The sequence below is a fragment of the Vigna unguiculata genome, chromosome 1 (assembly GCF_004118075.2).
Source record: "Vigna unguiculata cultivar IT97K-499-35 chromosome 1, ASM411807v1, whole genome shotgun sequence".
Lineage (NCBI taxonomy): Eukaryota > Viridiplantae > Streptophyta > Magnoliopsida > Fabales > Fabaceae > Vigna > Vigna unguiculata.
In genome coordinates, this window is record NC_040279.1 from 36,847,038 (window position 1) to 36,983,571 (window position 136,534).

General features: G+C 32.9%; 20 protein-coding genes, 3 non-coding genes and 2 pseudogenes across 31 annotated transcripts; 14 read left to right on the forward strand and 11 right to left on the reverse strand.

Annotated features, from left to right (window-relative positions):
- Nucleotides 1-110: 110 nt before the first annotated feature.
- LOC114195958 (ubiquitin carboxyl-terminal hydrolase 12-like) lies at nucleotides 111-2,494 on the reverse strand. Of its 3 annotated transcripts, none has more exons than XM_028086415.1 (7): nucleotides 2,375-2,494; nucleotides 2,156-2,270; nucleotides 1,877-1,909; nucleotides 1,172-1,341; nucleotides 791-1,070; nucleotides 522-688; nucleotides 111-430 (listed from the first exon to the last, which is right to left on the reverse strand). In XM_028086415.1, the coding sequence occupies exons 1-7, from the start codon at nucleotides 2,421-2,423 to the stop codon at nucleotides 270-272; spliced, it is 975 nt and encodes a 324-aa protein (XP_027942216.1). In that variant the 5' UTR covers nucleotides 2,424-2,494; the 3' UTR covers nucleotides 111-269. The 3 variants fall into 3 exon arrangements, with proteins under 3 accessions (XP_027942216.1, XP_027942224.1, XP_027942231.1); XM_028086430.1 differs by having other exon boundaries at nucleotides 315-430; nucleotides 512-688; XM_028086423.1 differs by lacking the exon at nucleotides 1,877-1,909.
- A 1,794-nt stretch (nucleotides 2,495-4,288) lies between these two features.
- On the forward strand, nucleotides 4,289-4,360 carry TRNAD-GUC. Its single transcript has one exon. It is a non-coding gene; the product is annotated as a tRNA-Asp (tRNA).
- Nucleotides 4,361-4,434: 74 nt separating this feature from the next.
- On the forward strand, nucleotides 4,435-4,506 carry TRNAD-GUC. The gene has a single exon. It is a non-coding gene; the product is annotated as a tRNA-Asp (tRNA).
- Nucleotides 4,507-4,717: 211 nt separating this feature from the next.
- Nucleotides 4,718-8,322, forward strand: LOC114163767 (autophagy-related protein 18a-like). Its single transcript, XM_028048076.1, has 4 exons — nucleotides 4,718-5,684; nucleotides 6,046-6,259; nucleotides 7,505-7,631; nucleotides 8,032-8,322. Exons 1-4 carry the CDS (start codon nucleotides 4,851-4,853, stop codon nucleotides 8,126-8,128), a joined length of 1,272 nt encoding a protein of 423 aa, XP_027903877.1. The 5' UTR covers nucleotides 4,718-4,850; the 3' UTR covers nucleotides 8,129-8,322.
- Nucleotides 8,323-10,955: 2,633 nt separating this feature from the next.
- Nucleotides 10,956-13,712, reverse strand: LOC114186621 (pentatricopeptide repeat-containing protein At5g56310-like). Its single transcript, XM_028074580.1, has one exon. The coding sequence runs from the start codon at nucleotides 13,225-13,227 to the stop codon at nucleotides 11,836-11,838; it is 1,392 nt and encodes a 463-aa protein (XP_027930381.1). The 5' UTR covers nucleotides 13,228-13,712; the 3' UTR covers nucleotides 10,956-11,835.
- Nucleotides 13,713-22,843: 9,131 nt separating this feature from the next.
- Nucleotides 22,844-28,907, forward strand: LOC114186638 (dephospho-CoA kinase). Its single transcript, XM_028074605.1, has 4 exons — nucleotides 22,844-23,442; nucleotides 27,741-27,868; nucleotides 27,943-28,088; nucleotides 28,175-28,907. The coding sequence occupies exons 2-4, from the start codon at nucleotides 27,761-27,763 to the stop codon at nucleotides 28,632-28,634; spliced, it is 714 nt and encodes a 237-aa protein (XP_027930406.1). The 5' UTR covers nucleotides 22,844-23,442; nucleotides 27,741-27,760; the 3' UTR covers nucleotides 28,635-28,907.
- LOC114186628 lies at nucleotides 25,654-27,734 on the reverse strand (annotated as a pseudogene).
- Nucleotides 27,591-27,661, reverse strand: TRNAG-CCC. The gene has a single exon. It is a non-coding gene; the product is annotated as a tRNA-Gly (tRNA).
- A 4,723-nt stretch (nucleotides 28,908-33,630) lies between the features above and the next one.
- Nucleotides 33,631-35,407, forward strand: LOC114184608 (heavy metal-associated isoprenylated plant protein 36-like). Its single transcript, XM_028071952.1, is given in 4 exon segments — nucleotides 33,631-33,879; nucleotides 33,975-34,050; nucleotides 34,244-34,606; nucleotides 34,609-35,407. Coding segments are annotated over 4 exon segments (927 nt in total). The 5' UTR covers nucleotides 33,631-33,822; the 3' UTR covers nucleotides 35,040-35,407.
- A 12,867-nt stretch (nucleotides 35,408-48,274) lies between these two features.
- LOC114162300 (bifunctional protein FolD 2) lies at nucleotides 48,275-50,885 on the forward strand. Its single transcript, XM_028046141.1, has 5 exons — nucleotides 48,275-48,481; nucleotides 48,597-48,780; nucleotides 48,903-49,060; nucleotides 49,762-49,974; nucleotides 50,447-50,885. The coding sequence occupies exons 1-5, from the start codon at nucleotides 48,389-48,391 to the stop codon at nucleotides 50,681-50,683; spliced, it is 885 nt and encodes a 294-aa protein (XP_027901942.1). The 5' UTR covers nucleotides 48,275-48,388; the 3' UTR covers nucleotides 50,684-50,885.
- Nucleotides 50,886-53,462: 2,577 nt separating this feature from the next.
- LOC114174550 (protein LOW PSII ACCUMULATION 1, chloroplastic) lies at nucleotides 53,463-57,326 on the forward strand. Of its 2 annotated transcripts, none has more exons than XR_003602690.1 (9): nucleotides 53,463-53,738; nucleotides 53,854-53,957; nucleotides 54,368-54,503; nucleotides 54,863-55,094; nucleotides 55,274-55,431; nucleotides 56,202-56,390; nucleotides 56,495-56,591; nucleotides 56,774-56,870; nucleotides 57,010-57,204. XR_003602690.1 is itself a non-coding variant. In XM_028059388.1 (9 exons), exons 1-9 carry the CDS (start codon nucleotides 53,517-53,519, stop codon nucleotides 57,082-57,084), a joined length of 1,314 nt encoding a protein of 437 aa, XP_027915189.1. In that variant the 5' UTR covers nucleotides 53,468-53,516; the 3' UTR covers nucleotides 57,085-57,326. The 2 variants fall into 2 exon arrangements, 1 of the variants encoding a protein (XP_027915189.1); XM_028059388.1 differs by having other exon boundaries at nucleotides 53,468-53,738; nucleotides 56,491-56,591; nucleotides 57,010-57,326.
- A 2,789-nt stretch (nucleotides 57,327-60,115) lies between these two features.
- Nucleotides 60,116-60,842, forward strand: LOC114175035 (rapid alkalinization factor-like). The gene has a single exon (XM_028059794.1). The coding sequence runs from the start codon at nucleotides 60,261-60,263 to the stop codon at nucleotides 60,603-60,605; it is 345 nt and encodes a 114-aa protein (XP_027915595.1). The 5' UTR covers nucleotides 60,116-60,260; the 3' UTR covers nucleotides 60,606-60,842.
- A 394-nt stretch (nucleotides 60,843-61,236) lies between these two features.
- LOC114175046 (heat shock factor-binding protein-like) lies at nucleotides 61,237-63,203 on the reverse strand. Of its 2 annotated transcripts, none has more exons than XM_028059800.1 (5): nucleotides 62,931-63,203; nucleotides 62,624-62,677; nucleotides 62,352-62,375; nucleotides 62,190-62,265; nucleotides 61,237-61,684 (listed from the first exon to the last, which is right to left on the reverse strand). In XM_028059800.1, exons 1-5 carry the CDS (start codon nucleotides 62,931-62,933, stop codon nucleotides 61,527-61,529), a joined length of 315 nt encoding a protein of 104 aa, XP_027915601.1. In that variant the 5' UTR covers nucleotides 62,934-63,203; the 3' UTR covers nucleotides 61,237-61,526. The 2 variants fall into 2 exon arrangements, with proteins under 2 accessions (XP_027915601.1, XP_027915609.1); XM_028059808.1 differs by having other exon boundaries at nucleotides 61,237-61,681; nucleotides 62,223-62,265; nucleotides 62,931-63,202.
- Nucleotides 63,204-63,983: 780 nt separating this feature from the next.
- Nucleotides 63,984-68,932, reverse strand: LOC114186261 (dol-P-Man:Man(5)GlcNAc(2)-PP-Dol alpha-1,3-mannosyltransferase). 2 transcript variants are annotated; one of them, XM_028074321.1, is made up of 13 exons: nucleotides 68,595-68,932; nucleotides 68,342-68,514; nucleotides 68,184-68,252; nucleotides 67,951-68,108; nucleotides 67,802-67,868; nucleotides 67,643-67,696; nucleotides 67,308-67,396; nucleotides 66,326-66,442; nucleotides 65,303-65,442; nucleotides 65,140-65,218; nucleotides 64,572-64,628; nucleotides 64,295-64,473; nucleotides 63,984-64,219 (listed from the first exon to the last, which is right to left on the reverse strand). In XM_028074321.1, the coding sequence occupies exons 1-12, from the start codon at nucleotides 68,773-68,775 to the stop codon at nucleotides 64,305-64,307; spliced, it is 1,353 nt and encodes a 450-aa protein (XP_027930122.1). In that variant the 5' UTR covers nucleotides 68,776-68,932; the 3' UTR covers nucleotides 63,984-64,219; nucleotides 64,295-64,304. The 2 variants fall into 2 exon arrangements, with proteins under 2 accessions (XP_027930122.1, XP_027930111.1); XM_028074310.1 differs by having other exon boundaries at nucleotides 63,994-64,473; nucleotides 68,595-68,931.
- A 447-nt stretch (nucleotides 68,933-69,379) lies between these two features.
- On the forward strand, nucleotides 69,380-70,142 carry LOC114186293 (translocator protein homolog). Its single transcript, XM_028074352.1, has one exon. The coding sequence runs from the start codon at nucleotides 69,447-69,449 to the stop codon at nucleotides 70,014-70,016; it is 570 nt and encodes a 189-aa protein (XP_027930153.1). The 5' UTR covers nucleotides 69,380-69,446; the 3' UTR covers nucleotides 70,017-70,142.
- Nucleotides 70,143-70,813: 671 nt separating this feature from the next.
- LOC114186271 (xyloglucan 6-xylosyltransferase 2-like) lies at nucleotides 70,814-72,987 on the reverse strand. The gene is made up of 2 exons (XM_028074332.1): nucleotides 71,502-72,987; nucleotides 70,814-71,214 (listed from the first exon to the last, which is right to left on the reverse strand). Exon 1 carries the CDS (start codon nucleotides 72,853-72,855, stop codon nucleotides 71,512-71,514), a length of 1,344 nt encoding a protein of 447 aa, XP_027930133.1. The 5' UTR covers nucleotides 72,856-72,987; the 3' UTR covers nucleotides 70,814-71,214; nucleotides 71,502-71,511.
- Nucleotides 72,988-76,089: 3,102 nt separating this feature from the next.
- Nucleotides 76,090-80,216, forward strand: LOC114186282 (thiamine pyrophosphokinase 2). The gene is made up of 6 exons (XM_028074343.1): nucleotides 76,090-76,567; nucleotides 76,655-76,751; nucleotides 77,808-77,880; nucleotides 78,935-79,036; nucleotides 79,261-79,510; nucleotides 79,768-80,216. The coding sequence occupies exons 1-6, from the start codon at nucleotides 76,429-76,431 to the stop codon at nucleotides 79,887-79,889; spliced, it is 783 nt and encodes a 260-aa protein (XP_027930144.1). The 5' UTR covers nucleotides 76,090-76,428; the 3' UTR covers nucleotides 79,890-80,216.
- A 1,465-nt stretch (nucleotides 80,217-81,681) lies between these two features.
- On the forward strand, nucleotides 81,682-84,435 carry LOC114176619 (probable U6 snRNA-associated Sm-like protein LSm4). 2 transcript variants are annotated; one of them, XM_028061725.1, is made up of 7 exons: nucleotides 81,682-81,846; nucleotides 82,053-82,094; nucleotides 82,225-82,323; nucleotides 82,408-82,485; nucleotides 83,223-83,262; nucleotides 83,575-83,742; nucleotides 84,110-84,435. In XM_028061725.1, exons 1-7 carry the CDS (start codon nucleotides 81,844-81,846, stop codon nucleotides 84,124-84,126), a joined length of 447 nt encoding a protein of 148 aa, XP_027917526.1. In that variant the 5' UTR covers nucleotides 81,682-81,843; the 3' UTR covers nucleotides 84,127-84,435. The 2 variants fall into 2 exon arrangements, with proteins under 2 accessions (XP_027917526.1, XP_027917517.1); XM_028061716.1 differs by lacking the exon at nucleotides 83,223-83,262.
- A 534-nt stretch (nucleotides 84,436-84,969) lies between these two features.
- LOC114173475 (WD repeat-containing protein GTS1) lies at nucleotides 84,970-89,244 on the reverse strand. Its single transcript, XM_028057914.1, has 8 exons — nucleotides 89,046-89,244; nucleotides 88,708-88,915; nucleotides 88,511-88,606; nucleotides 88,351-88,425; nucleotides 87,432-87,542; nucleotides 86,949-87,040; nucleotides 86,553-86,637; nucleotides 84,970-85,600 (listed from the first exon to the last, which is right to left on the reverse strand). The coding sequence occupies exons 1-8, from the start codon at nucleotides 89,174-89,176 to the stop codon at nucleotides 85,238-85,240; spliced, it is 1,161 nt and encodes a 386-aa protein (XP_027913715.1). The 5' UTR covers nucleotides 89,177-89,244; the 3' UTR covers nucleotides 84,970-85,237.
- Nucleotides 89,245-90,632: 1,388 nt separating this feature from the next.
- Nucleotides 90,633-93,482, reverse strand: LOC114163527 (uncharacterized protein OsI_027940). 2 transcript variants are annotated; one of them, XM_028047834.1, is made up of 7 exons: nucleotides 93,303-93,482; nucleotides 92,398-92,584; nucleotides 92,026-92,185; nucleotides 91,899-91,930; nucleotides 91,769-91,816; nucleotides 91,643-91,691; nucleotides 90,633-90,969 (listed from the first exon to the last, which is right to left on the reverse strand). In XM_028047834.1, exons 1-7 carry the CDS (start codon nucleotides 93,305-93,307, stop codon nucleotides 90,890-90,892), a joined length of 561 nt encoding a protein of 186 aa, XP_027903635.1. In that variant the 5' UTR covers nucleotides 93,308-93,482; the 3' UTR covers nucleotides 90,633-90,889. The 2 variants fall into 2 exon arrangements, with proteins under 2 accessions (XP_027903635.1, XP_027903638.1); XM_028047837.1 differs by lacking the exon at nucleotides 91,769-91,816.
- A 7,019-nt stretch (nucleotides 93,483-100,501) lies between these two features.
- On the forward strand, nucleotides 100,502-106,732 carry LOC114184795 (annotated as a pseudogene).
- A 3,164-nt stretch (nucleotides 106,733-109,896) lies between these two features.
- LOC114181134 (ABC transporter C family member 14-like) lies at nucleotides 109,897-116,131 on the forward strand. Its single transcript, XM_028067494.1, has 11 exons — nucleotides 109,897-112,046; nucleotides 112,132-112,452; nucleotides 112,817-112,903; nucleotides 113,004-113,633; nucleotides 113,746-113,910; nucleotides 114,052-114,346; nucleotides 114,564-114,778; nucleotides 114,909-115,214; nucleotides 115,300-115,363; nucleotides 115,449-115,688; nucleotides 115,770-116,131. The coding sequence occupies exons 1-11, from the start codon at nucleotides 109,947-109,949 to the stop codon at nucleotides 115,868-115,870; spliced, it is 4,524 nt and encodes a 1,507-aa protein (XP_027923295.1). The 5' UTR covers nucleotides 109,897-109,946; the 3' UTR covers nucleotides 115,871-116,131.
- Nucleotides 116,132-118,389: 2,258 nt separating this feature from the next.
- Nucleotides 118,390-121,442, reverse strand: LOC114162338 (E3 ubiquitin-protein ligase BAH1-like). 2 transcript variants are annotated; one of them, XM_028046203.1, is made up of 6 exons: nucleotides 120,805-121,442; nucleotides 120,307-120,551; nucleotides 119,857-119,979; nucleotides 119,331-119,468; nucleotides 118,913-118,971; nucleotides 118,390-118,799 (listed from the first exon to the last, which is right to left on the reverse strand). In XM_028046203.1, the coding sequence occupies exons 1-6, from the start codon at nucleotides 120,974-120,976 to the stop codon at nucleotides 118,694-118,696; spliced, it is 843 nt and encodes a 280-aa protein (XP_027902004.1). In that variant the 5' UTR covers nucleotides 120,977-121,442; the 3' UTR covers nucleotides 118,390-118,693. The 2 variants fall into 2 exon arrangements, with proteins under 2 accessions (XP_027902004.1, XP_027901996.1); XM_028046195.1 differs by having other exon boundaries at nucleotides 119,725-119,979; nucleotides 120,805-121,438.
- Nucleotides 121,443-127,562: 6,120 nt separating this feature from the next.
- Nucleotides 127,563-129,651, forward strand: LOC114175917 (universal stress protein PHOS34-like). The gene is made up of 4 exons (XM_028060766.1): nucleotides 127,563-127,970; nucleotides 128,070-128,164; nucleotides 128,803-128,924; nucleotides 129,286-129,651. The coding sequence occupies exons 1-4, from the start codon at nucleotides 127,787-127,789 to the stop codon at nucleotides 129,371-129,373; spliced, it is 489 nt and encodes a 162-aa protein (XP_027916567.1). The 5' UTR covers nucleotides 127,563-127,786; the 3' UTR covers nucleotides 129,374-129,651.
- A 2,242-nt stretch (nucleotides 129,652-131,893) lies between these two features.
- LOC114175775 (phytochrome A-associated F-box protein-like) lies at nucleotides 131,894-133,081 on the reverse strand. The gene has a single exon (XM_028060573.1). It carries the CDS (start codon nucleotides 133,008-133,010, stop codon nucleotides 132,057-132,059), a length of 954 nt encoding a protein of 317 aa, XP_027916374.1. The 5' UTR covers nucleotides 133,011-133,081; the 3' UTR covers nucleotides 131,894-132,056.
- Between the last annotated feature and the right edge of the window lie 3,453 nt (nucleotides 133,082-136,534).

The window sequence follows — 136,534 nt, forward strand, 5'->3', positions numbered from 1 at the left end:
ACAATTATTCTCTCTTGTTTATTTATATATTTGATATTATTTTTTAATAAATATAATTTTATTTTTATTAATTTAATAATATTTCATTATTATTATCTACTCATATAATATTATTCATATTTAAAATATGTGTACAGAGACTTTATCGCGTATGTGTGCATGCTAGTTTCACGTAAACAAATTCCTTTAAACACTTACAATGGGTTTAGCTTTTTCAAGTGAGATATTAAAACAAATTACTTCATGAACAATACAGAGGGTTTCTGAAATCAATCAGTTCGGGGCATCATTACGCCAAGAATCGTGAATTCAGTTTCAAAGACACAAGTATCGTCCACCAAAAACCCAGAATTTGGGTCTTTAAGTTTAGCTAAGGCCACGAGTTGTCGGGAACCCCATGCTGCATTGGAGTTCGAGAACTTACGACAAGCTGCAAGAACAAACAATACCAAGTTTAAGGAATACTAGGTTGCATCTGAATCTGCATAAACAAATATAAAAGCACTTTTACATGGCCTCGCCTTTGGTTTGAAGATGCCTCTCATCACTTTTCTGGTTCTTTGCACGCACGATGTTCTCAACAACGAGTTTAGTGTTGGCGGGTAGAGTTGAGACATCCAACACTAAGAATAATGATACGCTGTTGCCCTTTCCCTCCACGATTCCATTTGGGTACAGAAGCAGCTTCCTAGGATAAAAGAAACAAAACAAAAACATATTTGTCAAACAACACACACATTTGGTCTCAAGTAATGTTCTGAATATATATCATTTTTATGTAGTACCATACCATTTGTAGTTTCCCCCGACAAATGTTTCAGACTCGTACTTGTCTAATTTTGCAGAGGAAAAGTTAGTGAATTTCCAAGTGTAAGAACAGGGGATAGGTCCTTCAAACATTGATAAACAATCGCCTCTGTTGGTGCTCTTCACAACGAAAACCTCGACTCCGAACACGCATGTATCGTCCATCAGATATCCGTTTGAAGAGTCGTAAAATGTGCTTCTGTCGATGAATTTTGCGACACCGCACTCAGTTTTCAGCACATGGAAACGCCTTACATCTGTATCTGCATGAGTTTTTCAATTTGTTAGCATCTTGTGAAGTTCAGATGTTGAAAAACTTCACCAAACAAATTAAAGATTGAAATACCACTCAGCTGAACTGTACCTTGAGTTATATGATATTCATCGTCAATAAAATTATATGCAGAAAAATTTACAATGGCATTGATCTCCCAGTCAAGAGGCCGCGAGCTTGTGTCCACCAGCACCAGATCAATAGAAACATGATCTTTACCACCCTCTTTTTTGTTCCCATCTGGGTAAATTGACAGGCTCCTACGTGCACGTTCATTTGAGCAACACGTTTGAACAAAAAGTGTGTCGGAGAATTATAAGTCAGACTAAAGATAAAACCGTCTTTTTTGTATTCCAGGTACATTTGAACAAAAATATGTAAAATAGGTTCCATCGATATTTTTTTTTCGCAAAATAGGAAAAAATTGTCCTCATACATAACAGTTTATGTTATATGTAAAAAGTGAAGTTGTTTCTTGATTGATGATTTTACTATTCAATTTTTTGTTTAATGTTGCAATTTTATATTTGTTTATATATGAAATATGATGACTTTAATAACTTTTAATTGTAATTGTTTGAGCATATACTAAAGATCATTTTTATCGGTTAATAGTATACAAAATTTATTGTGTGAATACAAATAAGATAAAACTACAACATAAAAAATTAAAAAGTGAAGTCGTCATGTACGAGGACACTTCACTTCTGACATGAATAGAAACTGACCTCCCATAATACGATTTTGCTTATTTAAAAAAAAAAAAAAACCCGACAAGATAGAGAACAACTTTACCTGTAATGTCGTTGTTCATCCAACAACTTGACCCTATTTTGCAAAAAAAATTCAAAGAACTCATTTTTACAAATTTAAATTCAAATGGATCTCGAAATACAAAAAAAACCGATAAAACCATATCATCGTATATAAATAGATGTAATCTTCGCTTTATACACTTTGAATTAAACTTAAAATTTCATTCTTAAAATAAGAAAACAGAATGTGTAATAATGTTGGGTTGGTGCATTATTGTTTGAAAGAGATGATTTTGAAGGCAAAAGAAGATGCATGTACCATTTATAACCTCCTGCTTCAAATTCTTCGGAGGTGCATTTTTGAACCGATGCCTTGGACAGCCATGAGAAGGACTTGATTTTAAATGTGTAATGACTTGGTGGGGCTTTTCTTCCTTAGAGATATAGCCAAAAAAAACACAGTAAAATTCGGAAAACAGAATAGAAGCATCGCATGTATAATATATGTGAAAGGGATATGGGAAAAGAAAAGCGACACCTTTCATGGTTTTGTCAGAACATAACGTGTCAATAGTTTTGATATCCATGATTGTCGCAGACAATCCAGTGGTAAACACTAAAGAAGCTTAAATACGGGTTTTGGAGTTTCTCAGAGATTCTAATAAATTGTGCAGCTACATGTGGGTCTCTGCACTTATTTGGTTTAATGTGATTGATTTCTTCAATGCTGCAACAAAGAAAAGGATTGTTTGCTAGTTATGTTATCTATGCCTTTGGTTATACCTAGGGTGATGCTAAGATCTTGCACACTATTTTCAAATGCAGTACAATAGGAATCCGTTACCTTAAGAAATACACGCTAGCACAATATACTTTTTCTTGTTTCTTGTTGCATCAGAAACCCTCTTATTATGATTTTCTCCACCATGTTAATCATCAAGAAGAGTAATATCTTCACAATAACAAAAAAAAAAAAAAGCAAAAAAAAAAAGTATACTAATGAGAAGATGAAATAATAGTTTGATTTTCCATATCAACATTCCTAAGAAATTCTGCTAGGTAATATAATAATACTAAATGATTAATTTGATACGAACATCTAAATTAGACTTTAGTTTAATATTTCTATTTACTTGTTACACGTTAATTATCACACTTGCATAAATTTTCATATAAATAAATACTATAAAATAATTTAAATATCCTTAATATTAAAATATAATTATGGTTTTGAACTTAAGTTCGTTGAGATGATAATGGTAGAGTCAATCATCAAACTCGGAATATTATTCATTTTGGAACCTAAAACTTTTTTACGATTTTGTTCTTAAGATTCTAAAGGTGAAAGTGAAGAGAATTGAAGATAAATGTGAACAATGTAATAAATAAAAAATATTTTAATAGATTAAAATGTAACATAGCTCTTTTTCCCTTGTCATTAAAATTAATAAACAATAAAATGTATTTAGTTAAAATTTTGAAATCAATAAAATCCATAATCGTTTCCAAAGCATATAGAATTTATTTTAAGCTTTTCCGAATTGATTCCAATAGGGCATGGTCATTCTATAACCTATTTCACAAATTCGTGACTTTACTCACTCGCAAATGACATGAAATAAACAATTAGCATATTCACATTTTCATTACCTAAAATAGTAAATAAATGGAAGGGAAACATCAAAGACGTAAAATGAATTTTTAAGTAATGTGAATAAGAGTTATCTATTTATATATATGTAGTTTCAACTATATAATTTAGAAATAAAACATGGAAAATATAATTTGTGAATCATTTCTTATAATTTATTGGTCACCAGACACCATTCGACATATATTATGGAATAAAAGAAAAAATTAGTAATTTTTATCCGTTTTATAAAAATAAACTAATTATTACAGCATGTTAGTATAAAATATGTATGCTAGATGTATAATATATAAATTAAAGTTGGCATATGCATTATGATTTACTTAAATTATTTAACAAACATTACATTACAAGTATACCATAAAATAAAATTTGTCATTTAGTTAGCAAAAAAGTTCAATTGTAGTAGTGTATAAGAGATGTTGCGTGCTAAAACAAACATACCATGAACTAAATCTCAGGTTGATGACATTAGGCAGACCAATTATACATATATAGTCAGATAATACAATTTTTCAACTTACTTAAACCTGTTTATTACACAAAATTACTTTTAAATAATATAACTTTAGTTTTTCGAAATTATTAAGGAAATGTAAATAATTTAATCTTAGAGCAAATGAAATAAAATTCACCAAATTCTAATACGCTCAAAATTATTTTCTAGGCGACATACGAATACAATGTACATTGAATTTATACACGTATCTGTAAAATTATAGGACGATATGATCAGTTTTGGAAGTGACAAAAACTAATTATTAGTGGACTAAATTCTTAAAATCTTTAAATAGACATCTGGTCGTTGTAGTATAGTGGTAAGTATTCCCGCCTGTCACGCGGGTGACCCGGGTTCGATCCCCGGCAACGGCGTCTCTGGTTTTTTCAATTTTTTATGCGGTCTTTTTATTGTTTTAAATAAAACATTAGTATAAAAAAGACATAGAGTCGTTGTAGTATAGTGGTGAGTATTCCCGCCTGTCACGCGGGTGACCCGGGTTCGATCCCCGGCAGCGGCGAGTGTTTTGTTTTTTTCAGATTTACGTGGGTTGACCCGAATCGGATACTTGAACCTATTTTTAGTTTTGGTAAGGGGTTCCATAGGAACAGGTGACCCGACCCGGTTTCCATCTTTGCAAGTAGATTTTCTCTCTTTCAGTTTCAGCGGGTTCCGTTATTAACGTACAAGATTAAAACTAATTAGTAATTGTGATTTAAGCAAGTAATTGTAATTTAAGTAAGTAATACTGAAAGCAGTGAGTGATAATCTTGCGTGCTTAGCGGGAGAAGGAAGCTGAGAATATTTCAGTTTTTGAATCCTTTGATTTGAACCAAATCGATCACTCTCTTCTTTCATTCTTCAATGGCTACGCTTTCTGCAAGCGCTTCTCCTCCATGGCCAAACCCTGATCCCACCACCTCCCCCAGTTCAAATCCAAACCCTAATTTCCTCCCCGACCAGTCCCAAACACTCGACTTCGAATCCCTCATGCCTCCGCAACATAAATCGCCACAGCAATCCCTCTCCCCCGCCTCCTCGCCACCGGGATTGTCCCCAGCGGCGCCCCCGACGTTGCTCCACCTCGCCTTCAACCAGGACCAGGCTTGCTTCTCCGCCGCCACTGACAACGGTTTCCGCATCTACAATTGCAACCCCTTCAGCGAGCAATTCCGCCGCGAGTTTGACGGCGGCGGAATCGGCCACGTCGAGATGCTCTTCCGATGCAACATCATCGCCCTCGTCGGCGGCGGACCCCAGCCCCATTTCCCTCCCAACAAGGTCATGATCTGGGACGACCACGAGGGCTGCTGCATCGGTGATTTATCCCCTCGCGCCGCGGTTCGCAGCGTCCGCCTCCGCCGCGATCGGATTATCGTCGCCGTCGAGCAGAGGATTTTGGTCTACAACTTCCTGGACCTTAATCTCTTGCACCAGATTGAGACCTATCCCAACCCTAAGGGTCTCTGCGCGGTTTCGCAACTGTCTGATTCGCTCGTTCTCGCATGCCCTGGGTTGCAGAAGGGTCAGATTCGCGTGGAGCACTACTCGCAGAAGAAGACAAAGTTCATATCAGCGCATGATTCCAAAATTGCTTGTTTAGCTCTCACGCTTGATGGGCAGTTAATTGCCACCGCCAGCTCCAAGGGCACGCTGATTCGAATTTTCGACACGGTTCAGGGCACAATCCTTCAGGAAGTATGTGGTGTTTTGTTGGTTTTCTCCTCTCTCAATTGTCTTTGTTTTAAATTACTCCTTCGGTCTTTCAACTTGTACAATCTTTATGATTTAACCTCTTCACTTAATGAACGATTCCCACTGTGGTCCCTACAACGAGTAATTTCCAAAGACTGTGCTGGTATAGAATAAAGTGAGTGATTAAATCGGGATATTGGGTTACTGTGTGTAATTCATAAATTTTTGCATGGGTTGGTGAAGTTATAAGGTTAGGTAGTAAATGTCTATATTAGTTTATTTTCTCTGCTTTCACGCTTTAGTATGTGATGATTTGAAACATTGTGGTTGTCTTGGTTATAAATTTTTTGGGTGTCACGTTTAGGTGAGAAGGGGTGCAAATGTTGCTGAGATCTATAGTTTGGCATTCTCTTCTACTGCTCGGTGGCTTGCAGTCTCAAGTGACAAGGGTACTGTCCATGTATTCAGCCTTAAGGTTAATTCTAGCTTCTCCGAGGAAGAAAAGCCTCAAAATGCATCCAATTCAGATACTGCCATTACCCCATCTAACTCATCTCGCTCCTTCAGCAAATTTAAAGGTGAATTCCTTTACGAGAGTATTTCTTTTCATTTTATATCGTATATGTTGTACTTGTGAAATTAGCAATTTCTTCTAAAATGATTTTTACCTTTTTTTATGGGTAATCCTATTTTGTTGTGCGGGTGACGGTTGAATTGGTAACATTGATTATGGTTGTTTTTCAAACAAGAAGATATTAATGGATGATAGAGCCTCATGATTGGTGTCAGAGTTCATAATTGATTGTATGCTTGCTTTTCTAGTGTTGGTGAAATTGATTTCATTTATGTAATGGTTGAAAATTTAAGTAAAATTTACTGCAAATGTTTTAGAGATAAATTAATTCCAGTGAACATATGTAATAATGGTAAAAGAAAAATAACTATATTTACATGAAATTGGTGGGACATTAATTTTATATAAATGTTCTGTTGAAAGGATTGCTTACAATAATAAGGAACAAAATCAATATTTAATAATAGAAAATATTTGATAAGATATTTCCCTATCAAATCATATCACACCTCTCTCTTTACAGTAAAATTCAAATCAGAACAGGTTGAATATCAGATTTTGCTAATATAAGTGATTTTTACTGATCCATTTAGGAGTATTTCTCTAAATTTTTCGGGACACTGAAAAGTTGGATTCAAAGCAAAAATAGTTTTTAAACTTATTAAGACAATATTTAATCCTTATATAGTTGAATTTTGGCTTCAAAAGTTCCTGCCTCAGAAACCTATACGTAAGGGCTGGTACATTTGCCATTCAATTTCTGGTCTGGGTAGTAAAGGTGGCATTTTGGAATTGGGGTGATTTGTTTACATCTGTCGTGAATGGAATATTATAAAATCACACTCCTTGCTTTTCTTTCTAAGGTAAGGCAATGTTCCCCCTGGTGATCCTTTTTTCACCCTATTTTCAATGTTAATTTTCAGAACATATGAACTATATTTTTGGGGTCAAGGATGTTTTATTTTAATTGTTACGTCAAAAGTACTACCCGTTTGCTATGATCTGTTTAACCATTAAAATATTTTCGTTGTAAATGTAGTTTTAGCAGTTGTTCATCCGTTTAATTGGCCACCTGTCTGCCCCCAAATTTGTTAAAATTATTCCTCATTTTCATAATATTTATTTAGACCGAACACTGTCTATGAAGTGTGTTGTGGTTTCGGAAATTTTATATAATTTATGATCTCAGCTAGAGCGTGTTGATCAATTCCACTTGCCTTGTTGATTTTGTCTTGCTTTGCATTTGCAGGAGTGTTACCCAAGTATTTCAATTCTGAGTGGTCGGTTGCTCAGTTTCGCTTACAAGAGGGCTCTCACTACATTGTTGCATTTGGTCACGAAAAGAATACAGTCATAATTCTTGGCATGGATGGAAGGTATGATTTTGGAAAATGACAATACTGTTTACTTGTTGATAGCTATTCTGTTTATCTTAGACTTAATCATGTTATTCAGTAGAGTCCCGGACTCTGAAGTACTGAGTTGATGTGAAGAAATAACATTGTTTTGAACTAGAGAATTCTTAGTTTGTCATTATTGTCTAAGATATATATGATGAAAGCTAATGACGGCCAAATTTAATTTAACTCTAATTCAATTATGAAGATAGCTGAAACACCCGGTCTTCCTCTTATAATTTTGTTCATGTGTTTCATTTATCAATAGTTATGCTTTGTTTCTAAAATTCTTGTTTATTTGACCTTTTCGTATCTCAGCAGAAGATGGACGCATATGTATGATGATTTAATGAATTGCAGTTGATTTGGTTTTATGCAGCTTCTATAGATGCCAATTTGATCCAGTACAAGGAGGGGAGATGACTCAACTGGAGTATCATAACTTTTTAAAGCCAGAACCAGAAACAACCTTGTGAGACGCCAATGGCGTTTCCGCTTTGCTTAGTTTGTTCTGCGACAATATTCTCCGCGTAGTGGTAAATAGATGTATAGTGAATTACACCCATAAATTACTATTATTACTAACTCAGTTTTACCTCGTTGTTTCCAATGCAATAATGTAATTATTTAGTTTTGCAATTTTTAAATAATAAATAGAGTTATGGTAAAATGTGCAGTACCTTATTATGTGTTGTGTGTATTAGTGTTGTATATAGTACGGGAGTGAAAGCTGTGGCATTTTTTTAATCGATACTATTTATTTCCGGCAATGAAACACTTAATTTGGTTTCTTAAATATTAAAGTGCTCTTCATAATTCTGTCATAAAAGATGAGATTCTTAATATAAGTCCACATTTAGTTAAACTTTTCTCACTCAAGTGGTTACAGTTTTCAAGAATTGGTCTCTTTGATTTTGATTTGTCTCGCATTTAATCCGTAAAAGTAGACTGGGATGGTCTACCCGAAAGGCCCCCTAATTTTTTACCTGTACTGCATGACATTTATAGTTCGTGGACCTATGGGTTGATTCGCTAAAGAAATCATTTGTTTTATATATATTTTTTCTATAACTATGAGAGAATTTTGGAAATTGTATTTTAGCAATGACAATATTTTAAAATAATGATAATTTTATTATTTTAATCACGAAACTTTAAAATTTTATAAAGGAATTTTATTATTTAAAAACACTTTATTTTTCTAAAACTAAAATGCTCCTATGCAACGTTTGGGAAACCATTCGATATTGAAGGAACTGTTCTAGGAAGTTGCACTACAAGACAGAAGGCTGGATTGGTTACAAACCCATTTCGTTGCGGCTTTTTCAATACAAATTTCACAACACAAGTATGTTTGAAATTTCATAGGAGATGTATATAACTAAAGCAAGAATAGAAATTAAATTTCAAGTGATAAAAGATGTCAAACAAAACTGAAAATTGATGAAAGACCATCTCAAAAACAAATTTAATTAATGATAAATCAACATGACGCGGAAGGTGGCATGCGAGTGAGCCCATAATATTTTAGTTATTTTTATCAATTTGTCAAGTCTGAATTTCTCTACATCGGAACATCTCTCCCTCAAACATGAATATATATAATGGGATACATTTGTTGGAAATGAAAAACTTTTTATATTAGGAATTTTTAAACTTTAGAATTCTTATCTACTTTAGATAGTATATATTCAGATTATCACCAAGATAAATAATAGTCTCTAATACCATTATGAGGTTTTTCTATAGGTAGTTTGGAACGATTCAACATTGAGTCCCAAATAAGCTCATACGAGAAATCAAAATACCAATTTCATATCAAAACTTTAAAATAAAAAAATAATGAGTTTATAAACCTTTTTATCAATATATCATTCATTTCACTCATTTTTACCTAATAAGAAATTTACAATCCGCTTAACACACTAGATAAATTTTTTTCTGGGTCATGTAGTCATGTAGCTAAAACATTTAAATCATGGTCTCAAATTGTTAATTGTAACTTTTGTCAAATAATAATATTAGGTAGTGTGGAGTTCATGTACTCAATAAATGTTTAACAAAAAATGATTATCAACAAATGAGTAATAGAAAGCCCATTGTTGTGTTCCATGTCGATCTTGAATAATAATTGATGATCTAAAATAATATATTTAATCATCGTAATTAATAGAAAAAATGAGATTATACTTTATTATAATTATAACTATAACATAAATCACTTATATATAAAACATATAAAAGATTATCTTTTGTTCTTTCAAAATTATTGAATTAGTCAATAATTAAATCATAAATAAAATCTTTAATTATTTTTTTTTTCAATTTAGATAATCATATTATGTGTAATAAATTTATCTTTCTTTTTATTTTGTAATTTTATTTTGATAATCTTTGTAAAAAATGTTATTTCTTTAATAGATATAGAAACAAAAAGAAATAAAATAAAAATTGGTGATAATGAGAACAAAATAATTGACGATTTTTTCAAACAAGAGAGAGACGTGAAAGAAAGTGAATAATGAATACACAGAGTAACTCAAGATGTAAAAAGAAAACAAATGTCTTAATAAGTTTTTTATTTTTTATTATAATTTATTTTATAATTCACTATTTATTAACCGGAAAAAAATTAAAAATCTACCTAAAAGATTAAAAACCTACCTGATTTAATTTTCATAAATTTTAATATATATATATATACAAAAATTAAAAAATGTAGAGTGACCATGTCACCTCCTAGGTATACATCCGTGGTTGTCTCCTTTAAGTACGTTATCAAAAGCTTGATTTTTAGTTATGGATATGAAAATAAGTTAATATAGGTTTAATTATTTATTTGTTTTATTTTTTATTTTTGTAGTTATCATTTGTTGTGTGTATATTTTAATTATACATACTATTTTAATTACTTTCTGTTTTTAAATATTTAATCCTATTTCGTTACTACAAAAACTAAAAGAGATTAAAATTATATATAAAAAAGTTAAATCATGATATTTTAGGTATAAGAAATAAAATAAAGAGTATTGTAATTGTAAGGATTAAATGAAAAATTAAAAGTTAAATAAACTTTTTTTAGTTAAGTGGAAAATAAATATTGAGATGTTATCTATTATCTATTATCACAGAGTCAGGTAATTCAAAGCGATTTTGCTTTTCTTTCTTTAAATTTCATTTCAAGCATGATTTGTAGAAGAAAGTTCACTTAACTACTTTTTCTTTCCTTAAATGTCACGAGAACAACAACGTGTTTTCCATCAACAATTTTTTTCAGTTGTGATTATTTTATTAAAATAAATGTACGGAACATGAAAACCATCTAAAGATATTGAAGGATATGATCATTACACCAAATGAACAAAGATGTATCCAAATTCCCAAGAAACTACTTGAAAGGAATAAGAATGAATGAGTTGATGAAATGCACAAAAATCTATGCCCTGTGTAAACTACACATATTCCTGTTGTGGGAAAACGAGTAGAATATCCCAGACTCTGCAGTCCCAAAGTCAAGTTGCAATGTTGCGTAGTGCCTTCCATGATTAAAGGCACACCAGAAAGTGCAAATAGTTGGTTTGTTGGTCCATCAAGTAATGTAATATACAGATTATTCAACTGTTGAGTGTGTTACTATCTTTAGTCTGGTAGTAACACACACGTACATTAGCTCGCAATGACAAATGGTCGATATATAGTGATGGGGTTCTGTAAACTTATTCTGGCTCATCGACCATCAATGGCTGGCAATTTTCAGATCAACAGCAGTGAGCCTAAACAATAATGCTGAACATATATGCTTACTTCAAATATGAAGTACATGCTTTCGACAGAAACACGGTTGGTCATTTCTACCATCCTTGAACATCACCGACAGTAATGTAGCCCAACATTACAGTACCAGCATCCTTAATCACTGACAAACAAGAAATACATGTTGAAGCATAGTGGGCCAAAACAGAAGTAATAGCTGACTTGGAGTTCTGTATGTTCAGAAATGATAAGTATTCCATCTTAAGTTGGATAAAAATGACAATAACATGTTGGCTACTAAAAACCAAGCTCTTAAGCATGTGGCAAGAAGCTTGATTTCCTGGTTTGTTTGTATAGGAGTATCTCAAGGGATTTGTCCTTCACACCGGACAGGAAGATACCTTATCTTCAACACGACAATAGTTGGTTACTACGCCAAAAATTCGTTTACATGTCTTTGGTGTTCTACCTCCACAGAACTATACCCCAAGTCCTTATTCAGTTGTCTATCCTTCATCACCCCTCTCACTTTCTCAACATCCCCCCATCTTCCCATTGCAGCATAGATATTCGAGAGATGAACGTAATAGGTAGAGTTTTCCTGATCCAATTCAATGAGCTTTTCAGCCGCCAGCAGCCCCAACTCCAAGTCACCCTGAACTTTGGAACCAAATAACAACGATCCCCACATAGCTTTTGTGGGTCCAAAAGGCATGCGTCCCATGAACTCAACAGCTTCATGCAAACGCCCAAAACGCGCCAACACGTCAACCATACAAGCATAGTGTTTAACATTAGCACAAAACCCATACCTCCCATCAACCAACAACCCAAAAATCTCGCTACCCTTGTCCACCAAACCCGAGTGACTGCACGCAGATAAAACCGCCAACAAAGTCACTTCATCCGCTCTAACACCCTCCTTCTCCATTCTGTTAAACCACCGAATCGCCTCTTGTCCACTCTTAGCCAAAGCTAACCCTTTTACAACCGCATTCCAAGTAAACACATTTTTTTCCTTCATACTCCAGAACACACTCAACCCCTCTTCAACTCTCCCACATTTCCCATACATGTCAACCAAAGCCGTCCCCAATATGACATCCAACTCCCACCCCTCCCTTTTTACAGCCCCATGTATCCACGCCCCCATTTCAACATTACCAGAGTGAGCGCAGGCATGCAAGGCGTTGATCATGGTGACCCTATTAGGCACAAAACCCGCATACTGCATTTGTTCAAACACAACCAAGGCATCATCATAGTTCCCAACGTTGTTGTACCCGGCGATCAACACGCTCCAGGAAACGACGTCTCTCTGAAGCATTTCATCGAACAGGCTGCGACACAACCCCACTTGGCGGCTCGAGGCGTAGACGTCAAGGAGGGCGTTGCCGACGAAGAGGTCTTGGTGGTGGCCGAGTTTGAGGACGTGGGTGTGGACGCAGCGGGCTTGGGTGACGTGGCGCGCTTCGGAGAGGGCCTTGAAGAGAGGTGGGAAGGTGAAATTGTTGGGGAGAACGTTGTTGCGGCGCATGTGGGCGTAGATTAAGAGAGTGGTGTGTGGGGTTTGAGATTGGGAGAAGACTCTGATGAGGGTGTTGAAGATGTAAACGTGGGGAGAAGGAGGGAGGGTGGTGAAGAGAAGAAGAGCGGAGTTTATAAGGCCGTGTGAATAGCACGCGCCGATGAAGTGCTCGGCGATTCTGGTGTTTGGATAGAGGTTACGGCGGATGAGTTGCGCTTTTATCTGCCGAACTTTCTTCTGACTGTCACAAAAGTTCTGAAGCAGAAAAATCACACTCCTCACTCTTTCTTTCATCACTTACATTCATCTAGCTCAAAACCCAATTCATAGTTAAAATTACAGGGAAAGAAGGTTCTATAAATTTATATGCTTAATTCGTTATAATTAAGCAAGGTTTGGAGATGAATGGCTGCGGCGTGGGCGTCTGCGACGGCTGGAGCTGCTGACGGCGACCTGCGGCGACCTCCGGCGAGCTGAACCTTGCGGCCGTGAAGGGGATCGGTGCAGCCCCTGTTTGGAACGCGCTGGGGAAGACGTTGTGGGCGTTGCGGACGTTGGTGCAGGGGCGCGTGAATCGAATAGCGATGTCGTCGCCGGCGGGGCTCGCGACGGTGGTCAGAATCGTCGCCGGTGATTCAGGCGGTGCAGGCGTGGTCCCGGAGGTCGGAGTTGCGGTGGTGTCTAGGGGGAGGGGCTGCCGCACAGTGGAGAGGAGAAGCTCTTTTAATTAGGGTGAGTTAGGATGGAAATTGGGGCTGAACACTCTCCGTGCACCCCCCTTTTTTTCAGCTTCACCCCTCCTGGTTTTGGATCTATTAGGATTTACCACATACACCTCTCTTTTACTTCAACCACACCCTCCTTCTTTCTTTTCGTGCACCCCCATTTTTAATTCCTGCACCTCCATTTTGTGTTTCTTTAGCACACCCCTTTAGTTACTGCACGCACCCCATCTGTTACCACATGCACCTCTCACATGTGATACTCCTGCACCCCATGTCCTTTGTCTATTGTTCTTGGGCTTGTTGTTGTATCTGCTTTACACCTCCCACTAATCACTCACACACCCCCATATTTTGTTTCCCACTTTCATCCTTCTTAATTAAATTATTTCTTTTATTTATTTATTTATTTTTATTTTATTTTTTATTATTATTTATTTATTTTCGTTCATTTATTTATTTTTATTTTTATTTTTATTTTATTTTTATTAATTATTTATTTATTTATTTATTTATTTTATTTATTCCTAGAAAACCAAACAGTCGAAAATTATTAAAAATTACAAAAAAATAGAAAAAATCCAAAAAAATAAAAATGTTCTCTTTCACTTTAGTGTGTCTGTCCGGTCGTTCGCACTGCGTGACACTTATTTTCCAAAAATACCAAAAATAGTTTTTCTTTCTCTTTTCGTGTCTGTCCGACCGCTCGCGTCGTGTGACACATACTTTCAAGCAATTCAAAAAATACCAAAAAATACAATTTTCAAAATATAAATATATCAATATTCTCAAATAAAAAATGTCTTTTTTAAGAACTACGTGATCCTTGATTCTCGACTGTGAGATACGTAGGAGCAAGGCCAGTCCTTGTCAGGTTCACCTCTAAAAATCAAATTATTTTCTCATTTGTTTCTCATATCTTTTAAAAGAACTACGTAACCCTGATTTCTCACTTTAAATGAGAATACGTAGGACCAAGGTCAATCCTTGTCGGGCCCAAAAAAATTAAAAAATATTTTGTTTCTTTTAGCATTTTCGTCTTATTATTTTTGGGGAAAATTAACATTTTGAAAATCACATCAACTTTGCATTTTTAATTAATGGTACCGCCCTTGGGCGGGCGCTGTAGGGTGCTAACACCTTCCCTACGCGTAACCGACTCCCGGATCCAAAATCTGGTTTTACGCAGACTTGTCTTATTTTTATGGTTTTCCATAGTTTTCCATAATAACTATGGTGGCGACTCCCAAATCTCTTTTAAACCCGTTTTCTTTTTTTTCGGTTCGCCTTCTCGTCGCGATTCCGGTTGCGACAGCTGGCGACTCCACTGGGGACGCTAGAGAGTCAAGCCATTTAATTAGATATGCAAACTTGATGTGATTTTCCTAATGTTTTCTTTCCCCATTTCTTTCATTTGTGTATTCTTGTCTTTATATGTGTTTGTATATATTTTCTTTTTGGATTAATTGTGTGTGAATTACTTTGCTTATTTTGATATATATGGAATTGCTCTACTTGCCTGGGAGATTTTCTGGTTGTTTTGCAAGTGGGGGTTTGGGTATGCATCATTCTCCCTTCACACACACATTGTGCATATCATGAGTGGGGCCCTATACCCGGGTCTGTGTAACTTAGAATTAGAGGGGATTGTGTAGCAGTGCCACAGTGGATGAACTTCCCAAGTGGTCATTGTGAGAACCCCAACTAGAGTTTGCTTGTTTCCTTGGTACTCTCACTCCTTGTTGTATACCAACTGTTGTGGGAAATATCATGAAGTGAGCCATAGCTCTAGTGACCTTGATCCTTAAGTTTAGGGAACCATCCCAGTGAGCGCATGTACTTCACCCTAGACCTTAAGCGCCAAACCTCTATTGAGCACAAAGGGAGATTGCTTGTTTAATCATCATCTTGTGGTGTGCATAATGTACATGTGAATAAGTGCCTATTGAGGCACAATCACGCATAGCATTTTTATATCATACATCACATCTCATGAAAATAAGCGCCTCTTGAGGCAAAAATATGCATTTCATTATGTCACTCTGCATTCATGCATTTCATTATGTCACTCTGCATATCATGCATGATGTTTTCAAATGATTGTATCACATTTCATCATCATATCATGGGAATAAATGCCTCTTGAGGCACATGCATTACATCTCATGTAGGTTTTTTCAATTAGTTGCATATCATGCATGGTACTCTTTAATCGCATCGACATACAAGTGAGTAAGTGCCTCTTGGGCACAAACTTGCGTTGCAATTGTTGTTTTTAGTCATAGTGGCATGTACATAGTTTTTTTAATCCATATCATGCATCTCACCTCATATGAATAAACAGACTCTTCAAAAGAGAGGAAGGAAATAAAAAAGGTTGTTACATTTTGAGTCACTTGTTTTTCTCGCAAATCATCAAATTCACTTCTTGAAAAAAAAAGAAGAATAATGGGGTGTCACGCTTTTCTAGGGTCAAATGTTTAATCAAGAATAACGACTTGACTTTTTCTTTTGAGACGTTCGTGTGCGCATGGTTTGAAACAGTCCATCCTTCGGCTTCCCTACAATGAAGGATTTGCCCTATCAACATTGGCATTACCCAAGTTGATAAACATAAACCCTTAGAGTTGGTAGATTTTCTAAGTTTATCCTTGTCTACACTTGTTGGGTGGTCCTTGAATCCATCGAGACAAAAAAAAATTCAAAAAAGGGAAAATGCGAAAAGAAGAAAATAAAGTTTGCTAGACTGAAAACCAAAAAGGCAGTTTTGGCAAAAAAAAAATGCTTTGGTCAAATCAGTAGGTTGAATGAATAGATAATGTTTGATATCATATCTTTTGAAGCATTTGTCTAATCTTCATAACATGAGATTTTCAAACTCATCCTTTTTTTCATTACATTTTCACCATAAACCCTGCATTTTGAATTTCATGGAGGATCAACATAAAAGGGGCACACTGGCCTGGATAGACTGCGAGCAAATCTCTTAGCATGAAAAAAAATAAAAAATGTCTGCTAGACTGAAGACCTGAAAGGGTGGTTTAGGCAAAAAAAAAAAAGGACAAGAATAAAAGTAAGGGACAACTGTAGCATGAACCAATTTTCTTCTTGAGTTGAAACTTTTTGAAAGAGAAATAATCATGTTTTGGAAATGATGTGTGGCCATGTTTCTTTATCATTAAAAAGAAAAAATGTCATCCTTTGTTATTACCCCTTTGAGCCTTAAAGGAGCAAATATTTTTCTTTCAAATTACCTTGAACAAGGGTCCCTCACATCGATGGTTTGCACTTTTGTTTGACAGACGGTTCACCAATAAAAAATCCATCAGAATCAAAAAGTTTGAAAAAGACAAAAAAAAATGATGATGATGATTTGGTTACATCAAGAAGAAACAAAAAAGAGAATCGATGTTTAGAAAAAAAAAAGAGAAATGGTGAACACATAAGAGGCAAATGAATTTATGATGCAGCATTATTCAAAGATCATTGTTCCAAAATACCATCACATCTTTTTGAGTTTTTACTATCCACATTTGCTTTCATACCCTTAGCCTTGACCACGATACAAGCATAATAAAGCCCACACAGATCCAAGACTGATTGTCGGTACCTTTCAAAAAGTTTAATTCATGGAAATCATTTTGACGTGCTGAAAGGTTTGTCCATAATCAAAAAAAGAGGGAAAAATAAAAATTGAAAAATATGTTTTGAGATTTGCTTTCAGTGATTCAGACAAGTTTTTCATAAGCCTGGTTAATCAATTAGATAAGGGGCATCCTCCTTCGTTGTTTCATTCTCACCCTTTTCATGGATTTCATCTTCATTTCCTACCATATCCTCTACTCTCAGCCCAAACTTGTCCAACAATTTCATACAATTGTCCAACCTTTTTCTCTAAAATCCAAACTAGACAGTTGCTTCATTTCACCATTCATATGACTTGTCATTTATCCCAAGATAGGGCAATTTCACCCTAACCATCATGGTTACACTAGGGGCAACGTCTAGAGTCCCTATCCACATTTCAACCTCTTCATGCCTTACTATAACTGGGGCAGATCAAACACAATTGTGTGTCAATCCAGGTCCTCAAATCAGAGAAATCTTTGAAGTCCTCTTAATTTGTCTAACCCTTTCATCAATAAATGGGGAAGTCAAACACATTTTGTACCCTGAAGCCAATCCATACTCTCAAGTTGGGCCAACTTTTGAAGTCCATATCATTTTCTTCATGTCATCAATAGCTGGGGCAAGCCCAAACATACTTGGTGCCCTAGACTAAATCAAACTGGGTCAGCTCCCTAGTCGGTCCTTGTCATCTCATCCAACCCCTTCCAAGCCATCGGAAATTTCATACATGTTGTTTAGATAATGCTTCAAAAGAAATAAAAAAAAAGTTTTTCAATAAATTGATCAGACCAAAGAGTTGATTTCAAAAGTGAAGAAAAAATGAAAGAAAAATAATGTCTCATGAAGAAGGGAACACCCTATTATCTGACCGAAGGCAAGTGAAAGAAAAATAAACCAACTGGGCAATCCTTTTCACCCAATCCTTTCCATTTCCACTACCCCTTTTGAAACAACATCCCTCGTTCATTCAAATTCTCTCCAAACACCAAAACTGGGGCAGTTTTGTGAGTCTCACATGAATTTCTCACCCCAATGCTTATAAATCCCCATCTTCTGAAATAAAACCCATTGTTTGATCAAAATCTTTTGTGTATACCAAAACTGGGGCAGTTTCGTGGGTTTCGCATGAATATCTCACCCTAACATTCATTGATCAATATCCTTATACCCTTTTTCTCATACACCATAACTGGGGCAATTTTTGGGATTCTTGTGTTTTTCAACCTGATATTCACATATTGCTTCTCCTTTGAAGGGTGTGTGGAGACAACGTGCCCGCACGACTATCTCAGTCTCCTTCAAACTCTTTCCCAAACATTTCTAGCTTTCACTCACTTGTGAATTCAAACATGCGTGCACTAATATCATAAAAGAGAAAGTCAAAGATATACTCATTTCAGATGTTAGACCTCGATAAATGTGACATTCCTCACTTTCATGAAACATTGAAAATAAATATGAGTTTGATGATTGCAAATGAAACAGTTGGCTCATACTTGCATAGAATAATCAAAGGACAAAACACAACCAACATTGTTTTCATCAGGCATTCAACTTTTGATGCATATCGGGTTACGACACCCTGATCCCTGCACCAAGGTTTTGACACCTTGTTTCTCATGCATATCGGGGTTACGACACCTTGATCCCTGCACCAAGGTTACACACCTTGTTTCTCATACATATCGGGGTTACAACACCCTGATCTCTACACCAAGGTTTTGACACCTTGTTTCTCACGCATATCGGGGTTACGACACCCTGATCTCTGCGTCAAGGTTACGACGCCTTGTTTCTCTTGCATATTGGGGTTACGACACCTTGATCTCTGCACCAAGGTTTTGAGACCTTGTTTCTCGTGCATATCGGGGTTACGACACCTTGATCCCTGCACCAAGGTTACGACACCTTGTTTCTCATACATATCGGGGATACGCCACCTTGTTTCTCATGCATATCGGGGTTACGACACTCTGATCTCTGTGCCAAGGTTTTGACACCTTGTTTCTCCTACATATCGGGGTTACAACACCCTAATCATTGCACCAAGGTTTCGGCACCTTGTCTCTCTTGTTTAAGTCAGGGTTTTTATGTTCCGTCAAGGTTCTACACCTTGTTTTCTCCTTATTAAGTTAGGGTTTCAACATTCTGTCAAAATTTCAACAACTTGTTTCTTCTCTTTGAAAACATGGCTACCAATGTTTGAACGCCTTGTTAACTATCTCTTGCAATCATTACTCCATTTCAAAATAGGTTGAGTTTCATCCTACATATCTCCACAACAATGAGTTTGATGATTGAAAAGAGAATAATTGACTCTAGCAAAAATTTTCAAAATGCAGAGCATAACAAGTTTCTCATCATGCAGTCATGCATTTCATGATCTTGATCTCTACAATAATGTTTTGATCCCTTGTGCTTAAAAATAAGAAAACATGCTTTCTATCATGCATAACCATTTGCATGTCATATCATCATGTCGTGGTTTGACACCAAATTCAAAAAGCAAAAATCTTGACATCATAACACAAGTGAGCATTGTCATGCATCATACTTCTTCAAACCATTGTCTCTTCTGAAGGAACTAATTTACAAGAATCATCCTCTCGACACTTCTTGGATTAGCGGTCCTCTTCATTCATATGAATGACCTATATTCTAAGCCCGGCTTTGCCTGGCCCACCAAGCCCAGTTTCGTACTGGCCCACCAGGCCCAATTTCGTATTGGCCCACCAAGCCCAGTTCCGTATTGGCCCACCAAGCCCAATTCCGTACTGGCCCACCAAGCCCAGTTTCGTACTGGCCCACCAAGCCCAATTTTGTATTGGCCCATCAAGCCCAGCTTTGCCCGGCCCACCAAGCCCAGTTTCGTACTGGCCCACCAGGCCCAATTCCGTATTGGCCCACCAAGCCCAGTTCCGTATTGGCCCACCAAGCCCAATTCTGTATTGGCCCACCAAGCCCAATTCCGTGTTGGCCCACCAAGCCCAATTCCGTATTGGCCCACCAAGCCCAATTTTGTACTGGCCCACCAAGCCCAGCTTGTCCTGGCCAACAAGCCTAGTCCCGTGTTGGCCCACCAAGTCCAGTTCTGTACTGACCCACCAAACCCAATTCTGTATTGGCCCAACAAGCCTAGTTCTGCACTGGCCCACCAAACCCAATTTCGTATCAATCCAACAAGCCTAGTTCCGCACTAGCTCACAAAGCCCATCTCACTTGACCCGCTAAGCCTATCTCGCATGACCCTCAAAGCCCGAGATATATGGCCCACAAAACCTAGCTCGCCTAGTCTCCTAAGTCTCGTCTTTTTAGCAAAACAAATAATGAATAAAAAATAAAAAATAAATAATGAAAGAAATAAAAAAATGCAAAAAATAAAAATAAAAAAATCTTTCCATCAAGTTTCATCACTATCATACAGTCTCATCATATCACATCATCCATCATACATCATACTTCATAAGAATCAATGAAAGTCGATTGAAAAAGAAAATCGCTCAAAAGAGAACATTTGAAAAAAAATCAATCAGTACAATTATTTTGTACAGGTTTCACCAATGTTAAACATTCATGTGTTGTTTGTCGATACATCAAGATCAAACCTCAGGTTTCTCCTTTCGAACAACGACCCTCTCCTTGGGAATGGTCAAGTCCAGGTATAGACCATCTCCTTTGGAATGGTCAAATCAACATTGCATCGAGACCCTCTCCGTAGGACTGGTCATCGATTCCTTCACATTAAGGCCCTCTGCGAGGCAATGGTCGTCGATTTCTTTACATCAAGACCCTCTCCTTTGGAATGGTCATTGATTCTCTTCGTCGTATCGAGACTCTTTCCGTGAGAATGGTCATCGATTCTTAGGCCCTCTCCTTAGGATCAGCCAGATCGTTGTTGGATCAAGACCCTCTACTCAATGATGATCACCGAATCCTTTCAGATATAGACCCTTTCCTTTGGAATGGTCAAATCAACGTTGCATCGAGACCCTCTCCGTAGAACTGGTCATCGATTCCTTCACATCAAGGCCCTCTGCAAAGCAATGGTCATTGATTCTCTTTATCGCATCGAGGCCCTCTGCGAGGCAATGGTCATCGATTTCTTTACATCAAGCCCCTCTCCTTTGGAATGGTCATTGATTCTCTTTATCACATCGAGGCCCTCTGCGAGGCAATGGTCATCGATTTCTTTACATCAAGCCCCTCTCCTTTGGAATGGTCATTGATTCTCTTTATCACATCGAGGCCCTCTGCGAGGCAATGGTCATCGATTTCTTTACATCAAGCCCCTCTCCTTGGGAATGGTCATCAATTCCTTTACATCAAGGCCCTCTGCAAAGCAATGGTCATTGATTTCTTGATTACATCGAGACCCTCTGCAAAGCAATGGTTATCTATTTCTTTACATAGAAACCCTCTCCCTAGGAATGGTCGAATCCACACATAAAAAAAAATTCAAAACATGAAAGCACATAAAAAAAAATCTGAAAATGAGGCAAAATAAAAAAAAAGAAAAAAAGAAAAAAGAAAAAAAGAAAATTCTTTTTTTTAAACAATTTTTTTTTTAAAAAAAAACAAAACACATAATTTCAAAAAAATATATATAGAAAACGAAAAGATAAAATTTAAACGTTTGTTTAGCATCACGACCCTCTCTGATAGGATGGTTAGTGATTTCTTTCTTTCTTTCTGGACAAGATGTAGTTGAATCCACTTCTCTTTCTGGATGTTGGCCCTCTTCATGGAATTGGTCATCATACCCTTTTAAATTAGTTTCTATTCACCCTCTTCTTTGCAAAAACCCGAACGAAATTAGTGTTTCTATCTTTACTTATATTTTACTATCATATTATGAAAAGTCAATTTTCATATTATTGGTAAAATCTAATTAAAGAGGGGCAGCTGTCAACATCCAATTTCGTCCGGGTAAGAAATAAAAATTTTAATTTAAAATGATTAAAAAAAATAATACAAAAAAGGGAATATTTAAGTGAGTATAAATATATATTTCATTTTTACTTTTTATCTTGTTTATTTTTAATATTATCTTGATTTATTTTTATTTTATCTTGATTTATTTTTATTTAATTTTTACTTTATTTTATCTTTTTTTTTTATTTTATTTTCATCTTCTTTTATTTTTGCGTCATTTTATTTTAATCTCTTAAAAAAAACATATAAAAATGTATAAAAGAAAATTAAAAAAAAAAGAGAGAAAGCCTCTTTGATATCATTATTTTAACCTATTTTAGACTTTTTATTTCTTTTCTTTCTTTTCTTTTTTCTATCTACACCCCCTCTTTCTTATTTTCTTAACATTTCAAAACCTTTCCATTCTCACGACACCACACCACTATTCCCAACATCCCATTTTTCCATTTCTCTTTTTTTTCTCTCTCTCTTTTTTTCTTCCTTTCTCTCTCTCTCACGTCCGTGGACCACACTCTTTTTGAGACACGTCACTCCTTCACTCTCTCCCACCCGTCACACATCACTCTCTCATTCTCTCACTCATCACTCACTTTGTTAACGTGACACATTTACTCTCTCATTTCTCACATGCCACCACCTATAACTACTTTTTGCTTTTTTTTCTCATACACTTTTGATGCAACGAACACACATCCTGTCACATTGGAATTCAATTTTTTTTTCTTCCAAACCGGACACAGTAAACAGACCCATAAACACACGCAACTGCAAAACGTCGAGGATGAATCTTTCTCTCTTGCAGCACGTTTAATATCATTCAGATCCATCTTTTTTTATCAAAAAAAAAAAACACCAGTTAACTCGCGTGGGAATCCCGGCTTCCACTCCATTTTTCCACCAGCACTTGGAAGTTCAACACGATTATATCATACTGAGTCATCGTCACCTAGACCCTTCATGCGAACCCCCGCCATCAACCACCTTCATTTTCTTCATTTTTCTTCCTGTTTCTCAGTTTTCAGTCTGAAATCAAAAAAAACAACCCAAAGTATATTCTTCTCCACCTACACACACAACTTCCAAGCATCAAAAGAGCACACACGGTGAGAGCACAGAAAGAAAAAAAAAAGATAGAGAAGGGAAGCCAGCCAAGGTGAGGAAAGAATCAATGCGAGGCCAAAATCACTGCACGAAGATGGGAGGTAAGCGTGAACGAAGATAGGAGGTAAGCGTCACGATGCTTTAACTTTATTTGAACCTAGTTATATGTTTGTATGTGATCATTGTTGTTGCTGGAATATTCAAAAACGAAACACACATTTTGTCCACCATCAACAACCTCCGACCTTCATCCTGAACCTATTTCCTTAACCATCACCTTCAACCTGCACTCAGAAGATCAAGCATACGCACTTCATCACCACTTTTCATATTCTGTTAAATCCCAAGCAGCACACAAACCCTCACATTTTTCCCAATCACATATATCCAATCGAAACAAAGAAATCAGAAGCGAGGCCGTCGGCAATTTGAAGCTCTGAACGGGAGTGTAGTCGCGTGACGGTGGCACGATGGCAGCGAGTCACAGGGTCTAGGGCGTTTTTCCTCTGTTGCGGAAGGAGTGGATCAAGGTTTGGAGATGAATGGCTGCGGCGTGGGCGTCTGCGACGGCTGGAGCTGCTGACGGCGACCTGCGGCGACCTCCGGCGAGCTGAACCTTGCGGCCGTGAAGGGGATCGGTGCAGCCCCTGTTTGGAACGCGCTGGGGAAGACGTTGTGGGCGTTGCGGACGTTGGTGCAGGGGCGCGTGAATCGAATAGCGATGTCGTCGCCGGCGGGGCTCGCGACGGTGGTCAGAATCGTCGCCGGTGATTCAGGCGGTGCAGGCGTGGTCCCGGAGGTCGGAGTTGCGGTGGTGTCTAGGGGGAGGGGCTGCCGCACAGTGGAGAGGAGAAGCTCTTTTAATTAGGGTGAGTTAGGATGGAAATTGGGGCTGAACACTCTCCGTGCACCCCCCTTTTTTTCAGCTTCACCCCTCCTGGTTTTGGATCTATTAGGATTTACCACATACACCTCTCTTTTACTTCAACCACACCCTCCTTCTTTCTTTTCGTGCACCCCCATTTTTAATTCCTGCACCTCCATTTTGTGTTTCTTTAGCACACCCCTTTAGTTACTGCACGCACCCCATCTGTTACCACATGCACCTCTCACATGTGATACTCCTGCACCCCATGTCCTTTGTCTATTGTTCTTGGGCTTGTTGTTGTATCTGCTTTACACCTCCCACTAATCACTCACACACCCCCATATTTTGTTTCCCACTTTCATCCTTCTTAATTAAATTATTTCTTTTATTTATTTATTTATTTTTATTTTATTTTTTATTATTATTTATTTATTTTCGTTCATTTATTTATTTTTATTTTTATTTTTATTTTATTTTTATTAATTAATTATTTATTTATTTATTTATTTTATTTATTCCTAGAAAACCAAACAGTCGAAAATTATTAAAAATTACAAAAAAATAGAAAAAATCCAAAAAAATAAAAATGTTCTTTTTCACTTTAGTGTGTCTGTCCGGTCGTTCGCACCGCGTGACACTTATTTTCCAAAAATACTAAAAATAGTTTTTCTTTCTCTTTTCGTGTCTGTCCGACCGCTCGCGTCGTGTGACACATACTTTCAAGCAATTCAAAAAATACCAAAAAATACAATTTTCAAAATATAAATATATCAATATTCTCAAACAAAAAATGTCTTTTTTAAGAACTACGTGATCCTTGATTCTCGACTGTGAGATACGTAGGAGCAAGGCCAGTCCTTGTCAGGTTCACCTCTAAAAATCAAATTATTTTCTCATTTGTTTCTCATATCTTTTAAAAGAACTACTTAACCCTGATTTCTCACTTTAAATGAGAATACATAGGACCAAGGTCAATCCTTGTCTGGCCCAAAAAAATTAAAAAATATTTTGTTTCTTTTAGCATTTTCGTCTTATTATTTTGGGGGAAAATTAACATTTTGAAAATCACATCAACTTTGCATTTTTAATTAATGGTACCGCCCTTGGGCGGGCGCTGTAGGGTGCTAACACCTTCCCTACGCGTAACCGACTCTCGGATCCAAAATCTGTTTTACGCAGACTTGTCTTATTTTTATGGTTTTCCATAGTTTTCCAGAATAACTATAGTGGCGACTCCCAAATCTCTTTTAAACCCGTTTTCTTTTTTTTCGGTTCGCCTTCCCGTCGCGATTCCTGTTGCGACACAGATTATTCAACTGTTGAGTGTGTTACTATCTTTAGTCTGGTAGTAACACACACGTACATTAGCTCGCAATGACAATGGTCGATATATAGTGATGGGGTTCTGTAAACTTATTCTGGCTCATCGACCATCAATGGCTGGCAATTTTCAGATCAACAGCAGTGAGCCTAAACAATAATGCTGAACATATATGCTTACTTCAAATATGAAGTACATGCTTTCGACAGAAACACGGTTGGTCATTTCTACCATCCTTGAACATCACCGACAGTAATGTAGCCCAACATTACAGTACCAGCATCCTTAATCACTGACAAACAAGAAATACATGTTGAAGCATAGTGGGCCAAAACAGAAGTAATAGCTGACTTGGAGTTCTGTATGTTCAGAAATGATAAGTATTCCATCTTAAGTTGGATAAAAATGACAATAACATGTTGGCTACTAAAAACCAAGCTCTTAAGCATGTGGCAAGAAGCTTGATTTCCTGGTTTGTTTGTATAGGAGTATCTCAAGGGATTTGTCCTTCACACCGGACAGGAAGATACCTTATCTTCAACACGACAATAGTTGGTTACTACGCCAAAAATTCGTTTACATGTCTTTGGTGTTCTACCTCCACAGAACTATACCCCAAGTCCTTATTCAGTTGTCTATCCTTCATCACCCCTCTCACTTTCTCAACATCCCCCCATCTTCCCATTGCAGCATAGATATTCGAGAGATGAACGTAATAGGTAGAGTTTTCCTGATCCAATTCAATGAGCTTTTCAGCCGCCAGCAGCCCCAACTCCAAGTCACCCTGAACTTTGGAACCAAATAACAACGATCCCCACATAGCTTTTGTGGGTCCAAAAGGCATGCGTCCCATGAACTCAACAGCTTCATGCAAACGCCCAGAACGCGCCAACACGTCAACCATACAAGCATAGTGTTTAACATTAGCACAAAACCCATACCTCCCATCAACCAACAACCCAAAAATCTCTCTACCCTTGTCCACCAAACCCGAGTGACTGCACGCAGATAAAACCGCCAACAAAGTCACTTCATCCGCTCTAACACCCTCCTTCTCCATTCTGTTAAACCACCGAATCGCCTCTTGTCCACTCTTAGCCAAAGCTAACCCTTTTACAACCGCATTCCAAGTAAACACATTTTTTCCTTCATACTCCAGAACACACTCAACCCCTCTTCAACTCTCCCACATTTCCCATACATGTCAACCAAAGCCGTCCCCAATATGACATCCAACTCCCACCCCTCCCTTTTTACAGCCCCATGTATCCACGCCCCCATTTCAACATTACCAGAGTGAGCGCAGGCATGCAAGGCGTTGATCATGGTGACCCTATTAGGCACAAAACCCGCATACTGCATTTGTTCAAACACAACCAAGGCATCATCATAGTTCCCAACGTTGTTGTACCCGGCGATCAACACGCTCCAGGAAACGACGTCTCTCTGAAGCATTTCATCGAACAGGCTGCGACACAACCCCACTTGGCGGCTCGAGGCGTAGACGTCAAGGAGGGCGTTGCCGACGAAGAGGTCTTGGTGGTGGCCGAGTTTGAGGACGTGGGTGTGGACGCAGCGGGCTTGGGTGACGTGGCGCGCTTCGGAGAGGGCCTTGAAGAGAGGTGGGAAGGTGAAATTGTTGGGGAGAACGTTGTTGCGGCGCATGTGGGCGTAGATTAAGAGAGTGGTGTGTGGGGTTTGAGATTGGGAGAAGACTCTGATGAGGGTGTTGAAGATGTAAACGTGGGGAGAAGGAGGGAGGGTGGTGAAGAGAAGAAGAGCGGAGTTTATAAGGCCGTGTGAATAGCACGCGCCGATGAAGTGCTCGACGATTCTGGTGTTTGGATAGAGGTTACGGCGGATGAGTTGCGCTTTTATCTGCCGAACTTTCTTCTGACTGTCACAAAAGTTCTGAAGCAGAAAAATCACACTCCTCACTCTTTCGTTCATCACTTACATTCATCTAGCTCAAAACCCAATTCATAGTTAAAATTACAGGGAAAGAAGGTTCTATAAATTTATATGCTTAATTCGTTATAATTAAGCAAAAAAAATTAAATAAAAAAAAAACTTTGGAAAAAAATGCGCATCCGGGGAATCGAACCCCGGTCAGTACCGTGGGAGGGTACTATGATACCACTACACCAGATGCGCTTGATATTGTAATAGTTGAACAAAATATGTTATATTAATATTTAAAAATTAAAGTAATTTGTATGGAGTTGATTTTCAGAGTGCAGATTGATCGAGGGAATGAGGATCGTTGGGCTCACTGGTGGAATAGCGTCTGGGAAGAGCACCGTTTCGAATCTGTTCAAGTCGCATGGTCTTCCCGTTGTGGATGCCGATGTCGTTGCTCGTGTGAGTTCCTCTTCTCTGTTTTTGATTTGGGAAAAAACAATACAATATCTGTGATTGTTTATTGGAATTTGCAGGAGGTGTTAAGGAAAGGGAGTGGTGGATGGAAGAAAGTGGTTGCGGCTTTCGGGGACGAAATTCTTCTCGAAGATGGAGAAGTGAATAGACCCAGGCTTGGTCAAATTGTTTTCTCCGACCCGGATAAGCGTCAATTTCTGAACCGGTATTTCCAATTTTCGTCTTGTTTGGTTCCATTCGAGTGTATTTTTGAATTGCTGTTTTGAATTTAGTGTCATTGCGATGTTTTAGATTATTGGCACCTTACATTGCGCGTGGGATATTTTGGGAGGTTTTGAAGCTATGGGTGAAGGGTTACAAGGTCATTGTTCTTGATGTGCCTTTGTTATTTGAAGCCAAGATGGACAAGTTCACGAAGCCTGTTATTGTTGTTTGGGTTGATCCCGAGACGCAGATTCAACGGCTCTTGGCCAGAGACAAGTCCGCGGAGGAGGAGGATGCTCGGAATAGGATCAATGCTCAAATGCCATTGGATGTGAAAAGGGGTAAAGCAGATATAGTTATAGATAACACTGGTTCGTTTGATGACTTGAGCCAGCATTTTCAGAAAGTTTATGTTGAGGTCTCAAAGCCATTGACATGGGCTGAGTTTTGGCGCTCCAGACATGGAGTGTTCACCATTCTTGCTTCTGTCACCTCAGGTGTTGTTCTATTTATCAAGGCATTCAGCAACCATACCAACACTTTATAGCTACTTGTGTTCTGCACGTTATTTGTTAATACATGATATGTATCCCCTTAAAATCCAAAACCCATGAGTTCTTTTCTGTAATGGTGCTGTTCAAAGATGAATAGTTTAAATTTGAATATTCAGCTTCAAATTTTAAATAACTGTGAGATGAACCATAGTGTTATATTTCTTGTGTCTTGTTTTGTTTCTTTTTGTTGTTGTGAGGATTGGAAATGAGTATTATTATTTGGTCATGAAGGATTCTGAATTTTAAATATGTATTATGCTTGATCAGTGTCTGCCTTTGAACACTTTGGTTCTCTGCCGAGTGTTGAAAATAGAGATGGAAACTTGTCTATGTTCTACCTATTCAAAAAGGTTAACTTCCATTTGTTGACCTCCTAGATGAGAACTTTTCTGGCTTCATTATTTAGGCATCTACCTTGAGGAGAAATCATAACTGGTGAATTGCAAATTTTTAGAGGAACTATGGTGGTTAGATTTTATGCTGTGATTGGTTTTTACACTAAATAAAACTCAGTCTGGGAAGTCCAAACATGGTAAAGATGATGCCGTTTATCCTCAAATTTTGAAAAATGTTTCTTTCACCTCAATCTATCTCCTCAAAACACCAAGTTCCTGATTAAGGCCACTGTTTAGATGGCTAAGATTGCTGCGAAGATGTTCATAAAGTACTTTTTGTTTGAGGACTTTCTTGGTGACAGGGCTTTCATTAACCAAGTTGAGGTTCCTTAGAGCTACTACCTCTTGGAGAATTATGCAGTTTACATCTTCAGCCACGGACATTGTATCTTTGAGATAAAAAACATTCCTAAGCAGTAAATTTTTCTCCTCAAGCATCTGACTATTTTCTTACTTCTATTTGTTCTCTGCAAATCTATCAATTCTGCATGTCTCGTTTTTCTCCATTTTCCACTTCAGTCCTCACTTGCCTGATCTTCTCTACAAGTTCAACGTTCTCTTTCTGCAAAATTTCATTCTTCTAGCTCATGTTCTCAATCTCTTGTTCCATGATCTTTTTCTTTGACTCCTTTTTTTTCACCCAAGAACTTTTCTCAGATCGATGTTGCTGAAGGAGCTACTGGTTTTCCTCTTGGCTTTTCACACAAGAACTTTTCAAGCCCTCAATGTTGTCCAAAATGTGCAATGTTGGTATTTCCTCTTGCTTGATTATCAAGCCCCACACACTTGACGAATAGCCATTTTAAGATTTTTAATCTTGTACTAAAAACTCTCCTTCCATCAGTTGTATAAAGTTTTCAATCTCCAACTCAGATAACTGTGTTAGAAAATCAAGATGTGGTAGACTTCTTACTGTGACTACATCATAACTTTTATAAGGATTACTGCTCTCTTTTTTTTCATTGGTCGATGTGAGATAGGAAATATTGATAATGGAAATCATATTTCACTTTTCCAAAAGCCTGTCAAAACCATTACCTAACATAAAGTGGAAGGTAACCTAGTGTCCATTATGATATCATGCTACATGTTGTATTGACAAGGATGTTTTTGTTCTTACATTGAATATTACGACTATATTCTTTACCAAAAGACTGCGTAGCATCTAATATTCTATTTCTAATGATTAATGGTTTGAAGTGGGTCTCCCACACTTAAGTAATAATCCATTGCCTGCTTTTACTAATTTTTTCTTGAGGCACTACTTTCTATTTTGCATATTGCTGTCACCTTTTCTCTCTAAGATGAGTTCAATGACAAACATGCATATACACCAGATAGATTTTGGACTTCGACTTGGATTGTGTTTGGAATTGTAATGTAAATTATTGATTTTCCCTTTGCCATGGGAAATATTATTTAATATTTTCCATTCCTTACCTCTGAAGGAGTAGTGGTTTTTCACCTACGACCTTTACTATTCAACCTTTTCCCCGGTTGACTTTTCTTTCCATCCAAGGGGCAAGAATAGCTACCGTAATTATATGGCAACATATGGTATCGGTTGCCCTGTTCTTGCTCTAATTTCTTGAGCGAAATCTGCCACGGAGACTGGCGATTTTATGGCTAAAGTCTATACAAATTGATTATATCAAAATTAATAAATAATGTAACATATTACTGTTTAAATTATAATAACTTCTTAGTATATTAATTTAGGCTACCATCTAATGAAAATGATATTAACTTCTTTTATCGATTTTATACAAAAGAGTTGATTGGTTCATTGGAGAGAAGTACATTTTCTCCTTAACGTTTTGTGCAGTGTGCTGGGATCTGGAGGAAGACGACATACCTGTTGCTCTACGTGGTAAGATTTTGGCTTCAAAATCCGAAAATTTCTCTGGCTGTATTTTGACCATTTGAGAGGTTCCAAATTAACATTTTGGCAAAGTGTTATTTAAGAATATGATAGAGTATCTAATCACTTTTGGACTAATTGGACACTTGTTTAATTTATCTGTTTACATATGCGTTTAATAATCTGTTAGAAAATAATTTAAACAGTGTTTGATCTTATGTAACCATGCTTAATTATTTGTTAGCTTGCTTGAAATTGTTCTGAAAGAATCAATTCACTGGGAGTGGATTGGGGAAGTTGTTGGCTATGATTAAATGACTGAATGGCTAGCAATTCACCTGAGTAGCCGCCGATGATCAAGGTTCCATGTTGAAAACAGTTCTTCCAGAAATTTGGAGTTTTGGTTCAGTGCTTTTGCCACAAATCACGATGGTAAGAGTCAGCACAATCACAACCATCTGTTGCATAACAAATTCTTTTGGTCTTTTGATAGCAATGCTTGTTTGTGTGGGGTCACTATCCTCTATATCTATTAAAAGTGAATTAGAAAAAAAAGGAGAGGGAATAGAAAAGATGGGATAAAAAAAGAAAGAATCGAAAACATGTGTATTTAGATATGCAATTTGGTTATGGTTTCAGAAATTTATAATTGATATATTATTTTAATTTTAAAAATGTTGATTTTTAAATATCGCTACATGTCAACCTACTTTGAAGTTTTTGAAAAACTGGGGAAATTTTTCTTTTTGACTTATTGAGCAAATAATGAAATTTTGATATTTAATTCTATCTTATTTATCTTTAGTTCTCTGCTCTGTATCCATACTGAAATAAACATAAAGTTAATGGAAGAAAGTATTGGCCTAAGGAAGAAAACCCTGGTACTGTGATTGGTAGAAGTAATTATTATGCGTTGAATCTATGAGACGTATAAGCCAAAGAGTAGGAAACATTGATAAATGGAGCCTGAAAATGAGAATGGGGTGGTAGAAATTATTGGATGGTGGTGGGTTAATATGTTTTCGATTTAAAACTTTTATTCAGATTCTCACACTCATCAACCCAACAACCAAACCACTCACCACCCAAGTACCAATCTAACTCTAAACTTTAAGCCAACACTAATGAATGGCCATGCTCTGAACAAGACGTACACTTTCCTGATTGCCTTCTTCAACAGTTCATGCCTTTAATATTTTCTCAAAAGTAATTATTCTTATATATGATCTTTCTAAGGTGTAAAAAAAATGATATTTTTAGGAAGTAGAGTTGTTAATAAAAGTCGAAGAGAATTTCACTTATAGAAAGTTGTTTGATGTTCAAGTTACTAAGAATATAGTAAAATTATAAGATGTATGAGTAAAAATATGACAAAAGAATTGAGTGAATGCTTTATATATTATCAATTTATATAAGGACATTACGTGTTTCGATCCTAAAAAACATTTCATACGAACATGTATTTAAATTATCCTTAATTTTAACTTTTATATGATGTGTGATTATTGGAATATCAAACCAAGTTCTTGAATTGAGATTCGAGAAGAATGAGAGTTCATCCACCAAGAAAACAAAGTGGAAACAAAGATTTGACTTTGAAACCTCATTTCTGTCATTAGTTATGATTTTGTCTTTAAAATGTATATCGACGGAAATAACTTTGACACCCGTTAGTACTTACCTAACATTGATTTACAATACACTTAAATATATTGTATGAGTCTAAATTATTGGGTAATAATGAAAAAATTGAGTATCTTATAAAAAATATAATCTATAAATTTATTATCTTAAATTTTTTGTTACATAGATATAATCTTTTATTTATGGGTTAAGTTGAGATTATATCTCATTGATTTTATATTTCTCGGGTTAACATCTTCAAATAATTTCGATCATCTAGTTACATAAATCATTACAAAGTTTTACCTAATAAATTTTCTCTCCTGTTAAATTTGCTTATGAAGTTGATTTAAAAAAAAAAAAAGATAGGCCCAGTGAGTAATCTTGGTTAAGGGTGTTGTTAGCTTAGTTATATGAAGCTTGTAGCATGAAGACAATGCAATATGCATCCATGGGTGGTGGAGCCGTTATCGTGTGGGTTGCAGTCCCAGTGAGGTCTGCTTTTGGGGTCAGAAAATGAGTGGTACTAAAAGTGATGAAGCCCTTTAAACCGTCTGATATGACAGATAAGATGTCAAAAAAGATGATGCAAAGGACCACCTACCTTACACTACACTGCACCTCTTTTACACACTTCTCCTCCTCACAATCCCTTACTTACCTTAATCCCATCATAAAATATTCCACAACTTGAATTTTTGCCTCTTTGACGCCACTTTTCCCACATGAAAACATGATACCTCTACTGAACAATATCCTCCCTCTGCATCACGTGATTCAATCACGTGACTCTGCTGATGTGTCATCACCATAATGGTTATCTCTGCCTGCGTTAAAGGTGACATGGCTTCCGCACCAAATGAAATGAGTGCTCTGATTCCTCTTTTCTTTAATAATTAAATCAGTGTTTGATAGTGTTATTTTTTCAACACTTCTATCATTGAGTAAAGTTTCACATTAGATTAGATCAGATTAGATTCACTGAATAAACAATGCCCAGTGCCAATCAATGACATCACTGTAACATTTAACCCAAAAATAATAATTAAGTATTTCGATAACAGTGTCTCAGTCACTGCACAATACCACCACAGTTCTAATTTGAATTAATCAGATGTCTAATGTAATGTTTAAAGGCTAAGAAACACTTTTCTGTGTGATAAGATTGTTTCTGTGTGAAACACTTTTCTTGAAGGATCATTTATTTATTTAACTCACCCTTGCTGCATGTTCCTTACTTCCTTTGGCCACCAACAAACACTTACATCAACTTTCCTCATCCCTTGATTTCCACTTCACCAAATGGCACCAAAACCTGCAGAAGAAGAACCTCCTCAAGGAGAAACTCTCAAGTACCAGGTCATCATTTTCTCTTTTCAGTTTGCATGTGCATATGCACTTATTTCTCTCTATCAACTTCATTCAAATTCCCAATTTCTCCATTCATTTTACAGACGTGGGTTCTGAAAGTATTGATCCACTGCGATGGCTGCAAAAAGAGAGTCAAGAAAATTCTTCAAGGAATCGACGGTATCAATCTCTTTACTTTAATACTTCTTTTGTGCATAGTAATTAATATACAGCATCCCTTTTATCATCATCAAACTTTGTGGGTCTTGATGATGTTCTTCTTCATATAATGATTATCTTAACATGGAAGTAACTAATGATGTGTTGGAAGAAAAGAGATACTAATCATATATATATGTTTATCATGGTATAGGGGTTTACAAAACAGAGGTGGATTCTCTGCAGCACAAGGTTACGGTCACTGGTAACGTGGGCGCTGAGATTCTCATCAAGAGGCTTTCAAGATCAGGGAGGCTAGTGGAGCTTTGGCCAGAGAAACCAGCTGAGAAGAAAGATAATAAAAAGCCGGGAAAGTCCAATAAGGGTGGTGATGTTAACAAGGAGAAGGAAAACCAGAAGAATGGTGAACCGGGTGCTGATGGTGGTTCGAACGAGGGTTCTAAAGATGGTGGTTCAAATGAGGGTTCTAAAGATGGTGAAGATTCTGAGAAAGAAGAACACAGTGATGAATGTGAGGAGGGAGGTGGTGGTGGTGGTGGTGGTGGTGGTGAAGGTGGCAAAAGAAGAAAAAGAAAAAGAAGAAGAAGAACAAAGGGGAAAACGGTGGTTCTGGTTCTGGTTCTGCATCTGCTCCTCCTAAGAATGGAGAAATTAGTGAAGTTGATGCATCAGTGCCTTCAAATTTGGGCACTTCAATGGCTGCCAAGGATCTTGTTAACCCTCCAATTCAGCATGCATACCCTTATCCACATGTGTATTATTCACCTCCTCCTCCTCCTCCACCAGCTTATGGATTAAGCTATAACACAGCATATCCTAACTCAAGTGCTTCATATTATGTTGGAGCACCCATCATGCCCATGCATGCTTACACCACTCCATACTCTAGACTGCCACCACCTCCTCCACCGTCTGATCCAATCAAACACTATGGTGATGATGCTGAGGATGATGAGTATGAAGGTGGTGGATATTGCTCCATTATGTGACAGTGAAGTACCTGCTATAGCTAGTGTTATTTCTTACTTTTCTTAATGATAAAACTTAGGGGAAGAAGTGGGGGTTTAAATTTTGTAATATGGTGAACCAAATTAGAAATTAACTACGGGGAAAACAATAAAAAAAAAGAAAAAGAAAAGAGGGTATGTGCAGGTATGGAGGATGTAGAATGCTTTGTCTCTGTTTAGCATGTTCCTTTTTCTTTTCCGTTGTAAAGAGTACAGCTTTTGGGGTATGCTAAAGAAAGGCCAATCAATAGCCTTGTAATCTCTGCAATTTGTAGGTCCTGAAATCTTCATTTCCCTCTCTATCATATGTGTAAAGTATCTTTATAAGTACCACCTTTTCTTTTTCTCTTTTCATGTCTCATTGCTAACTAGTTACATTGCTGAAATGGTTTTGCTAATATTTCTCATGCATGCAATTCTGATACCCAGCTAACTAGCCTTTGCAGTTATGGAAGAGTGAATCATAACATGCTGATAAATAATTACTTCCCATGGGAACTGCTTCATCCACTTTTGCAAAGCTATTCTCTAGTTGCTTAAATCTGTTTATCTTTTTGCTTTATCGTATTTTGGCCTTTTGGAGGTATATATGGTAGTAGCATCGCACTTGCAACTCATCTAAAGCTTCTTCGTGTAGTTGTTGCCACAGGTTGTACTTTTTGCTTCTTTCTGAATCTAAGGAACATGCTCAGCACCCGGATCCATTACAATAAAAGGACACACTTCAATTTTGTTCCAAATAATTTAAGTGACTCAAAGTTTCACATTATCCCATCAAAATTCTGGCCTTTGGGTTTCTTTTTTATTTCCCTACAATTGGGAAAATGCATGTTTTTGGTGTTTCACTTGTGCAGGTTTTGCTTTAGGTTTGGAGAGTTCAGAACAGGGGAAAAAATTCAACACTGTTGAAGCTGGCTATTATTCTTGAATTTGTTACTTAACCAATAAGGAAAGTAGCACATTAAGAAAAGTGACACTCTTTTGTCTCAATCATCCATTCATTAATCTCAGCTTGTGCTCGCTGGACCCAATTGAGTTAGATAAATTATACCATCAGTGATTATAATGTACACTTAAAATCTCTCAAATTTCGTAATAATACTATAAATCAAACGTTTGTGTTAACTGAGGAAGTCTAGTTCATAGATAAAATCTCTTGTACTTCAATACTATAAACCAAACTCCATGTTATCGAGTTATATTTAGGTGAATACGTTAAACAGTTACTTTAGGAATGTTATTCTCAAGATTGAAGCTAATTAATGTAATCAAAAGAAGAATATTCACACGATTATACCTCTTCTTTCACACTGATTATCGCATAGTCATGTCAGAAAAGTTTGTGTTTTTATAAAACATTTGTGCTGTCAAAGTGTCACCATATCTTCAACAATAAGCAATAAGCATCCAAAATAAATGTCTGTTTAGTTTTGCAACCCCACAATCCCTTCCAGAAAGCCCCACGAACCTAATTGTGTGATTGATTGTAATTAAGACTAATTATTGTGTCAAAGAAAGACTGGTTAATTAACATAGTATGATATGAAATTATGCACAAACGACAAATGTGCAAGAGTTCACTGTGTTTACACTTTCGTTTTTTGTTGGATCTTCGGGGTTATTAATTACAAAAATTTACAACAAAAGCATTTCGAAAAGTTCTGCTCTGTAGACTTTAGGTGCAAAGATGGAGGAGTGGCATGATTTCTCAGGTCCCTTTTACCTCACTATGATTTATTTGGAATCTAGAAAGTTCCCATTGTGAAAAAATGGTTTTCTGCTAATTTCTAACATATTCAATAATCTCGTTAAGAAGGATTACATGATGAAGTTGGTGTTCTTTCTTTTAAGTAATGTAGAGGTAATTTTAAGATGGATTAAAGAGTGAAATTTGTGATTGAATTGACTGGTGTGATATATTAAAAAAAAATTTAATAGAAAAAAGTTAAATTATCAAAACGTCCCTAATGTTATAGGTAATATAAAATTATATATAAATAATTTAAAATTATTTTATAAATTTTATTAAATGATTGAAAATATAAAAAATGTATAAAAAATTAATGATATAATATATTTTGTATAAAACTAAATTTAATATATAAGGTGAAAAATAATTAATATACACAGAAACCTTTTTTTTCTTTTTAATAGTAATTTTAGAAGTAATAATTTTTTATTATAACCCTAATAAATTATTATTATCGTTAACATAGAATTAAGAAAGTGAACTAAAATCACGTGTATTGATTTTAACCGCTAAATAACATGTAACAAAAATTAAATAATGTAACAAAAATTAAATAATGAAGGGTAATTTGGTAAATTCAGCTGTGTCACCCTTTAATCTCATTATAGATGGTGAGATTGAATTTTTAGTTAATCTCTCTAATCATCTCCTCCCATCATCTTGTATCACCTCCAAAAAAAACACGATACTCACCTCCTATTCATCTTTTTCCATTCCTTCTGAATAGTATATCCACCCAAAAAAAACACAGTCTAAAAATTAAAATCAAATATAACTTAAATACACTTTTTGTCTTCAATTTTTTATATTATCTTTTAAGACATGAATTTTAGACTTCAAAACGGTTAATATATTAAATCTAATATTATAATCCTACAATCGTGCATAAATAAAACAAATGTGAATGTTTGATGAGAAAAGTACTAATTTTTTGAAATTTTTATTGGACTGTATTGTACACTTGAAAAGGACTGTTATCTGATGATAACCATGCGTGAAGGATAAATGATTACAATTTGGTTGTAGTAAAACCTCAATTATTTATATTTGAAATCAATATTAATTATTAATTAATTTTTTAATTTTTGTTGAAAATTTAGTGAATCTAAGTTTTATATTGAATAAAAAAAAGAAAATTAAAAAATTAAAAAAAAAATCATAAATTTATTGTTTTAAAATTTTGAATTAAAAATGATATTAATCTAATTGAGCTCATTTATGTAATATCTTCCTAAAAAATCTTTCCTAAAAAAATCCATCAAATTTTAATTTTATTTCACTATCACAAAATTTATTAAATTAAATATTTATAGATTAAACAATTTCATAGCATAAGCAAGCAAACAATTTATATGGTAATGTCAGTAAATCTGTGCTAATAAAAAAACTTACGAAATATATCTATGAAAAAGTGTTGGAATTTTTTTTATTGAAATATACCGGAAGAGATCGATTATATTTGTGGTATCAATTGTCTATAAAAGAGATTTATATCATTTCTAACATAAAACTTTAAGGCCGATACGAGTCTTTGTTTTTTCTTATATATTACTTCACTTTTTTTATTTTTACTTAGTGTAGAATTGCTTATTTATACTTGGGTTTTTGAGAGTTTTCTCACAAGTTTGAGTTGGATTTTTAGAACAATTGTCTTAAACAAATACTAAAAAAGTCTTGAGTTTGATCTACTATTGAGACAAGTTTTACTATAATAGAGTAGTAATTTATCCGCATAAAAGAACTAACATTATTTTATATATGAAATTTTAATTTAATGTCTATGAATTTATATTCTTTTACATGTCACTCAACTTTTTTACTTTTATTCAATATTAAAATACCAATTCATAATTCCTTAAAAAAATGAGATATCATTACTATAAAATGTCATACCTAATATTTCAGATGCAGAGATTAAACATCCACTAAATCAATTTGTCAAGTTTTTTTTATTTTTCATTCCAGTTGTTCGTTGGATTCTCTTGTTCGTCGGGTTCTCTTGTTCGTCAATCGATTAGTGTATCTAGAACTTCGCAAAAACACTTGTATAAAAGGACACCAAGATAAAATTCTAATGATAGTATAATTGCCGGAGATCTGCTCGGTCATTGAGTAGCTGTTAATTACACTACTACAAACTCTTTTTAAAGTAATCTCACTCGCAGTGGTCGACATGCCATATAGTACACCTAACAATTTAATAAACTTGTAAAATTTCTTGAAATATTCGAAGAACATCTGAAAATGTTGAGTAATCTCACTCGATGTTAATGGTAGAAAATTACATTTGTTCTTTTGAGGTTTGAGAAAAACCCTGTCAATTGTGGGATGCATGATTGCTATGTGTTCTCTTGAGAAAACACGCAACGACACAGTGACATAATTGCCACTTGCTTTTAATAAAGATTTTGAAAATTTTAAATGAATAGAATGAGAAAACCATTCATTGAATATGCAATGCTGAGATAATAATGACCTCTTAATTGGTGGTTAGTCGCTATTTGTTTTCCATGCTTCTTTCTACTTCAAGACTGGTTTATAATAATTGTTGGTTGAACATAAACGATAAATGTTCGAAAGGACAACAAAAAGGTAGTGCTGAGAATAAAAGTTACGTGTGATGGGACGAGATATGTCGGACAATTTATGAGAAGGGAAAACTTTAAAACCCTTTGATCAAATCTCTTAATTCTAAAGGTATACTTTTTTTTTATTAAGGAAAAAAGGTAATGTATATTGTATACATCAAAGGCTTATATAGAGCAAATGGTTATAATTTTGGTGAAGTGTGCTTTATTTGGTTTTTCATTCATTTTTTAAAAATCGAATTCTGTTGGATTAGTTTAGGAGAATTTTGAAGGTTTACTTTTTCATATATATTTTTTGTCTTTGTCTTTTAGATGCAAAATCTAAATTAAGTCTTAATTCATTTTAATAGTTTTTTTTTCAATTTTTATTGAAATTATAAAATGTGGTCTTTCAGTTTCTTTTTGTCTTAATGTAATCTTTATTATATTTAAAAAAACAATGCGATTTTTTTAAAATTAATGTTAATATTGTTATGAGATTTTTTCTTCTAAATATAATATTTATTTTCATTAAAAGAAAACATTGTGATCCATTCAATTAGATTGATAGTAATAATATTTGGAGGATGACGTCATAATGTACATAATCTATAATATTAGAGTCTTGATTCGCGAGAGTCATCTTAAAAATTTACAATGCTACATTTTCATATTCATTTAAGGGGCTGCATTAAGTTTTTCTAGCCAAAATGAAAATTATATTGATAAAAAAAATTAAGAGATCACATCATATAAAATTAAAATAAACATGTTACTAAAAATTTTAATTTTTTTTCCAATTTTATTTTATTAGACAAAATTTATTCTAACACTGACTTCAAGTTCTTTTTAAGTCAAGTTAAATTCACCCAACTTAATTTTTCTAATAAAAATCTAAATCTAATAAACAAATAACTTTTTCTTATCTATCTATACACAAACATGATAAATCCATGAAAGTAGTTATATTATCAGCATCTTAAAAGTAATATAGACATTAAGAGAAAACAATTTCAATTAATATAAATGGAGAGTTCTTTTTATAAATATCAATTTGATAAATCTTCATAAACTTTGACCCAAAAATAACGTTAATTAAAATTAAATAAAAAATTATTTATATTAATATTTGTAAACTACTAATAATAAATTGTTTTTTAAATACTTCTATTATATTTACTTATAATTAAAAAATTCAATTTAAATAAAAAATTTCACTAAATTTAAATTGTCATGTATAACAATTTAACTTTAAAGTATTTAATTGTTATAAAGATTTTAAGATTTTCTACCAACATATAATGTTAGAGAGAAAACAATTATAATTAAACTTATTTAAAATATAATTAAGTAAAAAACGTAAAATTACGAACTTCTTAAAGTTTATTGAAATTTCTTAATATTAAAATAAAACTGGGTATATTTCTTAAAAATGTTTTTAGGATGCGAAGACTAAAAATATTATTGCAAAGAATATAGGAAATTATTTAAAAGGTTTGGTAAAAAAATTCTATTGGAGAAGTCCTTGAAAAAAATTAATTGAAACTATCAAAATCTTTATTAAAAATAAATAAATATCTAATTGTTTTTATCAAAATTATAAAATAATTATCAAAATATCAACATCTAAAAATTGTAAAACAAAAAATCTTAATTTAGTAGCATTGATTTTCTTAGTCTTAAAAAGAATCATCCTAATTCAACATTGCCAGACTTATTTATGTAATTTAAAAACCTTGATTGATTACCATGCAACTTTGTTTTTTTTGAAGAAAATCTTTCGAAATCCTAATCCAAATTTATGTTTTATGAAAAGATTGTCATTAGATTATAATATCAATGGAATAATTTCATATTAAATTATATTTTGTAAACATTGATTTTATATTTAGTTATATGACTCAAAAATTAATTTATATTAAATTATAAAACAAAAACGAAGTGAATACATCCTATCATATAGACCCATTTCAAACTTTCCAGTGAGCAAGAACAGACAAACCACAAGCGCAGGAATGAGCAGTACACCCTACAAAACATTACTTACCACAAAAATTTGCATTGCGCTTCTGTCTGAACCTTCTGCACAGGAAAAACAACCATTAGAATAAAGCAAGAAATGCTGTAGAATTTTACCACCAACTTCGATCAAACTGTGATGAAATTGTGCAGCTGAATATATTTTTTTTCTCTCTGCAAGAAATCCCATTCTGCAGCTGAATATTTTTTTCTCTCTGGTGTCTGGTGTCTGGTGTATGATGGACGTGTTTTAGGTGGTGTCCTAGTGAAACCTGGAAATGTACCTGTTTAGCATGTTAATCACCACTCATTTCAATGTGCTTTTGATCAATGGGGAGAAAAAAGTTGTCCGAAGATGATACTTATACCACAGTAAAAGTAAGGATACGAGAAATGGAGAAATGGAGGAAACCTGCTGCAGAAGATTTGCAGAGCGACAAGGTAGGGCTTTTCAGTCCTCTTTATTTTGCATCTTGTTGTACATGTGTTCATCGTGTGAATCACCAAAAGGTGATGCGTCACGGACCTGGGATCTCCTTCAGCTTTTCTTGGCCGATTTAAATAAAGGCCTGCAAAAGTATTTCAAAGTAAATACAAACCGAAAATCAAAGGACATGTTTATTGGACCAATAGTCAGAAAAGGAAACTCTCGTGATCAGAAAGTGTAGCAACTCGCAATAGCTTATGGGGAAAAACAAAAATGGAAACTATAAATCTCCAAATTTATATTTAACAATTTTGCAGAGGTCTATTGAATATTAAAAACACAACACGAATTTAGAAAAGGAAATTGCATTTGGTAGGCATTGACCTCAGTAAGCTATTTGGGATAACTTAAGAAAACAAGTTTCAACTTGAATGAAAACGGTTTAACCTTACTTCCTCGACCACTATAGAAACCACTGCCTAATAGTGCTAATTTTATACTAACGAATGAATACTATATCTTAATATAATTAATCCTTCATCCCTCTATTTAATTAAGAAATTGGAAAGAAAATTCTGGTCCAAAATTCAAGGAAGTGGACTAACCTGCGTAAATGACTAAGGAATCCCATCTTATGCATCCTCTTCAACAAGGACACGAGTGATTCACAAAAACTGCAACTCCTCGTCATTGATAACATACACAATGTATACATTTGGATTTATTTTCTGCCTCTTTCTAAAGTAGATTTTGAAGAGAGAAAAAAAAATCATTTCCCCACAAATAAGGTGAAATAAACATGCACATAAGAACACTTACCTTCTATGACAGAAACCTCAGAACTTTCCTGTGTGAAACCACAGTCCTTATGTCTAAGATCTTGTGGTCAAAAGGAGACATTGATCGAGTCCAATAACCCTTTGCAACCTTCTCCCACTGGCTATGCGGGCACATCCCAGCTACAAGAGAGACATTCCTGAACAGGACATATAGAAATGTCTTCAATCAATGACACTAATTACTTTTCCAATTCAACTTCAATAGAGGACAAGTAGTTATAAAGCAAAGAGATAGTCCTTGCATAACCAAATGCACAATGCATAAAATGAATGATTGTCATCATCTTCACTCGGTAATACAATAACTACATTCAATCCCACAAATGAAATAAGTATTCGTCAACTAAGTACACGATAAAATGATCAAAAATTAGAGACAGAATATTTCAAAACATCTAACTACCAGACATTTGGATAAATCATAAGGACCAGATTACAGTATATAACATCAAATCAGCAATATACAAACAACAATACTATCAACCACTGCACTCAAGAACCAATTCATACAGAATATTGGTATCGATTTTTATGTTGGGAGAAAATAATTTTTCATTTCATCCACTACAGTTTGTGGACATTATTGTAACCTCCAGAGTTCACAGATTATTATGATACAAGAAAGCTTAACCATGAAAAATAATTATGTAGAACGTGCTTTACAGCAGTGTTGGAAAGGGAAACATAGAATGGACATTTTTTGCCTGTAGCAGTTCCAAAGACGACTTCAACAATTTAATCAAATTTAGGGATCTTACAGCCAAAACATGTCGAAATGAAGACAAAAAAGAAAAAAGAAAAAAAGTGCAACCAAACTCTCCCGAAAGAAAAGGAACAACCACATAATTGAAGGCATAAAATGAAATTAATGAAGGAGAAAAAAGATAAATGCTTACATAAGGAATCGTTCATCTGCGAATACCATAACTGCAGAAACCCAAATACAGAGCAAGCTAAAATTCCAAACAGAATGCTGAATGTGAGAAACCGCCATTGCCATGTCCAGCTTGAACCGTCTACGTACGATCTGCGTATTATAGCTTTTCTGTGTAAATATTGCAATGTTAAACTATTCACGCAAAAAAAAATAAAAAAATAAAACTAGCACTAACACTTACGATTTTCAACTGAATCATTGTAAAAAAGAAAAAGTTACAAGCTCATTTCAATATCTTAATAATAAAAGTTATTTGGATATATTATGAAATAATCTGCTTTTTTAAAAATATTTAATTTTATTATAATAAACGAACATAAATTAATTAGTTTCTATTTTTTAATTTCTAAAAATTAATCCATAGACTACTTAATATTATTTAATTAAAGAAATAAATATAAATGAGAAGATAAAGGTAAAAGTATTGTCACTTTTACAATATTAGTATTATTAGTTAATTACAAATCTTTTCATACACACAAAGAAAAAACATTTCTTCTTTAACATAATCATTCTTATACAAATTTAAAAAATTCCACAGGTTATATTGAATTTATCGAGATATATAGAAGTTAATGTTGAATATTTTGTTATAAAATTAGTCTTTCCTTCTAAAATATTTACTTAATGATTCTGAAGAAATATAAATTATTTTTTAGTTCGTAATTTCTAAAATAATAATCCTTATATTATTTAACAATATTTAACTAAAGTAAGGAAAACTGATTTGAGAAGATAAAATAAAGACAAGAATATAGTTTCTTGCAGTATTTTCTATAAAAAAAAAATCGCTTCATAATCATCTTTGAGAAACCCCTTTTGTTTAATTTTTTATAACAATATATTATTTTGAATATTTTATCATGAGATTATTTTTTTATCAAGGAACATTGACGAAATTTTCTTAATCCTCAATTGGAGAGTAGTTCCGATATATTCAATAATCCTTGTACATAATGTTCAAAAAATATTATCCATTATATATATATATATATATATATATATATATATATATATATATATATATATATATATATATAAATAAATAATTTTAATGGTAAAAAACCTTAATGCAACAGTCAAATTTGAAAGCAAATTAGCTAATAAAAATTCTGTGTTCTACTTTATCCGATGACAAGTTATCACCTTTTTTTTTTCAACTCCTCCTTCCTCTTTTGTTCTTGTATTGGGCCACATTCATAAGTGGTTTCTCAACATTTTTCTACAAATCATCTAAATAATTCATGCTCTTTTGTTTTCACTTATATAAAAAGTGACATGTCCATGCTCATTCATGTTATTCACCAGTGACCATTTTTCCTCTACTTTTTTGGCATCTTAGTCGTTGTTTTCAACATATCATTCATGCGGTATACTTTAGTTCCTAGATCATAAGATGGGTCTCTTTTCCACTACAATTCTCTGATAAAATAAAATATTTTTTGTGAGAAAAAAAAAATCACAAATTATATGATATATGATTGCTTAAATGAAGTATGGAATGTATATATAGGCATGTATAAAATTAAAAAAAAGGACACGTATGAATACAATTTTAAAAAACAAGTATGAAAAGACAAAATAATGAGAATAACTGCATAAGAATATTATACAGTAACCCTTCTTCCTTTTTTCAAAAGTTACGAAAAAAAGTCGCGAATTAAACGAAGGAATAAGGGCCACCCAGAAAATGCTGGAATGGTCTCTATCATGAAAAGGACAAAAGAGTAAGCAATTACAAAGATAATATACACCATAAAGATAAAATGAAAATAGTTCAAATTTTGTTTACTAATTACAACCTTATAGAACATGCATTTAAATTTTAAAAAAGAAAAATAACTTTAAATTATTTAATTGAAAAAGTTAAGAGAAAAAGTCTCTAAGTTAAATGATATACTTTTTACTATATTGACATTTGGAATAGAAGAGATTTGAATAGAAGTTTAATCAATATTTACAATTTATTAGTTAAAGTTAACATTTTACATAAATTCAATAAAAAATATATAATTTTAGACACATGTTAAGATAAAAATTTAATTAAAAAGTTAGATATATTTTTTGTCTTCAAATTATTTTTAAAACTTGAAAGAGTTAGACATTGGAAACTATTACAACAATTATATGATGGATAATAATATAATATAATATAACACCTAATAGTTCTGAAAGAGTGTTTTTTACATTAATTCTATAATGTGTAATAACAAAATAGATATATAATTTAATTTAAAGATTAAAATACAATTTGAAAACTAAAAGCTTACTTAACTCTTGATTAAATCATTTTTCTTTTATCTTTTCTTTGAACACATCACTGTTCGAAAAGAAAAATATAGAAAAAATGAAAATTTAAGCATTTAATAGAATTATTTTTTAGTAAAATTTGAATTAAAAAAATGTTGAAGAAAATAGTGTAATTAAATATAAGATGTGACACAATTATCTTATCCATAGCCCATCTGTCATCCAACAGAAGGAATCTTGCGGCCCACATGAACAGAAAAAGTGGCCCATGCTGGCTACCATTTCCTCTATATAACTCTCCATTGCTCCACCCTCTAAGTTCTACTACAAAGGGTTACCTTAGTTAATCATCACCCACCATGAAACCTCACGTTTCTGGTGAAACTTCTCTGGCCAAGGACTCCGCCAGATCCGTCGTCGGAGAGAAGCTCCACCAGCTTTCTAAGGCCATCTCCACCGATGCCTCCAATCGGAGTAGGCTTCTCAAGTGCAATCAAAGGTTCACCCTTCAACCAGAAGACCCCATAAGAACCCTAATGTTCTTGGCCTCTTGGAGTCACACATAGACTTTCCACAAAATTTAATAACAAATATATATATCACTGTGCCAAAATTCATTCATCTTTTACATAACTCAATATATATATACATGCAGGGAGTGGCATAAAAGTCTTACAAGTTTTCTTGGCATGATATATATATATACACAACAGATATATATATATATATATATATATATATATATATATATATATATATATATATATATATATATATATATATATATGACAGCAACTTAAGGACAAAAACACTGCATATATGTATGGATGCTGCATATCTGTGTACACACAGAAGGAAAAGATCTGTATTTTTTATATGTATGTATGTATGCGGCTAGATCATCGGAGCTGTAAAATTTGTGTGTTATATATAATCAGATCTCTTTTTTATGTGTGTGTTTATGATTCAGTTTGTGCAGTGTCTGAAACACTTGCAGCTGCTTCATTCCTTTCTGCCATATTGGAAAATTGTGATTATGGGTGATGACAGCTTTCGATATATTCCTGAATTCATCTGAAGAATATTATGGAACAATTTTTAGTATAAAGATTAGGTCGGGTATTCGATCTTATCTTTTATAAATGTTTTTTTTTTATTCTTTCAGATTTTTTTGGTACTGTCAGAAAAATGTATATATAACTATATAATATAAATCCTCCTCTCTTTTATATTTTAAAAATTTATATTAATGTTCTTTTTCTAAGCTAAAATAGTATGTGCTAAATCATCGATTATACATAATTAAACGAATAAAATATGGTTTTGCTTACTCTAATAATCATTAATTCGCTTTTAATTTCTTACAAAATAATATTCATATTTTTTCTTACAACATTAAAATGTATTCAATTTACTACCCGTTTTATGAAATATGTTAAACTCCTTCAAATAAGCGGCTTATATTTTATAATTGGAGAAGACAAGTATTATGTATTTGTTAATGTATTCAAATTTAAAGAATACATTGTATATGAATATGAATATGATGAAAATGTTGAATTATCAATTTATCATCCAACTTTTCAAAGTATTTATTTAATTTTGTGAACTTCTTAAAATTTCCTAATTTTTAAATATTGAAAATTTATCATAAAAATTAAAAATAAAAAAAAGCGGATCAGTCCGCGGGCCAAGTGATGTGCGAGTCAAGTCAATAATTGCAATTCACATGAATTGTGTGGAGGGAACGAACCAGCCCGCGATGTGCGACCTTATACAGACCGGATCTAAACGAATCTGAATAGCCCGCATTGCCACCCTACTTATGAGCCTATCAATATCTTAGAATATTAAAAAAAAATAACTACCATGAGCAACTTATTTCTTATTTACAATATTTTAAAGGGAAAAAATATATTTTACCTAAACTAAAATTTGTTGACTGTAACAATTTTTTTGGCGGTAGTATTTTTTATTTGTAGACCTATTTTATTTAACAGTTAATTAATATTTATCATTATTCTTATAACTTTATAATAATATCCTGGATACATTATATGCATGTCTTACAATTTAATAATAACACATTTGGTATTTTCTTTAACAACCATCTAAGGATATGTATAGAGTTATATTGTTATATAAATTGGAAAGACTTATGTAATTAAGATTTAATTTTAAACAAGTACATGGAGTCTCAAATAACTAATTAACTCTAAGAATATATATAATTAATTTTAATCTTTTACAGTGCATTTAAGTGTAAACGAAAAAAAGAAAGTTGAACTGTTACAAGACATGAAATTAAGTATTATGTTTTTCATAAAACACATAAAATTATGTTTATTTATAAATAATTATAAATTAAGGAATTTATATATATGACTAATATTTTTTTTAATAATATTAATACATTTTACACGTGTATGTGCCGGTGTGATAACATTGCACGAAAGGACAAGTCGAGGTGCTTCAGGTTTAGACAACTTCCCAAGTGATAAGAGTGATAGCAGACACATTTCTCTCATCCTCCACCGATCAAATGGCCACCGTAATCGACGGCAAGGCCGTGGCGCAAACCATCCGATCTGAAATCGCCGATGAGGTGCGCCTCCTCTCTCAAAAATACGGCAAGGTAAGCCCTTATTTTCGTTTCACCAAAACTGGATATTACAAACAAGAATCGTGATTTTTTTTCCAGCATGTAAATATTCGCGATTGTGTGTGTGTGTGTGTGTGAAATGTTGCAGGTTCCAGGATTAGCAGTGGTGATAGTAGGGCACAGGAAGGATTCACAAAGCTATGTTGGAATGAAGAGAAAGGCGTGCGCTGAATTGGGAATCAAATCCTTCGATGTGGACCTTCCAGAGCAAATATCCCAAGCTGAGCTAATAAAGCAAGTTCATGAGTTGAATGCTAACACTGATGTACATGGTTAGTGTAAACCCATACATTTTTCATTTCATGCATGTGTTATTTTAGAGATCGATTATACTTTCTTGTTTTGAGCTTCTTTTTTTTTGTTGTTGTGAGCGTTTGTTTGCTTATGTCTGCAGGTATTTTGGTTCAGCTTCCGTTGCCTAAGCACATAAATGAAGAGAAAGTTCTGTCTGAAATTAGCCTTGAGAAGGATGTGGATGGTTTTCATCCTTTGAACATTGGCAAGCTTGCAATGAAAGGCAGAGACCCCCTCTTCCTTCCATGCACTCCCAAGGCAAAATGCTCTTCAGTCTAAAACGCTTTAGATTACACTCCATTATTATGTCAACAGTTGAATGAATTTCGCATGCCTTTTTTCTTTCTTTTTAATGTAGTTTTCTTCTTCTTACGAATCATTAAGAAAGACGATTTTGGAGCTTGGCTGCTTAGATTAGAAGAGGGAAAAATACTACTATTATAGCAAAATAACATTTTATTTAAAAACAACAAACTAACTTGCCAGTCACTAATGTCTTCCTCTATTTTTTATTTATTTTTTCATTTTGGTATACCTTCTATCTACTGAAATTTATTGGTGTTTTGGGATTATTTCTTTTCAAATTTGTTTCCTGGATCATAATTTCTGCATGCGAAGTAGCTTTATCTACTGCTGTTTGATATGACGATTCTATCAATTGTTGTTCTAGAGAGGTGATAAACTTGGGCCGAAGAGTGATGTATGTAAGATAATATTTGAACTCCATTAATCTTTAGAACAACAGTATTGGATCTATTCTTCATCATTCCCATTTTACAAGGCTTCTTACACATGTTAGCAAACTCTGATCCTCACTACACTAAACCTGTAGGAGGGTTACTCTATTTTTATTTTTATTTTTTTGTTTTGATTTAAATCTTACTGATTAAGATTGTTTACTGACAAGTTATCTTTCAAAAAGTCTCTCAAAATCTCATTTACATTTTTTGTTTGTACAGGCATGTCTTGAACTATTACATCGAAGTGGTGTAACAATAAAGGGAAAACAGGCAGTTGTGGTTGGCAGAAGCAACATAGTTGGATTACCAGCTTCATTGCTGCTTTTGAAAGCAGATGCTACAGTTACTACTGTACATTCACACACGAGTCAACCAGAAAATATCATACGTGAAGCAGATATTGTTATTGCAGCAGCTGGACAGCCAAAGATGGTAGTTATCAAAATATATTTTCCTTTATTTACATCGCTATCCTATGTTCTTATGCAATAGTTTTGGAATGTGGAGTTTCAAATTCTAACCCTTGGAACGTGGATTTCTTATTCTAAAATGCCGTGGATAAAAATAGCTATCAAACTAATTATATAGCTTACTTTAAGTTTTTCTTGTGCAGCCCCTTGTCATTAGCACTCATCCGGATCTGTTAGATGTGCATTGACTTTCAAATGCATCTGACAACTGGTGCTGGTTAATGGCATTTTTGAAACTTAAGTTGATCTTTCTATCATGCCATTGTATCATTGGTATAAACTATGTTTGCACAAAGAGTACCACAAAAGTTTTTGTAAATTTTTGTGCTTCTTCAAGTTATTACTGCCAATCTTTTGATTTTTTTTTTGAAATCCCATGTATTAGTTACTGTCACCAGTCTTCTTCCTAATGGAGGGTTTGCTAATGTTATTAGATCAAGGGAAGTTGGATCAAACCTGGAGCGGCAGTCATAGATGTTGGCACAAATGCTGTTGATGACCCAACAAGGAAGTCTGGTTACAGGCTTGTTGGAGATGTAGATTTTGAGGAAGCATCTAAAACTGCAGGCTATATTACTCCTGTTCCTGGTGGTGTAGGTCCAATGACGGTAACAATGTTGTTGAAGAATACTTTGGAGGGAGCTAAGCGCTACATTGAGCAAAATAGTTGATCTTTTCTGACTTTGAATAAGGTACTTCGTCTTGGTTGAAATTTCTTTTGGAATCGGTTTTATTCAGAGTGTGGTATAAGGTTAATAAATGTATTGTTGTATTTTGTAAAATCACAAGGATCGGTTTTCAAAATGGAAAAGTAGGATTGGTTCAAGCAAAACTATATATTTGCCTTTTCAATATCTTCCGTTTCCGTTCTTACCTTGCCCCTCTGGCTTATAACCCCGACACTCCTCACTTTGAACAATTTCTCAGAAGAAGCATTCTTGATGTGGGTAATGTTTTAGTTTCTTGAGTACAATTATTATTGAGAACGATTCCCACACAGCCATTAAGTCAATCAGTAATGATTGCCATATTCATAACTCTTGTTACCATCTGGTAAGGACCATCTCTGGGTTACTTAACTCGTGCTCATCCTTTGCTTGCTATCGCATATGATACTTCTAATGATTCACGGAGCAAAGTTTTGTACCTCTCCGTATATTCTTGGTCTTCATCTATATATGATGCTGCTTGCACTGTTTTTAGGCGGTAGTAGTTGTTTATGTTTTGCTTATTTTAGGCGATTTTCAAATCTTTTAAAATACAATCTTATCAATCAATTGCTCAACAATGTTGAGTACTACTACTATTAACTGTAACACTGTATTAACCACCATTCACCTATGACATGGTTAACCACTTGCAGTGGCAGAGATAACCAGGTTGGATTAATCTGCAAAGCCATTAGATACATACAGCTCATACTTTATAGCTTAATAATTTTGCATTGTCTGGTTAGTTTCTTATCATTCCCTAATTTACCCACCCACCTTCACAAGCTTGGATAGAACATAGAGATCTAACATGTCATTCAAATTCTCTTTTCATTGTGATAGAGTTAACGACTTTGGATTAATCTGCAAAGCCGTTACATATGTACAAGCTGCAAAAGAAAATAGAGGATGGAAGATTTCCAAGTGTACCTTATACCATAGTTTATGGCTTAATAATTTTGCTTTGTCTGGTTAATTTCTTATCATTCCCTGATTGACCCACCCACCTTCTCAAACTTGGGTAGAACATAGAGATCTAATTGTCAACATGTCATTCAACTTCTCTTCTTCATTGTAATAGACTGAGCTCCGGAAAATGTGTTTGAAAACTTGTTTACCAGTCAAAAAATCACATTCTGAATGTGAAAACATAAAATCAAACTATTAATGTCTGTTTGAGGTGAAAAACGTTGTTTCAATACATTTGACATAAAAAAATGCTGTTCCAGTCTTTCACAATCTGTCGTTTCTTACCATTATTTCTTAAGAACCAAGCTTCCAACTGCACAAAAAAGTGGACAAACTGTCATAAGTTTGTGGATTTACTAAATCTAATTTCTCATTTGAACATTGGCATCTGTCTTTAAGATAGCGACGTGCTATCTGAAATTGGGACCATTAGTAATCATGGATTACATGAAATACTACATCCTTATTTATCCACAAGAAAACAATTTGTATCTCTGTATGTAATCAAGCAATAGCAATTGTACCTTAAACGCTATTTGCATATCACATCAGTTCATCTACTATTTTTGTTTCAGATGCTCTATGAATGTGTCTAAAAGGACACAAGTCTGGTTTTGTTGTACTAATATAATATAGTACAGTAATCAACTTGGAAATTACTTGGTACAAGCATATTTTTGTTATACTGCATCACATCTACACAGTATCGATTGAATTTATCAATTATGTTATGTCATTTAGTAAGAAAAAATAAGCTTACATTTTTTCAGGTTATTTTAAATAATATTCCTATGTTTTTTAACTTTAGAAAAACAGGTTTTTCTTAATGTTTTAATAAAATAACAATCTCACCCATCTAGTTTCTCAATGATATTTATCTCTGTTATATATTTAATAAAATAAGATTTATATTCTTTATATTTTAATAAAGTGGTAGTCACTCTCCTTATTTTATTTGAAAAAATATATATTAACTAAAATATACCGCGATATGACATTAATTTCGTTTCTAATTTATCGGTTGACATTCTTCTATTATTTTTAACCTTTTTAAAATTTTCGATCAAATAATGTCTTCTTTATTTAGAAGTAAAATAATTGATAAATTAAAAAAAAAGTTAAAAAATTTATTAGAGAATTAAAGATCAAATGTAAAAATAAGCATAATATCTTCAATTAACAACATGAGATGTCTTGTACTTAGATAACATAAATATTTTTAGTCTTGATTAAATAAAAACATTTATAAAGACACAGTTAAAAATATATAAATTTGCGATATATTTGAAAGTTAATTAAACCTTGCTTTTATTATATATTGTATTAAAAGACGACCTTCATCATTTAGCTTCCATCGACGAACTTTTGACAGGAATATAATTTAAGAACGAAAAAAAAAGTAAAATATATTTTTAGTTTTTAAAATTATATCCGAAATTTGAATTTATTTCTTTTTTGATATATTTTAATTTCAAATTTCTAATAAGTCTAAAAAAGATAACGTTACTATATTAAAAATGATATTTTTTTTTTAAAATTTAAAACTAAAATATATACAAATTTAAATACGAATTTTAATTATATATTTAAGTTTAAAATTTGTATTTAAATTTTAGAGAGTTTAATGTTCAAATTTGGGAGGAAAGGATCGCAGTTAACGTGAAATGGAACGACGTCGTTCAAATCAAAGTAAGGAAGCTCCTTGCCATAAGATCCTCACCGTCCGTTTCTAGAATTGGACAAAACTGAAGGTTCAGGTTGTGGCATGTTTGGATAACACGTTAATAGCAGTAACACATAAGAAAACTAGATATGAAACTCGTCAATGGCTGTGGTTGCAGTGCAGCAATTCCTGTGCTTCGCAGAATCAAATTGGAGGAATATAGCAAGGCCATGCATTCCCTCTCACACTACGATTCTTCTACGTTCACGCAAAAAAATTCAATTTTCTCTGATTTCATGCTCTTCATCACAGACCCCAGAAGTTGGTACTCAAACCGCCGAATCCTGCGTCAATTTGGGTCTCGAGCTCTTCTCCAAAGGACGGGTATTATTATTGTCTTCAATTTTTTCTTCCACTCTCCTTATTCTTCTGTGGCAGAACAGTGTAGTTTAAGCGGGCCCTTAAAAGCTCTATGCTTTTTCTTGATGGATTTTTTCAGGTTAAAGATGCTTTAACCCAGTTTGAAACTGCACTTTCCTTGAACCCTAATCCAGTGGAGGCCCAAGCTGCCTTCTACAACAAAGCTTGTTGTCATGCATACAGGTATAGTATTTTTTTATTTATTTTTAGAATGAATCATACTTAGTGATTTCAACGATTTAATAGAATTTTTTAGTGATTCTTTAAGGCAGTAGTAGTTCCTATTCAATCAGATTGAATCCACTACTTGAGTCATGGAACTTGTATGTTGTGAAATGGTAAGGCATGTATCTACTTGTCATCACTATATGCCTTTGGCTAATCGTGGGGAGTTCCTAGGCTTTTAGCAACGAGACGACTAAGCTAGTGGGCATCTCTAAAGTTGTTGAATTTCTTCTACTCCTTGCATTTTCTTTAAGTAATAAACCATATGAAAAAAACAAGCAATTTAAACAGGGTATTGATTAGCTAATACTTCTATTTTTATGTTTACATTATAATCTAGATGTTGTTTGGTTATTATTTTCTTGAAGGGGAGAGGGAAAGAAAGCAGCTGATTGTCTCCGCACTGCTTTGAGGGAATACAACCTGAAATTTGGTACCATACTCAATGATCCCGACTTGGCCTCCTTCAGAGTTTTGCCTGAATTCAAGGAACTACAAGAAGAGGTTTCTATTCTGATATTGTATTCTTTATTATAGCTGTTAATGATCGAGTTTCCTAGAAGTTTAAGGCGTTAAATGAAGGTTCATGAATGGCTTAATATATGTCCCTAATGGGGTGTCTCTGAAGATTATTTTATTCTGTAAAACCATTGATAAAATGTACTCTTTGTCTCTTATGTTTCCTCCCCTTGCCTCTATTGCTACAGACAGCTTGAAATAAGAAAGGATATCATTCATATGATAGTCAGGGGGGAAAATCATTTGAAAGGAACTTGTGTTCCTCATTGTAATCCTGTGTAATTGAATGTTAAATATTTTAATTTTTTAACATGATTTCTGGTACTGCTTTGCCACGCAACCAGGCTAGGCTTGGTGGGGAGGATATTGGCTACAGTTTTCGGCGAGATCTAAAACTTATTAGTGAAGTTCAAGCACCATTTCGTGGGGTTAGGAGATTCTTTTATGTAGCACTGTCAGCAGCTGCAGGAATATCATTGTTTTTTACTGTGCCCAGGCTAATTCGTGCAATTAATGGTGGTGATGGTGCTCCTGATCTCTTGGCAACTTCTGGGAATGCTGCCATTAATATTGGAGGTGAATAGTGATATTTTTAACTTGCTAAAAACAATTCTGGATCAATTTATATTTACTAATTTAGTGCGTTACTCTCTCTCTCTTTGTGATTTTTTTTCTTTCAAGATAATTGTGGGGTGTGATGATACCTTTTGCATTGCTTCATTAAATGACTAAGCACCGGAATCAGCAATGTGCAGGTATTGTTGTTCTTGTGGCATTGTTCTTTTGGGACAATAAAAAAGAGGAGGAACAACTCGCACAAATATCTCGAGATGAGACACTATCAAGGTTGCCTTTGCGGCTTTCAACTAATCGAGTAGTTGAACTTGTGCAGCTACGGGATACAGTTAGACCAGTTAGTATCCTTGTTCTTTTTACATCTTCTCTCTCTCTCTCTCTCTCTCTCTCTAGTGTCTACCACATATTGGACTTTTTCCTTTTGCTTTAATATTTAAACGTTTGTTTTTTGTCTCTTTTTGTCCTGTTTTTTCTTTTTCATTTCTAGGAGGAGGGGGTTCTTGCAGTGACTGAAATATTTCCTCTGTATTAGGTTGCATAGAAATAGTGGGGGAAGGATGCTTCAAATATGTCCATCTTCAACACTAACAAAAAAATTAAAATTTTTCTATATACATACATACATACATACATACATAGATACACACAAGATAATTAATTTTGAACTTATTAACGTGTTGAAATTATCACAATCATGCTGCATATAAAGTGATTATTACCTTATGTATTATAATGTTAAGTCATTTCAAACTAAAAGAAAGTCATACACACTCATGGGACATTTATGAGGGCGGGAGGAAGAGCTTTACCAAATTTCTGAGTTTTATAATATGGTTTGAAAATTTTCTCACAATGTAGAGGATATGTCTTTTAAGGAAAATTTTTTACAATATAATGAATGAAAAAACTAAAACTTTTAATAAATGTTTCATTACCTCACTACTACATAACTTTTCAAAAAGTAATTTGACTGGCTCAGATCTCAACTCGTGAGTTATATTGCACTGTAGCTTTTTGACATTTTCTTGTTGCATGGATTCATTTCAGTTGGTTTAGACTAGAACTAATCATGAATCTTCTATGCTCTAACTAAAGCTTTGGTTTTAGGTTATATTAGCAGGAAAAAAGGAAACAGTGTCTCAGGCTATGCAAAGAGCTGAGAGATTTCGCACGGAGCTCCTTAAACGTGGTGTTCTGTTAGTTCCTGTTATCTGGGGAGAAGGTCGGGAAACAAAAGTTGAGAAAAAAGGATTTGGTCTGCAGCCAAAAGCTGCTGAAGCTCTTCCATCTATTGGGGTAAGACTTGATATAACCATGTACTTTCATCCATATCTTGCTATTCATCCAAAGTTTTTTTTCTTTGATGAGATGATACTAATCCATAAAACTTTGCTAGGAAGATTTTGAGAAGCGAGCACAGTCCATAACTGCAAAATCGAAATTGAAATCTGAAATTAGGTTCAAGGCTGAGGTTGTGTCTCCTGCAGAATGGGAACGGTAATATGCTCTGATTTGTTGTCTATCAGCTATCATTGTAATATATTTTTTCATTAAATGAGGGGAGGAAATTAGCCTCAACATAGATGTCAAAGGGTGGATGGATTGATGTCAACTCAATATAGGAAGGTGGAGAGAGAGAAAGAGAAGATTTGCTAATAGTTGTATTCTAACTTAACTAGGTGGATAAGAGATCAGCAGAAATCTGAAGGAGTTTCACTTGGTGAAGATGTGTACATAATACTGCGGTTAGATGGAAGAGTTCGAAGATCAGGGAAAGTAAGTTTCATTTCAGAGTAAACTTGTAATGTTTTTCTCCACATTATTGTGGAATTTGATTTATTAGTTTGCTGGCTCTCATGAAAAACTGATCATGGTTAGACTTGACTCATACTAATGAGTGCTAATGCATTTACAGGGTATGCCTGATTGGCAGCAAATAGTGAAGGAGCTACCACTAATGGAAGCATTTTTAAGCAAGCTGGAAAGATGAGAATTTAGAGGGTGCAAATTTGTATTATTCTTTTTCCCATCTCATGTGTCACCATAATCGAGATATATCACCGTCGTTTGGTAATGTTCCACAGCAACATTTTTCTTCACCATTGAACTAAATATTGTACATCCATTCCTCCACGATCACTACAGACAATTGCAAAGTAAATGTTATGAAGGAATATTAATATTGATACAATATTTTGGCGACAATTCAATCTAGTAGTTTATTCGAGTGAAGTCGTGTAATTTTAGACTACACAGAATACAGATTGACTATTTTATAATCATGCTGTTTGAAAATAACACTATCAGCTCTCAAGTTTTTCATTTTATCTGTATTAAGTAATAGTCTTAAAATAATCCAATAGTTTGTAAAACTATTTGGGGGCTTAAGGACTAGGAGTATTACATAACCATACAATCTCTCAAACCTTTTTGATGTTTGATGCAAGAGTAATGAAATGCATAAAAGTGGATAGAGTAGGGTTAAGTTTTTGTAAGATGTGGGTGCTGGTGAGTGACATGACATTGCGACAAGAGTTGACATATGTTGTTATCCTAACATATTCTGCCTAGGGCGAATCTTTAGATGTCAATACTTTTCAACTAATGAACTAAGAAAAAGTTTCAATTCAACACTCCATTTTAGGGTGAATAGGTATGTAGATTAGAGAGGGTAAAATATGTAACAATTAATGTGATGAGAAAAATAAAAGAGAGAGAGAGAGAGAGAGAGAGAAAAGAGAGAAATATAAGAAATAAAATAGTGCAAAGAACATACAAGAGAAAGTGAATACTTAATTATAATTATCCTTCAACTAGTAAAATAAAAAGTCATTAAAAATGAATTTGGATTTAATGTTAGATTTATTGTGTTGTTCTGTTGCGTCTTTGAAACACTTTGATAGTTACTGATTTCAAAATTTTAAAATATATTAAAAATATTTTTAAAATACTAATATAATGTATTTTTATAATATATTTTTATTGTTCAGTGGAGGATAATATAAAAAAATACAATAATAAAAAATTTGGACTTGTAAAAATGAATATAAAATAATACAATAATAAAAAATTTGGACTTGTAAAAATAATTTAAATTCACTGTTGGATTTATTGGGTAATGATAAAAATGACTTAATTGTGTCCGTAAAAAAAAATGGTCATATCTACCTAGGGTAGTATTAAAAAATTCTATTTCATCAGGATATTGGATCATTGATCAGGTTAATTCATTTATATTAAACAAATAATATATATATATATATATATAAAATTAAGAAAATTAATAAAATATAAATTATAATCGAGTCAATCACTAGTTTTCAATTGATTTGCTTCGACGTGGAGTTTTAGAGCTACTCTTTTATATTAGTTCTAACAAAAATATGAAAGTGAGAATTTTGTACTATTTTCTTTATACCCTCTTATTTATTTTTAAATAAGCTTTCAGAAAATTTGTTCGAAAATGTATGGGCTGGTCTAATTTTTTATTTATTTATTATTTTTTTATCGGCAAGTGAACGGCGTCATATTTTGATCATGACATAAAAGTTTTTCAGAATTAAATTATTGATGAGTGACTAGCTAATATAAAATAATTTGTTTTCAGATTGTGGTGAGTTAATGTGTTTAAAGAAGAAAACACATTCTAATAATTGGTACACGTTAATAAAAGTGTTATGTTACATAATAACAAAAACATCATCTTTTGTACAATTCAATTTTTTCATCGTAAAGCAGAACATCTGAGCTATAATTTTTACAAAATTAAGTAATCTGACAAAACACAGACAATTTAAGGACTTATGCTATCAAAAATCATTATTGGCATGTTTTATAAAGTAGTTAATTACTATAAAAGTTAACAAAACTATCATCCATAATATAAAATTATTTTACAAGACTTATTTAAACGGGTAAACTTCCAGAATTTACTCGTTTTGTTCGTAAAACTGAAACCCAAGATTTTATTTAAGGAGAATCATTTTTTTATTACTTAAAGTAACTTGTGCTGATGTGCATATATGTATCAATTTTTTTTATAAATAGTTTTTAAATTTTCCAGAAATTTTTAAAAGCAAATATTCTTGAAAAAAAAAATTAATGGCTATAACATGAAATGGCAACTGTGGAATATTGGAGGTAATGCTACTATATATTTTGTCTGTTAGGATAAGCACGATTGCTTGCTTTCATGAGAAGCTGTTTTTTAATGTGAATTAGCGAAAGAAATTTGGCAGGTAAAATGACTTATAGTGGCCTATCGTGAGCAACATTATTTCAAACCCAACATCAATTTTTAAGGCCTCAGACTCCACAAAATATTGAATTAACCATATGCGTAAACCATACATCTTAGGCCCAACATTAGACATTTCAAAGTTAATTAGTTAATGCTTTGAATCTAAACCTAGTAGCATCCATGCCCCTTCATTCTTAATATCATTTTCTTGGTAGGTTTTGAATGGTTTATTCATCGTGTACCCAACTTTTTCTTCTTAGCAATTGAAACAAATTTGAACTTCGAGATCACTAGAAAATGATATTATTAGTAAGTGCTAGGTTATTATTATTATTATTATTATTATTATTATTATTATTATTATTATTATTAGGGTCAAATATGTTTGTATCCTTAAAATTGAAATTTATTCGCATTTTAAACTTTGATATACTTTTTTTTCCAAATTTAAAAAAGGAATGAATATAGTCCTTTTTAATCTAACACTGTTAAATTTTTTTACACGTTAAATGGTGTGTTAAATGGTACTCCAGTCTGACATTTGAGTTAAAATGTATCAAACGGTATAAACAATTCAAACACCAATATAAAACTGAAAACACCATTGACATGACAAAAATGTACCGTTTGAATTAAAAGAACTATATTTATTTATTTTTAAAGTTTGAGAATTATAATTTACATGTCCAGGATTAAAAATATATTTAATCATTATTATATGATATTCTAACATTAAATTATTTCTAATGTCATGAAAAGAAAAAGTGACATTTAACAGTTCCCTGTTATAAAACTGAAATCCTTCTGATACAAGTTTACCGTTCCTACTCTCCTAGTAAAGCTTCTATAAAAGGAGAGAATAGAATGAATGGAAGACTTAGAACTCTAGAGAAGAATAAGAACACCATCTTCTTCACCTCAAAACAATGTCAAGTGCTTCTTTTCTCTTGGCCATGTTGTTGGTGGCTATGTCCATTATTCCCTCCATAGTAGGGGCAATAGGTGAGCAGCGTGTAAGGTGGGTGCCTAAGACAACAGCACCTTGCCAAGGCTCCATAGAAGAGTGCATGGAAGAGGGTGAGTTTGGAATGGACTCAGAGTCCCACCGGCGCATTCTAGCTACTTCACAGTATATAAGCTACAAGGCGCTGCAACGTAACACTGTGCCATGTTCTAGAAGGGGTGCTTCCTACTACAACTGCAAGCCAGGTGCAGAAGCTAATCCTTACACCCGTGGCTGCCCCACCATCACCCGTTGCCGAAATTCTTAGATCAATTACAACTTTCTGCATGTTTGAGTTCATGTTCTTCACACTCAACAATGTTTGCAAAAGGGTTGGAACTGTATTAGAATAACTGTCACAACAATTTGAATGAACAGCAACTCAAACATGCACTTGCTATGTTTTACTCTGAATTCTGTATTAGTCTCTGTTTCTGTAATTTTCTGTAAATTAATCTTCACTGGTGTGGCTACTGTTAATATAGTTGTGTGTGTGTTTTTTTTCTGCTTACTCCACCTCAAACATGACTTTCCACCGTAGAAGGTGCAAAGGGTGCTAGAAACATGTTTATTATATACAATGTTTGGATTCATAGTTAAACATAGAGTATGAGGTTTTTAAGCAATAAAAAAGTCGCCTATTCAGACAGTGATGTGTTTTAAATACAGATTTGCAGATCTCAAAACCTTTATTTTTATATCAAATGAACATAAACAGCTAGGTAACTATCGGGAACTGTAAGTAAACAGTAGTCAGAGCAAATAAATTTGTTTGTGTCAACTTTGCCGATCAATAAGAATTTTCAGCATTACTCTAATTTGCTTCATGAGACTGAGATTTGAGTAAAAGTTCTCAGAGCACTATTACAGCAAAAATAGAATGAGGCAGGGCTCAGGAGGAAACTAAAGTAATCAAGCAAGTTAAAGTATAGGAAATATCATCCACAAACACATGGCACCCAATCTAGCACATACCAATTACAAAAACACAAGAAATCAACGTCGAGACTTTGCATTTTACATAGTTTGAACAGTAATTTTTAGCTACCATAGACAAAGTTCACTAGACACAGTGTCACAGAATCCAGAATCCTGAACTATGTGTTAAGAAGTATTAAGAAATGAATTTTAAATCTAATTCAGATATTACGACAAGATACAAAACAAGACAATAGAACACAAATGTCACTCAAGCAGGACCTTCTTCTTTGTTCGACTCTTCTTCCTTTGGCTTAGCACGGGCAACAGGGGCCACAGGTGATGGAGTGCTCTCCACTCCCATCTCTGCTCTTAGATCATTGATGCTTTGTTCCAACTCATTTATACGGTTTCCCATCTCATCAAGTGCTTGACGTTAAGAAAAACATTACTTAAGCAGTTTTTTAATGGGAAAGTCAGCAATAATTATAATTATGTAAGGTGATACAATTTGCATCATTGTCCATTCTGACTTAGCCAGCATATATATGACACCACTCAATCACAAATGTACATAAGTTGCATAAGTCACAACGCAAATTGTACACATTCTTGAGTTCATAAAGAAAAAGGATTATGCAGAGCTGTGTGAAGAAACAATTGATTCGCATTTTATAGTATAATAGGGTAGCCTATGAATTATAAAGACCGATTCAAAACACAAACAGTTCAGCAAAATCAAACTTTGAAACTCCCATTTAATTCCATAAATCTTCAAAAGCATTCCTTGCAAGCTTGTCAATAAAGAATGTAAGTTAGCAACATGACAACGCCTAAGATCAATTGTTCTTTGAGCACTTTGAATCATCTTATTTCCTGGGAAAAACCACTATTATGAATTACATTTTCTGAAATTGATTTCTTTAAAACTTACCATTCAATATTATCATAAGAATAAAAAGGATATTCTTTGTAATTATGGAGTCAGACATTGTCTGGAACCTAATTTGCTGGAAACAAAATTCTTGTTAGGAGCAGTGAAATATATACTGACAATCAGCATTGCAGGACAACGAGCCTAGAGTGCACAACTCACCATCTGTTGAAGAAGATTTTGCACCTGAAGAGAGAAAAGGGAGAAACAAAGGTCAAAAAAATTAACAGACAATAGCAACAATTCGTATTCCCACTCTCATCGTGGACTTTGGTCCAGACCAAATAAGCAGAATGAAATGGTTCTAACCATTAAACTAGTAATATAAAATTGTTTTCTCAAATGTTATAAGCAACAACCAGTTACTAGCATTATTGGCATTCGCATAAACACATAAATGAAACATAGAACAAAACCATTGCTTAATAACTTACAAAAGCTGTCATATCAGCAGTGCTTTGCTTTGGGTCTTCAGAATCGTGTCCGTCCTGTCATGAAAAGGGAAGTACTGATAAAAAAAGAACCTAAAATAACAATTGAAATAAAATTGAAATAACATTTAACCATTCAATGCAACGGACTGCAATACATCCAGTACCACCACAAAAAATTCCCTAATTGAGCCATACAAATTGATATTGAAAACCCTAGTTTCTTAAATATTAAAATTGATACTCCTATATGAAAAATCAAGTACTAATGTAATGATAACAGAGGGAAATTAGGAAGGGAGAGCCTAACCATGCTATGATTAAAATTTCACTTCCAACTCCTTCAACTGCTTTCAAAGTCTATACCACAAGAAAATAAGTGCAGACTTCCACTCTGCTTACTTAACAGTGAAATCACTCCCTTCTATTCATCTTCATGACACTTATTTCAGAAATTATTTTTGAAATAATTTCTACTTAGATTTTCTATTTTTATTATATTATCCTCTTTCTGATTTCTCCTTACCTAAACAATCTGCCTTTTTCTTTTATTTGAATTTATTCATTGATAAACAAATCTGCTTATTTACAATAGTCTTTAACTTTAAAATAACATTTCAATGGGACAATTGGTTTAGGTAAGGAAAAATATATTCTTAACATTGTTTTTCCAAGTATACCCACTTAACAATTTCCTTTTATTAATATAATAACAAAATCTTTAAAATTTATATTTATGTTAATTACTATTACTAATAGAAACGTGCAATATGTTCAACTTTTGTCGATGAAAAAAATAAATATATGAACACATAATAATTATTATAGTAAAATTAAGTAAAAATGTTACTAAAATTTATATTAAAATTATAAAAACTTATGAGTTAACAAGTACATGTAAGATTTCATTAAAATAAAAAGTAAAATAACAATAATGCATGTATATAAAAAGTAAATAGAAAATATAAATTTCAATTAAGATATGATAAAAATTAGAATTATAAAATAAAAACCTTTCAACTTTTATTAGATAATAAAAACTAAAAATTTCGTTGATAAATTTAAAAATACAAATAATAGACGGGTAAAAAAGTATAGAAGAAAAATTCGGTCACTATCTAATCCATATTATTATTATTATTATTATTATTATTATTATTATTATTATTATTTGTTATAGATTATAGATAAAAAAAATTGGTTAATGAGTATAAAGATACAATGAATAAAAAAATGTACACTAAAACAGACAGTTGTTAAATTAAGAAAAAAAAAGTATAGATATGTAACAAAGATGAAGGATATTTTCAACTGAACACTGGAAAATTTTCATTTCTTAATTAAAGTTATCAGATATAAAAAATAAAATAAGATTTCGTCGATACTGATTGGTTTATGCTATTAAATGACAATAATTTCATTTTAGATACACTATCATTTGCAAGTACAAAACTTTGGTTCTGTAGAGAGCAAAGGAATTGGAAAAATAAAACATAAAAAGATGGGCATATCTAATAAGGAATTCTGGCTCCCATACTCTGTTTTACATCCACAAGTTAGTAGTCCTTGTGCTGCTCCAAGATACATCATCACAAACATCTACATCAAAGGGGAAGCAGTGATAAATGATAAGGGATGATCCTTTATCCACCACAAAAATAGACGGAGAGGAACCTTTGAACTTCTATTTGTTTTTCCCAGAGGATGGCTTATACTGTTCATAAGGATGCTCAGGTGGAGCAGACCACAAACCCCACAGAATAATTAAGTGAAGACAGAGAAGTAATGCTGAAGAAAGACTATTCGAAGGATAGATATTCCAGCACACCTCCACTCCCACGAACAAAATCAAACTGCTTGTGGATGCCAAGTACAGAAATAGATTATTTATTAATTTATTAATTTATTAATTCAATACAAAATAAAACCATGGGAAGTGGGTCAAACCTACCGCAACAACGTTGGGTAATGCGTTCTCCACAACAAGTAAGGTAAACTATAGAAGTACCTGTACCATAACAAATAGCGAGAATTAGCACCGGGGTTATTTCAGAATACAAAACCACAAACATGAACTGTTTTTTGGTTTGCATAATACCTGTCTACCAAAATTTGTTAGAGAAGATTGAACACAAAGAAGGTAAATAATTTCAGAGAGAAATAAGTTCAGTTATAAATAAGAGGATTTTACCGATGACATATCTACAATAAGGACAACACTAAATGAAATATCAGCACAGATGGAAATTGAGGAAAACCTGGCCAATAAATTTAAATCGAAAGCTAATGTCTATTCACCAAAAGAAAATAACAAAACGTAACACAATCATCTACCAGATGAAGATGAGTGAAAAGGTATTTCTAAATGAGAATGTCCTCACACTATAATAGAAACACGGAGCTCAGAGGTCATAGATGCATCTTCTATCATCTTAATAAATTTCGCAGGTGGGTTTTTCGTTTTCCTTTCTTTAAACTATTTTTGTTGAGTAAGAATAAATTAAGCAGAGAGCACATACCAAGAATAGAACTGATAATGCAATGACCGAGCACATACAATGCCAATGAAGTTCCCAACAAACATAGTTGTCACAATATCTGAGCAAAGGTAAAAAGTTAGCATCACTTATCACAAAAAGGGGAAGAAATGTTCTTAAATCCTACAAGAGACTGATCACTAACGTTCTTTATTTAGGATCTGGAGGGATGATGAACCGCTCTTGCCAACCTTCTTAGAAAACGAGGAAGAGAAGAAAACCGCAAACCTCATTCTCATAAAGACATATCTGGAATGCAGAAAGTTGCAAAGTCCCCCTTCGTGTCTGTAAGTAACAAAGAAGTCAACATGTAATCCAGCTGCATCAATATTTCAAGTATACATCACAGTTCTTATGAATCCCAATTATGATGTCCACAGTATGGACAATAATATACACTGGTCACACCAGCACCACCACCACTAATGACAACAACAACACAAGTCATTTCCGCCTAGATGGGACTCACTTCATAATAAGACAATGTTATTGTGTACTGTCAAATACCAGGTCGTTGGCAAAGCCATTTAGATCCAAGTCCATCTTAAGTTATCCTCTATCTAATCAACTCTATTCATTTGAGTCTATCATCTTCCAACATGGCCAAACCATCTTAAATACATTCCTACCATCTTCCCCTGAATAATAGTTACTCCTACCTTCTCTCTAATACATTCATGCATCCATCCTATCTATTCTAGTAGTAAGTATACTCATCAACACAGCATTCTCATCTCTACAAGACTATGGCACCTATTTATGATCTTGTTGACACGTCAAAGACTGTCCAACATTTGGTACCACAAAATACAAAGCATTGCTGATTCTCATTATTTATTGGTCAAACAGAAGAAAAATGACTTATTAAATCTATGACTTGACACGATATATTAAGTTTCTTTTCCAAATTACAAATATAATCCCCTACTAAATAGGTTAATAGCAAAAAACCTTCAAAACTCACCTCCCTGAATTTAAAAGATTGTACAGCTAGAATGAACTGAACCCCTAATGTATGTGCATAAAGCTTCTGTAAGTTTGAAGTTCAAGAAGTCTTACTGAGTTTTAAACCAAGGAGGGCTTTCCAGCAATTAACCTATAGTTGAAGGGGGTTCCTAGCATTTTCTGTATTGAAGAAAATAAAAGAAAAATAAACCTTTATACCTACTTGCACCAACTATAATGCGCAAATGAAGCAAGTAATATGAGGTGAGCAGCCAACAAAAAGATGGCAAATCCCTTGGACACAAATACTGGCTCAGGGATGAATTTGAAGTTAACAGACCTGATAACATAAATTGAAATAATACATCAGGAAACATCTAACTGATAACATAAGAAATAATACAGTTTCTCAAAATTAAAGATACCACAAACTCAATACATCAACATCAATATACTACTCAGATCCCCTTTGAGCTTTAAATTGAAATGAAACAGGTTGCGTCCCAATTGAGTTAAATGGTGCATGTAATACCATTAGCCGGGATCAAGACTCCTCATTCACCAAAACCCAGTTCTGAAAAATCTTATTCTTAGTACCATGCTAAATTAGCTTCCAAGTTCCAACCAGGCTTTCACAAGGGAATACAGTGTGTTGCTCACATAGAAGCAGATTTTTCACTTAGGTCAAATAGAAGCAGATTTTTTTGTGTGAATCGCTTTACAAATAAAGAACAATAATATATAAATGAGGACATGGTTGAATGCAGGCATTAATTATCACATGAATATATCAAAGTTATAGACATAGGCATGCAGCATGAAAAAAAAAAGAGTTTATCAGCAGCTCTACTTCTCAATCTAACCCTTACGAATTATAATTTAGGCACTAGTCAAAAACAAGTTCAACCTGAAAAATGTTAGCAGTATATCTAATCACCCCCAAAATAATATACCATATCTTCAGCAGCTTATTAGCTTATGTATTATTGCATCTAAAAACGCACCTATCTAATTATGTTCCTTAGTGCCAGAGGATCGTTGCAGAAAATAAAACTTTAGATACTCTTATATTCCTGTCTACCACACATCATCACTTTGACCACAGGAAAAAAGGGTTTCAGATTATACTAAAAGCTAAATTTGTTTTCGGAGTTCATGGTTATCATATCAAGCATACATAAAGGGCACACTTAAAAAATAGGTACCAGAAATGGATGAAGACACGGCCAAGATTGAATGCGCTCGATATGTACGCAACTGGATATGAAACCAGGAAAGGAAGCCCCAGTAATATCTATGGCAGAAGTTAACCATACTGGAGTTAACTGGCGTTACCAAAATTGGACATTGCACACTCTAGAGAATCAAACAAACTTGAGGCCCAAGAAGAGAAACTCACCTGCTAATACAGAAATATTATTTTAAAACAAAAAAATAACCAACCATCAGACACCTAATTTATGCACTCTATAAATAACAACGCGTGCAATTATTGTCTTACAAATTATAAATATACAAAGGAAAATGAAATGCAAGGAACCTGAACAACTGCTGCCCAAGCTAATGCCAATAACACGCCACTGAAATCCATAGCCTGCATGTGCGTGAAGAAAGCGGGCTACATGAGCATTCGATGTAAGGAGACAAAGAAAAAGATGTCAACATACCCTGACTATAAATATTGCACGTATATATGTACCTTCAGCATGAGGAGCAGTAAAGGTGGAGCATAAAGAAGCACATTCATCTTTACTGAAACTGCTCCACTATCAGAAAATTGCCAGAAGCTCCGTAAACATTTTATCCTTACAACAACAAAAATGATAACTCTAGCATGAGAGCATTTACCTAAACACAATCAACCCAAGATTCCACCTTCGGTGCACAAGTAAGAGCAATGCAGCATGAAGAAGTGTCATGGCCACACAGTCATTAAACAGACGAAGCACGAAGATAGAATGAACCCTTTTGGACAGAGAAAGTAAGCAAAGGGCCCACCAAGGAACCTGATAGAAATTTCAGTTTCCAAAAGCAGTGAGAATGGACATCAACAATTAGTCAGAGGAAAATTATATCCTTACCACATCGGTTTTGACATAGATGGCGAGAACGATTGCTAGGTTAATGATATACAACACACCAAACATAATCTGCAACGACAAAAGAGAAAGAAATGATGAATTACTTTGTTTGTTGAAAATTAAGTAGAATGAGAAAGTGAAGAATTTGAATGCGTGACCTGAGCAGGGTAAACTTGTCCTTGGGTAAGATACTGAAATGCAGAGTAAATGTAGAGAAAGCCAGCTGGGTAGACGAGAGGACCAGTGTCGCCTTTGAGGTTGCGGAAGTTTCTTTCCCCTTCGAGAAACCCGCTAACCTGTGACATGTATGCGTCCCAGTCTATCTTCGTATCTGGAAGCATAAAACGCCGTCGTATATCAACTGCGATGAATTGACCTTTCGAAGGAGAGGATGTGGAAATTGAAACTTACAAGGGACAAACGCGATTATGAGAGAGACGAGGAGGGCGTCGGCGAAGAGAAGAGCCAGCGCGAATGGTATCTTAGGGTTTTGGAGCAAAGCGGTTTTTCCTTCCGATCTCGGAGGTGGTGGCGACGGCGCCACCGATTCAACGCCCATGGTTTCTCTGTTTTTCAACCTTCTGCCACCCATTTCCGTTTTATCATTCGTCCACGATCAACGCCCTCTCTTTTCTCGTTCTCTCTAATTTGTATTTCTGGGCTTCGTCTCATGGGCTCACCAGATTGCCACTCCACTCCATTTAGTCCAAAAAAAAAAAAGTCAAGTAGTCCACCAAAATCTCTCTATTTTGTTTCTTTAATTTCTCTTCATCTAAACACGGGTTTATTCTCTCTAGGTCATGTGTATTAAATAAGTTAATTAATAATATTTTATGCATACAAAATTTAAACCCCGACTTAGTGCATATCAAATAAAAGTTTGTAAATAATAAAAAAAAGACACTAGGGTGATATCGTTAAAATTTAAAAATGTGTAAAGTGGTCAAAAGTTTTGTTTGGTATGATGAAGTACGTCGGCAAAAGCAATTGAGATGAACAGGTGTAAAATAGAAGCTGCTTCTGGAGTCAGTTCCTTTCTAAGATGGACACGTGCAGTTTGGGAGTGCTTCCACGTGTGCAGAGAGACCCACACAGTTTGTCTCATGCACACGCGCCCAAACCTCTGCATCACTTCATCACATCTATCCACGTGTCACTCGACCACACAATCCATGTCTCTCTCCTTAAAAACTACCACGCTCCGAGAATTTTTTCACGAACACCAACCTTCTGGTCTCGTCCTTTCTTCCTCACTCATCTTCCATGGCTTCCAATGATCTCAAACATCGACTCACACCGCATCCAGACACCGCCGCGAACGACAACGGGATGATCGGAGAAAAACGCCAGAAACGAAAGGTGATGGCCAAACGCGGCCTAAAGTCACTCGCCATAGCTGTTACCCTTCCCCTCTCTCTCACCGTCTTATCAGCATGCGTAGGCTCCTTCATTGCCAGAGATGATTCTCTGTCTTCCAGAAGGCCCTTCTGGTTCCCACCTTCCTGGGCCCTGCACTTCACCTGCCCCGCCACAAGCTTCTTGATGGGTCTCGCCGCCTGGATGGTCTGGGCAGACGGAGGTTTCCACCGAAACCCCACGGCTCTGTTGCTTTACTTTATTCAGCTCCTTTTCTCGGTGCTCTGGGATCCCCTTGTGTTCGCTGCTGGGGCTACACGGCTCAGCCTGATGCTCTGTTTAGGGTTGTTCGTGAGTCAGTACGGGTGCATGCATGCGTTTCGCTCCGTCAATCCCATTGCTGCTGATTTGATAAAGCCTTGTCTGGCATGGGTTGCTTTTCTATCTATTGCAAATCTTAAACTCCTTTTTGTCTGAGCGCATATATACATATGTATATATATACCCTACTACTATCAATGAAGATTAAGACTTGAACAGTGTTATGTAGAATTGTTCTGTAAACACGCGTGGTAAATAATATTTTCCTAGTATTTTGTTGCACTCCGTTTTCCTTCCTTTTTTTTAGCTTGGACGACGCTTTATTCTCTTTTACGTTGTTCCAATGTGATTGGTGTGTGCTAAATTTGTAAATTTGTCGTTTTGCTTTTTCAAAATTTAATGTTTCTCCATGTCTACATGTCTGCGAATTGGTTACTTCGCAGATAAGCAAGATGGCATGCTTTGATCCATTAGATACTAAAATTGCTTTGTCCATACTTAACAGTAGCATAAGCTGCGCCTGCTGCAAAGCATACCATGATACTCGAACATTAGGAACGAAATATGATATTTGATCAAGGGCGTTGAGGGAAGAAGATGGTTGTAAAGCGTTATTTCATATAAATAGTAGTAACACAGCAACTTCGCATCTAGTTTGGCATAGAAGTTTTATTCATTCAACAATTGAACCTGATTTCTCACTTAGTTACCTGCTGGCTCTGCCTTTGTCATGGCACAAGTTAATACTAACGATAATGCAATCAAATGATAAAATGGAACTTTTCCAAGAAACTCAACCTCTTTGTACGCTTTCAATACCAAGTTCCTGGTTTTGTAGAAAATGCCCTGTCTCAACTGTATTTTTTGAAGATTTCAACCAAATTGCATTCATGAGTCTACAACGGAGAGAACGAGAATGATATCTTATGAAACAGTTCTAAAAGGGAAAAAAATTACAGAACTGCGAATTCTCAGTCCCAGTCCCAGTTACAGCCCCCTGTTAGGTACTTACGTCGCAAACAATTTTCATAATTAATGATGTAAAAGCTAAAAATTATATCACTCAGAAAAAGCAGATGATTATAAAATATACAGATCAGATCATAATTAACATACAGGCAGAATGGAATCTGATACAGAAAAAATATTGCTTTTCCTGTCTCTAAATCTAGAATTTGTCTTAAATCACAAGTAACCTTGTAAATGTGTATGGGCAGTGAGTCCAGTCACTATCCCAGTTTCTGCGTAGTCCTTATTGGTTCGATTCGACCATTTAGTGTTCAGAGCGACCATATTAACTGTAACAGTGGATAATGAGACCACTAATTGTACCATCAGATCCGCAAACTGCAAACTACAAACAGAAACAAGATGAAACTTTTTTCATTACTACGTAAAAAAAAATTGCTTCAATCTACATATAGGAATAATTTACAAAGTTTAGAAGCTTGAGCACGAGAAAGAGAGACAGACTACAAAAAAATATATACATACATTCTCATAATATACACAAATAAATGTGAGAATTTCTATTTCTGTAACTAAATATGCCACAAATTGCACTAACATGCACACAGATGACGAGTTTTCTGACTATTTAACCGCGAACAGAAAGAGTGGAACTCATCTAGAAGATGATACCTCAACTGTTTTAAATGCTTGGATGAAGCAACCCAAGTTCATCCTTGTCCTCAAGGGGATTGCTAGTCTCGTCCCGTATTCTCTTAACTCCTTTACTAGCCAACGACTTATGTGTGAATCCATAAATCTGCAGAATCTGATTATCCCCAAAATTGAAGGCCCTATCCATCTGTTTCAAGCACCTTTCGACAGGGTAATCCCCAAACTTCCCACAAGGCTTGCACCCCACAAAATGAGTCACCAAGGGCCACCTATGATCCCCGAGACCAGGATGGTAATTCTCAATCATTTCCTCGTACTTATCAACCAAAATCCCCCAATAACCATGCAAGTAATAACTGTTCTCAAGATAAACTTTATCACCCCACTTGTCCCTATCCTTAGCCAGCAGATAAACCATGGCAGATTGATCATCAGCTTCAAAAACAGGTCTATCCTTGAGCTCACGCGTGAGCACTTTCCCAGCCTCATCCCTAACCCTCCCTTTAGGCCCCATTGGAGCCCAAGCATCGAGAATATCCAAAGACCACTGACAATTTCTCAGCAGAAAACTCCCAGTGTTCAACCCAATCCAATTCTTGTCATCATAAACCATCTCATCCCACCCATGCATCACCAAGTTGTGGTCTTTATACCTCTCCCACGGCACCTCAAACGCCATGTCCGTGAACATGGCATCACTATCCATCCACCATATAAACTCCACCTCAGGATGAGACAAAAGAAGCTTCCGAATCAGAGGAAGCTTGGCCCAGAACCCTGCCATCTCAGCGTCAAAGAGTGCCATGTTGTAAAACATCTCAATCCCATGCAAACGACAATAGTCAATTTTGTTCTTAATAGACTTCAACAAGTAATGATCCCCAACGGGATTCTCGCACGGTTTCGGCGACGACCCAGTTACCAGAAGCACACGAGGCTTGTTGGGCCGAACGAAATTAGATAAATTGGGGTTATTGCGAAGCCAGCGAGATCGTTGCTCGTCCCATGTCGATATTTTGGGGCCGAGACGATACGGCTCTTCCGAGTTCAATTTCTCGCCGTTCTCGTCTTCTGGTTCGTCGACCAATATGGTATTGATGTCGAAGACATTGTAATTGGTGGTGGAATCGGAATCGTTGAACGTCGTGGATTGCAGGTGACCGAGGTGGTGGTCATTCTCAGGGAGCTTGCGGGAGTAGAAACGGTCGCGAATGTCGACGAAGTCTTGCTCCGGCGTGCCGAATTTTCCAGCACCGATGGTGCCGCGCAGGACAACAAGGGTGAGGACCAGGCAGAGGATGGTGACCTTGCAATGCCTGAGAGCTCTCTGGAATCTTCGCGCCCTTTGAGCTCCCAAACACTTTTGTAACATGTTAATGCAAAAAGACAAATTCAGAATGGAAAATGGATGCAATTTGAAAACCAGAATCAGAAACGGACACTAAATTTAGAACATCGTTAGCGTAATTGTTGTGGTGAATCCAGAAACGCGTAACCTCAGGACAAGTCAATAAAAAATAAAAAATAAATAAACGAATATGAAGAAAATATGAGCTTTATTAGATAAAGGCGGCATATTCTCTTTTTGAAGAACAATAATTATTTTTTGAAATGTAATGATTGAAATATTTTCCATGTCCATTTATTATACAATTTAAAAAATAACTACGGTAAAAACCAATATTTCTATGATTAAATAACTATAGAAAAGAAAAACTGTGACTATTTTTCTCGCTGGGACAATTTCGTGAATTGGATTTCACAATTGTTGAATAATTGGTGGTCAATGGGTCTTAAATAAATCGAAACCTAAGACAACAACTTTATTATTGTTTTAAAGACGATGATTATAGTTAAAATTAATATTTAACTCGTCATGAGTGTGACGCGGTAAAAAAAAATAATTATCGAATAAAATTATAAATTATGTAAATAATTATTTTTGAAAAATTTTCATTACGCGGATCTAATGATGTAATTAAAATATTTCTTTGTGATGTGTGTTGTTAGTCATAATAACATCACCTAAAATAAAATTAAGACCATTATATTCATGTTTAGTTTTACAACCGAACAACGTCTAATTACTTTAATTAAAATAAAATTTCAACTTAATTAAAATATTAACATTTCCGATTGATGATGACAAATAATTTGGTCTTCCGGCACTCTGAATTTATTCTACTTTTGATGAAATCCTTTTGTATTAAATTGGTAAATGTATAAATTTTGATAATATCTTACTATTTTTTAATTGAAACATTAAGATTTTGATAAATATGTATACATCTTTTCGTTTCGTCTTCAACCTCGTTCTCGGTTTAATATTCATCTTTGTCCTTCTCTTTTTCTGTTTATATTACTGAAAAATGTTTTTTAGGTAACCTAAAACTTACATATAATAATTAGAGAGGTAATATTCCCATAATTTTTTAGTTTTATAACTTTTTTTTTCTTTGGTTACATATTTTCTCTCCTATCTTTCAATTATTTGACTTATTTTATACTTACAAAAATTATTCATATCGTATCTTTTCTCTTATCACAATCATAATTAATCATTTTTTTATATTTTTATTATTATTTTTTTGTTGTTATTCTTTTAACATGAATAGAAATATTTGAGTCTCAAGTTCGAGTATACAACTATATTAGCTCTTTGTTTACTTTCTAATAATAATAATAATAAAAAGTGTCTTATTTATCCTTTTTAATCTTTATTATTTGTTTCATTTGAAAATTGTTTGTCTTGTTAAAAAATTGTAATTATCTTTCAATAATTTGATTATTTTGATATCTGAAAAATTATTATATATTTAATTATATATTTTTCATGTGATTTAATCCGACGTAAATTGTATAGTACACATTTGATATTTTTAAATATTTTATTTATTATTTAATATTATCATACATATTTGTTTAAATATTTTTTAGATAATTATTTTAATTTTTTAAATTATTTTCATAAGTGTAATTTTATTACTATAATTATATAAAAATGTTTTATTCAATATAATATAATAATTTATAGAATGCAGTATGTTATTTTGCCTTTTATTTAATTGTTAGTTAGTATTTTAATTTGAAATTTATGTGACTTTAGTTTTTTTTTTTAAATATTGGAAATTGAATAAACGACAATATAGTATTTTAATATTAAATATTTAATAATTATTTATTTTATCTACCTTTAATTATTTATAAAAAATTAATAATTAATATTAAAAATTAGAAAAACAGGTGCGAGAATATACATATGTGAATGGAAAAGAAAATCTATACTAAGATGATAATAAATTTTTACTTTCCAGGAAAGGAGGTGAAATATTAAAACTGTTCCATTATTCTTGTCTGATGTTATCTCTACCTAAGATTTATGATTTTATGAACTTTTAGTGTTGTAACCATAATTTTAATTTTAAGTACGATAAAAACAATTATGAATACATGCATCTTGTTTTTTAAATATATATATATATATATATATATATATATATATATATATATATATATATATATATATATATATATATATATATTGTTTTTTCATCCTATCACAGAAACTCTTTCAGTGAAATGACCACGATGATGGAGAAGAATAATGGTATCTTCAAAATCAAGCAAAAGAAATGCTTGTGTGTTAACATTTATTTATTGCCCAACCTATTATTCTCGAATCTAACACAATACTCTACTATTAATTTACAGAAAGGTTTTGTCTTTATTCTCCCTTTTTTAGAATTTCGTAGAAATTACGTTATCTTTTTTTTTTACCATTGGACTGAAGAATCTAGATGCTGTGCACATAAAAAATCATTTAGATGAAAATAACACTTTTCTTTTTTTTTTTTTTGAACAAATGAGGGTCAACGTAAATAAAAAGGCGGCCTCCATAAAATAGCTTTTTAAAAATTGACTTGCTTGAATTTTTACGCAGAATTTTCCACAAGAGAAAATCTTATTTAATTTCAATAAACTTATTATAGAAAATGAATTGATTTATAATATCTTAAAAATAACAATTTTAAAAACTAAAACCTAAACTAAATTTTAACATTTTTCATTCAATTATAAAGATCAGTGATGTATCGATCTCTTTTAGTACAAGTCGACCACGTCAATAAAAGTGCATATTAAAGTACGAATTAAGAGAGTAATGGAGTTTAAGTGTATGCTTGTAAGAATATTCGCCATATGAACTTTGAATATTGATTGAGTTGTTGAACTTTATTTCTTGTAACAAATAACTGATTTTAATTTTATAAGATAATAATAAATTTTTACCTATTAAATAGCGGTGGTGCATAAAAAAATATCGGTATAGTTTTATTTTTTGTAATCGGAATAATTACAAAGAGCAAATATATATTTAAGTCTTAAACAAAAGGAAAAAAAGTTAAAAAGAAAATATCTGCAACTGATTGGGCAAGATATTAAGGTGAATTTTTGAAAGAATGTGTATAAAAAAGGTAAATAATTTGACAGAATAATTACCGAAAATATGAACTGATAAATTTGACTGAAAAGACGTGGAACTATGAAGGGGTGAAAATTGGCATGTGGTACAAAACTGGAACTTGTTGCGCGTATGGTATTCGCGTTCCCACGTCTTCCACTGCACACCAAAATTGAATTGAATCAAATCCAATCGTTGGGGTTGTAACTGTAATTTCATCGCGCGTATATGGCAGAGGAGGTTTATTAGAATTTGGTTGCAGTTGGGATTTTATTTTATCAGATCCAAGCAAGCACATTGAATGGGAACAGAAAGCAGCGAATGATTGAAAAAAGGGAGAAGAAGCAAGTGCATTAATATAATATTATCACCGTCGTTGTTGGAACAAAAAATAGAATACTAAAGTGTGGAATATAGCGTCAGGGAAAGTTTGGGAGCATAACAGATATCTCGCCTCCCAAAAGAAGCATCTTGTGAAAAAAAAATATGGATTTGATGTGTCATTGTTCGAGTTTTCTTCTTTCGCCGGAGAACCCCAACGCCGCGTGTTCTCTTTCTCTCAACTACGCTCTCGTTATTCTCAATCAGAGTCTTCCGAAATTTGCTCCTCTGCTCTGGGACCACGGTATTCTCCCTGCACCCTTTCATCCGTTCTTTTTCTTTCTTTAATGTGTTGATTGTTGATTGTTCATTCATGCATTTATGGGTGCAGCTCATGTGCGAGTTTGCGCCGATGGAGGTGCCAATAGGGTGTATGATGAAATGCCTCTTTTCTTCCCGCATCAACAACCTTCCCATGTTCGCTCCAGGTTCCTATTTTTCATTTAAATTTTAAATTTTGATTTTTTTTTTCTTTTCCTGAGGTTTTGTTTCTCTCTTTAGCTTAGTTCCGTTTGCGTGACTTTGTGCTTGTGGTTGTCGTGTGTCTCGCAATTGGGTTGCTGAATGAAAAGTTCTGACTTTCCTATCATCACTTTTGAGTTCTCTCATTCAGTGGTCCTTACAAATTCACAAAAGGCTGGTTCTTGTTAGGAAATGACGTTTTTTTTTCTTCTTTTACATGATGGGAATTTTCTAACGTTTGTGATTTTTGAGTTCGATGTCTTTCTTGAGAGTTTCAAGCTGCTGTGATTTTTTCTTTACTTCTATTTTACGTATTTGTGGTGGGGCTGGGCTTCTTAAAGTTCTTAGTGGCTTTGAGTGAGGCTAAGTGGATCAGAAAAGGAAATAGCCAAATAGGATTTTGAGTTCCTGCAGGCTACATCAATTAGATTCTGTTAATCCTTTTTTTCCATTGTTGTACTAAAGAAATCAGTCCATGTTCCCATCATTATGATTGATCATGACGAATCTGCTCCATAGAAACAATGTTATGTCACTCTTACTTACCTCTGGTCCTGGGTGACAGATAGTGCTTTCCAGTGCCTTGTTTGTTTCTTCTTGTCGTGGAATTCTCATGTACCGCATTTGATGTTACCTTATTAGAGATGATATATTTCCTTATTTTTCTTTTCACTTATACGTATCTGGGTATCTGGGTGGAGTTATTATGGGGTATTTGTGAGAAGTCATCCTTCTTCTGAGTGGTAGCCAATGATCTAACTTTTCTTATAGAATGCTTCTTTGTACACTTTGCATCTAGGATTGATGTCATGGTGTAAGCTCTCCAAACGATCTACATTTCCATTTCTAGTCTATGCAGTATAATTGTTGGAGGACTTTGTTAGACTGCAAACGGTGTCACATTTATTGTTTTCAGTACTATTGTCAGTGTTTTGCTATTGTTAATTTCTGGTAGCATGTTTTGGCATCTTCGGTATATGTTTGCAGATTTCCTTTTGACTAACTTGTTAGGTTTGTTTCAGGTACAAGCCTGATGCAATTAAAGGAGATATGGATTCAATACGGAAAGAAGTACTTGACTTCTATGCAAAACTGGTATTTCCCTCTCTACCATGTAATATACATGGTTATGGTTTTTTGTGCAGTAAGCCATCAATTTGGTCCTCGAATTATTATTTTATCTCTTACTTAGTCCTTAAAGTATTAAAAAAGTAATAAGTGGTCCCCAAAGTTATGTGACATTTATCCTGTTGTTCACTCTGGTAATGAAACTGTTTCGTAGTCCCTTAATTATAAGACTGGACGGTTTTAAACGTGAATAAATAATCGTTACAATAATTCTTAGTCCCAAATTTACCATCTCAAATTCCAATCACAGAACGCAGACAATGTCTGGTATAGTGAGAGTAAAATTTCGCATAAAAGTAGAGTTAAAAATTTATCATAATGACAATAGACTATTTTGCTGAAGAATCAACCTTTCATGTTCACTTTACTTTCTACAATATTTCAAGGGTCTTCCCTTTGTCGTACACAGTTATTTTGTTTTCAATAGTCCGAATTGTGACCTTCGACAACTAAAATTTGCATTTTAACAATTACTGGAATCAATTGAGTTTCAAGAGATTTACTGATATGTATCTCGTGTTAAATAACTGATAATAGGAAAATAAACTATAGAGAGCATGGATGTACTTGTTATATGCAGAATAAATTCCTAAGTCAAACAATTTCTTGTTCTCATCAGACAAAATGTTACAAGTTAAGGACACTAATGTTATATGTTGCTTCTAATTCTAAAGGATAAAATTTATGTTTTTTTGAAGAAGAGGGATCAAATAGATACACGTCTGAAACAAAGGGGCAAGTTCTACACATGTTTTAAACAGTCCAATCTAGCAGCACTTAAAGGACTTCAAAATAGTTTCATTAACAGCACGACTAACGGGAGGATGTTAAAATGGTACTTCGAGGACCAAATTTTTTTTTCTTGTGACTAAGCTTGCACTTGTGCAAGCTAAGAGAAAATGAATTGAAAAGGCAACTTTATTATTCACACCGAAGTACCATTTTTTATTCCTATGTTACTGCTATATGTACATCTTGTATAAATCATGTCAAGGGTCTTATGCTAGTTTTCTTCCTGCAGGGAACTAAGATAATTGATGAGTCCCATGATCAGGACACCACAGATTTACACAAATGTGTCACATACATACGTGACCTCGCCCCAAAGATTGATGGATCAGAGGTGAGTTGAATACTTGGTTGTATTATCTATTTTCTGATTTTCGTTTGGAGAGAGGTCCCAGCCGCTCTGGGGATTGAACTCATGGACTAAGATAATTTTAGAATAACTGAAATGAACAAGTCTTGGCCATGTCTGCTCTAATTCCATTTTGGCTGTAAGGAATTGTTATCATGCTATGAGTATTTAGTTGTACTTCTGAAATTCACTCAACTTGGCAATTGCAGCAATGCATTCTTGTTGCTGGAGCACTTGGTGGGAGATTCGACCATGAGATTGGCAATATTAATGTTCTGTGTCGATTTCCCAACACACGGATTATCCTTCTATCTGATGATTGTCTCATTAATCTTCTTCCAAAGAATCGGTATCATAAAATCTTTATTCAATCTTCTGTTGAGGGTCCCCATTGTGGACTTATTCCAATTGGTACGCCGTCTGGAAGCTCTACAACCACAGGACTCAAATGGGACCTCGGTAAGTAATGCGTTTAGTTCTTTAATAATAATGTTAGGTGATTACTGTAAATATGTTAGTCTGTAATGAAACTGTACTTCCTGAGCTACTGCTTGAGTAGGATGGTAACGGAGTGAATACGATGCTTTAGTCTGATGGAGGCATCAATGTTTCTTATAATAAAAATTTTCAACTTCCATTTCCTTTTTCAATCACCCAATTCTGATATTGTTTATAAATGTTATCTGATGATGAACTTTTTAATTTGTTTATCTCAGAGGAGACGGCAATGAGATTTGGAGGTTTAATAAGCACATCGAACATTGTAAAAGGAGAAATTGTTACAGTACAGTCTGATTCAGATCTTCTTTGGACTATTTCTATTAAGAAGAAGCTTTAGGTTTTATATGTTGCTTAGTGCAGTGATTTTTCAGATCTTTCATACGTATTAATATGGGTCCTATTCTATTTAAAGGTCACAGCTTCAGCTGACCTTTCTTTATGTTTCATTCTTTCAACTTACTGTATGAATTACGGGATGACGAAAGGGAAATAGGGAATTATTCTTTAATGTAGGAACTTCTATTCCTGGTAACTATGCTTGGAAATTCAGTTTTCAAAGAGGTTACCTACATTTCTTGGTTCAGTTGTATGGTGACATTGTATGTTGATTTATTATCGGTAAATGAAACAGCAGAAAAAAGATGGCAAATATTGAAAGAGAAAACTGTTTATACTATTGCTTACGGTCTATTCAAATGCTTAAACAGACTCTTAATTGGCACTCTGAACTGCTTAATAGAAGAAGTTATGTGTGATTTGTGATCATTACGTGTCAATGGAGTTCTTAGGTTGCTTTATTTTTTATTTTTTTTAAAAGTTAATAAATGTTCGGTATGTATTTCTAGATCGTACAATGATTTATCAGAACACAGATGTGAGACGAGTAAAGTTCAGGGACTATTTGTTACGAAACATGAAACACAAGTAAATGTGGCAATTTTAAAAATAAATATTAACTAAATATTTACTTTTGAAGAAAGACTAAACATTTTAATATATCAAAGAAAATGCTAGTCGTGTGATTTGGACAAAACCGCAGTCCTGATAAATGTTTGTTAGTTTAAATATTTTGAAGGATTAAGTATGTTTTTAGTCCCTGAACTTTGATCCAAAATTGGAATTCATTCTTGGTCGAAACTTTGATAAATTTTGGTCCCTAAACTTTAAAAATGAATGAATATAGTCCTTTTAACCCAATTTTGTTAACTTTTTTTTAGGTTTTGAATACATTTCTCAGTAAATATTGAGTTAAGAATGTGTCAAACGGCGTAAACAATTCCAATTTTGGATCAAAGTTCAGGGACTAAAAACATACTTAACCCTATTTTGAATGATACTTCTTACGCACTAGAGTTCCTAAGTTGCTTAATATTCTCAGAGTAACGAATAAAACGGTGAATTTCTATGAAGATTTTTTTATTGTTGTCCGATTAGAGGTTATCATGAAATTAGTATTTTTAATTTTATAATTGTACATATATAGTAATTTTTAAATGGTTGATTCTATTAAAAATATTGAAAATGGTCATGTATTAAAGTTAAATTCTTAATTATGTTTTCTTAAAATAAAATTATTTATTTTAGTACATATTCAAAATTTGAAAAAATAATCTTTAGAAAAAGGTATATCATATGCCCAATATTGATACGCACAGGATTATTTTTCATCTTATATATTTAATAATAGGTAAATTAAATATGCATTGAATAAATTCGTATTAAATATATAATATTTTCTAATCAAAATAACTTAGTTATAAAAACTAGGGTAAATACAGGCACTATCGCGTCTGTGTGAACGTATTTTTTGAATTATATTTATAATTGATGATATTGTAATGTTATAATGAACATAATAAAAATATATTTATAAAAATTAAAGTGAAATGTATGGAGAAAATATGAGAAAAATAATTGTTAATGAATAGTAAGAGAAAAGAGAAGAAGCAGATAAGTAAATAGTTTTATAAAAACTTGTAAAATTAATCGTTAATTTTTAAAAATTTAATAAATAATTAAATTGTAAAGGGTAAAATTGGAATTATGAAATGTGGACAAAAAAATAATCTCCTTTATATATAGTTATAGATTAAGTAATAAACTTAAAATAAAAAATTGCCAGTATTATTTTGTACCCAAATCTACTTTCATAAATCTTCCCCAATTTTGGGAAAAAGATTGAACACGTTTTGTAGAGAGAGAGTGTGTTCCTTCCCTTCTCTCTTCTCTTCCGCCCTCGTTTTTCTTCGAACGCACAGTTTCAATCATCCACCGCAGTTCTTATCAACGACATGGTAAGCACCTCACTTTCTCCAACCCATTTCTTTGAAAGCGCTAACTTTAACATTTTAAATCGTAAACAAACTTGACTAGGATTGAACTCCCTCCAACTCGTCGTATAATTTTAAGCTCTAGGGTTACCGTTACTGTTATTTAACCTTACATTATACTGTACATGATTTGACCTTTTTACCCCCCATTTTGTGTAAACTCCTTGCAGCTTCCTCTCTCCCTTCTCAAAACTGCCCAAGGCCACCCAATGGTAACTCACTTGTTCATTATGTTCCGTTTTTTTTTATACCAAGTGATTCCTCATTATAATGATTATTATGTTTTGGTTTGATTTCTATTATTTTGATGATGTTGATGTTGATGTTATGACTGTGTAACAGTTGGTGGAACTGAAAAATGGAGAGACTTATAACGGCCATTTGGTTAATTGCGATACATGGATGAACATCCATCTCCGAGAAGTCATTTGCACGTCTAAAGTAATTTTGTTTTTGTCGATCCCTTGTAATTTGACTTAGGTGGAAATGTTTGTTCATAGATTTTCATTGAAACTGGCAATGTAGGATGGAGATAGATTTTGGAGGATGCCTGAATGCTACATACGAGGCAATACAATAAAGTACCTTCGAGTTCCTGATGAGGTGTGTAGCAGAGATTTTCTTTATTATTATTCCAGCAAAAGCTAAGGAGATGCTTAAGCTAGAAACATTCAATGTATGTTATCCTCCTTTAGTGTTCATATTTATAGACTTGGGAACAATTATTATCCACCCTATTATTAGGGGTAGTGGGATAATGGATCTCACCAAGTAGATGAAACAAAAACTAGGGTTTCTTATTCTAAATGAGCCTCACTAGGTATTGAGACTTGAATATAACCAACTACTCACCTTAAGACCGAGACCTGCTATCCCGAACAGTCCAATTGTGAAAAAAAAACTTTTGGAAAATGGGTTGAGAAGAAGATGAAGCTTTGACAACGGTAGAGTTGTTACCTTGTGATCTGGTGGTCATAGAAAAAAGCCTGATCCTTGCGTGCTTAAGCTAACTGAAATAATTGCAGTCAAATCTGCATTCATTCACTCAGTCATTTTGGTTATAACTGTTTGATGACAATAGGATGGTTCAGATTTTAAATGTTTTATCTCTGATTCATCGAAATAAAATATGAACCTGCTGATGAAGGTTCCAAATTGCTGAATACTGAGTTTGAAACTTTGACTGTAGACAAAAGCTGCACTCATCTCAATCCCTCTTTAACCTTGCAGTGGTGGGAGAATTGTGCATTTGGCCCGTTTCAGTGAATAGAATTAAGAGTTTTTTTAGTGATGATATATACATATATTCTTCTAAATTTTATTTTTTGTTATTACTTTAGGTTATTGACAAAGTTCAAGAAGAAACCAAGACCCGAGCAGGTAAGCATTGTTTTGGCATCTAGTTGGTGGGTGAGTTTAAGTAGAATTAAATTGTGGATGTGAGTTTGAAAATTGTGTTGAAGTGGACATGATGAGGACCCTCAAACCTTATACCGACAGTTTCAGTAAATAGATAGTGTAGGGCCATGAGAATTTAGGTTCCTCAATCGTTAGTAGGTCCTTTGAATTAGAAATATGTTAACACCCAATTTTGTCCGTTAGATAAAATTTATCTGTGTATACCTGCGTCTGATACTGCCTTCTGGTTATTGAAAAATCTAGACATTCTCTGATTAATATCTTCTTTTTCAGATCGTAAACCACCTGGTGTGGGGCGTGGGAGGGGAAGAGGCAGAGAAGAAGGTGCCGGTGGACGCCAACCAAAAGGAATTGGGCGTGGTTTTGATGATGGTAGTACCAAGGGAGCTGGAGGAGGTCGAGGCAAGGCTGGCCCTAGCGGAAAGCCTGGTGGAAACAGAGGTAAATCACAGTCCTCTTTGCACGTATCACCCTTTCTTCAATCATTTGTAGATTTTGTCCTATACTTCACCATGCCAGGATTTAAAGAGTTTCATACTATTTTTTCTTCATTTTCACCTAAACTAGATGAAGCATGAAAATTCTGAAGTGTAAAAGTGTTGTTATTGGGTTAAGTAAGGTTTTGGTAACTCCAAAATTGATCTGCAATGAAATTGGTACCTTCATATTTTTTAGTGGTTTGATACCACTAATTAATAAATGTTAATTTGGTCCCAGCAGTAACTTTAGTAGTCTTAAATTATTAGTGTTGATTTGTGATCATCATAATCAAATATTGTCCAATGTATATTTCTTTTGGTGCATACAGGGCGAGGTAGAGGCTGATTTTTACTGGTGGCGTAAACTACTTCAGATGGACCAGTTGACTACTTTCAGAGGGCATTTGTGCTCGTCTTTAATGTGTATCGGTTGCAACTTCACTGCCCGTGTTTCCTTGTGCATTCTTGGATTTTAGCTTCCAATGTTTTTCTTGTGTTTATAATCAAAAAATGTCAAGAGTAATGATGGAGCAATGTGTTGAATAGAGTTTGGTATATTTGGAGATGTTACTAAGAGAATTGTACATAAAACTTTTGGGGTCTTCACTTGAACTCATGTTTTAGTAAATGGCGAAATGATTATTCCTCATGCCAATATTTGCTACCTAATCACTATTATTACTATTTGGAGCATTAGAATATTCCTCTTTTTTTTTTTTATCTATATGAGTCAACTGGAATTAGATTTTGACGAGTTTCTCATAACTGTTGTTCAGCATCTCTGCATTTTGAAAAAAAATAAAACTGCTAATTCCGTTGCTACAGGGATCGCGTGCCAATGTTTCCAATGGGAAACATTTGTATGATTGATTACATTGTCTTTGTTCAGATTATAAGTTTGTAAAGAGTAGTGTGCATCAAAAGTATGTTATAAATTAAAATTTGATATTAAAAAATGAGAATTTAATTTGCAATCTGTGTCGGAATTTTTGTTTGAAAATTTTATTCGAATATTTTGATTTTTGAAAGGTATATTGTTGAATTGAGTTTACAGAATGTTTACGTAATTTTATTCAAGAATTATTTTGAATTTATGAAGGTTTGTGAACGTCATTTGTGTACACAACTCAGGATAATAATTTGGTGAGGTCGTTGCATGCCTAAATAAATAAATATGGTCAAAGCAATCTAGTAAACAACAACTTTAAAAACATCAAATAATAATACTCCATACAGATACAAGATTACAAAATGGATAAAGTGATTTGTGCATTTTGGAAAAACAAAAAGGGCAACGTACAAATATTACATGCAGTTGAGGACATATCTGACAACAAATACATAGTTTTTATCAAAATCCAACGCTTTTCAACAAATAGAAGTAACTGGTGGCGAATAAAACAAAAATTGCTCCTTCATCAGTATCGAACTATTTAGAGTTAATGGAATGTTGTTTGCTAGTAGGGTTGATGGCGATTTTTCTTGCGAGTTTTTTCTGGCCTCATAATCAATGTGCTTGAAATCCAAGATCGATTTGATTCGGAGGAATCATCAGAGAGCCAACAACATAGCCTACCATCTTCCCCACCAGTCCATCCAAAAATGCCATGGCTAGGACTGTTAGAATGAACTTTTGACATTGGTAAAACACTCCTAATAACACTTGTGTGACCACCTTCAAGAATTGCTTCTGCACCTCCAATTGTTGCCACTCCTTTGTAATTTACAGGAAAGTAACCCATAGTACCAGCATTAGTGCCACCAATCACCCATAGTTTTTCAGATTCTCTGTAATAGTGGCAATCGATGAAATAGTCAACCTGCCAAGGAAAGTATAATTTGTGGGCTAAGGATTATTTGACATAATGTAAAATTTGTTTTAAAAAATAAACTTTAAACCTAATTCAACCCTACAAAATCGACTTATAATGTAAGATTTGTACTCACTTATATATATATATATATATATATATATATATATATATATATATATATTCTAAATTTGTTTTATTTCTAGTCAATGTAAAATCTCACGCTGAGACATATAAATCTTCAGAGGGATTAAATATTAAAATGAATAGTCCAATAACGGTCTTATAGTAGTGACATTGACATGATAGACCTAACAAATAACAAATCTTACTAGACTAGACTTTGGATAACTCTGATACCATCTTAAAAAATGAACTTTAAGCCGTGCCAAAAGTGAACTTTGATACCATCTTTAAACCTACAAAACCAGGTCATAAGACAAGGTTTGCAACTGCTTATATATTATACATTCATTTTATCTCTAGTCAACATTGAATCTCCGACCATGTGTATGTTGAGCAATATAAAAGTTTTACTTTAAACTTGGAAGATCATTTATTCAGCCAGCTCAGCTAATGTAATGCATCCTTAACTTCAGCAAGAAATTTAGAGACATGCAAATACATACACACAAACTTTTGCTTCTCCAGAAATTTTCCTAAAAGCAGGGATGTCATTTCAATTAAAAAGACTTCACATAGCTCAAAAGTGGCAGAAGCAAAGGCAGGCAACGAAAAGTGTGAGGGAGGATGATGACCTTTAAGAGAGTTATAACACTTTCAAATATGTAATAGTTCCCAGCCCTACCCTTCTTTCTTTTCTTCGTTTCTATCTATGTGAAGTAATGATATATTATCATATGCATACACGATACTTGTACATCACATCACATTTTTATTTTGATATAAAGACTTCAGTTTTCATCCATCATATTCCTATACAAGTATGGGAGGAACTCACATGATCCAAATTCCAACTTTCAGAAGCTAAAGAACGTGCATCTGAGAAGTTTCCTTCATTTGTACCATCTTTCCAGTTCCAGATACTAGGCAACAGAAGAAAGAAATATTAGAATTAAACTTTTTTAAATGAGGAAAGTAAAATTCATATAACACATTATGAGCATACGAATATAATTATTAGCATAAACACTGTAAGTACTATCCAAACGCACACTACTGCTCTGTGATTGTGACAATTGCTCATTCTGTGTATGAACTTACCTTTCTTCAGTAACAGTAACAAAATTGAAAGTGCAGAATACAACCATATCAGGCAGAAATAGAGCATTGGTAAGCAATGAATAACTGATAGGATTTTCTTAAGAAAAACACAAGTAATGGAGATTCACTGTACCCTAGGGTTTCAATATGTGTTAAACACCAAAGCTTCTGGTAACTCTCTCCAAAAATCCCCACCTTTGCAATTGAAGTCCCCATATTAATCACCTACATTGTTGTACAAAAAAATTATAATTTTGTGTAAGAAACTTATTGTAGCTCAAACATACAAAGACTCAAAAACTTCTTGCTAAATATATATCTGGATAGATGGATAAGACAAAGACAAACATATATGTATTTATCTGGAATTCTGGATACATATATAAGGAAAAACTCAGTTAAAGGGCGGGATGATAAGAAATTTTGCAGAAAAGAGAAAAATAAGTTGCAAGAAAAGAAAATAAAAAATGTAGGTCTGCTCAATCTATACAAGTTGGAAAAGGTATTCTCTTGAAATAGAATACCAAATAGCAGAAAGGAAACCTAAATACAATCCAATCCAAAATGCTTTACAAGAATTAACAACTGGGGAAATTGAATTGAAACCTAGACTTACTGATTCTAGATGATCATCATCATTGATATCTCCAGTGGTATCAAATGTGCAGATCAACCCATCTACTGAAGCAGAAATAAGCTTTCCTTGTTCGTTGGGGACAAAATGAACCTGGCATAAATCCATGTATCACACTGAATTGAATCATTAAAACATCAATTTCATCTTATTTATCAAAAGAATAAAAGTTAGCATAGCACTTGCTAGAGCTTTATTTTTTGTAACGAAAATAATTGGTACTGTCTTCATCTTGCGAGAAAAACGTTCTGCATAACAATTATTTTCCTTGCTTCATTCTATAACAAGCTGAAACTAACAGAAGCCATCAAGATATAAAATATCTGAAGCCTACATCTTACCAATATAAATTCCATCTCACAAGAAGACTTCTATTCATGGAAAGCCTTCTGAAGACCAAATTAAGAAGCAAGATCCAATTCTTCTACTTACTTTTATAGTAATTTTGTACTGAATCAATCAAGTAATGCATAAAGCGAGCTGAACTAATAAAAATGGCTACTGCATGAAAATAAAAACTCCACCTAGCCTGACTAACAATGTCTAACCCAGCAAATGAGGAATCAAGTACACTGTTTCATAAATCTACAAAGGACCATTCACCAATAATTTCTTCAAATCTAGAAAGATTTCAAGTTTTTCCTATAGAGAAATATTTGAAGTTTCTTGGCTGCTATTCTTAATTACCCTACTCTTTTTATAAGATATTGGAATTAGAATAATTGAATTAATTGTTGCGTTTCTCTTTCTCACAACAAATTTTTCAGGGAGGGCATATCACCAAGCAAAACATCTTTCTTTCCACAGGATTATAATTTTCAGTTAATTCCATTATGTCAAGTTTCCGATTAAAATATAAATTTTTGACACTTGTAATTCAAGCAATTTGAACAGCACAAACCTGAGTGACATCATCTACATGAGACTCTTCCAGGCATGCAATTTGCTTCATATTTCTCCAATCCCAGAACAGTATCTGAGAAAACTCAAACTTTAGAACACAGAAAAAAACACACTAGTTTAAATCATGTATCACAGAAAATTCACAATCAAAAGCAAACCTGCGATTTACACCCGGCGGCAACTAAATTCCCACTAGTTCCTCCAAGACAGAAGCTGAAAACTTCCTGCGAAGAACCCGCATTGATGCAAGAAACCTACAATTTGACATTTCAGTCCAGCACACTCCAGCATCACATTACTTGTACACATAAAAAAATTAAAATAAAAGAAGAGAAAAGGAACAAAAAAAATCTACCTGCTGAAATGTGCGTGTGTCCCAAGCTCTAATAGTGCCATCAGAAGAACACGAAGACAAAACTTGGTGATGTGAAGGACCCGAAAATAAAATCTGGTTGATGGTTGCGGTGTGACCCTTGCACTCTCCGAAATATTGACCCGCCATAGGTGAATATAGTTTCACTGCGTTTGTTGACAGTGAAACCGCCATTGCACTCCAATCATCCCTTTAATTAACAAAAAAATTGGAACCCAAGTCACTTCTGAGAATTAAGAAGGAAACTTTACTATTTTCCATCCAGTTTGAGCATGAATTCACCGAGCTTAAACGGGGAAGAAAAAAAAAAAGGTACGTACTTTGGGACAATTTGAAAAACATAGTCATCGCCGAAGTTGGTTTGAATAGAGTTTTTAAGGCCAAAACGTTTTACGTTGTTGGACTTGGGTGAAGGTTGCTCCTCAACATCCATGGCCGCGCTGCTCTCCATTTAAGTTGGGCGCCAGAGTTGCAGAGGTACATCAACAATATTGCGTTCTTCATAAAGGCCTGGGTTTAGGGTTGAACACCACCTAATTTATTTGTTCTTTTGAAGTAAATAATTTAGTCAAAAATTATTAAAAATAATCGTTCATATTTCTAAATTATATATTATATAGGATTTTTTTTTCCTTTTTGTGATATTATTTTAATCCCGATACTTTAATTTGATTACGATTATAGATCCGATATATACATAATTTGAAAAGACTATTTAGTTACTAACTAGAATTATTGATGTAAATTTGTAAAATTAATTTTAAATGAAAGTGATTTAAAAAAAAGTAAAGTAATTTTTATTTGAATGACATAAAATATAAAGGTGATTTTCATATTAAATATTGTTTAGAAACTTGTTTTTAAAACTGATTTTGGGTATATAATTATTAAAAAGGCATTTATACTTATATATCATTTTCATAATTTATACTTATATATCATTCTCATAAAAACATTATTATTTTCACTTTTAAAGTTGCTGTAAAAAATAACTTTTCAAGTGATTACTAAATCAACAAAATAAAAAAACACATAATTAACTTCATATAAAACTTCAATATAAATAATGCATTTGAGCATATACAATTGCTTTACTAATTACGTTGGATTGAAGATATTAGTAGTTATTCGAGTATATCATATTAACAAAAAAAAAAAACACCTAAAATATATTAAATGCAAAATTGCATAGTTAACGAACAAAAAACAGAATAAAAATATATTATGATGGTTTTATAACAAGATTAATCATCTAGATCAAAGATGATGTTTTCATTTTCATATCGACCAAATTGTAAATGAGTTCCATCTAAATTTTCTTACAACATAGGAAACCTTCCTCTTTAAAATTTTCATCAAAACTTTTTTCATATGTAACACGTTTTATTCCTAAAGAAAATTTTCGGGAAGTTAAATCTTCAACAAATTAAATTAGTAAAAATTAAAGAAACTAAAACTAAGAAAAGAAATTAGAGGAGAAAAAAAATCACAGTTAGAACATAACCAAATACAATAAAGAAAACCTCACACTTGAGAATATCAACAGAACCAACCATGAGGAGATAAAAAAAATCTCCCCAAATTGATAGACATAAACTAGAATGGATGATTCCTCTCCTAACTAAATTTGACATCTCGAAATCTATTTTAAAAAACAACCAAACAATCTATGATTTTAACACGAGTGCCTCCGTGTAACCAAACAAGGACTAAATCAGTCCATTGAGTTCCATCACTTCAATTGAAGAGCATACTATATTTTAAAACCGAATCGTCTTGCCGCCAACGTTTTAGAAATCAAAGTTTTATTAAGATATTATCAAATACAAGTCCAATATATTATAATTTATAATGATAATTTGGTACGAAAGCAAATTGGCAGTCACGCCGGAATCAACATCCACACATTCAAAAAACGAACATAAAATTATGCAAATCCCGATACGCCATTCATGCATGAAAATAAATCTCAATTATACAATATCCTAAGTCAACTAGGAGCATTTTTCTGATAAATAATACTTGCTAAATGTTTAGCCACGACGGGTGAGACATAAATGTCTCAATACTTAAAACAACTACCAATCAATGGTACAGAAAGAAATTTTCACTCCAGAATTTTCATAAAGCATCTTCTAAGGTAGCGTTATGAACAGCAACGACATCATGTGCTTGGAGCGGCCTCTTTTGTCTCCTTTGATGCCTCGCCAGCATCGGCTTCAACAGGCTTCGACACTTCTTGCTCTGTAGAGTTAGCAAACAAATATATTTCAGTTACAATGTCAATTAACCATTGAATAAACAAGGTCCAAAAATCTATATGCACATGCATAAAAAGTTCACGAGCATTAACTCATTGAAAAGAAATCTCCATCACAACTAATTACTCAGCTTTATTTCTTAGTTCCATAATTTATAAGCTACTTAAGAACCAACACAAAGATAACTTAACACAAACAAACTACCACAGAACTGAACATTTCAATCACAAAGCACTGACACATCCCGATCAACTTCAATTCACTGCTTCAGTTCTAGAATGCTGCACTGTAAAATTAGCCACCCAACTAAATCATCATGCACATCATATCCACCAAAAGCCATATAATAAAAAGAAACAAAAATCGTTAAAAGCATCATATTATTTTTAACATAACCTACAGCTACCTTTAAAGACATTAAGTTGCAAAAACTGTCACTCAGTTTTTCCAAGTGTTACTATTTCCTCTAACAGTTAACCAAAAAACATTTACATAGTCACACACAATACTGTAATTAAACATGCAAAAAACTCAGACGTCAGCACAACTTGCTTAAATTACCTTGTAACAGAATAAATTAAGCATGCTTTATAATGTATGGCCAAGTAACGTGTAGAAACGAAAAATGTCAATCACAAATTAGCACACACACGTACCTTCATCATCACTCTCTTCAATATCATCCATTGCATCACCTCCAAATTTCTGCACCATTCATAATTAATCAAAACATATACAATAACATCAATAAAAAATGAAAATCAACTGAACATATTACGTACAGAGAAATCCATCCCTCCCATTCCATCAGCACCCATTCCCCCAAATTTCTGCATAAAAATAGTGAGGATATTAAATAATATAATCAGGATAATATTTTGAAGAGAATAATCAAATGAACACATTGCATACCGAGAAATCCATTCCTCCCAAGTCCGGTTCACCTAATAACAAACAATGAGCAGAATTAATTAGATTATGCATAAAAGTACACTGTGCTCTGCAAAACATTAAATATCTTAGTACAAGCCATGAATACCACTGCCATCTTCTTCATCCTCATCCACCCATTTATCCCAATCTACTTTCACATAATGTGGAGTCTTGCCTTCTCCACGCAGTAACCTTTTCCACCATCCAGCTTCTGCCTTCTGCACTACACAGAATATGCTTCGCACTCCTACATTAATTTTGCTCTCCTGAAAGAAGAAAATGGAGAAGGAAACAAAGCCGCAAATTTTTAAGTGGAGGATGACAGAATAGATGTATGAGCATTACAACTTCCATTAAATTGCATATTGGGGAATAAAGCTATCGAAACATGTTATTGTTCATTTTGGGTGGAAATAAACATTCTTGAAGATGCTCCAATGCTATAGCAGTAAAGCACAAATTAGAACCGCCTTCTCACCTCTACATTAACCTTCTCAAAGAGCTCCAGTTTTAGCTCATACTGATGGTCTGCGGTGCCAGCACTGCCAGAGAAGGTAAAAACGCCTTCAGGAGTAAGATCCACTTTAGCATTTTTTGAATCAGCCAATTGCACCGTGATATAGACCTTGTCAACTCTCTGAGCCCACTTAACCTCAGGATGACGACTGCATTATACGGTGCATTTATAAACAAATAACGAGGACCAATTAGATAGGGTTCAGATGTGGCATTAGAAGGCAATAAATGCTAGACGGGAAAAAATCGAACTGCTGAAAATTATCATCACTGACTTCACAAAAAATTGATCAATCACAAATCACAACTCACTTTGACGAAAACTTAGAAGTCACAAGCAAGATACCAAACGTCCACAGAGACACGATGAAGAACAAGACATTAAATGATAGAAAAATGAGTGCCAAGATGCAATCTTTTTCAGAATAAACAAGACAAAGCAAAACCTAATAATCCCAAAGCAAAACCTAATAATCCCATCGCCGTACCCGTACCCGAATAACCAAATACAATCTGAGCAACAAAATATGCCTACACCAATTTTTAGAAACTGCTTTTCAATTGCGTCTAGATTTTGAAAATGCCCCTTATAGATTAGGTTTATTATAATTTTAATTAAAACAGTATTTGCGTTGAATCTAAAGAATGTGAAAAACTCTCCATTCTCCAGGATCACAAGTCGATAAGAACTCCACCAAACAAAACAAGAGCAAACAATTTGAGCGATAACAACCCCCAATTATAGAAGAAAAAGCAAAGTCCAAGACAATGATGAAAATAGTTTTATAATATGTCAAAATAAACAAAACATGATAACAGTTCTGAAGGAATAAATAGCAAAGGAAGATGCAGGTTAATAGTTTGTACCTCATATTTGGTATTGGATTGGAGTGAAGAAAAAGAGAGAAAGGTTATTTTGTAAAACCCTAGTTTCTTCTTTGGTGAGTGAGTGATAGAAACCCCAGAGTAACGCTGTTACAACTGCTCCTTTTGAAGAAATGGTATTTATACGACATTCTGGACTTCTAGTACCTTCCTGCACTCAATCCCAATTTAGTTTCTAGAATAAGCTCAAACTCGCAATCGCATATTAACATTTTGGCCCAACCCAATTTCCCTTTCGGCCCAATCTGTTGCCATGATAAGGATCTGAGTCCAAATAACCTCTTCGTTTCTAAGGTTCTTTCTCTCTGGACCATTATCACATTATGAAAATATTTTTTTTTCTTTTATTTTTTATTTTCATAAATATGTTTTTATTTTATAAAATTGAACCAAAATTAAAATTTTTAATTTTTAAATTTTAATATATTTTGATTTCAAATATTTTAAAAAATAATAGATGTAATTATTTTAATTCAACGACATTAATCTTTTATCTTGCAGTGTTCTAAAATGATATTTGACCTGAAAAATATCAACTTGAATTAAATATATAAAAAATATTTAACAAATTAAAATAATTATATTTATTTATTTTTAAAATTTTAAAATTAAAATATATTAAAGTTTGAACAAAATTTCGCATCCAATTACATGAATTATAAATATATGTGACTTCTATTTTTTATTAGAAAATATATTTTAAACTGTGTAATTAAAATATATTTTTTATTTTTATATTTTAAAATATATAATTCAAATATAGAAAATTTATATTTTAAATTATTCATAAAATCTTTAAATTACATATTTCAAAATACAAATAAGAACTCTAATCTAAAAAGTAAAATTGAAATTTTTGAATATATATGCAGGCAAAAATTGTGAAAGCAGCCCATTTCTCACTTCTTCCATTCAGCAATTGAAGGTAAAGTGATGAGCGGTGAAAGTTTGTTTCTTTTGAGATTGATTGATTTATTTGTTATGACTATAAACATAGTTTAAAAGTGATACTATAAAAGGATGCAGACAAATCAAAAGCGTCATCTCTCTTTTGGTATAGACACAACAGGTCAGTTCAGAATTTTCTGTGTTCAATTAACTAAAATATTATTTTGGAAGAAAATATCTTTTGGATCTGTTTGTCTTGATTTGTTTTGTTACTTAGAAAAGAGAGTTAAATTAAATTTATTTTATTTTATTTCTTCCATAGAATACCTGTCATTATCACTTTAGACAGGTTTGTACACATCCAATAACTTACGATACATTTTGCATCAAATCGATATGATGTTAATATATAATATATTGGATTTTCTTGGATTTGATTATGATTAATTTGGGTAAAGTATGAGAGTATTCATACACGTTCGATATTTATAATATTTTATCTAATAAAATATATAATTTATAAAATAATAATTTATATTTTTTATAACGATAACTTTGATTTTAATTTAAATTTATTCTATAATAATTATATTTTTATTATATTTTTAAAAATATTTTATTATTTTTAATATTCATATATTATATATTATTACATTACTTTTAAAATAAATGTATCAAGGTATATATTAAATAATTGTTGCGACACCGTAACTTATGTTTGATGGTCTTTGTTAAAATTTAATATAAATAAAAATAAAATCAAAATGTAATATACATATAAATACGAGTAAAAACATTTTTTTATTAAATTATTTTTATAATATTAAGTTAAGTTTAAATTTTACTATTTTAATATCACGTTTAAATTTTGTATCTTAAAAAATAACTCTTCTATTTCATATTTTTAAGTGAGTTTTAAATTTTGTAAATATATCTAACTTAACCGTTTGACAAAAACATAATCTATACCTATCGAAATATAATAAAACTCTTTAGCAACTGCTTATTATTAAGGATGACAATTCGGAGTGGGCCAGGTAGGCTGGTTTGCAAACCTGCATAAGAAAATATGGGACGGACTGGTATGTTCAACCCGATAGCTTGCATAGGTCCACAACCCGCGTGGGCTAAAAGTGGGATGGAGAGGGCTGACCCGTTGACCCACTTACAAAATTAAATATATTATTTTTTATTTTTCATATTATTCATCACGTTGTTTCTAAAAATTCCTTTTATTATTATTATTATTATATATAATCATTTTACATAAAATAATAATTTTATTTCTTGAATATGGAAGATCTTTTTATGCATTTTTAGGTACCTTGTAAGGTATCTTGAATATGTTTATGTTTACTATTGTTTTTTGTCTTTAATTAGGTAAACTAATTAGAATTATTTTGATAGAAAATGAATATCAATTATTGTTAAAAAATAAAAAGTTTTTATTTTTTTTCATCACAAAAAAAAAATTGCTCATAAAAAATGTCGGCCAACCCGTGGGACGAAATGGGTCAAAAAGATAAACCAGATATTAAACTATGGGATAAACCAATCCGACCCACACTTTGCAGGCAAAAATGCAAGACGGGCCAAAACGGGTCAGACTGACTCACTTTATCATCCCTACTTATTATATAACAACATTAAACAATCTATAACCAAAATAAAATAAACAAAATTCAAATATATGATTCTCTTCTTCGTATTACTATATTAAGTTAGATTTTTCATAACATGTTTTAACTTCTTTTAAATTTTAAGGAAGTTTGTTTTGTATTTTATTAAATATAAGTTTGGTTTGGTATCTAGCTAATGTGTTTTTTTTATATAAAAAAAATTAAATAAAGTTAAACTTAGTAATATAGGTACCAATAGTTCAAAAAATATCATTTAATTCATAAATTATAAAGATCATACATTATAAATTATATAAAAATTTAGATTCATATGCAGCAAAAGTAAGAAAATATTTGTCCAAATAACCGCTATATATAAGAGGTGTGATTTTGGGTTTCTTGGTTCATACCAACTGGAGTGCATTGGTGGTGTCTAAGAGAGTTTCATAACTTTTGTGTTATTTCTTGTTCTCCTACTCAAAGTCAACTAAATGACAAAACAAATATCAATATCTATTCATTTTTAGTAGATTCCCCACTTTCTTTCTTTTTTCTTTTTATTTTTCTATGACAAATAATATAAAACTGTTCTTTTTTTCTTTTGTTATATCTTCTTGTTTTATCTTGAAACAAATGGTTCGTGAAGGTAGGGAAGACTGGAATTTTTTCGCACAGTGAGAGAAAAAAAAATCAAAACTATTTGGAAGCAGATAGAGAAGAGTTATTCTTTTCATTTCATAGATAATTTTTAATTATAATTTTTTTATTAGTAGTTTATAACGATTAAAGATGAAATTAAATTAAATTATTTATTTTCTTATAATTTTTTACATTTGTTTTATATGTGTTATTTTTTTATGATAATAAAAAAGTTATTATTATTATTATTATAAAAATAAATTTTTTTCTGAATTTTAATGTAGATAGACTTTATTTAATTTGTTATTACAAATAGTTATTTTAATTTAAAAAATAAAAAAGTTTAAAAAAAGGTCAAATGAAAAACAGATAAATTTAAAAGTACGAAATGATAGAATTTGTAAGACATTATTTCAGTTTAAAAAAAGTTATTCAAAAAGTAAAATAGAAAAAAGATGTATACACCAAAATAAAATGTTTGTTTATATAACTGTATAGATATTATAATTTATAACCAGCCAACTTTTTAGTGTTCATTATCCAAACTAAAAAGAAATAGTTATACAATTTGTAAGCTTTTTATTATATAATTATAATATGTTTTTTAATAAAAAAAAACTTATCTTTTTCGTCATTTTGATTATATATTATTTTATTTTGATAAAAATTACACGTATTCTTATTATATAACTATTGCATTATAAAAATTATTTAATTATAAGATTGAGTTTGGAATATAATTAGAATAATTTGTTGTCTAGTAAGAGAAGTTGAAGTACAAGAAGATCTTAACACTTGGTTATGACTTAAATAATTGTATTTTACATGAGGAGTATGGTTGAAAATTTTGGGATGTTGTGCCTGTTAGTTGGTTGATAGTAGATTGATTTGTATTATCAATAAAATATTTTGATATATATTTGCAAAAATATTGAATGAAAATATGTTGAATTTTTTTCTTAATTTATATTTTATATCATGATAATTGTTTGGAAGGATCGAAAATTTATAACTATATTTTTTTGTATTATAATTATTTTGATTTAACAAAAAGTTAACGAATTCAATTATATATTATGTTTTATTATAAATTAAGAATGAGAAAATGAACTTTTGATAAATCAACCCACCAATCTAATGAAAATTATGTAGATTAGGTTAAACATTTGATCCATCATTTCAATCCGCTCAGCCTCACAATTTTATGTTTCTCTATCGTGTCCTTTTATTTTGGTAGAAAATATAGGAACAATAGCATGTAACTATTCCATGTATGTAGTTATTATTTTAGAATTTTAGACAATTCATAATTTATTTAACCATTAAACACTGTGCATAATTCATTTAGGTATGTGCTTTGTGATTCATAATACAATGAAATACATAGTAACTACAGATTGGTAACCAGTAACTAAGCTTGAACCTGAGCAATGGAAGTGCAGTTTTCTCTATGACAAACTGGAGTTCATTCCTTAAAAAATAATTGAAATTATAAGATGTATAAATTTAATTACATTTTCAAATTAAAACAACAAAACTAAATATAAATAGAAATATTAAAAACTAAAATCAATCTTAGTTATTTGAATACAACCTTTATAATACATTAGAAAACTATCAATGAATTTAAAATAATTCTCTGTAAACTAGTTTATATGGTCAGCCATACATTTAATTATATTTTATGTTGTCATTAGAGTAAAGTCAAATGAATATAGTCAAACATAATATATATATATATATATATATATATATATATATATATATATTTTCAATCCTTTCTTCTCATATTAGTGAAGAATTTTTGACATGTTAAAACCCACTGAAACAATTTGCACGTAATTGCACACTTGTATTAAAATAAGATTATAGTATGTTTTATAATTTGTCACACTTCTAAAGGTAGTAATTTAATAGGCATAGTACACTTTCTTTCTTTATAATACAATGTTAGGTTAACTATTTTGTCTTTGTTGTTGGCAGGTTCCAAATTTTTCTTCTTCATAAAACTACTTTAATAAAGTTAAATTAAATTCAATATTCAGTAAAATCAAATTACAAATTAAAGTCCTACCAGACTTTCTTTTCTTTCTTGTTTTCAAATATGTTGTTAAGTGTGATGAATGAAGAAACAGAAAAAACGTAATGGCTCAGATTCTAAAGAAATTCCGTGAAACCTATTTTCAAATAGCACTGCAGAAGAAACTGGTCGCACTGTACTTTGTTTGATTGTGTTGACTTGGGAGACCAACAGAAAAAAAAACAAACAGAAATTAACATGCTTTAAAATAAGAAAAATAATAAAGTGAATCAAAATTAATAAACTAAATAATTTTAACCAAAGAGAAAAAGAATGGTAAGATTAAAATGAGAAAATATACAAGATTCACACTTTGCTATTTCCTTGGTTTAAGCATTTCATACTTTACCGATGAGATATGATTAGATCAATCGTAAGAACATTCAGAATATACTATTTATTATTTATTTATTTATTTAAACTATCTTTCATGAATAACTCACTGGACATGATGTTATTCGCACATTAAATCAGTGTTTCAATATTTCATAATACATGTAACAATTCATAATTAGTTATAAATAGAATAAAAAACAAAGTTTAAAATTATTTAAATATATGTTGTCTTCTATGCATAAATTTAAAATTACTTTGAAGTGATTTTCTATACTTGTAATATTTTATTTTTATTTTTTTATATTTTTTTATATGTTGACAAATGATTGACGAAGCTTCTAAAGTATAACATAATTGAAATGAAGAATTTCATGATACCTAACATTATATTATATTAAAAGTATATGTTGTCTTTTACTTTTAATATTTTTCTTAATTAAGTTTTGTTATTTCATATGACAGTTGGCATCTAACAAAGTTTACAAACACTTTATATTTATTATTTTACTTTCAATGTTTTTATTTTTTTACAAATTTAAAAATTACCTTTTTTAATAATCATAATACTCCTTTCATATTTATTATTATTTTACCTTTCAATATTTTTCTTTTTTTATAAGTATGAAAATTAACTTTTTTAATAAATGAAATACTCCTTTTATATTTATTATTTTACCTTTCAATTTTCTTTATAAATATAAAAATTAAAGTTTTTAATGACCAAAATATTTCTTTTATATTTACTGACATAACACAGGCGCGATATATGTATGATATTATATTAGTAGTTGATAATATTATAATGTTATTAAGTTAATATATATATATATATATATATATATATTAAAATTATATTTATTAAAAATAAAGTGAAATATATCAGAACAAATAAAAGAATAATCATTGATAAATAAAGAAGAAGAGAAAAAACAGATATATCTGATTTTATAAAAAGTTTATAAAAGTAATGCTCAATTTTTAAAAATTTAATAAATTATTATTTTAAAAGGGTAAAATTGGTATTTTAAAAATAACATAAAAAAGGAGAATTTTCTTTTATATATTGTTATAGATTATTTTATCTTTCAATATTTTCTTTTACAAATATAAAAATTAATCACCAAAATATTCTTTTTCCTTGTTTTATTTGTCATATTATGTGGACGTGTCTTTCTGTTCCGTTCGTACATGTTTACCTATTTTGTCCTTTTTCATGACACAATCTTCTTCCATTGCTCAACCATCTGCATTTTTATTTTGTGCAGTTTTCCATTTTCTCTCATAGGAATTAAAGTTTCACGGGTACGTCTTCACATGTTGTTGGTGCTGAAAAAGGTTGTTCGATCAAGGTTGCAGCTTTTGGTTACCAACCTGCATAAATGGTCCTCAGGCTTCGCTTTCCAAAGGATGATTATAGTAAAATGATTGAATATAAAAATTACTTAATTTGTTCATCCATAAAGGTGATTTGCTAAAAGTTAAAATTTCTCATATCAATGAGTTGGAACTCAGTTACATATGTTAATTACAAATAAGAAGATAAACATCATATTATCTGTAGATTCCCCAACACCACCATAAACCTTCAATTTTTTACCTTCATCAAGGGCTTTCACAATTCAAACTTTGTCTTCCTCTCACATGTGACTTTTGGAAGACATCTCAACATTATTCATTCTCAAAACTGTTCGTGGAATGTGGTCTCATTATTTTATTGTTCGAACCAAATGCGTGTTTAATAATTAAATAATATTTTATGATGTAGCTCTGGTTCTCTAGTCTAAGGTCTATTTCATAAAGCAATGACACTGCGTGGACATAGTCGTCGAAGGTGAAGTTTTCTTCCCAAGGACAGAAACAACCATGTTCTTTTCATCTCCAACATGGATACAATCCTTCTCCTGTGCATTCCCCGTGAAGCAAACCTCAGGGGACATGCTTATCTCAACTATGCTTCAATGGCTGAGATTTTTCTTCCTCTCACCGTGTCCTCAAAGAACTATATTATCCTCCGTGGATGTCGTGTTCCTCTTGTTTCTCTTCGTGTTTAGTGTCACCAAGCTCTGGAAAAGGCTCACCTCCCATGGCGGTTTCGGCACTCACCTCAATGAACCACTAGTCAGAAACAGCAGATCCATTAACTCAACTATTCGGTTCAAGCTAACCTTAACCGCAGAGGTTGTTTTGACTATACTTTACACGGTTGCTACCGTTCTTGCATATAGCAACTCCTCCAAGGTGCCGTGGAAGCAAGTAGACGACGTGTTTTTGATAGTCCATGCCATAACACATGCGGTGCTTGCATTCTTGATCATCCACGAGAAAATATTTGAAGCTGTTACACACCCTCTTGCGCTTCGTGTTTATTGGGTTGTGAATTTCTCTGTCACTTCGTTATTCACTGTTTCTGCGGTTATGCGTTTGGTCATCGTGGACGTGAATGAAAGCAACGACTTCAAGGTGGACGACGTGGTCTCTTTCATTTCACTCCCTCTGTCGTTATTTCTTCTTTTTGCTGGGATTAAAGGATCCACCGGCATTGTCTTGTCGACAGAAGAAAGTCAAAGTCGACAACTTGTTGAGGAGGAAACTAGGTTGTATGATGGGAGTGAGGGAAAGTCGGTGGTCACTGGCTTTGCTTCAGCTTCTATGTTATCTAAGGCTTTTTTCATTTGGATAAATCCATTGTTGCGTAAAGGGTACAAGTCCGCACTTAAGACCGATGATGTTCCATCGCTTTCTCCACAGCACAGAGCTGAGAGGATGTTATCTATTTTTGAATCAAAATGGCCTAAATCGAACGAGAAGTCGAAACACCTGGTTAGAATAACTTTGCTCCGTTGCTTTTGGAAGGAGTTGGTTTTGAATGTGGTGCTTGCAATCATTAGGCTCTGTGTCATGTTTGTGGGGCCGGTTCTGATTCAAAGTTTTGTGGATTTCACGTCAGGGAAGAGAAGCTCTGAATATGAAGGATACTATCTTGTGCTGATTCTTCTCGTTGCTAAGTTCATTGAAGTTGTGAGTACTCATCATTTCAACTTCCAATGTCAGAAGCTTGGGACGCTTATACGGAGCGCTGTTATCCCGCTTTGTACGAGAAGGGGTTGAAACTATCATTCTCTGCTCGGCAGGATCATGGGATAGGGACCATTGTGAATTACATGGCTGTGGATACCCAGCAACTCTCTGACATGATGCTTCAGTTAAATGCTGCGTGGATGATGCCGCTTCAGGTTGCCGTTGGCATGTTTCTACTTTACAATTGTCTTGGTGCCTCAGTGATCACTGCTTTTCTTGGTCTTCTTGGTGTTTTTGTGTTTGCTGTGATTGGTACCCGCAGGAACAACCGCTTCCAGTATAATGTGATGAAGAACCGTGACTCGAGAATGAAAGCTGTGAATGAGATGCTTAATTACATGCGTGTGATAAAGTTTCAGGCCTGGGAGGAACATTTCAACCAGAGAATTATGGGATTCCGTGAGATTGAGTATGGATGGCTCTCCAAGTTGATGTTCTCAATATGTGGCAACATTGTTGTGATGTGGAGCACGCCCTTGTTGATATCAACTCTCACGTTTGGTACGGCTATTTTGCTGGGAGTTCAACTTGATGCTGCTACGGTCTTCACAACAACAACTGTGTTCAAGATATTGCAGGAGCCTATCAGGACATTCCCACAGTCTATGATATCTCTCTCACAAGCATTGATATCATTGGAGAGACTAGATAAGTTCATGTTGAGCAGGGAATTGTTGGATGATTCAATTGAGAGAGAAGAACGATGTGGTGGACAAACAGCAGTGGAAATCATAGATGGGACTTTTAGTTGGGATGATGATAACACGCAGCAGGACTTGAAAAATATTAATTTGGAGATAAAAGAGGGAGAGATTTCAGCAATTGTTGGGACTGTAGGGTCAGGAAAGTCCTCTCTCCTCGCATCAATTCTTGGAGAGTTGCGTAAGATTTCTGGAAAGGTATGATTTTTCTGAATCACAGTTCATATTTTTTTTATTTTGTTTTATTTAAGGATGTTTGTAGTTAAGTCTGATCGTAGTAATCATATATTTCTGTGGAAGGTTCGGGTTTGTGGAAGTGTTGCATATGTTGCACAAACATCTTGGATTCAGAATAGGACTATTGAAGAAAACATTCTCTTTGGTTTACCAATGGACAGGCAGAGGTACAATGAAGCTATCAGGGTTTGTTGTTTGGAGAAAGACTTGGAAATGATGGATTATGGAGACCAAACAGAAATCGGAGAGCGTGGTATCAACCTGAGTGGAGGCCAAAAACAGCGTATACAACTTGCCAGGGCTGTGTATCAAGACTGTGATGTATATCTTCTTGATGATGTCTTCAGTGCTGTTGATGCTCATACTGGTTCTGAGATATTTAAGGTGGGCTATTCTCAATTAATCCTCATAGAATTTTTTTCATTGAGTGGATTGAACCGACAACCTTGTCATCACTCAAATGTTTATGGGATGACGTGATTCATTCGAGTCCATAGACAAACTCGACATACTTTTAATAATGTTTATCGTTTGTCTTTTATATAGGAATGTGTGAGGGGAGCTCTAAAAGGCAAGACCACCCTTCTTGTTACGCACCAAGTAGATTTCCTACATAATGTGGATCAAATATTAGTAAGTCTGTTTTTTTCTCATGCTGTTCTGCTTCGATTTGATTCGAGAGTTATTCAAAAACTTATCTATGTGCTTGTTAAAGGTGATGAGAGACGGCATGATAATCCAATCAGGAAAGTACAATGATCTAGTAGATTCTGGTCTGGATTTTAAAGCTCTGGTGGTTGCTCATGAGACCTCGATGGAACTGGTGGAGCAGAGTGTGGTCATGCCCGCTGAAAGTTTGAACAGGCCAACAAAATCTTCAGTGGTGGCTTCTATTCACAACGGAACCAGTGATGAAAACAATTCTCTTGAAAAGGCCGTGTCTAGCAAGAAAAGTTCTAAACTCATCAAAGAAGAGGAAAGAGAAACCGGCAAAGTGAGCTTACATATATATAAACTCTACTGCACTGAGGCTTTTGGGTGGTGGGCATTACTTTAGTATTTGTTCTTTCTTTGTTATGGCAAGGGTCTTTGATGGCAAGTGATTATTGGCTGGCGTATGAAACCTCAGTAGAAAGTGGAATGTTTAACCCTTCTCTCTTCATATACATTTATACAATTATTACTGCTGTTTCGGTTATCTTGGTAGTGACAAGATGGTACTTCTTTACACTCTTGGGGCTAAAGACTGCACAAATTTTCTTCACACAAATTCTTCGTAGCATCTTGCATGCGCCCATGTCTTTCTTTGACACTACTCCGTCTGGGAGAATTCTAAGCAGGGTAAGAACCTTGTTTCCCAAGTATGTTGTGTTAGACATTCAGCATATTCAAGAGTTTTATCCTAATCGATGTAAACTTTTACATATCACATTTTAATCACACGCCAATGATCACTTTTTTTCTTAACTTCCACAGGCTTCCTCTGATCAAACCAATGTTGATGTCCTACTCCCCATGTTCACGGGAGTTGTCATTTCCATGTACATCACAGTACTCAGCATCTTCATCGTTACCTGTCAAAATTCATGGCCAACGGTGTTTTTGATATTCCCTCTTATTTTGCTGAATATATGGTATCGGGTATGAATTTTATTAAGCTGTTTTTGAAAAGCTTTCATAATCACACTGTAATTTGTTCAGAATTAAATGTATCTTGTATACATTATGTTAACAAATTGTGTTTTCTATCTCATTTATGGTCTTCCAGGGTTACTATCTAGCATCATCTCGTGAATTAACTCGTCTGGATTCAATTACCAAAGCACCAGTCATTCATCACTTCTCTGAAAGCATTGCTGGGGTCATGACAATCCGTGCATTCAGACAACAGAAGAATTTTTGTGAAGAAAATCTCAAACGGGTGAATGCTAATTTGCGTATGGATTTCCACAACTATAGCTGCAATGTCTGGTTGGGAGTGCGCTTAGAGTTGCTTGGAAGCTTTGTCTTTTGCATTTCTGCATTGTTCATGATCATTTTACCCAGTAGTATCATAAAGCCAGGTAAACCGACTCCGAAGGCAATGTCACTACAGTATTGCTTCTTTAAATTAACTCGTTTTCTATAAGAGTGTTATTTCTGCTGTTGTCAATTTTATTAACATAATGAAACTGACTGGGTGGTTTGGTTGATGTAGAAAATGTTGGTTTATCTCTCTCTTATGGATTGTCCTTAAACGGTGTCTTGTTCTGGGCTGTATACATGAGTTGTTTCATCGAAAACAAGATGGTGTCTGTTGAGAGGATAAAGCAGTTTACAAATATTCCATCGGAACCAGCATGGAATATCAAGGACCAACTACCTCCTTCAAATTGGCCCGGTCAAGGCAATGTAGATATCAGAGACTTGCAGGTAACTTGAGTATGAAGAAATTGATTGTTTTACAACTGAAAGCACATCCTTTGAAAAATAATTCATTGATTTCTATTTCTTTAAGCTACTAACCCGATAATTTTGAGCTTTCCATTACTAATTTGCACTATGCAACATTATCATGATGACTTGAGCTTCTGGTGAACAGGTCAGATATCGACCAAATACTCCTCTGGTGCTCAAAGGCATTACTTTAAGCATTATTGGAGGTGAAAAAGTTGGTGTTGTGGGTCGAACTGGGAGTGGAAAGTCAACTTTAGTTCAAGTATTATTTAGGCTGGTGGAACCTTCGGCAGGGAAAATAATAATTGATGGTATAGACATATCCATCTTGGGACTTCACGATCTTAGATCACGGTTTGGCATCATTCCTCAGGAGCCTGTGCTTTTTGAAGGAACTGTCAGAAGCAACATTGATCCGATTGGACAATATGCAGATGAAGAAATATGGAAGGTAAGTACCGAACCAATTGAAATCTATCAACTTTTTTTCCCATGAAGATTTTCAACCCATCAGTCTAATAACTTTGTTGTTGTAGAGCTTGGAGCGTTGTCAGCTGAAAGATGTTGTTGCTGCTAAGCCTGAAAAGCTTGACTCTTTAGGTAGAGTTTTTTTCGGTAATTTGTTTAAGTTGTTTAGTTTTGTTGATGGTTGTAGTAATGAGAAAGTTGTGTTTGAACATTGAAGTGGTGGAAAACGGAGAGAACTGGAGTGTGGGGCAAAGACAGTTGCTTTGTCTAGGGCGTGTTATACTTAAGAGAAGCAAAGTTTTGTTTATGGATGAAGCAACAGCTTCTGTTGATTCTCAAACTGATGGAGTGATCCAGAAGATCATAAGAGAAGAATTTGCAGCATGCACCATCATCAGCATTGCTCACAGAATACCCACTGTCATGGACTGTGACAGAGTTTTAGTTGTAGACGCAGGTATCTCTTTGGATTCTTCACTGCATCATCCTTGTGCTTTAACCATAGTAGCCTCAATTTTCTGTTTTTTTCTTTGTGTCAGGATTAGCGAAAGAATATGACAAGCCTTCCAATTTGCTTCAGAGAGAATCTCTGTTTGGGGCATTAGTTCAAGAATATGCCAACCGATCCACTGGACTATAAGAAATTAAGAATCTCTCTATGCTACTCTACGTTTGTGTTGGTTTTTTTGGCCTAGTATCGTTGTTAGTTAAAAACATCATAAAAGTGAAATAAATTTTAGGACTTCCATTGCAAACATTATATTAAGAATCTCTCTGTGCTACTCTCTGGAATGAAGTTTTTGTTTCTAGTTGCAAGTGTGTCTGTGTCACTTGAGTGTGGATCTTTAGCAATTTTTTTTTCTTTGTGTTTGTAATTTTCTTTATGCCTTGATCAATGATTTGAATGAGAGATTTTTAATTGATTTTTGACTCTTCCTTGAATGTTCCTTTGGCTTCTTGAGCATTGAACTCCTTACTTAAACTTTAACACTTATCCTTTGTCTAGTTTTTTAATGAGATGAAATTTCTTATTTCTACAAGTTGAGTTGTAGATAATAAACATTAAAAATGATTAATCATCAAGTGGATGTTTGGAAAAAAATATGACATCGAAGTCAATAAGCGAGCAGGACAATACTTATAAATAAAAATGAACCTAATTCTAACCACCCTTAGGATAAATCTCTTTCTTTCCCCTCTCAACCTTTGATTTTTTTTACTAGTTTTTAGGTTTTCATACCAGTGCAACACACAGGTACAGTATAAACTGATCAATGAAAATATAATAATATATTTTAATATGAAAATTATACAATAATTATTCATATTATATTATATGTCGAAATTAAAGTATATGTCAAATATTAATTAATGTTCATGAAAATTAAATTAGATTTTAATAATTTTGTACTATCTCAAAATTTTAGATTGATATGGGAAGGATTTTATTCATAATAAAAGCTTATATCGATATTTTCTATTTGCGAATAATCTACAAAATAGCTGAAAGCATAATTTTAATAAACATACTTTATAATAGAAATAAAACTAAATTAAGAAGAAAGTGTATATCATTTTTGTATTGCAAATGCTGTAAATTTGACATTTTTAAAGAGTTTCGAAGATTTTTTTTAGACAATATTTCTAGTTATGGAACATACATTTCCATAAGAGTTTCAATCATTTCTTTGTTTTTATTCTATAACCAACAAAATAGAGTTGTTTATGTGAATATTAGACATGGCAAGTAAAGTCCAACTCTTGAGAAATTATGTTTGAGTCTTATTGATTGTTATTGCAAATCATAGTGATGTTGGGAATTGTCTTATTTGAAATTTAAAATGCAATCTAAAATTGGAAGACACTAAATTCTTGGCATAAATATCTTTTGTCCAATATTTATATTGTTATCACAATAGCAAAAATTACATTTTTTCTCAACTCATTAACTTGTAACCTTGTGTCATTAGAAAGACATTTTGCTTGATTAATATTTCTTAGAAGCATAATTGACACACATGATCTCAACTTCAATTGATGATTTGGTATGCTTGAACATTTTATTTCATTCAATAATTTTTATGCAAACCACTCACCTTTAATTTCTTTGTCTTCATTTGAGTGTCAAAGTGTGTATGAACTTAAATAAGTTATTTGTTGCTCTCTCTATTTTTCAATTGCACAGACAACATGCTTGGAGATAACTTTTAGTGCAAAACATAGGGAGAGCTTCCATTAAACCTTCATTGTACGATCATGAATTATAAACCGTTCATATTAACAAAAATAATAGAAGTAACAAAAAGATTAGGATGTCAAAATGGGTTGTGTCTCGTGGGTCAGTCCGCTAACTCGTCAAAATGGGATGAGCTAAGTTAAAAATTTCAATCCGCCAACCCATTTTGGCTCAGCCTGCCTAGTCCACCAAATGCAGGACGGTCCACCCTTAACTCACTGCCCCATTTGTCTTTCTATTTTATTTTATTTTTTAAAAATTAAAAATTGAAATAAAAATAATTGAAAATATTATATTTTCTATATTATATTTTTGTAAATATGTGAATATGCAATACAATTATAATTTAAAAGTTAAAATATTTCATTAGTCCTAATATTTGTTTCAAAACCTCAAGTAGGTCCTCATGTTTTGATTGACTCAATTGGGTTCCTATTTTTTGAAATGTGTAACCATTACATCATTCTAGTTAGTAGTAAGCTGACAACATTAAATATAAGTCCATGTCAGTTTGTGATTTTTTTTCTTAATTTTTTTTTAAATAAAAAAATTACCACTTGTCAAGTTAGTGTTATGCCATATGTCAAGTAAGTGTTTATATTTCAATTTGGTATCTATATTTATTATTTTTATTTAATTCAATCCCATTTTTTTTTAAATTAAAATCAAATTGAGCAATTTTGTCATTCTCCAAATTAAGAACAAATTTAACATTTATATAGATGTTTTAAATATATTTTTATTAAAATTTACATGTTTGCCAAATACATTTAAAATATTTAAGTTTATTTAAATATATTTACACTAAATTTATTTAAATTTTGTTTTAAAATTTTAGATGTATTTGTGTTGATATTTTATTACATCATACTTTAATATTTATTTATTTGAATTTATATTTCAAATAATTATATTAAATTTATATTTCACATATTTGTATAATATTATATATCAAAAATTAATAAAAATATCTTTATAACATATTAAAAATAGGAGGTATAGGAATTTTTATTATATTTTTAATAATGGATAATTTGGGAATTATAGCTTTTATGTGGGTGCAGGAAGAAAAAGTGGGATGGAGGAAGAAGTAGGAGCCAACGAACTAACATATACAGAACTTTACTAGGCCCAAATTAACATGTTTATGACCGAACTTAACACTTTGAATTGAAAGATGGAGAAAAATTTAAAAATTGAGAAAACATATTAAATAAATTAAAGTAAGATGTTTGGTAGGCTAAAAAGGATAAAATTATTTAAAAAATTTGTAAAATGTATTATATTATTTTCGATTTTTTGTATAATTTTGATCTCTTCTCATTTTTTTAAATCAAAGTTACTTTAAAAAACTTTAGTTTTTATTTATTTATACTATATGTTACGTTTCTCTGTCATAACCACTAATAATTTTCCTAATTGGAAATAAAACTGAAAAAGGAAAGACCAAAAGGTATAGCCCCATCATTTATTATTTTGTAGCCAGAACAACGAAGAAGTCCAGGAACAGATACTGACTTTCCTTCTTCGCACTTCATCTTTTGTAACCTTTGTACATCTTCTAGACAACTACTGCAAATTTCACATACTTTCAATGTTTTAGCTGTACTCACTCGCAATGGTTAGTAGCAATTAATAATTCATAAATGTAAATGCTACTACAAAAGGGAAAACATTACTTGATCTGATTCATATCTCTTGTTATTTAATGTGCTAGTATTTTACCAAGAAAAACTCGATCACTTTACGCGGAAATTCGTGTGCATGGTGTTGCCATTGCAACACCTTTCTATAATAATTCATTGCGACCTCTGGTTCTGAGAGGTGCATGAAGTAACAGGGAGAGGAGACTCTGTGAGAGAAAAGTTGGAGTTGAAGTTAAAGTTTCACCAGGGTACACACACAAACATGTCTGTCGCATCTTCAACCCTCTCCTGTGCATTCCCTGCGAAACAAACCTCAGAGGACACTTTTGTCTCAACTATGCTTCAATGGCTGAGATATATTTTCCTCACACCTTGTCCTCAAAGAGCTATATTGTTTTTCGTTGATGTCGTGCTCCTCGTGTTTCTCTTCGTGTTTGCTGCCACCAAGCTCTGGAAAAGGTCCACCTTCAATGGTGGCTCCACTACCGACCTCAGCAGACCATTCATCAGAAGGAACAGACCCGTTTTCTCAATAACTATACTGTTTAAGTTAACCATAACTGTAGTGGTTGTTTTGGCTATACTCTACACGGTTGCTTCTGTTCTTACGTTTAGAAGTTCCTCCATGGCGCCGTGGAAGCAGGTTGACGAGGTGTTTTGGTTAGTCCAGGCCATAACACATGTTGTGCTTGCACTCTTCATCATCCAGGAGAAAAGGTTTCAAGCCGTTGCGCACCCTCTATCCGTTCGAGTTTATTGGATTGTATCTTTCTTTGTCATTTTGTTGTTCACTGTTTCTGCGGTTATACGTTTGGTCTCGGTGGACGTGGATGAAGCCTTCGGCTTCGGAGTGGACGAGGTGGCCTCTTTCATTTCGTTCCCTCTGTCGTTATTTCTTCTTGCAGTGGCGGTTGAAGGATCCACCGGCGTTGTTTTGGCGACAGAAGAAACACGACCACTTGTGGACGGAGAAGCTAAGTTGCATGATGGTTCTGAGAGAAAATCCGAGGTTACTGGTTTTGCTTCAGCTTCTATATTATCCAAGGCTTCTTGGATTTGGATAAACCCCTTATTGAGTAAAGGGTACAAGTCCGTGCTGAAGATTGATGATATTCCAACGCTGTCTCCGGAGCACAGAGCTGAGAGAATGTCATCCATTTTTGAATCTAAATGGCCTATTTCAAACGAGACACTAAAGCATCCTGTTGGAATGACTTTGCTTCGGTGCTTTTGGAAGGAGTTAGCCTTCAATGCTGTGCTTGCAATCATTAGGCTCTGTGTCATGTTTGTGGGGCCGGTTCTGATTCAAAGTTTTGTGGATTTCACATCAGGGAAGAGAAGCTCTGAATATGAAGGATACTACCTGGTGCTGATTCTTCTCGTTGCTAAGTTCATTGAAGTCATGGCTACTCATCATTTCAACTTCCAAGCTCAAAAGCTTGGGATGCTTATACGCTCCACTCTTATCTCCTCTTTGTATAGAAAGGGGTTAAAGCTATCATTCTCTGCTCGGCAGGATCATGGGATAGGGACAATTGTGAATTACATGGCTGTGGATACCCAGCAACTCTCTGACATGATGCTCCAGTTACACGCTCTTTGGATGATGCCACTCCAAATTGGTATTGGCTTGGTTCTGCTTTACAATTGTTTAGGTGCCTCAGTTATCGGCGCGTTTCTTGCTCTGCTTGCTGTTTTTGTCTATTCTATGATAGCCAACCGAAGAAACTACAAGTTCCAACAAAAGCTTATGGTGAGCCGGGACTCCAAAATGAAAGCTGTGAATGAGATGCTTAGCTACATGCGTGTGATCAAGTTTCAGGCCTGGGAGGAACATTTCAATCAGAGAATTTTGGGTTTCCGTGAAACGGAGTATGGGTGGCTCTCCAAGCTGCTGTTCTCAATTTGTGGCACCATTGTTGTGTTGTGGAGCACACCGCTTTTGGTGTCAACTCTTACATTTGGAACGGCTATTTTGTTGGGAGTTCAACTTGATGCAGGCACAGTGTTCACCACAACAGCTTTGATCAGGTTATTGCAGGAACCTATTAGGACGTTCCCACAGTCTATGATATCTCTTTCGCAAGCAAGGATATCACTGGAGAGGTTGGATAGGTTCATGTTGAGCGGAGAATTGTCGAATGATTCAGTTGAGAGAGAGGAAGGGTGTGGTGGAGAAACAGCCGTGGAAATCATACATGGAACTTTTAGTTGGGATGATGGTAACACCCAGCAGGACTTGAAAAATATCAATTTGAAAGTAAAAAAGGGTGAGCTTACAGCGATTGTTGGGACCGTAGGGTCAGGAAAGTCATCCCTTCTTGCATCAATTCTTGGAGAGATGCACAAGATTTCTGGAAAGGTATGATTCCTAGTTAAAATTTTAGAACTTTTTTAAGGATGTTTACAGTTGAGTCTGATTATGTAATATTTTATTTCTGCCAAAGGTTCGGGTTTGTGGGAGTGTTGCTTATGTTGCACAAACATGTTGGATTCAAAATGGGACCATTGAAGAAAACATTCTCTTTGGTTTACCAATGGACAGGCAGAGGTACGATGAAGCTATCAGGGTGTGTTGTTTGGAGAAAGATTTGGAAATGATGGATTATGGGGACCAGACAGAAATTGGAGAGCGTGGTATCAACCTAAGTGGAGGCCAGAAGCAGCGTATACAACTTGCCAGGGCTGTTTATCAAGACTGTGATGTATATCTTCTTGATGATGTCTTCAGTGCTGTTGATGCTCATACTGGTTCTGAAATATTTAAGGTGATTATTCCAAACAACGTTTAGTGTAATTTTACTTATTCATTCATTGCTAAATTGTATCAGGCTCAGGCATGTGCTAGTTTGTTGCTTGAAGAGTTTAACTAGTATTCATTGAATTGTTGCATTAAGAAATTCTACACAGTCCATTTTGATATTGGTCTAACATTGGAGAGGGTTGAACTCAAAACTTTGTCTAGATTTTAACTCATGATCTTATGGTGATGATCCAACTTTTTTGACAGCGTAAACAAACTGGAGATATCATACTATTTATCAAACAACTCTTCATTTCTACTTAAATATTCTTCCTTAGTCTAGGTGCAAAGTTTATGATTTTTAATGTTTGTGGAATGGCTTTATATAGAAATGCGTGAGGGGAGCTCTAAGAGGCAAGACCACTATTCTTGTAACACATCAAGTAGATTTCCTACATAATGTGGATCGTATATTAGTAAGTTTTTTTTCCTCACGCTGTTATGCTTCTTCATTTGTTCTATTCTTAAGATTGATTGGGGGAGTAATTCAAATACTTTTGTATCTGTTTGATAAAGGTGACAAGGGACGGTAAGATAGTTCAATCAGGGAAATATGACGATCTTTTAGAGTCTGGAATGGATTTTAAAGCTCTCGTCGTTGCGCATGAGACCTCCATGGAATTAGTGGAGCACAGTATGGTCATGCCAGTTGAAAATTTGAACCAACCAACGATGGCTCTATTGACAACTTCAATTAACAGGGGAACTATTGGTGATAACAATTCTATTGATAAGCCTAAGAGTAGCAAGAAAAGTTCTAAACTCGTCCAAGAAGAAGAGAGAGCAACTGGAAAAGTGAGCTTCCGTATGTATAAACTCTATTGCACCGAGGCGTTTGGGTGGTGGGGCATTACAACAATATTGGTCCTGTCATTGTTATGGCAAGTGTCTTTGATGGCAAGTGATTACTGGTTGGCATATGAATCCTCAGAAGAACGTGCTAAATTGTTTAACCCTTCTCTGTTCATCTACGTCTATGCAATTATTGCTGTTGTTTCCTGTGTTTTGTTACTGGCAAGATCCTACTTCTTTACTCTCATGGGGCTAAGGACCGCACAATTATTCTTCACACAAATTGTTCATAGCATCTTGCATGCGCCCATGTCTTTCTTTGACACCACACCATCTGGGAGAATTCTAAGCAGGGTAAGAAAGAACTTAGTGCAGCGAGGAACATCTTCATAAATATAATCTTTTACATTTCATATGTTAATCACACTCTTATGATGACTTGTTTTTCTTTTTTTATCTTCTGCAGGCATCCACTGATCAAACCAATGTTGATGTCCTTCTACCCTTGTACACGGGAGTTGTTATAATCATGTACTTAACAACGATCGGCATCTTCATCATAACCTGTCAAAATTCTTGGCCAACTGTGATTTTGATAATTCCTCTTGTTTGGTTAAATATGTGGTACCGGGTATGAATTTTATTACCCAAATGCTCGAATGCCTAGGCTTTATTTGGTTGCAAATGTGTAAAACTGAAAATGCTTTCCATCTTGTAATATGAATGTGTGTTTCATAATGTGCAAAACAATAAACGATTCCTGTTTTTTCAGGGTTACTATCTTGCATCATCTCGGGAATTTACTCGCATGGATTCAATTACCAAAGCCCCAGTTATTCATCACTTCTCTGAAAGCATTGCAGGGGTCATGACAATCCGTTCATTCAGAAAGCAAAAGATATTCTGTGATGAAAATCTGAAACGGGTGAATGGTAATTTGAGAATAGATTTCCACAACTATAGTTCTACGGAGTGGTTGGGATTTCGCATAGAATTGATTGGAAGTTTTGTCTTTTGCATTTCTGCCATGTTCATGATCATCTTACCCAGCAGTATCATAAAGCCAGGTAAACTGACACCAAAGAAACTCTAAAATTTGGTGTCTATTGTCTATTTATGTTAATTTCACTCTCTCATCACAATAATACTTCTTTAAATTGCGTACTTCTTGCGATTGTGTCTATTTTCTGCATACAAATCAGTTTAAATCATAGTACCGCTTATATTATATATGTCACAACCAAATTTTATTATAAACTGATTGGGTTGTTCTTTTTTATGTAGAAAATGTCGGTTTATCTCTCTCTTATGGGTTGTCCTTAAACACTGTCTTGTTCTGGGCTGTATACATGAGTTGTTTCATCGAAAACAAGATGGTGTCTGTTGAGAGGATAAAGCAGTTTACAAATATTCCATCGGAACCAGAATGGAATATCAAGGATCATCTACCTCCTTCAAATTGGCCTTATCAAGGCAATGTACATATCAAAAACTTGCAGGTAACTTGAGTATGAATAAATTGATCGCTTTACATCTAAAAGCACATGGCACTGTTTCTAATTTTGAGTTTTCCATAATTAATTTGCACTGTACAACACTACCATGATGACTGAAGCTTCTGGTGGACAGGTGAGATACCGTCCAGATACTCCTCTGGTCCTCAAAGGCATTACTTTAAGCATTGCTGGAGGACAAAAAGTTGGTGTTGTGGGTCGAACTGGGAGTGGAAAGTCAACTATAATTCAAGTACTATTTAGGTTGGTGGAACCTTCGGGAGGGAGAATAATAGTTGATGGTATTGACATATCCATCTTGGGACTTCACGATCTTAGATCAAGGTTTGGCATCATTCCTCAGGAGCCTGTGCTTTTTGAAGGAACTGTCAGAAGCAACATTGATCCGATTGGACAATATGCAGATGAAGAAATATGGAAGGTAAGTACCGAACCAATTGAAATCTATCAACTTTTTCTCCCATGAAGAGTTTCAATCCATCGGTCTAATAACTTTGTTGTGGTAGAGCTTGGAGCGTTGTCAGCTGAAAGATGTTGTTGCTGCTAAGCCTGAAAAGCTTGAATCTTTAGGTAGAGACTTTTTTGGTAATTTGTTTGAGTTGTTTAGTTTTGTTGATGGTTGTGCTAACGAGAAAGTTGTGTTTGAACATTGAAGTGGTGGAAAACGGAGAGAACTGGAGTGTGGGGCAAAGACAGTTGCTTTGTCTAGGGCGTGTTATACTTAAGAGAAGCAAAGTTTTGTTTATGGATGAGGCAACAGCTTCTGTTGATTCTCAAACCGATGGTGTAATTCAGAAGATCATAAGAGAAGAGTTTGCAGAATGCACCATCATCAGCATTGCTCACAGAATACCCACTGTCATGGACTGTGACAGAGTTTTAGTTGTAGACGCAGGTATCTCTTTGGATTCTTCACTGCATCATCCTTGTGCTTTAACCATAGTAGCCTCAATTTTCTGTTTTTTCTTTGTGTCAGGATTAGCGAAAGAATATGACAAGCCTTCCAATTTGCTTCAGAGAGAATCTCTGTTTGGGGCATTAGTTCAAGAGTATGCCAACCGATCCACTGGACTATAAGAAATTAAGAATCTCCGGTTCTTCTTCTTTGCATGGCTGTCTCCACCACCCATATATCAGTGACAAATAAAACATGGTCATCCTCATATTTTGTTCGATCTAGGATTATCCATGCATAGGAAATGATCATGAGTCATGACAAAGAATGTCAGAAAAATTTATGTGTGGAGTGGGATCAGTATTCCAATAATGTTATATACTTTTAGGAAGCGTATATGGATCGCCTTTACTTCTAGGCACACAAAAACACTTACAATTTCTTGCTGTTATTTTTCTGTTTCATCTCATCAAATCATCTATAATTAGGGGTTGTTCAAGTTTGTAGGTTAGAAGAAAAAATTAATCCGAACTAAACCAAACTATAAAGTAAGACAGGTGAATTAAACTAGTCATTACTAAACTGTTTATAAGTTTAGTTAAGGCTTAATTATCATTTTGGTCCCCTAATTTGTTGGATTGGTTCATTTTGGTCCCTTATTATTTTTGGATTTAATTTGGTCCTTTAATTCCTTAAAAGGTTCAATTTGGTCCCTGCCGTTAAGTCAACTTTAACACCGTCTCCGTACATGCCGCGTGTCATTTTGTGGAATTTTCAAATTTTTTTTTTAAATTTTTTTAAATTTTTTTTAATTTTTTTTAAATTTTAAAAAAAAATTAAACTGCCACGTGTAATCTTATGATTGTGACACGTGTCAATTTGAGATTTTTTTATTTAAAAAATGTACTGCCACGTGGCAGGTCACGATTGTGCCACATGTCAAGCTAACATTGGTTGTTTTTAATTTAGTCCCTCTATTTACAATTTTGATTCAATTTAGTCCCCCAATTTTTTAAAATCATTCAATTTTGTCCTCTCTAATTTGAGACCAAATTAATAATTAAGCTTAATTACAATTTATATATTTATGTTAAAATGATTTTTTATCATTTATACATCAAATCACTCCCTAAATACTCATGTTATTTCATTTCTTACATTTTTCACTTATAATTTTTTACACTTGAAATTTTTTATACATGTAAATAATAATAATAATAATAATAATTTGAATAGTTAGATGGAGTAATTTAATCTATAAATATAATAAAAATTATTTTAATATGTATATATATAAGTTGTAATTAAGCTTAATTACTAATTTGGTATCAAATTAGAGAGGATAAAATTGAATATTTTCAAAAATTAGGGGACTAAATTGAATCAAAATTGTAAATAGAGGGACTAAATTGAAAACAACCAATGTTAGCTTGACACGTGGCACAATTGTGACGTGCCACATGGCACAATTGTTACGTGCCACGTGGCAGTACATCCTTTTAAATAAAAAAATCTCAAATTGACACGTGTCACAACCATAAGATGACACGTGGCAGTTTAATTTTTAAAAAAAAAAATTAAAAAAAATTAAAAAAATTTTAAAAAAAATTAAAAAAAATTTAAAAAAAATTAAAAAAATTAAAAAAAAAATTAAAAATTCCACAAAATGACACGTGGCAGGTCAAGGAGATGGTGTTAAAGTTGACTTAATGGCAGGGACCAAATTGAACCTTTTAAAGAATTAGAGGACCAAATTGAACCAAAAAATAATAAGGAGACCAAAATGAACCAATCCAACAAATTAGGGGACCAAAATGATAATTAAGCCTTTAGTTAATTACTTTTATATTAAAAGAATAATAGTTACTAAACTATATTTTCTTGTTAAAGTAATGCAAAACTGTTATGATTACTGAACTAATTTTTTTGTTGAAGTAAAATATTATTAAGCATGAAATTAATATTTCAATAAATATTTTTTCCTAGCAAAATAGATGTTGGAAAATAAAAATGAAATGAAAAGGTAAAAGATAACAAAGATAAAGTATGTGGATCAATAGTCTATTAAAAACTAATGAGCTGAATAAGATTTTCTCAATTAATCTCGAAAAGACTATTTTTTTTTAAATTGTATAAACTATATATATATATATATATATATATATTATTAACATTTATCATGATTATTTTTTTATTAATATTTGTATTGATTTTTTTATCATCATCACCAATAATGCTAAATGAGAAAAACTTATAATCCACATTAACTAGTGTTATTTTTGCACCAGCCTCAACTAGAAAAATTTGTCTTTCAACATCAATTAAAAGGTAAAAAAAAAAATCAAATCATATCCCTGTCAGCCAAAATAAATAGTCAAACTCATAACTTCCACTAAAACTAACTAAAAATCATTAATACGAATGTTTTTAAATTATTAACAATTTCTTTACATTTAAATAAATTTTTAATGATAATTGAAATATTGTATCCTAATAAAAAAGATAAAATTCAACAAATGTGATTTGTATTTGTATCGTTGAAACAAAATATTTAAAACAACAAAACAATTTAAAATAAGATCAATTCAAAATGTAGTATTGGTAATATCTAGAAGATGGTGAAATTCCAATGTAGATGTGTTTATCTCTAAGGTGATCCACAATATTTTTCCATCAAGAACTAAGTACTAACTTGGCAATATGCTAAAAATATAAAGGTTGATGAGATGAATACACTTTCTATATCCATTTTCAAAGTAAGATAAAATACATACAACGAACACCACTACTAATTTCTTAAATTAAATCCCTTACCTATATATATACGTCATGCAAGAAGTAAAAACACTGCCACCACCAACAAAGTTATGCACAGTTTAAAGGCAGCTTCACCTTATTCACAATGTTACATGCATAACAACAATCAAACATGCACACTTGCATTTCAGACTAAAACTACAAACCTTATACTCTACAAAACAAGTTAAGAAAGCTGCATGTTGAACTTAGACACCCACGAATGCCCTACACTGTGAATCCCAGTGTTCCTTTATTTGCTTAATCCTCTCCACCCTCTCAGTCTCAAGCCTCTGCTCCCAGTATTCCTGACAGCTGTAAAATGTTTGAAATTAGTGATGTTTGTTTAAGGATTTAGCACAAACAAGATCAAAACATGTTCTAATAATGGTTTTAAGCCCCCAAATAATGGGATATGTAGGATTTACCTTCTGCCTAACAGAATATTCAGTTCTTCCAAGTGCACAGCACCTTCATATACAGCGTTCTGTGATAAACAGTAGAAGAACTAAGTATAAGTAGTCAATTAGTTTAAGTGGTTATGATCCAGAAAAAGAATAGACATAAAATGATTTTGGTAGCAAATTCTTAACAGCCATATAGTTGTTCAGCACTAAGGTAACTTGTGTTTAGTTTAGCCTATCGGAAGATCTGAACATTAGTCCATAAACTATGTTGTTCAAGGTTAACATCAAATGAAGCTTTAGAGCTTGATCCTGATTTCACCATGAGTTATTCACATGATTTATATACATCTTTTGAGTGAAGTTATGGAATCAATTAAAATGAAAAATTTCCCTTGTTTTACACTCTTGTAACAGTAATCAATTAGTTGTAGGAGCTTACCTTGCGGCATAGAGGACATTTCTTTTTAGAATCTGCAGACTTAAGTCCGTCAACAATAGATACTGAAGCAGCCGAGCATGCACAAATATAGCAGAATATGTGGCCGCAAGTCAGAGAAACTGGATCAAACACTGTGTCCTGTAACAGGAGCCAGGATGAACATTGTCAGTGGATAAGTGAAGAACAGTCTAGGAAAGTGTAAGATAAATGAAACCATAAACAAATAAAATAGTTGAAGAATAAGCATTCAGTGTTTTGGAAGCAACAGAATTTGACTTCAATTTAAAATTCCAAATCATTATTTAACTTTACCAGACCTTTCTTGCACAGGTACAACAGTAATATTCAAATACATTAAATTTGAAGCAAACTCATCCAATATTGAGAAACTTACCAAGCATATAGAACAAGTCAAGTCAACATCCAATTTGATAGAATCAAAGAGCTCACAAGTAAGGGACGGTTTCTCATCCTTAAATGTGAGAGAACATCCATCGAACAAAGCATGTGCCTTCATTGACTTTACCTTAGTTTCCCTTAAATTGATGTGGAAGGCCATGAGCTCACAAAGCCAGGGACTCTGAAGAATCTCCTTGTGCATACTCTGGACCTGCGACTTGAATAATTGCCCTTGCTTGGAATAATGAATCTGCGGTGACAGTAGTAGAAGAAAGAACACACAACAAACACTCATAAATTTTCATCAACATGACCTAAACTAACCATTACACCAACTCTACCAAACAAAACGGATATTTAAAAACTCAAATTACATTACTTATTTTTGAGACTTCTATTCAATCAGAACCAGAGTTTTTCCATGATGATCTGCATGATTTTAGCGCAGACCTTTAGTTCCCTTGTTTTACTAAATCCCCAATTCTGATAGGAACAGAACTAATCCAATTCCAAAACCCCAAAAGCACCTAATAAACTACATCTAAGTTTGGGGAAGCAGAAAATATAATAAGCATACCTTATCATATTTCTTGAGTATTTTCCTAATTGCAATAGCATTTATGAGTGCGTAAGTGACAAGATCTTTGCCTTCTTGAATCAGAGCAGAATGGTTTCCTTGCAATCTGCCTTTGATCCAGAAAAAGTACTTTCTGAAGCCAGAAGCAAGATGCAGCTCCAATAATTTCTGCGCACGCTGATTAAAACACCCCACTACATCTGACATTTCATTGAGAAGGGAAGGGAAGAAGGTTCCATCGCACACTGAATACTTATATCAAGTTAGCCACATCATAGACAGAACAAGATGAATACTTCAAACAATCAAAGTTAAAATAAAACATCTCTCTTAATAACAATAACAGAAGGTTCCCTTTGGAATGAATTGGTTAATAGAGTAGAAAAACAGATAAAAAGGCCTTTTTTTTTCTCCCTCTATCTCCGGTTGATTGCACTCTGTAAGGGGGTAAAAATCGAAACTTGGAAACATAAGGAAATAGGAAAAAAGATTGATAACCTGGGCATTGGTCTGGGCAGGTTTTGGCGGCAAGGGGTGCATTAAGGGGCTTCTGGGATGGAGAGTTTTTTCTGCACCTCTTCAAGATTTTCTTGAGCTTCTTGAATCCTACGCCTGGAAGCTTCTTCTCCTGGCCTTGCATGTATTCCTGGTATTTTTTGCAGAACTTCATGTTTTTCAGTGAAGAACAAACGACAGCACAAAGTGAAGGGGGGGTTTGAGAAAGAATGTGACTAGGTTTAAGGTTTATGAAGAATTAGAATCGAAATTTGGCTTGTCTTTGTGGCGTCTCTCTCCTCATTATATCCGAACACTTCCCTCTCTCGCAGTTTGACGTGTGAGAATTAATCTGAGAAAACACACCTGCTGACTCTCTCAGGGTGAAAAAGTCAAATATCAGATTACGCTCTCCCCATTAATGCGTCATTATCATAAACCAAGCCTTAAAACGAGAGATTTAGGAACTCTACAATATAAATATATTTTAAAATGGTTGGTTATTCTGCCAAAATCAAAACACGATAATGATGATGTTCAAACATGGCATGAACGGGGAAGTGATCGATACGAATCTTGAGAAATCTTGCAACAAAGTGTAACCTTTTCTACAAAGAAAGACTCTCCAACACCACTTTTACGTGATGAGCAAAAGAAAAAGGAAAAAAGGTGACCTACGTTACACTTTTGGTGTGCAACAGCGAACACGGTTTACGTTTCGTCTACGACACAATGTGGTCCCCTGCAAAACCCTTCTAATCTTCTTCTGCTATAGTTGTCAACTTTGCCTTCAACAGAAGATGTATGAACTCGTGTTTGTTAACACATAGAATGCTAGATTTTATGCACCGTTAATATTTCATATATATTTTCAATTTGTATTTTTAAAATTATTTAATTTTTATCTATAATCTATAACAATATATAAAGAGAATTTTTATTTTTGTGTTTACATTTTAAAATACCAATTTTACTCTTTAAATATAAATTTATTAAAGTTTTAAAAATTGACTATTACTTTTACAAATTTTTTATAAAATCGATGATCTCTCTTTTTCTATTCTTCTTTATTTATCAATAGTTATTATTTCACCTTTTCTGATATATGTCACTTTATTTTTAATAAATATAATTGTAATTTATATATTAACTTAATAACATTATAATATTATTACCTACTAATAATATCACACACATTTAAAAAATACATACACACACGATAACATATCTGTTTATGCTAGTAATGGATTAATGTAATAACATTAAAATAAAAAAAATAATTGATTATCTTTAATATTAACTAGTGTAAACACAGGCGCTATCGCGCCTGTGTGTACGCATTTTTTGAATTATATTAATAATTGATGATATTGTAATGTTATTAATTTAATAAACAAAATAAAAGTATATTTATAAAAAATAAAATAAAATGTACGGAGAAAATAAGAGAAAAATAACTGTTGATGAATAGTAAGAGAAAAAAAGAAAAAGGAGATAAGTAAATAATTTTATAAAAACTTGTAAAAGTAACCGTTAATTTTTAAAAATTTAATAAATAATTAAATTATAAAGGGTAAAGTTGGAATTATGAAATGTGGACACAAAAGAGGGAATCCCCTTTATATATAGTTATAGATAAAAGGGATTCATTCTTCTGTTTACAAAAAAAAAAAAAATTAGTTTTACTTTTGTAGTGATTACTTCTTTAAATTTAAATAATTACTTATTATAACATATATGACTTTTAATAAATAATAAATATGCATGTATAAACATTTAAAATATTTTTTATTATCATTGATTTAGGTTAATGCTTACTTGATTTTCCATTGTTTGTAACCAACCAATAATTTAGATATGTTTGAGACTTCTTGCAACTTTACTTTATAAGGATTACAAAATCATTAACAGATAAACATAATAATAATAATAATAATAATAATAATAATAATAATAATAATAGTAATTCTTATACACACATTATAAATATTATTTGACTTTGAAAATATTGTTTATATGTGTTATTATTAGTACTTTTAATACGCTATTAATTATTGCATACTAGTTTACATATGTTATTTTTTTCCTTAACTGAATTGAGAAAGACAATTTACATGCTCAAGAAATATAATATATATATATATATATATATATATATATATATATATAATAAAGATATACAATTAATAATAATAATAATAAATTATAAAAATGAAATTGACTACTACACATTTAATAGATCTGTAACAATTATCAATAACAATTATTTGCCAATAAGTACATCAATGTTGTGTCACAATTTAATTTTCATTAACATAATCAATGTAATTATTTATTTCTCATAAAGTTTATTTATTTTTTGTAAGGGGTAATAATATGTAGTTTATCTTTCTATTTACTTATAAAAATTGAATTTTAAGTTTTTTTCTCGGAGACTATCCTTTATAAGACTAGATATATTAGTTGGAATATTTTTATTTTAAATAAAATAATTGTTACATGAATTTCAAAAATATTTTTTAATGTTAGCCAATGATTAAATTTTGATTGGTATATTAATCCGCTTTATCCCATACTGTCTAATTTGCCAAAGATAAATCGGAATAAGCTAATTTTCTAATTGGTCTACTTTTATTTAAATTAAAATAAAAAACAATTTAAAATATTATCTTTTGTATTATATTATATTATTTTAAGAATACAAATATACAATAGTTAAAATTATTAATACATATATTTTTTTTAGTAAATTTTTAACTATTTTTATTATAGAAAGTTATAATTTTATTCTTTCTTTGTTTTCTTGTAAGGTAACATTGTTAGGTAACATTGTAAGGTAACATTGTAAGGTAACAAGAGATTAATTACAAATATATATTTTGATAAATATGTAGCTATTTTATTATAAATTAGTTATAATTTTATTTTTTATTATTTTCTTACAAATTAGTAAAGATTTAATTACAAATATTTTTTCTTGTTAATTTTTTTAATAAATTAGAAAATTTATTATAGTAATAAATTAAGTTTTAATTACTGATTATGATAAAATAATTTAAAATATAATTGTAATAATTATTATAATATATTCAATGATAAATATGAATTAATTAAAAATTATAAAATATTTGTATAATTAAATATATTTAAAATTATTTTTATAATTAAATATACCAACTTGATCTCTTTATTTTAATAAACAAAACTAAACAATAAGAAACGGAATATTTTGACACCTTAATTAAATAGTAAGAGGGGAAAAAACGACAAGTTACAATTTTATAGAATTTTTATTCTCTTTATATATATACTGCGTGTTCGTATTTTTTTAATTTTTATAAAAAATTTAGTTAAGATGAATAAGAAATATATAATTAAAATTTTTAAATAGTTGTTAATGTAAAATTTAAAAAGATAATATATGTAAAAAAAGAAGTTTTATAAATAATAGTTAAAAATATGAGAGGTTTTTAAAATAACGGTTAAAAATAAACTATTTATAAAATAATTAATGATAAAATTGAAATATTGAAATTGGATAAAATAGTGGTATCTCTTTATATATTATTGTAATAATTTTTACTTATGTACTAGACATTATTGGTTGACATATTTTCATTTAAAAAAGTCTATAATCTACAATCGTAAAAATTAAACACACAATTTTTTGGCTCTCTAGAATGATACTGTTCAGATTTTCTTCTGTTTATACGACTGGGTATAATTCTTAATATTATTTTTTAAACGAATAAAGCTTCAGAATCTGTATTGTTGTACAAATTTCAAAAATTTATTTTATTTTGCTTAAGGTCGAGAAATTTATTTTGTTATCTTATTAAATTTGGGATTTAAAATTGTTAGTTTCAATCTTCTAACTATTTTTTCATTTTTAAAAACTTCTATTCATTAGTTATTTAAAAGAAAATGAAAAATACAGATTAAAAATAAGTCTTCTGCAATTACTGTTTGAATATCTCATTTGGTGTTTGTATATTTATCGAAAGAATTTTCACCTTCATACTTCTTGAACTCTTAACCATTAAATTTGCCTCCATCTATTTACGATAACTTCTATGTAGTCAACCTTTGTTTTTTACAATGTGTTTATGGTATTAAAAGGGTCTTTCATTTTACCTTATTTAAAAAAAATGAAAACGATACTCCTAAACAATCAATATAATTTATTTCCTTAACCCATAGTAATAAAAAGTAGAGAGAATTTGTCTAAAGTAATTTAAATATAAAAGAAAATACAAAGTGTACATAGAAGCCAAATTTAAATATACAATTTGAAATTTATAATTTGTTGGCACTCAAATTTACTTATGTTTTTCCATACACAGCACACAGAAAAAAATGGACAATGTTTTCGATTGAACACATGTAGATCTCTAATCTATTGATTATGATGATGATGATGATGATACCATACTAGGTATCTTTTAATATTGTATACAAAAATATTCCTTGGTCTTCCATTACATGAGATCAAATCATTCTTATTATGACTTTTTTTTTTTCGCATATTTTTATGTTATTTTAAATCGATGGCTGTGGTTTTCAGAAGCCAAAATGGACAATAAATCATTGTCTTTTTGACGATTTGAGGACAGTAAGTGGAATGATCACTAATAAATGTTCACCACTGATCCATTATATCCCATAGGAAAACAGTACTTTCAAAACCTTATAAAAATTAATTAATTACTTCATAATTATATAATGATATAGTAATTAATTGATGTTTTACCACATAAATAGAATTATCACTTGATTTGATTGTACATTTTAATAAACTTTTCTATATATAATCATTTTATACGAAAACAACTTATAAAAGTTTCATTATTAAAAATGATATATCGATATCACTTAAATCAGATTCTTAAGAGGATAACATAGATTTTAATTGTTATCAAGTTTAAATTTAAGTTTGTAAATTAACCTCTAAACCCAAAAGTTAGGGAATAATACTAAACATAAAAAATGTGACACAAACATAGGAAATGTGGAAAAAAAACATACGAAATGCGATTCAAGGAGGATAAATATAAGTAATCATAACCATTGATATAGATTTAGAATATGAGTTTCAAAATTATTTTTCCTCCCTTGTAACTTGAAATTATCGGCTATAATTTGATATTAGGTGACTATACATAAACATTTCCTCCATTATACAAACACTTTGAGTTTTATAATAATTAGAAAAAATGTTGAGAATTTTCTTTTTATGAGAGTGATTAATCTTTTATGAAATCGTATATTGGTTCTTAAAAATGAAGTAATAATTCACTATTATGATACTTAGTATCATGTCATTACTTTCATCTCTTAAGTCTTTTACTCATTTTTTATTTATCTTTTACGACCAAAATTCCTAACTAATGTGAGATTTTTGGATTGGAAATGAAAATTATTTATATGTTAATTTTTTTTGTATATAACTAGTTTTTGAAGGGTAAAGAATGAATAAACATTGCATGAATTTATATGAAGAATTCAAAACCTTTTATTCGCCATTTATTCATGAAATAATAATTCAACAACGGAGATAATATAGTTTAGTTGAATGAGTTTATTTGGTAGATTAAAAAAAGTAGAGTGCACATAGATTATTTTTGATTGGGTTATATAATGTATCTTTCAAATTGTTATCAGTAATTCCAACTGCAACAACCCACTTTTGGAAAGTGACAATCATTTTTTTTTTAGTCAAATACAAGCCATAGATTTCGTAGAATGTGTGTTCAAGCCGTCCTTAAAATTAATTAATTGCCTCTCTCATTTCTTTGTGCATGCTTCAATAAGACAGCTAAATTAGAAGGCCATAAAATATGGGCCTCTACTTCAATCCGGTCCAATTGATGGTCTTGTGTGGCCCACTACATCATAATGATCTTAAATCAATCCAAACCATTTTAAGAAAGGTTAGTAACGTATTGTTTTTAACGCCTGGTTTTTGAAAATAAAGACATATTAGTCACTTCTATTTTAATGATTCTGTTTTAATTTTATAGATTTCTCAATAAATTTCAACCAGTAAAAAGTGTCAAGAATTACGTTATACATAAACTTCTCAATTATTTTAAGCTGCAAAACTTTTTTTCTCTCTATTGTATTAGTTTAATCTTGAAGTGTTTCTCACTAGAGTCGGTCTAATAATAAAATATTTGGATAATTGACATGAAATTATAGGTTAATTTTTTTTTCATCATTAAACATGAAAAATAAAGCTTGAACAACTACTTTTTTTCGTGTCATTTTTCCAAAATTCACTTGACAGGGGAAAAGAAGAAGAAGAAGCATACCATAGCTGTTGATATTTTAGTCGAACCTTTCTTTTATAAAGTGAACAAGAAACAATGATATTCACCTAACAAGAACATAGATTTTTCTCTCGTATTAAAACAAATTGAATTTACATTGTTGAGAAAAATAAAATAATAGTTCACATACAAAGAATGGCATATCTTAACCTAACGAATATTCATTCACCTTACGGTATGTGTTCATTGGTTGATCTCTCTGGAACCTGAAATTCCAGAATCTTTTATCTTTTTTCATTTATAATGAAAAGATTTGACACATACCTAATCCGTTAAGAAAGACATGTACCTAACGTAGGTCCATATGAAAAAAAAAAAAAAAAAACATGTTCTTCTTTTTTCTGAAAAAAAAAAGGTTGATAAGTAAAATTTAGATTTGTTATTAGTGTCCTCGGAAAATGGATGCTTGTTGGTTGGCAGGAATGGTGGGGAGGAAAATAGAAGAAAAGTTACGTGGTTGGTTTAGGTTAAAAGCGGTGGAGTGCGTAGTGAAGTGTAGAACGATGTAGAATAGAACAGAATCCCGAATAGTACGATGCTGTTCTCTTTTGGCCCACGAACTCGATTCAAATGCACGCTTCTTTCGAATGTGAATAAATTCATACATATACCAGCGCAGTGCCACATGCTTTATTGCAAACTGCAACTGCAATTCCATGGCGACCACTGAGTCGGAGAAGCAGGTGATTGTGATCGGAATCGACGACAGTGATTTCAGCACCTACGCTCTCCAGTGGACTCTCGATCACTTGCTATCGCCAACCCTTAATCATAACTTCAAGCTTCTTCTTGTTTATGCCAAGCCTACTGTTTCCGCTTCGGTTGGTTTTGTTGGCCCTGGTACCACATCAATTCCAATGATGTTCCTGTTCCTGTTCCTGTTCCGTTCAGATATAGTAACCATTGTATAACTTTTAACTACATCGTAATGTTTTGCAGGAGCCTCTGAGGTTTTGCCTATTGTCGAAGCGGATTTGAAAAGAATAGCTGCCAAAGTCATCGACAATGCCAAAGATCTATGCCACAAGAAATCCGTATGAGAAACGTTTCTATGCTATCACTTTCTATTTCCAAACTTTGCTTATTTTTCAGCCTTTGCACGTATTTGTATATATGCATGCATATTGTTTGACATATTGTACCAAAGTTTAACCCGTTTATGTTTGCTGGTGTACGTGTTCTTGGACTGCATCTCATGGTTGTTTAGTTTAATTTAATGAGTCATTAGTTTTAGAACTATATATAATACAAATACATCTTTCCATCTCTGTAAGATACTCGGTATATATTTTTTATTTTTGTTCTTTCATCACATCAGATATTTTATAATTTTCTTTTCTATCTTTCTCTCTAAGTGCAGATGAACATGAAACATTTTCTTTAGCTTTATTTTATAGATTCCATGCGAGTTTAGTCTTCTTGTCGGATAATAAAGAGGTAATGGAATGTAATAAATAAAAAGCAACTGAAAATTGCCTAATAGTGCAGTGAAGATTTGCCTTTATAAATTTCCATTTTGAGGGAAAAGAAAGAGAAAATTACAGATAAGACAGAATGATGCTGTATAATTTGACTTCATTTTTTTGTTTTTTTGTTCAAGAACATGAAAATCGTATATATTATGTGGTTGGGTATACTGTTGCGATTGTTATCTGATGGCTAATTCAAACAGGTAAATGACGTATCAGTGGACGTGATGGAAGGTGATCCTAGGATTGTTCTTTGTGATGCTGTGGAGAAGCACCATGCTTCAATGCTGGTTGTGGGTAGTCATGGTTATGGGGCTCTAAAAAGGTACATTTTGATCCCAGATATTATTCCTTTGCAAGACAATTTTTCATTTTTTTTCTGAAATGTGTGAATAAGTGTAAGATATAATACAATGAGAGTATACCAAATGGTGTTCGTTCTCAAATGAACCAACATCATCACAAACTAAAACTTGCGAAGAAAATGAGTGATGTATTTCTTACCAAATAGCAGACTTTAAATCCATGGAAAGCATTGGCTCCATCTCTGCCTTTGTTTTTTTCCTGCAGAAGCCAGCTTGTAAAATTTGTCTTTTGTATTTGCTTTTTCACACATGAGTAGTGGAGAAAGTCACATGTGTTCACACTTCAAAATATCTTAACTCTTATCGGTTTTAACTTTGCAGGGCCGTTTTGGGCAGTGTAAGTGACTATTGTGCTCATCATGCACACTGCACTGTCATGATCGTGAAGAAGCCAAAGCACAAACACTGATCTCTTTGTCTGCACAACAATCAAACATCAATTACCAAAAGGGAAAATAAATGTTCTCAATATGTCATAAAATTTTTTGCTTCATGAACAGCAGACTTTTGAACTTTTAGGTTCATTTTAGTTTTTAATTTTCATAGTTAGAACCGACAAATAATGTACGTAACACTATGTTTTGTCTCTTACCAGCCACTTATATGGTGCTCGATCCTCTTCAAAAGCAGTTTGTTCATATAAATGTTACTGTTGTGTGTATAGATATATAGCTCTGTGATTCATCACATCAACTAGACTTATTTTTCTGGTATATGGTTTTTGAACAGGGTAATTAGATAATTGTCAATATATGCTGGTTGTGGATAAACATAGAAGATTTGTTGTGTTTTTATTATTAATTAGCAAGATAAAAGTTATACAATCGAAAGAATAAACGATTAAGGGTAGAAGAGAAAAGGGAAACGTGTGTAGTTTTGTTGTTATTAACACACCAAATTAAGGATATTCAACTTTCCTATAACATAGCTCTTGAACATAGTTAGAAAGTTTTGAAGGATAAGGTTCTGAAATATATTGCTATGAGCTTCATTGTTATTAATGGTGATTTTTGTGTTAGAATATACAGTTTTGGAGATTTATATAGATAATATTTGAAGGGTGTGTGAGTCCAAAACATTTGCTATCTTCATCTCGAAATAATTTGAACTCTTGATCATGTTGTCAGCATCAAACATAAGGTGACAAAATATAAATATATCTTCTCCATCTTATGGTTAGATTTTATACAAAGTGTAGTACAATAATACAGTCAACTGTTCAGAGATTTATCAAAATAAATATCGAGAAGCAATTGTTATTCTCTGACGAAAATCTGTTTATGTTTAAAATATAAACACATAATTCAATCTCTCTTCTCGTGTCCTTTTCTTTAATATTAAACGAACATTCCAAGTCAAATAGTAGGAGCTAACAATACTTTATTGATCACATGTAATTGTCGAGTATAAATTTACAAGGAAATTTGCAGGGGAACTAATTTATAAACTAATTAATAAGAATCATTTTAAAAGCAAGGTGTTGTAAAAATTGCATAACCATTTAAGGCAACAATTTCCAGAATCATTTTAAAAAATAAAAATCTAATTCTATGAAAAAAAAAGTTTAATGCACACACCCTCGTACACTTGACATCTTAAAGTTTCATTTTAAAAGCCTAAACAGCAAAGAAATTTAAGTAATAACTTAAAAAGAAGAAAAAAAATGATAACTTTCTCTCCACAAATTTACCGATTTTTCGTCCTAGAGAGTGTGACGTGGCTTAATGAAATCCTTGTAAAAATCATAGATTAAGAAATAAAATAACTTCGAAGAATAATAGCACCGTTAGGGATTTGCGATTGTCCTTTGCACACATGTTCAAGTAAAAATATGTGTGAGACAATTCAATGCATGTATCATACTTATCACAACAATGAAAGCTTATTTATAGTTATTTTCTTTCTGTAGTTGTGAACGTTTAATCCTTGATAAATTGTAAATACATAATTTTAGTATTTTCTAGCAAAAGTGCATACATTTTCACATCGACAAATTCAGTAATAAATTTTAAATATTCTGTAAGTATTTAACATGTTTGTGAAATTTAAAAATAAATAAATTTACATATCTTTTACTGATTAAAGACCAAAGTTAGTAATATAAAGTATAAAGACTTCACCTTATTTGACTAAACACATAATTTAAAATGCATTGTCTTTTTATTAATTATAATGGCAAAAGATTAGAAAATCCATACGGAAAAAAAAAATCATGATTGAAGATAACAATGTGAACCGATAATGCAAATGAATGAAGACACTTTTAAGTTAATATATCCATCCATCACATACAAACTAGTAGTAGTAGCAAAATTATCTGATTACACGCTTTCATTGATTTTTGCAGAATCAAGTGAAATCCCAAATATCTGTTACACTGAAAGAAGATTGAAAACACCCATTTTAATTTTTAAGGAATACATTTTTTATTAATTAAAATTTATTACAACTAAATCATAACTAAAAGTTTGTTAATCAGTTTTAATATTTTGATTCATTTTAATCATAAGTAGTCTAAAATAAGTTTAATTGGGTTAGTGTACCCATAGATAGGAGTAGACCACTTATAGCAATATTAGGGAAGAGTGAAGATAGGATCAGTTATTTGCCATGAAAATTCTAAACCAAATCAAATCCAAACTTTCCGTGATACTCTCCTCAAACCCATGAAAACGTAATTAACCAATAACTGATATAATAAGCTTTAAATCACAGAATGAAATTGTAAGCTCGTGATGTAATAATTATTAACAAATTCCAAATGATGTAGTAATTTTCCTCTGCAATCCACGTATCACGAAGAAGAAGCTTTAGCGATGATAAAAAGAAAAAAAAAAATCGAGAAGGGGAAGAATAATTGGTGATGGAAACTTCAGAAGCAAAGATTTGCAATCTGACATGTAACGCTTAAAATAATGGAATGTGGTGATCTGAACGAAGGTGAATGAGTGGTGTGTTTATAGCAGAAACTCCGAAATGAAAATCACAGATAGAAAGATACATTGGTGAAAATAAAAATAAAAATGCAGTACAGAAGAAATGCAGAGTCTAAACGAGATTTGAAACAGAGAATTGTGGTGAGAATGAATGAATCAAGTGTACATGGGAACATCGGTCCAAGCACCGGAGACGTGTCCATTCTCGCAAACGTAGGCTCTCACCACAGGCTCTCCGTCGTCGTGAAAGCCGAAGACACGGCGGAGGCAGAAGGCGGAGTGGAGATCCCAGGTGAATTTGCAGGCGCAGAAGGCGCAGGGCAGATCCAGCTTCCTCTTGTTGCCGTCGTGAATGGTTCTCCAAACCCTAGTGCGTTTGAAGTTCTTGAAAACGCCTCTGAAGAGGCGGTACTTCCTCTTCTCCTCCTTGTGCACGCAACCAGGCCAGTCGCAAACGTACAGGATATCGTCGCGGAACTGCCTCCCGAGCAGCTTGCTCCCCTGCTCCCGGCTCAGGCTCCAGCTCCCCGACGCCAGGTGCGACCGCCACGCGCGCGACACCTTCCGCTTCTTGCACGGGCCATTCGAAACCACGCCCGCGCTCACCGGCTCCTCCAGCCGCGGCGCCTCCGACTCCGTCGCCACGTAGAGCGTGTCGTAGTATAGGTCATCAAAAAGCGACCAACACGAGGAAGAGCAGGAAGAGGTATTCGAATCGGAGACCGTCTGTAGAGATTGAGGTTGCGATGGCGGCGGCGGCGGCGGAGGATTGGAGGGAGAAGAGTGGTTGATAAGGTCAGGGCCGAGGTCCCGTTCGAGTCCGAAATCGGAGGTATCGAAGAGGAGGCCGGCGTGGCGGAGGCCGGGGCAGCAGAAGGCGAGTTTGTGGAGGGAGAGCGGCGGGTGGTCGGAGGCGGAGAGGAGGTCGGAGGGGATGGAGCGGGAGCATTTGGACTTCCAACAGAAATCGGCTATGAGGGAAGAGAATTTGGTGCAGACACAGGCCAAGCGAGCCCAGTGGCGAGGATCGTCTTCGAGATTGTAGAAGATGTTCAAAACGATGTCGTCGGTTAGTTCCGAGAACACGTTTTTCTCTTCCTTACTAACCATCTTCTTCTCTCTCAAACTTCTCTTTTTTTTTTTTTTTAGTTTGGCTTTTGTCACCGTTCCTTCATTCCATTATTAAATTATGCGGACACAAAGCATTTCACACCACACGAATGAGGACCACACAAAAAAAAGGGCATTCAAAATATTATTTTTTTCGGTGCTTTTCTCCTTGCTTTCTTCTTAAGTATAAAAGTATCTATCGATTCACATAGATTAACTAAGTCAAATATTAGTAAGAAAGGTAGAAGATTACTTCACTCCTCCTTTTTTATATCATCCACTGGGATTTACTTCTATAATATTAAGTAATTCAGTTTTTTTCTTTTTTTGTCATTGGGTGAAAATAGATAAACTTTAACTCGAATTTTAATTACAAAACAATACAAAAAAAATTGAGGTAACCTGTCTAAATTTTTATTTATTTTTTGTCTTAAATACATTTTTTGTCATTTTCGTAGTGTTTATTGCGGATGGTCCCATCTTGACAAAATGATTTAAATGGTCATCATAAAATGATTCTTATTTTCTTAATTATTTTATTTAGTCCTTTTTCTGTGACGTCATTTAAGTCAGTAACGGAGCACTGTAAGCACTGTATAGGTGATACTGTTTGTATTACGATACATTGGGGTGTTACATGTACTACAGGTTCCCTTGCTGATTTAAAAGGCGTTACAGAAAATAAACAAATAATATACGAATCGCGAAGATAAGGATTATTTTAAACATTCGGTAGAAATGATGATATTTTAAACATTATGTCAGAATAAGACCATCCGTAATATACACTACAAAAATGATAGCGAAAAAGGTATTTAAGTTTTTTTTTTCTTTTTCATGTCCGTTTTAATATTTTAATTATATTTTCAATTATTTTTAACATTTATCTTTTTGTGATAAACTATACATATATTCGTACATGCATAAACCTGTTATCTGTATGTTCTACGATCAACATCAGAATAATATTTTAGTACTGATTAATCAAATACTTTCATTATATTACTTAGCTTTAAAAAAAATCTAAAAATGAGAATATGATTATTGGTTCTCTTTTTCACTTTAAAAAATGTTATTTTTAAATTATTTTTTACGTCATGCAGGTGATAATTGCCAAACAAGGCAAACGTAATTAATTGAGAACACAAAAAGTAATTTTTAATTAATTAAAATTTAAAACATTTAATAAATTATATTAAATATTAAATTAATATATTGATTAGTTTTTGATATATTCATATCAAGTAAAGGACATATTATAGAAAAACTTGTGGTGATTACATGCTATTAAATTATTAAAAAAATAACTTTCTTATCTTTTCTATTCTGTGTATTCACTTGTTTAAGTGAACTACTTAATCCAATTTCGTTGATATTACATGTCAGATAAAATTAAATGTTCTGCACAAAAATTTTACTTTTATTAAAATTGCCAATTACTTTTATAAATTTTACAATTAACTTAAATGTTAATGTTTAAAATTTTTCTTTGTTAATATTTTCCTTTATAACATAAAATGTTTTAAAAAAATTAGTTTATTGATGTAAGTGGCCGAGGCAAATTCACCTTTAGGTATTCTAATGGAAGACTTATCGTTTAATTTTTAAAAAAATTAACATTTACAAGCCACTCCATTAAAAATGACTTAGTAAATATTAAATAAAAAGTAAATTAAATAGTTTAAATTACTTTTCTTTAACCTTTGTCACTTTCATCGTATGTATGAGTATTCTTTAAAGAAATAAAATAAAATATACTAAGGCAAGTTACATTAATCAACTAGGACGAAATGTTTTTAAGAAAGAAAAAAAAAATGAGTTTAACTCTTATAAAATCGAAGTTAGCTTGCATACAAGTTGAAAAGAAATAAAATATAGATGTAAACTTTTTTACAAATTAATTCATACATAAAATAGTTTTAACTTTAAAAGGAGATGACTTTAATTTAGTTTTTTTTTTCTCTAAAAATAGAAAATTCGTATAAGACAGATGATTAACTACTATTTCATACCTTTAAAAGTAAAACTTTACGCATAGATAAGTAAGTTTATTACTCAATGGTAAATATTAGTTGCACTAATACATGAAAATTTTGAAGAGAAAATAAAAATGGTTCAAATGGAATTACACATACTATAAGTATGGAGAAAGGTTCATTAACGATTTGTTAGGAAAGTAATAAAGACAGAAAAAAAAAGGAGAAATAAAAAATAAAATTGCTTTTAAGATAATTATTTTATTAATAATATTATTTATTATAATAGTGGAATAAATAAGGAAATATTCATAATTAATTATGAAATTAATTTTTACTTCGATTAAAAAAAACAAAACATGATCCTTTGCACCGTTACACTAACACTATGAATGAAATAGAGAACTTATCACATAGAAAGGTGTTAGTGTCTATGAATTGGAAAATACCTTGAGTAGATATCAATGAAAAAACCATAAGAACAATTAAGTTTCAGATATCTTTCTTCCATTTCATATTTTAACCAGTTTACTAAAGTTTTTCTACCAGCAGAAACTTGAGAATAAAAAAACTAATATAGCTTAAAGAAAACAATTAATTAGTCTAATAGGTGCGAATAAGCTACTAGACTGGAAAGATGGAGCAATTTATTGGTAATAATTTTACTATATTACCTTCTAATTATTATAAATTTTTTTTATTTTCTTAATTACTAACATAACAGCAAAATATCAATGTGTAATTATATTAAAAATAAACAGGTGAATTATCGATGTATTTCACCCATAGAAAATAATTTTTTATAATAAATCATATAAAGTTTTAAGAAAATAAATAAACAAATTGATGATATAAATTGTAGTATATAGCTATTTTTGGTTCCTCAAGTTTTAGTGAATTTTGGAATTAGTCCCTCTTTAAAATTTTATATCCTTCTTACCAAATTTTGTTAAGTTTATTTGAAATTTTAAATACATTTTATAATAATATTTGAGTTAACATTAAGCGAAAATGTGTCGGCGTAAACAATTTAAATATTATAATAAAATGCATTTGAAACGTCAGATAAACTTAACAAAATTGGATTAAAATGACTAAATTCACGTATTTTTAAAGATAAAGGACTAAATTGATCAAAAATTTTAAAGAAAAATTAATTTCAAATTTCAGATTTAACTCTTAAAAATTTATAATTTATATATAGAAGTGTTGTGCAGCAATAAGAGGAATGAAGAAAATGGAAACAAATCATGAGAAGAAAAGACGTTTATAGATTGTCTAAGAGAGAAGAAAAGGGCATTTATAGTGTTGTCAAAACTTATCTCCGAAGAATTGACTTATTATAGGTATTATAGGTTGAGATAAAAATTTTGTAACCTAATTGGATCTTCATTAATAAATTAGTTGGTAGACTTGCTTTATTTTTTTTATTTTTTTCATGCACTTATTATATAGTACAAAGATTGACTGAATTTATTTTTGTAAAATATTACAATTAAATTATTTATCTATTTTATCAAACATTAACTTTGAGAAACAAATAAATTA

What these genes read in the sequence shown, in the direction of transcription:
- LOC114195958 (XM_028086415.1), bottom strand. Translation starts at nt 2,423, where the DNA reads ATGGATATCAAAACTATTGACACGTTATGTTCTGACAAAACCATGAAA. An exon ending in GAAGCAGGAGGTTATAAATG is followed by an intron (nt 1,910 to 2,155) that starts GTACATGCATCT and finishes TTTGCAAAATAG; the next exon opens with GGTCAAGTTGTTGGATGAAC. An exon ending in GAGGCATCTTCAAACCAAAG is followed by an intron (nt 431 to 521) that starts GCGAGGCCATGT and finishes TTGTTCTTGCAG; the next exon opens with CTTGTCGTAAGTTCTCGAAC.
- LOC114163767 (XM_028048076.1), top strand. Translation starts at nt 4,851, where the DNA reads ATGGCTACGCTTTCTGCAAGCGCTTCTCCTCCATGGCCAAACCCTGAT. An exon ending in AGGGCACAATCCTTCAGGAA is followed by an intron (nt 5,685 to 6,045) that starts GTATGTGGTGTT and finishes TGTCACGTTTAG; the next exon opens with GTGAGAAGGGGTGCAAATGT. An exon ending in ATTCTTGGCATGGATGGAAG is followed by an intron (nt 7,632 to 8,031) that starts GTATGATTTTGG and finishes GGTTTTATGCAG; the next exon opens with CTTCTATAGATGCCAATTTG.
- LOC114186621 (XM_028074580.1), bottom strand. Translation starts at nt 13,227, where the DNA reads ATGAAAGAAAGAGTGAGGAGTGTGATTTTTCTGCTTCAGAACTTTTGT.
- LOC114186638 (XM_028074605.1), top strand. Translation starts at nt 27,761, where the DNA reads ATGAGGATCGTTGGGCTCACTGGTGGAATAGCGTCTGGGAAGAGCACC. An exon ending in ATGCCGATGTCGTTGCTCGT is followed by an intron (nt 27,869 to 27,942) that starts GTGAGTTCCTCT and finishes TGGAATTTGCAG; the next exon opens with GAGGTGTTAAGGAAAGGGAG. An exon ending in AAGCGTCAATTTCTGAACCG is followed by an intron (nt 28,089 to 28,174) that starts GTATTTCCAATT and finishes GCGATGTTTTAG; the next exon opens with ATTATTGGCACCTTACATTG.
- LOC114162300 (XM_028046141.1), top strand. Translation starts at nt 48,389, where the DNA reads ATGGCCACCGTAATCGACGGCAAGGCCGTGGCGCAAACCATCCGATCT. An exon ending in TGCTAACACTGATGTACATG is followed by an intron (nt 48,781 to 48,902) that starts GTTAGTGTAAAC and finishes TTATGTCTGCAG; the next exon opens with GTATTTTGGTTCAGCTTCCG. An exon ending in TCCTTCCATGCACTCCCAAG is followed by an intron (nt 49,061 to 49,761) that starts GCAAAATGCTCT and finishes TTGTTTGTACAG; the next exon opens with GCATGTCTTGAACTATTACA.
- LOC114174550 (XM_028059388.1), top strand. Translation starts at nt 53,517, where the DNA reads ATGGCTGTGGTTGCAGTGCAGCAATTCCTGTGCTTCGCAGAATCAAAT. An exon ending in GCTTGTTGTCATGCATACAG is followed by an intron (nt 53,958 to 54,367) that starts GTATAGTATTTT and finishes ATTTTCTTGAAG; the next exon opens with GGGAGAGGGAAAGAAAGCAG. An exon ending in TCTCCTGCAGAATGGGAACG is followed by an intron (nt 56,592 to 56,773) that starts GTAATATGCTCT and finishes TAACTTAACTAG; the next exon opens with GTGGATAAGAGATCAGCAGA.
- LOC114175035 (XM_028059794.1), top strand. Translation starts at nt 60,261, where the DNA reads ATGTCAAGTGCTTCTTTTCTCTTGGCCATGTTGTTGGTGGCTATGTCC.
- LOC114175046 (XM_028059800.1), bottom strand. An exon ending in CTGCTGATATGACAGCTTTT is followed by an intron (nt 62,376 to 62,623) that starts GTAAGTTATTAA and finishes TTCTCTCTTCAG; the next exon opens with GTGCAAAATCTTCTTCAACA. An exon ending in AAAATCTTCTTCAACAGATG is followed by an intron (nt 62,266 to 62,351) that starts GTGAGTTGTGCA and finishes TTTTGTTTCCAG; the next exon opens with CAAATTAGGTTCCAGACAAT.
- LOC114186261 (XM_028074321.1), bottom strand. Translation starts at nt 68,775, where the DNA reads ATGGGTGGCAGAAGGTTGAAAAACAGAGAAACCATGGGCGTTGAATCG. An exon ending in TACTGCTCCTCATGCTGAAG is followed by an intron (nt 67,697 to 67,801) that starts GTACATATATAC and finishes ACGCACATGCAG; the next exon opens with GCTATGGATTTCAGTGGCGT. An exon ending in CATTATCAGTTCTATTCTTG is followed by an intron (nt 64,629 to 65,139) that starts GTATGTGCTCTC and finishes GTTATGGTACAG; the next exon opens with GTACTTCTATAGTTTACCTT.
- LOC114186293 (XM_028074352.1), top strand. Translation starts at nt 69,447, where the DNA reads ATGGCTTCCAATGATCTCAAACATCGACTCACACCGCATCCAGACACC.
- LOC114186271 (XM_028074332.1), bottom strand. Translation starts at nt 72,855, where the DNA reads ATGTTACAAAAGTGTTTGGGAGCTCAAAGGGCGCGAAGATTCCAGAGA.
- LOC114186282 (XM_028074343.1), top strand. Translation starts at nt 76,429, where the DNA reads ATGGATTTGATGTGTCATTGTTCGAGTTTTCTTCTTTCGCCGGAGAAC. An exon ending in CCTTCCCATGTTCGCTCCAG is followed by an intron (nt 76,752 to 77,807) that starts GTTCCTATTTTT and finishes GGTTTGTTTCAG; the next exon opens with GTACAAGCCTGATGCAATTA. An exon ending in AGGACTCAAATGGGACCTCG is followed by an intron (nt 79,511 to 79,767) that starts GTAAGTAATGCG and finishes TGTTTATCTCAG; the next exon opens with AGGAGACGGCAATGAGATTT.
- LOC114176619 (XM_028061716.1), top strand. An exon ending in AAGTCATTTGCACGTCTAAA is followed by an intron (nt 82,324 to 82,407) that starts GTAATTTTGTTT and finishes CTGGCAATGTAG; the next exon opens with GATGGAGATAGATTTTGGAG. An exon ending in ACCTTCGAGTTCCTGATGAG is followed by an intron (nt 82,486 to 83,574) that starts GTGTGTAGCAGA and finishes CTTCTTTTTCAG; the next exon opens with ATCGTAAACCACCTGGTGTG.
- LOC114173475 (XM_028057914.1), bottom strand. Translation starts at nt 89,176, where the DNA reads ATGGAGAGCAGCGCGGCCATGGATGTTGAGGAGCAACCTTCACCCAAG. An exon ending in ACACATATTGAAACCCTAGG is followed by an intron (nt 86,638 to 86,948) that starts GTACAGTGAATC and finishes TCTGTTGCCTAG; the next exon opens with TATCTGGAACTGGAAAGATG. An exon ending in AAAGTTGGAATTTGGATCAT is followed by an intron (nt 85,601 to 86,552) that starts GTGAGTTCCTCC and finishes TTTCCTTGGCAG; the next exon opens with GTTGACTATTTCATCGATTG.
- LOC114163527 (XM_028047834.1), bottom strand. An exon ending in TGGGAGGAATGGATTTCTCG is followed by an intron (nt 91,817 to 91,898) that starts GTATGCAATGTG and finishes ATTTTTATGCAG; the next exon opens with AAATTTGGGGGAATGGGTGC. An exon ending in TGGGAGGGATGGATTTCTCT is followed by an intron (nt 91,692 to 91,768) that starts GTACGTAATATG and finishes TGAATGGTGCAG; the next exon opens with AAATTTGGAGGTGATGCAAT.
- LOC114181134 (XM_028067494.1), top strand. Translation starts at nt 109,947, where the DNA reads ATGTCTGTCGCATCTTCAACCCTCTCCTGTGCATTCCCTGCGAAACAA. An exon ending in CTGGGAGAATTCTAAGCAGG is followed by an intron (nt 113,634 to 113,745) that starts GTAAGAAAGAAC and finishes TATCTTCTGCAG; the next exon opens with GCATCCACTGATCAAACCAA. An exon ending in GGTTAAATATGTGGTACCGG is followed by an intron (nt 113,911 to 114,051) that starts GTATGAATTTTA and finishes CTGTTTTTTCAG; the next exon opens with GGTTACTATCTTGCATCATC.
- LOC114162338 (XM_028046195.1), bottom strand. Translation starts at nt 120,976, where the DNA reads ATGAAGTTCTGCAAAAAATACCAGGAATACATGCAAGGCCAGGAGAAG. An exon ending in CTGCCCAGACCAATGCCCAG is followed by an intron (nt 120,552 to 120,804) that starts GTTATCAATCTT and finishes ATAAGTATTCAG; the next exon opens with TGTGCGATGGAACCTTCTTC. An exon ending in TGACTTGTTCTATATGCTTG is followed by an intron (nt 119,469 to 119,724) that starts GTAAGTTTCTCA and finishes CTCCTGTTACAG; the next exon opens with GACACAGTGTTTGATCCAGT.
- LOC114175917 (XM_028060766.1), top strand. Translation starts at nt 127,787, where the DNA reads ATGGCGACCACTGAGTCGGAGAAGCAGGTGATTGTGATCGGAATCGAC. An exon ending in GGTTGGTTTTGTTGGCCCTG is followed by an intron (nt 127,971 to 128,069) that starts GTACCACATCAA and finishes AATGTTTTGCAG; the next exon opens with GAGCCTCTGAGGTTTTGCCT. An exon ending in GGTTATGGGGCTCTAAAAAG is followed by an intron (nt 128,925 to 129,285) that starts GTACATTTTGAT and finishes TTAACTTTGCAG; the next exon opens with GGCCGTTTTGGGCAGTGTAA.
- LOC114175775 (XM_028060573.1), bottom strand. Translation starts at nt 133,010, where the DNA reads ATGGTTAGTAAGGAAGAGAAAAACGTGTTCTCGGAACTAACCGACGAC.